The 136,576-nt window shown below is 45.2% G+C and overlaps 1 protein-coding gene across 2 annotated transcripts; it reads right to left on the bottom strand.

The window, feature by feature from the left end:
• Positions 1-17,213: 17,213 nt before the first annotated feature.
• PGM2 (phosphoglucomutase 2) lies at positions 17,214-97,835 on the bottom strand. Of its 2 annotated transcripts, none has more exons than XM_068278438.1 (14): positions 97,657-97,835; positions 66,922-67,089; positions 64,507-64,613; positions 64,313-64,397; positions 55,815-55,898; positions 52,019-52,212; positions 51,238-51,427; positions 36,598-36,695; positions 29,085-29,265; positions 28,907-29,000; positions 26,902-27,031; positions 21,543-21,732; positions 19,763-19,896; positions 17,214-19,217 (listed from the first exon to the last, which is right to left on the bottom strand). In XM_068278438.1, exons 1-14 carry the CDS (start codon positions 97,741-97,743, stop codon positions 19,115-19,117), a joined length of 1,845 nt encoding a protein of 614 aa, XP_068134539.1. In that variant the 5' UTR covers positions 97,744-97,835; the 3' UTR covers positions 17,214-19,114. The 2 variants fall into 2 exon arrangements, with proteins under 2 accessions (XP_068134539.1, XP_068134540.1); XM_068278439.1 differs by lacking the exon at positions 97,657-97,835 and adding an exon at positions 96,723-96,824.
• Between the last annotated feature and the right edge of the window lie 38,741 nt (positions 97,836-136,576).

Here is a 136,576-nt window from a genome sequence, read left to right as displayed (position 1 = left end):
ATTGGAAATGTAGGTTGGACAGGTTTTGTGGACAGATTTGTAGGCCAGCCAAAGTATCTTGCATCTGATTCTGAACTTGTAGATAAACAGAGGCGCCAGCAGAATAAAAGCAATTATTTAAACTTTAAAATGTGCTGGGAGGCAGCGGTGGACTTACCTCCAAAGAGCAGACTAGACAACTGTCTGGCAAAAATAAATATATGCTTTATTGGTACCCCAATAAAGGACTTTGTGAGGTTTTGGATGTAGGGGTAAAGGAGAGTATGGAGTCCAGGGTGATACTCAGACACCGGGCTTGAGAGGTAGAGCAGGTAGTGTGGTTAATACAGACATTAACATCTCGGAGGGTCAGGGATGGCCAGGGTGGGAAGATCATAAATTTCATTTTGTCCAGGCTTAGTTTCAGGAACCTAGCGGACATCCAGGAGGATATGGCTGATAGGCAGGAGGAGACCTTGTCCATGGTAGTGGTGGATAGGTCAGGGGTGAGGAGGTAGATCTGGGTGTCATCTTCATACAGATGGTAGTTAAAACCCATGGATGAGATAACATTGCCAATGGAGGATGTGTATAGGGAGAACAGTAGGGGGCAAAGGACTGAGCCTTGGGGGACTCCCACCGAGAGATGGTTGGGGGTGGATGAGGACTCACTGAAGGAGGCCGTGAAGGAGCGGTTGGAGAGGTAGGGTGAGAGCCAGGCCAGGGTGAGGTCATGAATGCCCATGGACTGGAGGGACTGGAGGAGTAGAAGATGTGTCAAAAGCTGCTGAAAGGTCAAGGAGGAGAAGAATGGAGTATTTACCTTCAGCTTTAGCTAAGGCGACGTCATTGACCACTTTGGTGAGAGCTGTTTCGGTTGAGTGGGCTAAACTGATATCCTGGCTTTGATCTCGACAATACTCTGATCATCCGTTTGTGCTTAGTTCCTGTAACTCGTCTGACTTCTGGCTTATCCCCGACTACATCTTCTGTCTGTTGATTCTGTACCTCTCATTGGATTATCCAGTCGCACTAAGCAGTCACTTTCAGGCGCACCCATCTGGTCTCTAGGGCTGTGCCCATCCGGCCACACAGAGGATTCCCACAACCCAGGTACGTTAAAGGTACAGGATTTATTGAGGAAAACCTGTTTCAGTCTGCCAGAAATTTGATTGAAACTGGGATGAAGGTTTACCTACCAGCCGGACAATGACCCTAAGCAATGCTATAGCTACACTGAATTGGTTGAAATGATGCCTGACTCGAGGCAAAGATACTCAAGTTAAACACAGAGTAACATTCATGCTGGATCCACATATCATTGTCCTGTGCATAATCACTCCTTGAAGAATTTACATTTGCCTAGTTAAATTTTCCAACAGGAAGAGGCAGGCTCACCGCAATGTTCCCTTTCATCTCCCTCCCATTCTCTCCTCTTCCCCACCCAATTGGGAGTGACTTGGGAAGGGAAGAGGAGGGAATGGGAGGTTGATAAGAGGGAACTTTAGGTAGAAACATGGCCAAAGAGACTTGGTGCTGAAATTACACAATATGGTAGCTCTGGACTTATGGAGGGGGTGTGAATACCTATGAACACTCACAATTTCAGTTTCTTGTCTTAATTATTGTTTGTGTCCCGATAACAAGTATTTTGGACTGTCAAAATGTTAAGGAATGTTGTGTTTAAATGACGTGGAGCTGTCATCTCCCCCCACTTAAAAAAAAAAAAAAAAGATTAACACTTGGAGTAGCAAATCGTTCTGCAAGTCACCATACATGATCGAATACTTTAGGGACACCTGAACTGAAAGGGATATGGAGGCTGCCATATTTATTTCCTTTTAATCCATACCAGTCCTGCTGATCCCTTTGGCTGCAATAGTGTCTGGATCACACACCTGAAACAGCCTTCAGCTTGGCCAGAAGACAGACTAGATTAAGTCAGACTTTAGTCAGAAACCTCTGATCTGCATGCTTGTTCAGGGGGCCAAGAGTAAAGGTATTAGAGGCAGAGGATCAGCTGGACAGCCAAACAACTGGTATTGTTTAAAAGGAAATAAATATGGCAGCCGCCACATCGCTTTCAGTTCAGGTGTCCTTTAAGTAGACAACCTCAGGTTTACTCACCTAGGTGGGATAGGAAATGAACCCCACCTAGTCTCTTAGGGCTCTGGACTGACTGCTGCTGCTGTGCATTAGCTGTGCAAGTGGTAAAAGACGTGGGAACATCTGTATATACAACAGACACATACAGTATGTCTCCACACTCCAGCCACAGTAGGCTGTGCAGATACATAGAAAGCTGGTAAGTGGATGCGGACTTGTGCCATAGCAGAAGGTAGGAAAATGGGCATGTAAGTGTAAAACAGTCATTCTGGAAGTCTCAGATGGTTTATATCTTCTCTGTAGATTGATTAAGAATGTATAGCAATATAAAGTGATCTGCCCACAGGGACTGCAACATTAATCCATTATTAATCAGGCCAGCTTCCAACAATCACAACATGATTTATAGCTTCATCTACATACAAGATGAACATTACAAACATAACAAATAGTATCTGCTTGCATTAGTGTGTATTCTGACATGCCCAACGTATAGCTGTGAGTCAGGGTGAAGCACAGTAATTACACAAGCAGTCTATATGTTAAGCCTAAGCTCCATGCATCACTCACAGACTGACCTGCCAGAGAGGTCCAGACTGGACATAGCATGTAGTAAGTATTGCATGCACTGCAGATGCAGCTCTGTACAGGAGTACAAATCAAGTGCCACTTACCTGACAGCATAGATCTGGATGAATGAAAACACCTGGCATTGCAAGGGGATGGTCATTTGCCCAAAGCAGCAAATGGCAACTCACAAGATAACCCCAGCAAAAAACCCCACAGAGCTCCTTCTTCTCCCCGCCCTCAGCACTGTCAGCCACACTGCAAAGCAACAAGCACAGAGCAGCTTGTGAGGGACAGGGATGGGGAGGGACAGAAAGAGGACATAAAAAGGATCAGTGCAGTCTGGGGTGAGGTGGAGGGGATGACTGGAGAGAGATGTGTGTGAGCTATATACAGTATGCTGAATTTACAGCAGGCAGGATTAGGTAGGCGAGGGGAGCATAATGATTTTAATAACATGTAGAATAAGGTGTGACAAGATCTGTGTGGGTCAGATGAGGATGTGCGCTACACACTGACAAAAATATATTACAAAACCAATACTGCACTACCCGTGTGGTAGAAGACAGAACTGAGTGTGTGTCCCCAAGAACTGCTACTAAGTGAGTTATACTGTATTATGCAGTGATGGCGAATCTTTCAGAGGCCGAGTGCCCAAACTGCGACCCAAAATAGACTTATTTATCACTGAGTACCAATGGGGGGAGTTGCGGCGCACGCGCCCCGCCGAAAAATGGGCGTGGTCATGACATTGTATAGGCAGAGCTAAAGTAATGATGTAACAGCGAGGCATAAGAAAGCAGTGTTTCCGCCATGATGTGATGAAACGAGGATTCACATCATGGGTGTGCAGAAACTGTGTGATGCTATTTATTAGTATATTCCGTAACCCCAAAGCAGCAAATACAGCCAACTATGACCATTAAATAATAAATGCAGCAACAGTTACCCCAGACACCAGAAAAGAAAACGCAATGTGGGCAGTATTTCACCAGAAAAAAACGCAATGTGGGCAACATGTCAGCAGAAAATAACGGCAACAGGTCAGCAGAAAATAACGCAATGTGGGCAACAGGTCAGCAGAAAATAACGCAATGTGGGCAACATTTCAGCAGTAAATAGCGCAATGTGGGCAACATTTCAGCAGTTAATAACGCAACGTGGAAAACATTTCATCAGTAAACACAACGTGGAAAACATTTCAGCAGTAAATAACGCAACGTGGGCAACATTTCAGCAGGAAACGCAACGTGGAAAACTTTTCAGCAGTAAACGCAACGTGGACAACATTTCAACAGTAAATAACGCAACGTGGGCAACATTTCACCAGAAAATAACGCAACGTGGACAACATTTCAACAGTAAATAATGCAACATGGATCAGCATTTCAGCAGTAAATAACGCAAAGTGGACAACATTTCAGCAGTAAATAATGCAATGTGGACAACAGGTCAGCAGAAAATAACGCAATGTGGACAACCAGTCAGCAGAAAATAACGCAAAGTGGATGACATGTCAGCAGTAAATAACGCAAAGTGGACAACATTTCACCTGCAAAAAAAAAAAAATAAAATAAAAAAAATGTACTCACCTGACAGAAGTCTCTTCTCCTGGCGGCGGCGCACAGCTCCACAATTACCTTCCTGCAGCCAGCCGAAAGTCCCGCACTGACAGGACGTGCTGACGTCTGAGCCCCTGTGAGCAGAGCGGGGAGGGGGCAGAGCTTCGGCTCCTCTCATTGAAGAGAATCGGCTCCTAGAGCTGGCTCTTCGCGAACAACCCATCACTACTGCGGCGGCAGGGGTTGTGGGATTAGTGGTGGTAGTGGACAGCACACGTGCCCACAGAGACGGCTCCGCGTGCCACCTTGGGCACGCGTGCCATAGGTTCGCCAACACTGGTATAATGAAATATTTTCCTCTGTGTAAGATTAACCAATTAAAGTGTCCCCTCTTGAGTAGCGTTCAAAGGGAACCTCAGGTGACAGGGATATGGAGACTGAAATGTTTATTTACTTTTAAACAATGCAAATTGCCTGGCTGCCCTGCTGATCCTCTGCCCCTAATACTTTTTAGCCATAGTCCCTGAAAAAGCATGCAGATCAGATTCTCTGATTGGATTACCCACTACTGATACCAGAAAGATCAGCAGGCCTGTCAGGCAACTGGTATTGCTTAACAGGAAATACATTTGGCAGCCTCCATATCTCTCTGATAAAGAGTAGAGAAACCGAGAGCCCAATATAGTGTAGTATGTTAAGCATAAATGAAGTAAAGGTTATCGTGAGAAAATTATACTCACAAACATGGGTTACCACACAGGCAACCACTGTATAGGCAGGTGAGGAGATTAGACCTGTCCTCACTCAGGGATAAGAAGTCGCTCTCTGTAGATGCGAAAGGGGGTAGATCACCCCTCCACCAGGGGTGGACACGGTATAGCAGTAGGAGAACAGAGGCGCCAGCAGGATAAAAGTGGATAAAAACTTTAAAATTTGCTGGGAGGAAGTGGTGGACTTACCTCCATAAAGCAGACACGAAAGACTGTCTGAATAGTAGTCACATTTATTAATTAGTACCCCAAAACAGTGCAACGCGTTTCGCAGGCCCAGCCCGCTTCATCAGGCAATAAAAATGGGGACAAGCCTGAGGCGCTACACCTGCTATTGCTGAAATTCTGTCTTGTCCCCATTTTTATTGCCTGATGAAGCGGGCTGGGCCTGCGAAACGCGTTGCACTGTTTTGGGGTACTAATTAATAAATGTGACTACTATTCAGACAGTCTTTCGTGTCTGCTTTATGGAGGTAAGTCCACCACTTCCTCCCAGCAAATTTTAAAGTTTTTATCCACTTTTATCCTGCTGGCGCCTCTGTTCTCCTACTGCTACTCCATATCTCTCTGACCTCAGGTTCCCTTTCAAGACTAGAAATATAAAGTGATCATGAACATAGCTCCCAACTGTCCCTCTTTGGGAACCCAGTCCTTCTGTCTTCCTCATTTGTCCCTCTTACAGGACAGATGTACAGATCTGTGCAGAGCTGGAACAAGGTCCTCCAGCACCCAAGGCTGAGACACCAAAGTGCACCCCTCCATCCTTCCCACCCCAGCCGTCAGACACTGATTGCTAAAGGCGCCCCAGGGCCCCTAATCCTCCCAACACCTTAATCTCTAGTTATCTGGCTTGCAGTCACTGCCATGTATCCTCTTTTCTTATTTCTCTCTGCTTCATACACAATAGGGGAATAGTAGCTGAGTGAGTTTTGCGCCCCCTCTCCTACACTGCGCCCTGAGGCTGGAGCCTCTCTCGCCTCTGCCTCGGCCCTGGATCTGCGTAACTATATGTACTGTATTTTTCGTACCATAAGATGCTCCTGACCATAAGACTCACCTAGGTTTAGAGGACAAACACCAGGGGAAAAAATATATATACTAAACCTGGTGCATCCATGGTTAAAGGGGCATCTTGTGAATTATGCCCCCTTGTACCTCTCGTATCTCCCTGTGTCCTCCTCTGTCCCCCATGTGTCCACTAGAGTTGGGCCGAACGGTTCGCCGGCGAACGTGGTTCGCGCGAACGTAGGTGGTTCGCGTGCGGGTACCGCACGCGAACCTTTTGCGGAAGAAGTTCGGTTCGCCCCATAATGCACTGAGGGTCAACTTTGACCCTCTACATCACAGTCAGCAGGCCCAGTGTAGCCAATTAGGCTACACTAGCCCCTGGAGCCCCACCCCCCCTTATATAAGGCAGGCAGCGGCGGCCATTACGGCCACTCGTGTGCCTGCATTAGTGAGAGTAGGACGAGCTGCTGCAGTCTCTCATATAGGGAAAGATTAGTTAGGCTTAACTTCTTCCTGGCTGCATACCTGTTCTGTTCAGTGAGCCCTCAGCCCACTGCATACCTGTACTGTGATCCTGCCACTGCATACCTGTTCAGTGATCCTGCCACTGCATACCTGTTCAGTGATCCTGCCACTGCATAGATAATAAGATAATAAGGTCGTTGCTTCATTGTGGTCAGACCAAATTTGATCAGCTGGACAGTCACTGTTCTGTCATTCAGCTACATCAGCCAGGCCGACCATATGGGCTGTAAAGCCACCAAAACCTGCACTCTCGCCATGGTGCGCACCAGTCCAGCACGGCCGTCACTAGTACAAACAGCTGTTTGCGGTGCGTTACACGGTGAGTTTGGTGTGTCAGTGTGAAGCAGTACCTTAATTACACTACCTGATTGATGTATACACATGCAAGATGTTTTAAAGCACTTTAGGCCTGTCATTTAGCATTCAATGTGATTTCTGCCCTTAAAACGCTGCTTTGCGTCAAATCCAGATTTTTCCCGGGGACTTTTGGCGTGTATCCCACTCCGCCATGCCCCCCTCCAGGTGTTAGACCCCTTGAAACATCTTTTCCATCACTTTTGTGGCCAGCATAATTATTTTTTTTTTCAAAGTTCGCATCCCCATTGAAGTCTATTGCGGTTCGCGAACTTTAACGCGAACCGAACGTTCCGCGAAAGTTCGCGAACCCGGTTCGCGAACCTAAAATCGGAGGTTCGGCCCAACTCTAGTGTCCACCTCTGTCCTCCTCTATGCTCCTTTGTGCCCCCGTGTCCTCCTCTGCATGGGCACAGTAAAGGGAGTCTCTGACATTGCAGCGGGTTGGAGGTTCGTATTTGCAGGCGTTCACAAGTCAGGAACTCCTGAATTTGGGCTATAAGACGCAGTGACTTTTTTTCACCACTTTTGGGGGTGAAAAAGTGAGTCTTATAATTCAAAAAATGTATTTTATCTAAAGAAAAATGTGTTTAATTGACTCTAAACTTTATTTATATCTTTTAACTACTTAACGACCGCTGCACACCAATTGGCATGGACGCAGAGGCAGCCCAGGACCGCTCAACGGCAATTGGCGTGAAGTCCTGGAGCGGGGTTTTGCAGGATCTCCGCTTCGTCATCAGTCTCCCAACAGCGATCGCCGCTAGGAGACTGTTACAGACGGCAAAACCGCCGCCTATTTACATGGTACAGCGATACGATCTACGGCAGCGCTCTACTGGGGACAATCGTGTCACTCGGCTGTTCCCTGGGGAGACTTAGAGAGTGATCAGCTCTCATAGGTTGATGTCTATGAGAGACGATCACTGGGATTGGCTGGCAGAGGTAGGGAGGGATGGTGAGGAATGTAAATTAAAGAAAAATGTCATTTTTTGTAATAAAAAATAATATTTATAAAAACAACAACATGCGGGCAGGGATTAGAGACCACCAACAGGGGGGGTTAAATTGATAGATTTCTTATTTTCAAATGTTGATATGAAGGAAAAATTAACCAGGGTAGAAAGGACCAGTGTGGTTTGAATTATAAAACAACTCTAATAACTAACAGTGGGATGAAGTGCTTCCAAAATATTAAGGATAACTTTATTATTAAGAATTCAGAATGTCACACCTACTTGCAGATACGCCACTGTATTCAATCCATCTCACATCAGATGCCTCTTTGGCCAAAATCACTTATCAGTACATTCAACAATGGCTCAATAGCCAAAAAAGGTATTTCCACCTGCTATGATTCACTCATGCAAAGCCAACCAAACCTCATTGATTAAATATATCAACACATGGTCGGACACTCTGCAAATACAGTTCTCATTAGATCAATGGCAATAAGCAGCAAAGCATATTTGTAAGTACTCCAAATGTATATCCCACTGGGAAACTTTACATAAAATTCTATCCAAATTGGTATTTCACAGCAACAAAAAACAGCAAAATACAATGGGCCTGATTCACAAAGCGGTGCTAACAGTTAGCACTCTGGTGAAAAGCCCTTTATCACGCCTAAACTCAGTTTAGGCATGATAAGTTTAGGTGTGATAAGTTTAGGCATGATAAGTTTAGGTGTGATAAGTTTAGGCATGATAAGTTTAAGCACCAACTGCGTTAGCACCGCAGTGCACAGCTGATCAAAAGTTTTGCGCTAGCAAAGTCTAGTGCACTTTGCATAGAGTTTAATGGCGCTGCTTTGCGTGCGGGACGTTGCACGCCATCTACACTTATCTAAACTTAGCATGCCTAAACTTATCATACCTAAACTTATCACACCTAAACTTATCACGCCTAAACTGGCTTTTCACCAGCATGGTGCAATGGTTATCATGCCTAAAGTCTCTAACTGGGTTAGCACCGCTTTGTGAATCGAGCCCAATGTGAACAAATGCTGGAGAAATTGTGGAGAGAGAGGAACGTTGGCGCACATTTTTTTGGCAAATGTCCAAAAATTCATGCAGTCTGGGTATCTGTTTTTGAACAAATTTCTCTCTTAACCTCCCTGGCGGTTAATTTTTTTTCCAAATGGGCAAAAATCCTTTTTTAAAAAAAAATGTTTTGTTTGTTTCATGTAAAGCTACCAGAGTGGTAGCTACATGAAACACCACTAGAGGACGCATGTGTCCCTCTAGTGCGATCGTCGCCGACACTAATAGCAAACAGGGGAGCGCGTATATAACGCGTTCCGCTGTTTGGCTTCTCCTGTCGCCATGGCGACGATCGGAATGACGTCATGGACGTCAGCCGACGTCCTGACGTCAGGCGCACCCGATCCAGCCCATAGCGCTGCCCGGAACTCATTGGTCCGGGCAGCGCAGGGCTCTGGGGGGGGGGGGGGGCCTCTTTCGCCACTGCGTGCGGGCGATCGCCGCAAAGCGGCGGCGATCAAGCTATGCGCGCGGCTAGCAAAGTGCTGGCTGCGCGCACAGCACTTTGAATGGGGCGAATCGCCCCAATAAAGCCGGAGAAATCCTCCTGCGCGGCATAGCCCGAGCTCAGCTCGGGCTTACTCTGAATCCATTACTAACAATTTCACATATAGGCCTCAACAACGTACCCAGAGAATCGCGTCTAAAGCTAGGGATACACGGTGCGTTTCTTCTTATCAATCAAGCCGCTGATGGCTCTATTGATAATTTTCGACAGGTCCAATCACCGCGCAGATCGATTCCCCGCTCAATACCCGCGGGCGGACAATAGCAGAAATCGAGCAGAAGATAAGGAAGCGCCTGCGGGGACGAGCGGGAATCGATCCGGGCGGTCGCGGGGACGCGGCAGGAGTCGATCCTGCGGCTAATCGAGCCGCCGGATCTAACCGTGTATTCTCAGCATCATACTCTTACATATACTCTATGCAACCAGACAAGCTATATGTTCGAATTGCAAAGGTGCAATGTGTGTGTGTGTGTGTGTGTGTGTGTGTGTGTGTGTGTGTGTGTGTGTGTGTGTGTGTGTGTGTGTGTGTGTGTGTGTGTGTGTGTGTGTGTGTGTGTGTGTGTGTGTGTGTGTGTGTGTGTGTGTGTGTGTGTGTGTGTGTGTGTGTGTGTGTGTGTGTGTGTGTGTGTGTGTGTGTGTGTGTGTGTGTGTGTGTGTGTGTGTGTGTGTGTGTGTGTGTGTGTGTGTGTGTGTGTGTGTGTGTGTGTGTGTGTTTTATGCATGTATATAGCTGTCTGTACCACCAGCCTGCAAACAAACAGGATGTAAGCCCGACGAAGGCTGCAAGGCTGAAAGCTTGCTTATTCTTATTCTTTTTAGTTAGCCAATAAATGATATCATCCTGATTTAAAACTTCTTGCTTTGACTGATGGCTAACACGGTACAATACCCTACTGCTACTACATGTCAATAAATGTCAATTCATAAAGATTAGAGCTGGCGGTAATGGCACAAAGAATATCACCTGCTTTTGAAGAGGTGATAAGAGAGTGATAAGAGCTCCGACTGTGTGATGTTAATGGAGACTTCTCTCCCCAGGCAGCAGCAGTGAGATATGAACAAACAAGGCTTCCCCTGAATACTTTAGGCTGTGTGTTAAACCTCTTGGGTTCCTGCTTTTGAGATGTCTATGCGCTGCAAGAATGGCATATGTAAAGTTTCTTGAAGTTCTTCTAAGCTGTGTCAATTAAATAGATTGATAAGAAAGACTAATAGACAGATTCAAAGCAAGCAGAGGCAGTATATCAAACTGTACAGCAAAACATGCACATCTAATGGGAAGTTGGGATGCCTCTTTTATTGTATTACTGTCTCTGCATGGAGAAATGTAACAACAGCTTCTCATGTTACCGCCAGCTTAGTTTGATAAATCCCTGCACTTCTATCACAGCTGTAAAGATTTTTTATGAATTAGCACACAAGTCTGAAATACCAAATGCGGTATTTTCCCGACAAGATTTTTTTTTAACACATTGCCTTTTATGAATTTACCCCCATGTCTGGTAACAGAATACCCAAGCAGCTTGGGGTGACCCAAAACTACTAGGAAAGTATATGGAACTAAGAGAGACCCAAAAGAGAGAATTTGCATATTCAGTAGTTATGCATTGTGGGAGACCACAGTTGCTCAATTAAAGCTGAATAATAAGAAGGCAAACTACACTGTTACACTGTTAGGTGTGTGACATGTGGAGGACCAGTGATGTAGCTAAGGTGCTATGGGTCCCAGTGCAAGTTTTACATTATCCCCCCCCCCCCCCCCCCCAGGCATTCTAAACATAAAAAAAATGATACAGTCCAGATTAGATGAGATGACTCACAAGTTCTTGGCATGCCAATATCCTGAGGATGTGGTGGCAAATGCACGCAGGGAGACGAGTGGACCCTCGGGATATCATAGGAGGGGTAAGGGTGTTAAGAACAGATTGCCATTTATTTCTCAGTTCAATGTATGGAGCAACTCTATTAGTAAAATTCTTAAAAGACATTGGAATATTCTGTCCCACTCTTTTCCCTCCATCAACGAATTTCAGAATCCACCATTATTCTCTTACAAACGAGCTCCCGTATATATATATATATATATATATATATTATACACATTAAGGGGGTAGAAGCAAGTAGGCTAACTAAAGAACTTTTTGTAACTGCACATGACACGCTGTTTCTGTTAAATAGTAGTGAAATACTGAATATGTTGTTATTAATGCTCAAAAGTATTGATTTTTCTTTGCTTGCATGCATCTGACAAGTCTTTTCTGAATGTAATCTCAAATGTTATAGACCAATTGTCATTATATGTAACACTCTTTTGGCTTGATTCACTAAACCGTGATAATTCGCCCTTACGCGCAAACACGAATACTGCTCCATCTCTTTCTCCCTCTCTATGTCTTGTTCCCTGCAGTGAATCACCAGCCTCTTTGGCACCCTCCATTCTCTGCTTCATGTGCTACCCCCAACATGCTGCTGCCCTGCAACATGTGATTCAGGTTGCTTCATGGTAGGGCCAGCCCTGGCCTTTTCATATACAATGTATTGTACACATTCTGCATCGGCATGCAATGTCTGTCAATGGATAAATGTGTGCAGTGTCCAGAAAATGAAACATACTGATTCCCCCCCCCCCCCAGGAATAAATGAGTTTATGTGGAAAGACCCAAATAATTTTCAGTGGACTGTCAATTTTAATGCAGATTTTGTATACAAATTTGGACACTAATGGACCTAGTGGAATTGCTTCCAAAAGCCTATTACACACATTAGACCAAACTCGGCAATGGGGGACATCTTGGCCGAGCTTCTGGCATATGTAAAGGTGGCCATAATATAGTGATTTGGCAGCCGTTCGACCATCCATTTTAAGAATGATTATCGAATTGGATGAAAAGTGCAGCAATCACTGCGCCCGATCGATGATTGAACTATTTTCGGGCTGCATCAGACCGCTAAAACTGCCTGACAAGCTTGTGCTTTCTACACACTCCTGCAGAGAGCTATGTAGCCTAGACGCTGCACAGTACACACCGGCTGCAAGTAAGAGTTATTGTGGTTTCCTGACAGTTTTGGTAATTCTTACCTGGCTGTAGAATGAAATGGAAAGTTAACTTTTAATAACATTAAATAGGCAAAAAAAACTAAAACAACAACAAAAAAACCCGTGCATGCGGCATCCATCCATGTTTAACTAAAAATAGATTTTCCCTTTAAAGGACTATTACATCAAAACAAAGTAGGCAGTTAAAATCTGACAGGTTTTGGACTAGTCCATCTCCTCACAGGGGATACTCTTTTTTTCCAAAAGTATTTCCTGAATGGCAGTTGCTACGTCTAACTGCCAAAATAGTGTGCAATTTAGTAGGAAGGCTGGCTGGCATCTTACCATTTTGGCAGTTAAACTGCCGATCAGGAAATGCTTTTGAAAAAAAAAAAAAAAAAAAACCCTGAGATTCCCCCATGAGGAGATTGACTAGTCCAAAACCTGTCGGTTGTGACAGATTTTAACTGCGTCCTTATTTAGCTATGGTGGTCCTTTAAGAGCGTGTGGTAAAATATATCCTGTTGCACTCATGAGGTAGTAAAACATCTATTGCTCATCACATGTACACAACAGCTGCCTTTTGCTTGGCCTTTTCCTCAGACACCCTGTGAGATCAGTGAGAGAACACGATGCAATTATAGGTGGAAATGAGAAACAGACGTAACAAAGTACAAAACGTGACCTGAGAAATCCTCAAACGTCATGAAGATAGTGAGTGCTGTGGTTTGATGGTGGCAATCGCTTCATGTGGAAAGCCTTCAGAAACAAACTACACACTATCACTGGCCATACATCACATTTTCCTACCATCTCGGCTATAAAGGCAGTTTGCTGAACATCAAAGTTACAGGGATGCCCTGTTTCTAGGCAGTTTAGTTTACATCATTAATGTAGGCCTGTTGCAATAGCAAAGTGTAACCAGATATACATTCACATCATTTAATACATGTGGCAGTGAGCCCACACTCTCCTTTCCATATTCCTCACTGAGGGAAGAGAACACAACAAGAAATGTATTTATAACTACTGTAATTTAATATATAAGAACAGAGAAAACGTGCAGCCATTTTGGTACTAGTATTGTTAAATGAGAAATATCAGGAAGTGATTAGTTCATATTCAAGCTGGGTACAAACTATGAAATTGTACCGTTGGATTGATGGGAAACTACCTGTCTTTTGATCATTTCCAACAATAACAGATAACATTTGTAAAGCGCTTTTCTCCCATAGGACTCAAAGCATGGCTCAGACTAGAGATGGCCCGAACAGTTCGCCACCGAACTGAATTCCGCGGATTCGCGTCTGCGTCGAACCTTTAGCAAGTTCGACCTGCCCCCCTATACTACATAATTGGGCTAAACGTTGACCCTCTACATCAGTGTTTCTCAACATTTTATTGGTACGTACCCTTTTTAAAACCCTGTACACACCAAGTACCCCCTAGCATAGTAAACATTATCACAAGTACCCCTTAACAAATATATATTTAATCGTAGTACATGATAATTTTAAACAATTTCCAAGCATTTACTATTTCTTTTAATTACGGTAGCTAAAATACTAATTTGGTGTTTAAATAAGATTTATAATTTTCTGAAACTCTAAATTTGTTATTCTTGGTTAAATATATCAAGCCCGAGTACCCCCTGGAACCATCAGAAGTATCCCCTGGGGTACGCGTACCACACGTTGAGAAACTAGGCTCTACATCACAGACAGCAGACACATGGCAGCCAATCAGGCTGCACTCCCTCCTGAAGCCCACCCACCGTCATAAAAGGCAGCAGCATTGGCCATGCTCTCACTCTGTGTGCTGCTGTTTTAGTGAGAGAAGGGAGAGAGGTTGCTGCAAAGATAGGGAAAGCTTAGTTAGGCTCTTGTTAGCTTGCTCCTTGCTGATATTTGTTGCTGAAAAGCACCACCAAAACAGCTCTTTTGAGACCTAATGTTCTTGTGAAGTGTTTTTTTTTTTGTGGCCCGCTGACACTGCATATACAGCCATGTCTGTCGCAGCTGGCCCTTGCCAACTGCTATACTGTGCCAGGCCCAGCACATTCAGCACACCTTTTCAGTGCACCTGTGTGACTGCACATTGTATCATACCACCAGCAGTCACTGCATACCTTTTCAGTGCACCTGCGTGACTGCACATTGTATCATACCACCAGCAGTCACTGCATACCTTTTCAATGCACCTGTGTGCCTGCACATTGTATTATACCAGCAGTCAGTGCATACCTTTCACTTGAATGGATGGCAGACTTGCCCTCCATAACAGATTCTCGTTATAGGATTTCAAGTGTATTCGTCTCATCATTATACAGCTGTCAGTGCATACCTTTTACTGCACTTGTGTGACTGCACATTGTATTATAGCAACAGTAAGTGCATACCTTTCACTGCACCTGTGTGCCTGCACATTGTATTATACCTGGCAGTCAGAACCTTTCACTTCATCTCTGTGACTGCACATTGTATTAGTCAAGTCAGTGCATACCTTTCGCTTCACTTTGTTTGCGTTACACGGCGAGTTTGGTCTGTCAGTGTGAAGCAGTACACTACTTTCACTACCTGATCCATGTCTACACACGCAAGATGTTTTCAAGCACTTTAGGCCTCCAATTTAGGAATGCAATGTGATTTCTGCCTTTTAGGGATTATAACCCTGCTCTGCGTCAAATCCGGAATTTTCCTGGGGACTTTTGGCGTGTATCCCACTCCGCTATGCCCTTCTCCAGGTGTTAGACCCCTTGAATAATCTTTTTCATCACTTTTGTGGCCAGAAACAGTGTTTGTAGTTTTGAAAGTTCGCCTGCCCATTGAAGTCTATTGCGGTTTGCGAAGTTCGCAGGTTTTCGAACCAAAAATTGGAGGCTCGAGCCATCTCTAGCTACAGTCTGTTTTGTTTTTGTGGATTTAATAAATGTAACTGAGCTATAATACTTTTGTGGTGCTGACCTTCTTGAACCTATTTGACAGTGGGCCCTGCTAATTTTTTTTACTTTGAGTGCTCCTTCTACCTTTTGCTGTGTATCTTTTAGCGCTGAGAGGAAAGTTCAGGTCCGCTTTATTAAGGGCCAAAGAACACTGTGGTATTGCGTATCGAATTTTCCACAATGTAGCTCAGAATGCAACGCACAGAGATGTCAGACATATACAGCACTGCCTCATGGGCAGACTTATGCGCTGCATAGCAGTGTGTTGTCACAGCAACGCACTGCTGCATGCCATGCATTTTGAGCATAGCCCACAGCAGTCCTAATCAGCATAGCAAAGGAGAGCTAAACAGGTGGGCATAAGTTTGTGTAGAACGCATGGCCACCTGTGCTGCTGAGCAAAGTGCAGGATGCTCACGCCCTATGTGAATTATCTCAATGGATTGATATTCTAAATGAATGTAGGAGGACTCCATAGGCTATAAATAGGCTGGATGTACTGTATGCCTGATATATGCAGCAGATGTCCAGATTCTAGGGACACACACATGCACAGTATTGGGACTGGAGTGAACTCTGTGTTCTGTGAGTGACAATCACATTTCAGCCATGTCATCCTGTGTCAGCTCTTCTCAGAGTTCATCTGTCACCCACACAGCACAGCATTATAAACAGAAGATTTCACCACACACCACAGTATTAATATGGAGAGGGAAGATTTCACCACACAGCACGAATATGGACAAGGAAGAGTTCAGGAACTTGCTCTCTGCGGTGTGTACTGGAATAGAATCCTAACAAACAGAAATACATAGGGGTTGATTCACTATAACAAATAGCTTGCCTTATCAGAGTAGCATAGTGAGCACTACGAACTTATGCCTGCTAATTGGCAATGACGAGAGCTCCACTCACCCTGCCCTGAGCCCCTGCTCATAATAAATATATCTATATATATCTATATCTCTCTCTCTCTCTCTATATCTATATATATCACTAACACACGGACAGGAAGCAGGGACACTTGTGTTTTATTAGGTAGGATATACACACACACAGTTATAAAGATGATGATCATTAACCGCGTTTCCCTGGCCAGACATTGTTCCAGCTTCCCTCCAGCTCTGCATCATGTGACATTTGGAGTAGTGGTGATAGGCAGTTTGATAAGAATGCACAGATTGCCGCTTCACCGAGGCACTGTACTTCCTGGTAATCATTACATTCTATATCATGGGCTCGTTTCCACTGTAGCGGTGCGGAATCGCCTGGATTCCACCGCTGAAGAAATCGCATGCGGCTGCGTTTCCCCATGCGGATTTACCCGCGATTTCGCATGCGATTTCGCAGGGCAAGGAGCCAGGCGAAATTAACCATGTCACTGCCTGTGTAAAGTTCCATTGCCTTTCATGCGAAATCGCGGGGAAATCTGCATGACAAAGCCGCATGCGATTTCCCTATTGAATGCATTAGTGGCGATTCGCCCGCATTCCTGCCGCACGCGAAATCTGACGACCCTGTCGTGCAGATTTTTCCCGCACCGAAAAACGCCGCCGCACACGTGGAAACAGCCCCATCCACTAACATTGAGTATGCGAATCCGCATGCAGTGCCCGCATGCGGATTCGCTATAGTGGAAACGAGCCCTTAAGGCGATTTAGGTTTCCTGTGTTTTTTATGGCTATGTAGGTAGAAACATGGCACTTGCAGTTTCCTGACATCCTGGTCCCCGGTCCCACCATGGAAACATCTAGACACATGCAAGAAAACTGCTCCTACAGTACAATTTCACATTAAGACAATAAAAAAAGTAATCAGTGGTCAGGTTGCTTTATTAGTAGCCTGTACAAGTAAAATGTATTAAAGTTTTAAGGATTGCAAGTTAAAAAGAAAAAAAAAAAAAAAAAAAGAATGACTGTTGTAAAGAAACAGAAGAATGCCTGTAGCTGTAAGCATATTATCAGACTAAATTCCCTGCCAACAGCTAATAAATGTGTGAACTGCAGACACCAATGACAAGTGTGGTAGTAACATTTAAGGATTAGGAGAAATGAAGAGCTTTGGTTACGACATAGCGATATATAACCCTTCTAGATTCACCACGAGATATTCTACAGCCACCCTCGCTTGTGGCACACCCTATCTGGGGGAATGAGGATTAAACGGTTTACTGGAGAAGTGACACATTTATTATTATTGTAATGTGGATGATACAAAATGGTATTTATAGCAGCATTACACAAGAGCCAAATGTTTTTTCCCTCATTAATGCAGGATATGTACAATATCTTATAACCAGCTGCGGTCATTGATTGTTCCACTGAAAAATATATAAATAAAGAAGTATAAAAAAAAAAACAAACAAAAAAAACCTAGGATTTGTCGGCTGTATAACTTATGATGGCTACACATACAGCAATACTGCTGCTTGAATACAGGGAGGTTTTAAAGCCTAAATACTGTAGGCACTTATTTTACTTTTCAAATGTGGCTGTTCGTTATATTATGCCAAGTTCCATCTTAAATTCAAACTTAAAGTGAACCAGAGCTGAAAGTGACCTAGAGGCTGCCATGTTTCTTTGCTTTTAAACAATACAAGTAGCCTGGCAGTACTATGGATCTTTTGCCATCAGTTTCTGAGTCACAACCTGGAAACAAGCATGTGGGTAATCCAATCAGACTTCAGTCTGAAACATCTGATCTGCCTGCTTGTTCAGAGTCTGTGGCTAAAAGTATTATGCCCAATACACACGAGGAGATTTTCTAGCAGCTTTATTGCCAGAGCGACCATTTCCAATCTATTTTCTCCTCACTTCTATGGAAAATTGTTTAGAAATCAGATCAGGCATACTGGAAATAGTCAATCTGGTAGTAAATCTGCCAGAAAATCTCATTGTGTGTATTAGCATTAAAGACACAGGATCAGGGGTACAGCCAGGCAAACGCATTGTTTAAATGGAAATAATATGGCAGCTTCCACCTCAAGTTCCCTTTCAACAACCTTAAAAAAAACAAAAAAAAAAAACAAAAAAAAAAAAAACATAGCTGTTCACCTGGAGAGGGAAGCCCATACAGCCTCTTCCTGATCCACTCTGTCTGTGCTCTTGATCCACCATTCCCGCTTCCCCCCCCCCCCCCCAAATGGTCAAATACGGTAAGTCTTCAGCACTCCTGGGGCAGCCTTCGGAAATACTCATGTCCCTGAGTGCTTCCGAAGCCCTTCCTGGAGTTCCAATGGTGATGAATTTCAACAGGGGACATCGCTGAACCAGGGACACGAAGAAAGTATCAGGAGGGCTGTATGGAATACAGAACTTTCCCTTTACATAGGAGAGTATCTAACAGTTTTTTAGGCCGCTGCACATTTACTTTAACCACAGGATGACTGTGGTGACTGGAGCAATATTCCTATCAGACAGGGGGCTGCTCCTATTGTAGAGGTATTAGCTGTGAGAAGGCTGATCTCAGACACTCTTTGTAAAGCCCAACTAAACAAAAAATTGGTCAGATCAACAAGGAATCAATGTGGACCATAGGCGGTCGGGGTTGACTGTTTTTACCAAAATGGCTAATAAAGATTCTGAATATTTCTACATAAAAGGTGGAGATTCTTCTCCCCTCTGCTGTTTGTGTAGCCAGCCTACATTAATTAAAGAAAAAAAAAAAAGTTAACAGTATAATCTTTCTAGGCACCATCTTGACAAATGGGAGGTAGTTAATCGGATTTCCGTTGCAGCTTATTTTTCTCTGGCTGAAAGAAATGCTCCTCAATAGAATCGGCAAGGTCTTCCAGCTCCTTCCTCAGCTGATCATAGTCACTGGAAAAGGGAAAATAATACAAATCAGGTAAACAGGATCTCCTTCAAATATAGATTTGTGTAATTAAGAAAATACCAGTGCATACTATTTATAGTCCATAGGAAACCAGTGTTGTCTGTCTAATAAAGGGAGTTGTAACTAGCTCTGTTTACAAGAGTGAAGCTCTGTTCCCACTTGAGCGGAGAACGGACATTTTTTTGTCAATTTTGCACTCATTGCTAAACGGCTGCTACTTTATAAATAGGAGCCATTCACACTTCTCACTCTTCAATGGATGCGTTGCGGTAAGCGGACCGCACTTCTATGCAGCACGTTATAATCCTGTGCAGGTGAGGAGACCTTCGGCAAGTCTCCCCAACACTGCTCCTGCCTATAGAGCATGTCCTAAGTGGCTGCAGCTCTGGCGCTTTGAGTCCGCCAGGAGAAAAGCGCTATATAAATGTTCTTTGTTTAGTATTGTCAAAATATTTTTTACAGCTATAAAAATTCTTTCACTACCAAATATGAAATAATACAAAGTAATGGAAGCAAAGTTCCCCCATACCTATTTCCAGGTGCTGCACAGAGCTCAGCATAATATTTAATCTTTGGCTCCGTCCCACTGGTTCTCATGGTGGCCACACCCCCATTAGCAAAGGTGAAGGTAATCATCTGGCTGCTGCTACTGGTCGGGAGAATCTGGAGGTAGACAATGCAACACATATTATGGGTTGGAGATGTAAATCAAAAAAACATTCATCATTTTCTTTTTTCTACGACAAAGCACATGCATCGGTGCATGACATGCATGACACTGGAATAGCAGTATACAGAAAGAGAATCACACAGAAATGGAAAAATGCATACAGTAAATAGCGATGATCTTTGTTTTCACAACATTTGTAAGAAAAATAACAATCTATAAAATATTCTGCATATTATGAGAAGAAAACAGTACCTGGCACCAAAGTGCAGCAGGGCAGAGCAACCTGAGCAGGGACACAGAGCGTACACGTCCAAAATCCTTGTAATATCCAGTAAAGGAGAAGAAACGGGGCACCACTTCTTAAAATCCCTTTATTCCGTTTGGGAAATAGCAGGGGGTATAGAGTGCCTGACAGCCGTTTCCGATGGGTTAAACCAGCTTTTTCAGAGGTAGAATGTACATTTTGCCTCTGATGTACATTCTGCCTCTGAAGAAGCTGGTTTAACCCAGCAAAACAGCTGTCAGGCACTCAATACGCCCACTGCTTTGTACCTGCTATTTGCCAAACGGAATAAAGAGATTTTAAGAAGTAGTGCCCCGTTTATTCTCTTTTCTTTACTGGATAAAATATTGTGCATGTGGTATCTGCTCTCACCCTGAATTTTCCTAGTATTGCTATGTGATACAATTTGAGCCACAAATAAAAGAAAACTAGGTGCAGATGACAAAATATAATCGAATATTGCAATCCAAAGAATAGAAAGATCCGGGTACCTCCTATATTTAAAGTGTCACCTTTTATTGCTTCTCACACCAGAAAAACAAGATGAAGGCTGGCACCACCAATAAGTATTTATGCACTTTTTAGATTGCATTAGCAAGATGTCAAAAAGCTTTGCTGGGCTAATGGCCATTAGCCCAGCAAAGCTTTTTGGCATCTTGCTAATGCAATAAAAAAAGTGCATAAATACTTATTGGTGGTGCCAGCCTTCATCTTTTTTCTGGATCGTGGACCCTGGCGTACAAGGGTCTTTTGGGCTTGAGCACAACAGTCCCCACTTTTTGTGAATGCCACTCCACTGTTTTTTACATTGCTTCTCACACCAACTGACATACAGTATACAAAACAGCTATTTCAAAGGGAAACTCTGCTTTTTCAGAGGCCATAACTTACTTACATCTGTAACTTACTGCCTCTGAAGAAGCAGGCTTTCCCTGTGAAACAGCCATTAGGCTTTTCTATACTGTATTTCAGTTGGTGTGAGGAGCAATAAAATGAGACACTTTGAATATAGGCTGGTGCCCGGATCTTTCTGTTCTTTGAATTGCAATTGGACTCTATACTCTGGAGGCACAGCCATCTGCAACCACAGCTCCTCTACTGTCAGTCAGACTACTGGTGCCAGTTCTGAATGTCTCTCTACACTGCATGATAATCGAATATTGAGAGAGAGTTACCATGTGGCAATCCAGGTAAATGGGTGAGATATTGATCAATTCCACATCTACAAGTGTATGGGCAGTTTAGCAAAGCATCCAACTACACAGTGAATACAGGTTTGTCCTTAATGCCAAGTACTGGGTAGGTTAGGAAGTAAATCTTTAGTAAGAAACAGATCTTGAAAGAAAGAAAACTCACCGCTTTGTGATCAGGCTGGTTGCTGTCGTATCCGGTGGTTAAATCCCGCACTCCAGTAACCGGAAATTTACCACACAGTTTGGGATACTTGGACTCTCCATCATAGTTTCTCAAATGATCAAAAAGGTTCTTGATGGTGGCCTGATCGTAGCACAGGAAATAGGAATTCCTACTGATGTGATATCCATACCTGGAAAACACCAATCCATGCAAATTCTCAGATATATTCCCAGAAAAGAACTTAGAGACACTGAAGCAAAGAAAAATTATGGAATAATGAATTGGTTGTGTAGTACGGATAATTACTAGAACATTAGTAGCAAAGAAAATAGTCTCATTTTTATAGTTTTTTTTTTTTATATATTTTATTAACATTGCATCATTCTCTAATCTTTGCAGTTTACACAATACACTCAGCATTCTTAATGATTTTACAGAGCAGGCTAGTGAACTTTTGAACTGTCCTCTGCAGAAAAAAAAACATAATACAGTGCCAGATACTTGAGATAATAAGCTCCAGAAGACAGAGCTCTCTGCAACTTTGAAAGTCGTAGAGAGATCAGTGGCTCTTTTGCATATTTATTTATTGTATTTATAAAGTGCCAGCATATTACGCAGCGCAGTGCATAGATAACAACTGGAGTTTCTTAACTCCTCCTGTACTGGAAATATTAGACTTATGTTTCTGCTGCTAATGTTTTGTATGTGTAGTACAGCTAAAAAATAAATTATATCATAAGTTTATTTTCTCTTCAGATTCCCTTAAAAAAGTGTACCTGAGACATTGAGGCCTAGTTCACACTGGGTGATTTTTATGCGATTTGCTGATCACTGGCGATCAGCAAAATGCTGCTGCTAATGCAAGTCAATGGTAGTGTTCACACTGTAGCAATCGCCAGTGATTAGTGATTTGCTGATGGTGCATGCAGCATTTTTGGAGCTATTGCATTTGAATGATATAGAATCCCAAAACACAATCAAATGAAATTTCCATTCGATCTGTCCGCGCGGAAAATTTCACTCGATCGCCGGCGGGTCGGGAGTGCGTCGGTAGCAGCGTTCGAATGTCCGACGACAGCCGTAATACATTACCTGTTCCGCCGTGGCGTCCCTGCTGTCTCTTCTCCACGCTGGGCTCCGGCTGGCTTCACTTACTTCCTGTTAGGGGAAGTTTAATTAAACAGTAGAGCGCCTTCTATTGTTTAAACTCCCCCCGACATGAAGTAAAGTGAAGCTGGAGCCCAGCACGGAAAAGAGAGCGGAGAAAAGAGAGAGCGGAGACTGGGGGACTCGCGCTGGCCGGATCAGGTAATGTATGAGAGGAGGGGGGGAGGGGGGGGCGGGGGTTGAAGAGCGGCGGCGGCAGCAGCAGCTCCACAGATTGTGAATCGGTTTCATAGTGAAATCGATTCAAAATCTGTTTGCAGTGTAGGCAGCCAATAGATCCCTCTTTCATCAGATTCGATCACAGAGGGATCTGTCTGCTGGTCGATATGGTGGTAATCGACCAGTTTATGTCAACCTTTACTGCAGCCTTTCCTAGTTGCACAGTGGCTGTATTATCTCTGTTATATAAGTTATATAATCTAATCTTTCCTTTGTCAGCTTTGTCGGCTCAGGCAGGAATGTGCTGCTCTGCTGTGATAGGTAGAAGTTACACACCCTCTCCACGGCCACTTCGGGCTCTGTATGAGTCACAGACTGAGCTTCTCTCAGCCTATCACATGCTGGTTAGCAGCCATGATTTTTGTTTGTAAACACTGCCTAAAACTGGCAATTACAAGCCAGGATTGCAGCAGGGAGTGGCAGAAACAGCAAAGAGGGGCCCAGGAGAACATAATGAATAGAATGGTATGCTTTTTATTGTAAGAATTTTAGAGTACAGATTTTCTTTAAGTATTGTCCATAAAAAGATTAATTTGTGGCGAACAAAACAAAATATAGATCATTCAAGTCTGAGAAGCAGTGATAAAGTTATGGTACTAAAATCAAAAAGATCAACATGTTTGCCAGACAGCTGTCATTGTTTAATAGCTTCCAGACCATGGTAGTTGAAATGTATGCCATGTTTAGGACAGGTCATCACTGCCACGGCATAGATTTCAATTACTGCGCTGCATGTTCCTGCCAATTTCCTGTCACTGCAGCCCACTCGCTCTGTTGTCGGTATGACAGCAGAGATCCGTGAGCCCGTCAGGAGCAGATTTCATTGGCTCCTGATCCAGTGATTGAACGCAGCGATTGGCTCACAGTGATCACAGGGACAGGAGACCATGAAATCGGCACCTGACCAACTCACGGAGCTCTGACGTCTTACCGACAGTAGAGTGAGTGGGCTGTAGTGACGGGATAGCAGCGGGAATGGCGAGAGACGGGTCAGTGCGGCGTGACATGGGTGAGACCAGGTTTTTGTTTTGTTTTTTTTTACCAGAAAGTCTCTGGTCCTTAAAGAGAATCTGTACTCTAATATTCTTACAATAAAAAGCATACCATTCTATTCATTATTTTCTCCTGTGCCCCTCTGTGCTGTTTCTGCCACTCTCTGCTGCAATCCTGGCTTGTAATTAACAGTTTTAGGCAGTGTTTACAAACAAACTAACCAGCTTCTAATAGGCTCAGCTAAGCATAGTGTGTGAGTCATTCAAAGTATGCAGGGGGCCTGCAGAGGGTGTGTATCGCTTCTACCAATCACAAGCAGCCCTGCACATTCCACACAATCAAGCTTTAGCCCGACAAACAGGACAGAGGAAAGATACATTGATTTATTACAGAGACAGTGCAGTTAGGAAAGACTGCAGTAAGCCAGAGCAGATTAGAACAGGCATAGGAACTTATAGGATAGAAGAACTAAGGCTGAAAAATTTGTTACAGAGTCTCTTTAAAGAAAAGCTGCAACTTTAAAAACCTCCACTGTAGGGTACTCACCTCAGGTGGGGGAAGCCTCCGGATCCTATTGAGGCTTCCCCCGTCCTCCTCAGTCCCACGGCGGCGGCGAAAAAGCTCCGGAAACGGCGGGGAAGTAAATATTTACTTCCCTGGCTCCAGCGCAGGATCGGCTCTCTGCCTCGGAGATGGGCGGAAATAGCCGATCGCTGTCGCGCCACTCTACTGCGCAGGAGCAAGTCTCCTGCGCAGTAGAGCGGACCCAACGGAGATCGGCTATTTTCACCTATTTCCGTGCAGAGAGCCGCAACAGTGCCCCCAGTGGAGCCAGGTAAGATAAATAAATCAGCGCTCGTCAGGCTTGTTGAGGGAGGATTCTGGGACACTTCGGGGGAGCCAGCGCTGGACTGCCTGCAGCTACAGGGGAGGGGGAAGCCTCATTGGGACTCTGAGGCTTCCCCCTCCCGAGGTGAGTGCCCCCCAGGGGAACTTTATCCTTACAGGTTCTCTTTAAGGGTCCAGAGACTTCTGGTACTGGTTTAAGGACACCTGAAGGGAGTGGTATAAGGAGGCTGCCATATTTATTTCATTTTAAGCAATACCAGATGCCTTGCAGTTCTGCTGATAATTCTGGCATTAGTAGTGTCTGAATAAATCACCTGAAAACAAGCATGCAGCTAATGCAGACACACTAGAGTCAGAGCACCTGATCTGCACGCTTGTTCAGGGTATATGGCTAAGCAGATTAGATGAAGAGGATCAGCAAGACAACCAGGCAATTTGCAATGTTTAGAATAAAAAGGTCAGCCTCCATATGCCTCTCACTTCAGTTGTCTTTTTAAAATATAATATATGTGTGCCTCCATATTGTTCTCACCATAGCAGGAATCTCAGATTCCAGTACTCAAGGGCCGAGGTCCTCACACATTTTTGGTACAGCTCAAATTCATTGATGGGACTGAATCAGGAAAGGTGCAGCTCATCGAGTAGAACACATTTTCTTCACTTCAGTACCCCACTGATATACTGTAGTGAAGCTTCAACCAGTATGTACCGTTTATCTTCACTTTCAATAAAGATGCTTGATAGCAAAAGTAGAACACATTTCTCCATTTCTCAGTCCATCCTAAACACTGGCATGGATATGGCCCTCCTGAACTGGAGCTCGACACCTGTGCTATGGTGTCACTTTTAGAGATCAGAGGATTAATACAGAAGGTGAGTACGTTTACCATCTCTGTCAAAATCAGAGACTTTAAAGCTATGCACACAAGCTAGAATAGACTCAGCAAGGGAGGCTGATAAAGACCGCCTCACATGAGAATCTAGCATGTGTACGGGAGCCATCCCCCCCCTTCCCACCAACGTCGTCTAAAGATCGCCATGTCACATCTTTAGTAACGTCTCACATCCGAGCGACCCCTGAGCACAGGATTCTCCTACTCTCCCAACCTGCTGCAATCCGCTTAGTTCTGCCCTTCGCGTTGTCCTTACACCCTGCTCTATGGTAACAGATGCATCGCTAGCCAGTAGGCTATTGACAAATTCATACAGAAGTAGGCCCTGAACTGTCACCTGAGGGATCTAGTCCTGATCCCTGCAGACATTGTAATAGAAATTGTATATGTAGCACACTCTTTCGGTTGTTTTTACTAAAGACGTTAATAAAGCTAAGCATATGATGTCTCAGCAGTGATGCATCTTGGGAGACAACATATGCTCACTCCACTCTGAATAAATCACAAATATCTTCTGTTTTAGGAAGGCAAATTTCTGTTTTGCATAACATTTTAGTAAGAGGGCTTTTTGGTCCTCTGTAGCCCCTTACATACTCCTAGGAGTTCTGGTTCACCATGAGCTTGCTGAGCAATCTGTAACTGCTGAAAAGGAAAGGACTACAAGCTGCCAAAGATTGAACAGCTGTGTCATTTTCTCAACTGCTGGTTTAGGCTCAGTTCCCATTTGGAACGGAGTAAAAAAACGGCCCTTTGGATCAGAGCAGACCAACTCTGCTCATTTTTCTTGTATGGTTTGCGTGTGGGCGGATGCGTTTTCACCATGGGTTGCTATGGGACACGCTTCTGTAAAGATACAGCGGGTCAGAACTTTGCGTTCCGTTTAATGCTATGTACCAAGCGGATACACTGAGATAAGCAAGTGGAAGTAGAAGCCATTGTAACACAGACCTGGACATGACCGTTGTTACATTTCTAAAAACGTACTTAACAGGTACATTTTTGGTGCAAGTGGGCACTGAGCCTAATGTATTGTCAACCTGAGGCTTTGATTTGTATCTCCTGTTACACAGAAAAAGGTATATTCAGCAAACTCTTGGCTATAAAGTCTGATCAGCAAAGGCACATTCCTCATTTCTACCATAACAGGTGTGTTTGTTAACTAGATTTAGTTATGCTTAATTCTGCTTGGCATCGAATAGTAAACCAGTGAAATATTTGAAGCTGTTGAGAGAACATACTTGTTGAAAATAGCATTCAGCTGCTGGGTGAGGTTGAGATTCTTTGTTGCCAGGTAGCAGCTCATTTCTGCAGCTAAGACAGCAGCACTTACACCATCTTTGTCGAGGACAAAAGGGCAGCACATGTAGCCTGCAATAAGACACAGCACAATACTTATTCATAAGATAACAGACATATGAAACAGAGAGCACTTACTGACAGATGTAAACATGCACTATGAGAGAGTAATTGGTCACACACGCACCATTACTGTCTGCAGGGATCAGGACTCTATCCTTAGTGTGACAGTTTTGGGCCGATGGCTGTACAGATGTGTTGCCAGCCTACAAACGAATGATGTTTTCTGCTGCTATGGAGTGGGAAGGAGGGACGATGTGTGGCACCGGAATGGGAGGAGAATAACGCCCTAGGACTGTGCTGTGATGATCCAGCACTCTGGTGTTGGATCAGGTCTGATTGTGGTTCCCTAAAATTTACACTGCCCTGCATGCCCAGTAGGATCCTGCCCTGTCCTTACCCCTGAGAGCAGATTGCTGATTGGATGGCTGTCAGAACCTGCTGCACACACACGCTGGATTAAAATCGGCAGAGGCAGTCATTATCAGCCGCTTCAGCCAAGTTTAAAGAGGAACTCCAGTGAAAATAATGTACTAATAAAAGGGACTTAATTTTTACAATAATTATGTATAAATGATTTAGTCAGTGTTTGCTCATTGTAAAATCCTTCCTCTCCCTGATTTACATTCTGACATATATCACGTGGCGACATTTTTACTGCTGGCAGGTGAGGTCACTGGAAGGAGATGCTGCTTGCTTTTTTGGCAGTAGAAAACAGCTGTTATTTCCCAGTGTGATGTCAGGACCTCAGAGCTGTGAGGCGCTGACATCACACTGTGGGAGGGGTCTCACCACAAAATCAGCCATACAGAGACCCCTGCTGATCCATTTGAGAAAAGGAATAGATTTCTCATGGGAAAGGGGGTATCAGCTACTGATTGGGATAAAGTTCAATTCTCTTTAATCTAGGGCAGTGGTCCTCAAACTAAGGCCCGCGGGCCGAATGTGGCCCCCTAAGGCTTTCTTACCGGCCCCCCACACAGAAAATGTATTGCTTATAAATGCAGTCAGCTACATCTTTAAATATTGGTGGTCCACATATGGAATAGCAGTGCAGCACCCCCCATCCACATGGAAGCCAGAAAGCAGAAATTTTGCTGGTTTCCAATCAAATTCCACATCAGGTGACACTGCTGTCCAATTGGCTTGCAGATTGTCACCTGGGTATGCTTCACTGTCTGGTCCGCAAAGACTTCTACATCATTTTATGTTTACTCCGGCCCCCCAGCGGTCTGAAGTATGTTGACCCGGCCCTCCACCCAAAATGTTTGGGGACCCCTGATCTAGGGTGTGTATGGCCCAGAAAATACATAGCCATTCATTTCCATGTGGGTGGGGGCAGTGTACTCAAGAAAGCATGATTAGCAGTCAGACAATCTTCAGTAGCACAGAAAATCTAGCCTTCTTGACAACCTTTTCCCCCACTGGGCAGTGCTGAGCAAGTAGTTTAGCGAATGTCTGTAAGGTATCAGAGTTTCCCAATCTAGCAAACTGAAAGCTTTATCCTAATGTCTGTACCTAGTTTCAGACTAAATCCCTTTACATACCTAGTGGTCATTTTGAACACGGTACCAACCCACCCTAAATGTAAGGAAATTGGAAGAAACCAGGAAGTCTTTTGCTGTAGGGGAATACAATAGCAATCTGCTTAAAAAAAAAAAAAAAAAAAAAAAAAAAAAAAAGCGGCCAGTGCTGGATTATCATTCCCCCATTCGGGCTTCTGCACAGACATCGGACTGTCACAAGGCTATTAGTACATTTTCTACCACTGCTGTGCATTGAAAAGTGTGTGCTGGTGTTTTCAGCCTGCAACCAATATAAGTCTGACAGGGATACAAAAACTACAAATGAAAACATCACAAGTTGAGCATGTGACCACTGACTCACCAATTGCCTCCTCAAATGCGAACAACACAGTCTTCTCTTGGTCAATAAGCTCTTTGGCTCGGTTTCCCATCCATTTGAATCCTGTCAGTGTCTCCTGCAGGAAAGAGACCCGAGAGATCAGCTGTTATAACTGATAGGCTGTTCTGCGGATAGACAGGGGAGGCTACAGGTAGAGTACCTCGAAGTGAAAGCCTTCCTGCACAGCGATGGCTCGGAGGATCTTCGAGGAAACCGTGCTTGCCAGCATGTAGACATTCTTTACGGCACTCTGGTCAGGATTCTGCTCCTTCCAGCATGTAAAAATCCACCAGCCCAGGAGAGCGCCCAACTCATTTCCAGTGAAGACTTTCCATTCACCACTGCATGGTAACAAACGGGAAGCAAGAAGTAGGTTTAGTCTACACCAGAGGCTGGCATGGTTTCCACACTAGTGCAGACTATAGGGATTACCATCATTTACCTCAGAAGCTTATCAGACATTTAAGGCACTAGTCTAGTTTAGGGGACCCAGCAGGAAATCTCAGAGAAATTCCAGTAACGTGATTGAGTGGACAACGCCCTTTCGAACTGCTGGGTTACAGATAGGTTGTACGCTCACACTACTCAGCCAATCACAGCGCTGTGTGCCATAGAAAGTGCTATGATTAGAAAACTGTTCCTTATGAGGATTCTTGCTGGGTCACCTAAACTAGACTCACACCACATTTAATGAATTAGAGATATTATACATGTTATTCAGTTAGGCTGGAAAAGGCCTACTCATAGGTTGTCAGGATAAAGATAGGTGCAAGATGCATGCATGAAATGGCTAAGAACTGGTATATGGACATGTACACACCGCTGCGTGGTTTTTAAAATTGCATGCGATTTTTAGACCACAAAGCCTTCATGAAAATAGAAAAAAAAAAAAAAAACAATCGCATTGCACCAGTGTGTACAGGTCTTCACGATTTATGATTTTTCAATAGACCTTGCGAATAAAAAACGCATGCGATTTTAAAAGCGCAGCAGTGTGTACAGGCCCTTAATATAATTAAGTGTGCATTTAGTCTGGTACTGCTGCGAGGCCCAATCTAGAATACCAGATAGGAAACAAAAAGTCAGAATGAAGGTTAAATCCTGTGTACTCATCTTTCCCTGAAAACTGTAGTACAACGCCTGCATAATGATAACGCTCATACAGACGGGTAAAGAATTTACTATGCAAGTCCTATTATTAAGTAGGTAGTAACATTATGGAGAGCAAAGACGACATCTGAACATCGTTTGACCTTTGACTAGCCACAAGACCTGGACTATTTTAGAAGCTCAGAATGCCGAGAGCAAAATGTCAGGCTGAGGTCAGTGTCAGCCCCCTATTCCTAATGCAAAGGGCAGTTGAGCACAAATTCCAGGGTAAGTGGATGTTTTTCCTTTGGCTGCTACTAAACAAAATAATACAGTGAGGGCATCCAACTAATCTGACTACAGGAAGAATACCGCATCTGATTTGCCTGCACAGTGCAAGAAGCACATTTCTACCAGATCAAAATGCACTATGAATTGCTTTTCTCCTAGGTTGCTGTCACTTACAAAAGACAGTAAAAATCTCACAGACCTTACAGATCCTTATGGGGATTCTCAGAGTCTTCACGCCCACATTGTGCCAGCAACCATGTGGTATGTGAGGAAGAGTCAGGGCTGGATTTAGGCCAAGGCCTCCTAGGCCATGGCCTAGGGCACCACAGGAGCAAGGGCACCAAAGTAGCAGGCTAACTTGGTGCAGCATTTGCAAGCTTGCAAATGCTGCAATGCAGGGAGATCAGGTGAGCGTGACTGGACTACGGTACTCTGCTGCTAGCCACCTGTGCAGCAGCCACCTTGCTCTCTGTGCACGTCTGCATTGTGGCCGGTGGCTATGGACTTGGGCAGCATTGGAGATGGAAAGGAAGAGGAAGCTTCTGCACTGGAGATAAGAGAAATGAGTGACACTGATGGCTGCTGCAGTGTGAAGGTGAGCTGGCCACCTATACTGAATGGGGGGGGGGGGGGGGGGGTGGAAAAAGGAGGGATTAAGGGAGTCATCTGGTTACCAGTACTGGAGGGAAAGGGGGAGGTGGCACCTGGCTACCTATACTGAATGGGGGCGGCTGGTGACAGTGGCCTTAGCCGGTAAAGAGTACAAATCCGGCCCTGGGTAGAGTGTAGAGACTGAGCCAGTGGCGGACACCGATAGATAAAGTAATCATGCACAGGGCACATTTTACACTGGGGGGGGGGGGGTACAGTGTTTCACTTGGCTCAGAAGCTCATCAGTTACATGCTGCAGGGATCACTAATTGCGGGTGATAAAAGGAGATCAGAGGGCAATATAAAAGCTTGGCAGATGAGCTTTTTGTCCCTACACTTGTGCAAAAGGACAAGACCTGAGTATGGAGTTTTTGACAACTATTTAGAAAGAGTGGTTAAAATGTGGAATATATTACCAAAGGAAGTCGTTCTGACAAATTCTGTATCTGCATTTAAAAGGGGCGCCCCGGCTTTCCTTGAATTGAAGGGCATCCATGGCTATAATTATTAGGTAATTCACTGCAGAGTTGATCCAGGGATTTTATCCGATTGCCATCTGGAGTCGGTAAGGGATTTTTTCCCCTTTTAGGGCTAACTGGTCCAAGTCTTCTAAGGGCCCATTCATACTATGGCGATTAGCGTGCGATTCTCCCTAATCGCCAATGCGCTAGTGCTATTTTACCCTTTGGCAGTGATCTCACTTTGGCGCTGATCGCAGGCGTTTTGTGATTAGCACTAATCGCAAAATGCGGGACGAAGCATTTTCCCGCAATTATGGAGCAATCGCAGTACAATGCTTATAAAGTGCTGACCGCAATCGCTCTGATTCGCGGAACTGTGAGCAGCAATTTTACCATGCTAATCATGGCAAAATCAGCTGCGCAAAATGGTAGCGCTAAGCTCTAGCATTTTGCGATTCATAGTGGGCCCTTTGGGTTTCTTGCCTTCCTCTGGATCAGCTGGGATATGTAAAGGTGCGAGCTAGCATAAGAGTCCGTTTCCACTAGCCACCGCGCGCGGCGGCACTTCCGGGTCTGCGGGAAAGCAGACGAATCCCAGAAGCCATGCACGGCTATGGGATTCACTGCCTCCCGTGCGAAAACTATGGGCAATGCCGGCCGAATTGCTAGGGCAAGCGATTCGGCCGGCGGCGCCATTATTTCCTATGGCAGAGTTTCACCAAGCGATTTGCCTGCGGGGAAACTCTGCGGATTCGGCCCGGTTTCCGCGCTAGTGGGAACGGGCCCTTAGTGTTATGCTAATACTACACTTTCTAGTTGAACTCAATGGACGAATGTCTATTTTCATCCATGGAACTATGAAACATCCACTGCAGTGGCAGTTCTCTGCCTGGAATCACCCAATCTTTATCCTACTGTGCCAATTTCTACAGCGTTTGATCTTTTCAGAAATCCTTCATGTCAATGCTCTGGCTCCGCATTCCTTCGCTTCTGCTTTGGTTTACTCATCTTTTATGTTGACTTTGTTGTTAATGCAGAAGTGGAAGTAAAGATAAAAGAGATGACATTGTCAGACCAACACTAGTGTTCTGCAGCAGAATTCCATTAGTCTATGCACTGTCATGCTTTTGGCTGCTTCAGATTCTTACATACACAGTGTTCATTAATCTTTATGAGTGGATCTGTACGTCACTGCGGACCTTTCAGCTTGATTAAAGGTTCTCTTTATAAATCACAGAGCACTGCAGCCTGTAATGTCAGTTCCAGTGTGACTCACAGGACAGCATCAGGAGGAAAAGAGAACAAGACCATAACTCAGAGGAAATTAATTCCCAACAGAGAAGGAGGATGCAGAATGCAAACAGAATGTGGCGGCTTCATTCACAATGTAAGAAAGGGAAGAGGTCCAGGAAAATGCCGTAACTATATGTAGGCTTTATGCTGAAGGGAATCTGATGAAGTACATATCTTGCTTGGGAACCTCAGACTACTCTGGTGCGCTCCAAACTGGCCAGCAGCACATTGGTTTTCAGGAAGAGCCATCAGTCACATGACGCTGTGCTGCTCGTCCCCAGGATTCGTCTATAGTCAGCCCTATTCAGGGGCGGCTTCCCAGTCAGGCAAATAATCACAGGACAGATAAACAAGTGAGGTTAACCAGGCTTCTACGCATCCCTCAGGAGCCCATACAGTACTCGATATTGTTGGTCAATCAACCTTCCAATGTAATTTTATCGAATTGAAAAAAAAAAAAAAAAAAGTACACTAGTCCATCTACACATGGGGGATTCTCAGGGTTTTCTTTATTTTAAAATGAGGCTTCCCATGTCCTCTTCACCCCATTGTTGCCACGTGTGGACCCTTGGAACACATCTGACAAGAGCTTGTTGCATGCGCAGTAGGTGCAACTGGAGCTCCAGTTGCAGATATTTCGGAGCTGGCAGCGGCACAATGGCAGTGACATTAAGATGGATTTCTGGGTCAAAAAGCTTCATTGTGCTGATTTACAAAAGTCTGTGCCAATTTCAGAGCACGGACACACCTATTCAGCATTGCTGAGACTGAGGCGACTGCTCTGAATGCGGCTCTTGATTCTGACTGCTGGTTTCCAAAAAATAACTGGTAGATCAGCGTTCTCCCCAGAAATTTTTCCAGCCGGTTGGCATGAAAAAGTAGCTGGGTGGGGCACGATGAGGGAATGCAGTGCTGGCCCAACTCTGCTTACAGCATAAGGAGGATAAGCAGACAAGCCAATGACAACCAGGTGCTCACCAAATTAGCCAGGTGGCTAAAAAGGTCTGGGGAGGACACTGAGGTAGATGGTTATAACTTACACTGTTAAAAAGCAGGCCATATCCTCTTTCAACTAATTAACAGATTATGATTTAGATATCCCAAGAGAGATTTCCCAGATACTTAAATACCACATATAAGAATAAACTATAGAGGTCTGACATGATTTATCTGCACTTGCACTTGCACTTTGGCACTCTCACACCCTTTGTACAGCACCCCTGACGAAGCCTCCTTTAGGATGTGAAACATGTAGGGTTTATCCTTATAAGGCAAGGCGCCACCCAGGAATCTGCTCTCGATCCCTCTGTCATTGCTCGGTGGAGGCTGTACAAACATGTCGCTATCCTGCTCTCTTGGTCATTGCTCAGCTGAGTCGATCTGCCAGGCTAACCACTGACCAAGGCAATCGAGGTCACACGATATATTCTCAGCAAATGTCATCTTTGGTCACCTAGACAGGAGTTTCATCTACTGTGTGTATACAGCAATACCTTCATTGAATCCTACATCTAATCTATCAAAACATTTACAATACCCAACTTGTTTTTTACGTCTCTCAAAGACAAATCTCCACAGAGTTCCTACGGAGATTGATTTTAATAAAATTATGCATCTAAAAAAAAAAAAAAAAAAAAAAAAAAAGGTTTCTAACTCCCGATTTCAGCTTTGTATTTACGTACTTCTATGATCTTGCTTCATGTGTAACAAACTGCACATTGGTATCCAACACTTTAGTATGGCTATCTGAATCACAAGCCGCTTACAGTGGAGGAAATAATTATTTGACCCCTCACTGATTTTGTAAGTTTGTCCAATGACAAAGAAATGAAAAGTCTCAGAACAGTATAATTTCAATGGTAGGTTTATTTTAACAGTGGCAGATAGCACATCAAAAGGAAAATCGAAAAAATAACCTTAAATAAAAGATAGCAACTGATTTGCATTTCATTGAGTGAAATAAGTTTTTGAACCCCTACCAACCATTAAGAGTTCTGGCTCCCACAGAGTGGTTAGACACTTCTACTCAAATAGTCGCCCTCATTAAGGACACCTGTCTTAACTAGTCACCTGTATAAAAGACACCTGTCCACAGAATCAATCAATCAAGCAGACTCCAAACTCTCCAACATGGGAAAGACCAAAGAGCTGTCCAAGGATGTCAGAGTTAAAATTGTAGACCTGCACAAGGCTGGAATGGGCTACAAAACCATTAGCAAGAAGCTGGGAGAGAAGGTGACAACTGTTGGTGCGATTGTTCGAAAATGGAAGGAGCACAAAATGACCATCAATCGACCTCGCTCTGGGGCTCCACGCAAGATCTCACCTCGTGGGGTGTCAATGGTTCTGAGAAAGGTGAAAAAGCATCCTAGAACTACACGGGAGGAGTTAGTGAATTACCTCAAATTAGCAGGGACCACAGTCACCAAGAAAACCATTGGAAACACATTACACCGCAATGGATTAAAATCCTGCAGGGCTCGCAAGGTCCCCCTGCTCAAGAAGGCACATGTGCAGGCCCGTCTGAAGTTTGCCAATGAACACCTGAATGATTCTGTGAGTGACTGGGATAAGGTGCTGTGGTCTGATGAGACCAAAATAGAGCTCTTTGGCATTAACTCAACTCGCTGTGTTTGGAGGAAGAAAAATGCTGCCTATGACCCCCAAAACACCGTCCCCACCGTCAAGCATGGGGGTGGAAACATTTTGCTTTGGGGGTGTTTTTCTGCTAAGGGCACAGGACAACTTAATCGCATTAACGGGAAAATAGACGGAGCCATGTATCGTGAAATCCTGAACGACAACCTCCTTCCCTCTGCCAGGAAACTGAAAATGGGTCGTGGATGGGTGTTCCAGCACGACAATGACCCAAAACATACAGCAAAGGCAACAAAGGAGTGGCTCAAGAAGAAGCACATTAAGGTCACGGAGTGGCCTAGTCAGTCTCCGGACCTTAATCCAATAGAAAACCTATGGAGGGAGCTCAAGCTCAGAGTCGCACACAGACAGCCTCGAAACCTTAGGGATTTAGAGATGATCTGCAAAGAGGAGTGGACCAACATTCCTCCTAAAATGTGTGCAAACTTGGTCATCAATTACAAGAAACGTTTGACCTCTGTGCTTGCAAACAAGGGTTTTTCCACTAAGTATTAAGTCTTTTATTGTTAGAGGGTTCAAAAACTTATTTCACTCAATGAAATGCAAATCAGTTGCTATCTTTTATTTAAGGTTATTTTTTCGATTTTCCTTTTGATGTGCTGCCACTGTTAAGATACACCTACCATTGAAATGATACTGTTCTGAGACTTTTCATTTCTTTGTCATTGGACAAACTTACAAAATCAGTGAGGGGTCAAATAATTATTTCCTCCACTGTATAAAGTAGGGAAGAGCAAAGATCGTTTTGCAACATGCCAAACTATCCCGATGTGTGTATGGAGGGCGTGGGCTGTGGCAGAGAGGGTTTACTTATGTTACCATCGCTTACCAATGCAATGCATGCTGCTCTCCATCCTCCTGACACTTCTACCTCGCTCGTTTTGCTTATCTTTTTCCATTCACTTCTATCTTAAATTGAGCGCCAAAGAATCGAAAAGGAGATCGGACATGTCGTAAATTATCTATCGAACCATGAGCTTAAAAATGAACCGTGTATTCCCAGCATTACCCCTGCAAGTCAGGTAGATGGAGCGCAGTGCACAATGCAGCAGTAACATAGGCAAGTTAGCCCTCCCAGCTGTGGCCTGTGCCCTCTGAACACTCCAGGGCAGTTTTGCATTTCTACAAAACTGATTTTGCTCATCCCTGATAATAAAAAATAAATAAATAAAAAAAATAATAATATGGATGACCAATCTAATCATGCACATAATGTAGTCATATGCTCACCTCTCTTGCTTCTCTGCTACGGCCAGCCGATCAGCATCAGGGTCATTGGCCAGGATAATTCTGGCCCCTTCTTTCTCTGCCAAGGCAAAAGACAATTTCTGCAGAGAAACATACAGAAGTTTCATCAGTCTGGCTGCTCATATACATATACAAGAACCCAAATGAAAGAGCAGTTACATTTTCATAAAAACATACTATAAAAACATACAATGGTACAATACATACAATGGCCTTATATATTGCAAAAATTAAAGGCAAACATGATTGGAGCTTGCTTTCTATGAGTTGTGCATGCAAAACATACCCATTCCAGTGTTTCAAAGACTGTCCAGTATTGGACTGTTTAATTGTGCTGACCCTGTAATGCAGCAGGCATTACAGAAGCTAATGGACACTGACCCAGCAAAGTACCTGCAGTACAGGCAAGCGCGAGAGGAGCGCCAAGCTGCTGCTGCAGAACGCCAAGCGGAGAGGGATAACGCCGAGCGAGAGCGCCAGCATTAACTGAACATGGCAAAGGTGCAGCAGGTCAGCCGGAGTTCATCGCCAGCCTCCCAGCTGCAGGAGCCGCATCACCCGTGAGTGCGAAATTTAAATTTGCTACTATTGAAAAAGACATTGATATTGAGTTGCCGTCAGTATCGTCTGTCCCAAGACCAGTGGACCAGACATCTGACACCTTTACTGCGCTACAAAGCGCTTGATGCTTTCGCTGAGTTACCTGTGGAAAACGATAATGACTATGCCACTATAAGAGAAGCTATTATTGCCAAATATCAGCTGACGCCAAAGGCCTCCTGGCAGAAAAAAAAAAAACCTACGGACTCTTATCCGGACGTGGTCAGCAGTTTATGCACCACATGCGGCCAGTGGACTCTAGGCCTCACCAAAGGGTCTTATGAAGTCCTGGAGGACTTGATAGTATTAGAACAGTTACTGAACATTTGCCCTGCTGATGTACGACAGTTTGTGCTGGAACGGAAGCCCGAGTCAGCGACTGCTGCCGCAGACCTCGCTGAGACCTTTGACACTACCCGGGTGCCTAACACACGCAAAAGTGCACCACCTAGCTGGAGGGGAGGTCAGCCCAATACCCTGGCAGACCCTCCTGCCCCTGTGAGCCGTCCGCCACAGAGGCCACCCAGTGCAGCTGCTGCGTCCAGGCCTGAGGCAACTGAGGTGGTCACCTGTCACTACTGCCGCAAGCCCGGACACATGAAATTTGACTGGCTTGAGCGGAGGCAGACACCACCAGGACCAGGACCACTAGTACCTCACCCACATCAGATGCAACCAGCCAGTGAACCACAGCCTGGATCCCCAGAGTTTGTTTGGTTTGCCCGCGGAAAGGAAATCCGCAACTGAACCGACCAGCAGCAGCCTGTTAAAGTGAACGACAAGATTGTCACCGGAGCAGACATCACGTTAGTTCGCCCACACCTTGTTCCGAAGGAGAGCATCAGCTACAACCGATCCCTTGCCCTTACTGGAGTAGAGGGCACCCTTTTACACATAGCCCAAGCGTGAAGCTCGACTGGGGGGGGGGGGGGGGTTCAAGAAAGGGTTGTTGGGGTTGTGGATGATCTCCTGGTCCCTGTGTTGTTGGGGACTGATTTAGGCAAGCTTGTGTCCTATTACGAACCTGCCACAACCTCCTCGATGCTCACGGAAGGAGACGGACTCTCCACCCACCACCAGGTACTTCACACACTGGGGGAGCACCAGGGGGAGGTGGGATGAATGTGCCCAGTTCAAGGGTACTGGATTCAATAGTACCCGAGTCAAAAGGTACCTGTGTTTAATGTACAAACTGTCTGTGATGAAAATGTAACTGTACCTGTCACTGTCATTAAGGCATGTGTCAATGATGTGGAAAATGTCAATTATTGTAATGCTAATGCTGTGCCTGTGCTAGCAGTCACCCAGAGTGCTGAAAGAGTTGTGGGCTCAGTGCTGGACTCTTCGCTCAGTGCTGACCCCAGAAGTGAGAACCTTCAGCCGCTGACTTCATGTGACATGAGCCAGCTGGCTGAAACTGACAGTGCTGCATTCACAGCAGCACTACAAAGTGACCCAAGCCTGGAGGCGCTCAGGCCACAAGCCTCTGAGCCCCTCGCAGACGGGGCTGCTTTCAGGGTATATTGGGAGAGTGGGAGACTGTACAGTTAGGCTGTGCCGCCCACTACAGGTAAACTGGTTGCGAATACCAAGTGGCTTGTGGTACCGAGTACATTCAGGGGCCATGTGCTGCAATCCGCACATAACAGCCCTCTGGGGGTCCGCAAGACACTTGCCTGTATTCAAAAACAGTTTTATTGGCCTAGGATGACCATGGATGTAGCAAGATACTGCAAGGCATGTGCTGTCAGAGCTGGGAAGGCCCAGGGATTCCCTTAGGTCCACTGCCACTTAGCAAGAAGCCCTTGCGTGGGTTGGCTGTTGACCTGCCTGATCCCCTGCCCGTTGTGAGCAGTCCTGACAGACCCCACATTTGAACACGGTGGCGCCATCGCCCGGAAAGGTCTATGTTGGGTCAATCCTGAGGGTAAAGGACAGCAACCTGTCCAGATGAACCGAGCAGCAGGCTCCAATGAGTTATCCCATTATACCGGCAGCTCAAGACCCGTCAGCCAGATTAGCAGCAACGCCACACATCTTGTGGATGCATGGCTTATGCCTCTATTCTCGGGGGGAGGTGTCACGGAAGAGCCATGAGAAAAGAGAACGCAATCGGTTTCCTGCACCGATTGTCGTTACCAACCCAGATTAAAATCTTATGTGTAGGGATAACAGGCAGTCGAGCCTTGGGGGGGGGGGGGGGGTGACGAATCAACGTTTATTCGTCCTAAAAAAGTAGTTAGAGCCTTATAAAATATTCCCTGTTGCCACTATTAAAAAAATGACAGCAGATAGGGAGAGGCTTGGTTTATAAAAAGACCAGGGAAGCCTGGGGTTAACAGTTCCTCTCCCTGGTCAAATGTAGCAAATGCTCTTATTACCTAGTTTTTTCGCACCTCCATGCGACAAAGTGTTTCCTGGGCATTCAGGGACCCCCAACCAGGCAGAAAGGGAGAAATCTCACCCCTACACTGTCCTTCTCCAGACTGGTAGGAACCGACCCAGCAGGACACTTAGCTGCCTTGTAGCCTGAGTTGAAAGGAGACAGGAATGATCCTTATCACGCCATCTGGCGGCACCCACAGATTCAACAAACTGTAGAAAATATATTTAATAAATATGCACAGTTTGGTAATATTTCTGGTGTTCCCAAGATCGCAGTTCCCTCAAATTCACGGAGTTTATTAGATTCCACATGACACTGGTACTGAGAGATTTTCAGCCCTCTGGATCTTTCGGAACCAGTGCCAGTAAGGTGAAAGGGGGGGGGGGGGGGGGGGGAACGGTGCTGTTAGCGATCCAGACTCCTCGTGTTTGGTATTAGCAGATTCACACACTTACGCTGATTGTGAATATTCATTCGGGTTCTTGATATTACCCACAGGCATGTTGAGAGCGGGCAAAATATGAATTGGCCCAAAACCTCTCCCTGCCTAAGGGGGCATTGCCTTATTCAAATTGCAAGGCTGGACTTGTATGTGTCATAACTCCTCCCACCTACAGTGAGGAACAAAACTGACATGACCCAAAAGTCCAGGGTTCTTTACCTTCAATCTGATGCATAGTAACATCCTGGCAGCCCGCAGGGACACGGGCCAACCTCCATCTTTGAACTTTCTAACAAAGGCCTGTTGGCCGCATGGCAACCGCCATTTTGGGACTTTCGCCAAAGACTTGCGATTGCCGCATGGACTACCAATAACGGTATTTGAACTGTATATAATCAGACATCCTGTTCCTTTTCTTGCCTTCTCTCTGTCAATCAATCTGTTCTAAAATAAGCTGTGTGTATGTAGTTTAGAAATAAACTAACGATTTTATCGTTCAGTCTTGTGCCTGTTCTGGTCATCTGATTGCTGCTATAACGAATCTGCCCTCTGAAGAGTCAGTCATACTACCGCATCGTTTTATGATTTGCTTATAAATTGTTTGCTAGCTAGGTTGTAAATAACCGTTTCTTTCTTCTAGGATTAGCTAGTACCAGATTTCCTGTGCGAAATCGATAACGTTAGTTTCTCGATTGTAAATACAATTCGAGATTGCATCATATAGGGACCCAGTAACCTTTCTTTAACGTCACATTGCTCACAGTCTTTAAGCCGTTGGAAGTGACTATTCCCCGAACGGTGACTTGAGCGTGTTGAACGTGATTGGGCTGGCTACCGTATTATGATAGCGGGAGTCTCTTTCCTCCCTGAACTTGAGAGAGTGGTGGCAGTTATTACCCGATTTCCAGCGCGAAATCGATATTTTTAGTGTACCGATTGTATATACAATCAAAATTGTACATGTATGGGCACCTCCAACCAATCTTAACCGTTTACTACGCACACAGTGAATTTGCCTCCAGCAGTCTCTAGTGCATGAGACCTGCATGGCAACAGTGGCCTAGTAATACGGGATTGGTGGATGTTTGTCCCATTACATATTGTCGGCAGCTGCGCGACCAATCTTTATTGTCAGTCTGTTCACCGTACTTCCTGCGTATGCTAACGGGAGCAGATTAGACGGGATTGGCACGCTCTGTCGCCCTTTTCTTCTTACCTCTGACGATCCAGCAACCGGTCTCGTTGTCCGTCTGCGCCCATACTTCCTGCGTACGCTAACGGGAGCAGATCTCGACGGGATCGCGGGGCTGGATTGTCACAGGGGGGTCTTAGTTTGACAATCTGTCCATCTCAGCTGCTAGCAGAACTTTTTTCATGAAGTCCCCTTTTGTCTCTGACTGACACCTAGGTGTCAAAGCTTCTCAGCAGTAATCCCAAATGGCCAAAAGTGTTGCTGCCTTCCTGAAAAATCAGGATAAACCTAGCAGGAGATCAGACTTCTCGACTCCGTTGGAGGCAGAGGGAAAATGAATGCTATATAAGATTTTAGCCTGTTTAAGGAATACCATTTATATGAGAGGTATGAAAGTTATATCATTCCGTTGGTCCGAATCTGGTGAATATTTTAATATTAAATTGGGGCCACTGACATACCCAGTCACCGAGGTATGCAGCTGCCTCATGCCTTAACCTATTACCCTAATCAAGTTTGATGTCCTAAGAATTGTCATATTCTGAGGAATATGAATCTGGTTGTTGTGTGTGCGGGAAGCGTAAGCTGAGATATGGAAAATGTCATATTTGGTGGGCACAAGAAACCCACCCAGAAGGTTAACCGCACTCTGTCCAGCCCCTGGGCTGAACCCGAGACCCCACCCAAAAATGTGGGTCATTAACAGGGACTCCTCCCTTGAGTCCTCCAAATTCCACCGTCACAAAAGCATGCTGTTGCCTGAGGACTGAGCAGCAGCCATATTTGCTTGAACTTTGCTGTGGAAACAAAGAACTTCACGTGTGTTCCCAGAAAGGACATATTTTCACCTGAACCTAAGTATTTGTATTTTCTTCCCATTTTATTTTTATACTGCGCTACTATAGTCTCCACAATTGTTGATTTTAATGATTTTCTGTATATATTATTTATATTGCATTTATAACAAAAGCCTTCTAAAAGTCATTTATTTTTCGGCTACGCCTACTATTCTGCAACACAAAACGAATCCTAGCCTTCCGAAGAGTCGCTACTACTGTTAATAGCTAGATAAAAGAGTGTGTTTAACCATGTTATTTGCAGGTATCAGTATCAGTGAGGTTAGGTCTCCTGCCCTTCTGCAGACGTGGTGGCAGTTCTATACCCTGAAATAAAGAGTGTGTAATTTGTGTTACTTTAACTCACAAGCTCCCTTCTAGCCTGTCTGCTGCCAAAATTCTAGTGGTTTCTGCGCACCGATTGCGACCACAGATTGCATGGTCTGTGTGCTGGAACCGATTGGAAGACATTGTGCGGTCTGGCGTGTGACAGTGGCGGCAGGGCTCTGCCGCTGACGCAGCAGACCAGGGTTTGAATCTCGGCTCTGCCTGTTCAGTAAGCTAGCACCTATTCAGTAGGAGATCTTAGGCAAGTCTCCCTAACACTGCGACTGCCTATAGAGGTCCTAGTGTCTGCAGCTCTGGCACTTTAAGTCCTTCAGGAGAAAAGCACGATATAAATGTTAATATGGTCTTGTCTTATTCCTGTCCAACTATCCAAAGTCCACTGCCAATTACTGGATGGATTAGTGCTGGTGTCGAAGATAAATAACGAGGGTTCCTACTCCGTGCAGCTAATCAATCATGCAGCAAGATGAGAATTTCTGATGAACCTACACCCCAGAGTACAGATGTCATACTTGCAAAGTGCTATCCGTGCTTAGGAGCAGTTCTGGTTTATAACTGGGTAAATGGAAACATTTAAATAGCACTTAATTTCAATAAGACCTGAAGTGGAGTTTAACTATGACATTATTCAAAGAATATTTTTCACTTGCAGCCAGCTATGAATCTGCAAAACCGAAGTTAGCTGGAATTGCACTTCTCTGCAACCAAGGTAATCATATGTTTTGGTTTACAATACAAACATTTTCCTCATCCTGTAATATAAATTAGCTGCACGCAGCAGTGCCCATGTTACACCAAGTATTACACCAGATTTGCATTGCCTCAGTCATTCACAATTGTGAGTGGGAGTACAGGGGCCTCCTGATGTGGTAAGTGACCTGCACTACTGCATCCCTAATCACCAATGCTATTGTGCTCCTTCTGACGTTCCCACAGCATGGTGCTCCCCGCATCCGTTAGCCCAGGAGATAAAACTGACCACTAGGAAGCTTGAAAAATCATTTCCAATCTGTTACCTGAAAAGATCACCAACAATTGCTTTATCCACCAGTAAGTGAAACTTTGTACAAACTGTAGCTTTATTCTTTTAACACACCTGAAAGAATCTAGTGATTGCAGAAAACCGTGACACACTGTGCAAGCGGCAGCAACAGGTTGCAAACATAGTTTGTGCTGGAGGTACACATGTGCTAGGCATTTCCCACATATGTTGCTGTGCTAAGCAGACACGTTTACTCCACCAGCTTTATTTTTGCCACTGGTGGCTGTCTCTCCCCCAGGGAGTATAAAGAGGTTAAAAAAGGAAAAAAAAAACAAAAAACACAAATAAACCAAACTATGTCCACCCTAAACTGGCTTATCTACTGTATATCAAAGACAAAAAAATGAACAGCTGCAAACTCACTTATCACAAGAGTGCCATTTCTTGTGGGTAGATATTGTCAATAAAGCCCCCATTTCTATCAGTAAAGAAATAGTGAAGACTTGCTGCACATAGCCCTCATGTGGAGAAGCCCCCCATTCCTATCAGTGAGGGAATAGTGAAGACTTGCTGCACATTGCCCTCATGTGGAGAAGCCCCCATTCCTATCAGTGAGGTATTAGGGAAGACTTGCTGCACATTGCCATCATATGGAGAAGCCCCCATTCCAATCAGTGAGGTATTAGTGAAGACTTGCTGTACATTGCCCTCATGTGGAGAAGCCCCCATTTCTATCAGTGAGGTATTAGTGAAGACTTGCTGCACATTATCCTCATATGGAGAAGCCCCCATTCCTATCAGTGAGGTATTAGTGAAGACCTGCTGCACAATATCCTCATGTGGAGAAGCCCCCATTCCTATCAGTGAGGTATTAGTGAAGACCTGCTGCACAATATCCTCATGTGGAGAAGCCCCCATTCCTATCAGTGAAGGAATAGTGAAGACTTGCTGTACAATGCCCTCATATGGAGAAGCCCCCATTTCTATCAGTGAGAGAATAGTGAAGACCTGCTGTACATTGCCCTCATGTGGAGAAGCCCCCATTCCTATCAGTGAGGGATTAGTGAAGACTTGCTGTACATTGCCCTCATGTGGAGAAGCCCCCATTACTATCAGTGAGGTATTAGTGAAGACATGCTGCACATTGCCCTCATGTGGAGAAGCCCCCATTCCTATCAGTGAGGGAATAGTAAAGACTTGCTGTACATTGCCCTCATGTGGAGAAGCCCCCATTCCTATCAGTGAGGGAATAGTGAAGACTTGCTGCACATTGCCCTCATGTGGAGAAGCCCCCATTCCTATCAGTGAGGGAATAGTGAAGACTTGCTGCACATTGCCCTCATGTGGAGAAGCCCCCATTCCTATCAGTGAGGGAATAGTGAAGACATGCTGTACATTGCCCTCATGTGGAGAAGCCTCCATTCCTATCAGTGAGGGAATAGTGAAGACTTGCTGCACATTGCCATCATGTGGAGAAGCCCCCATTCCTATCAGTGAGGGAATAGTGAAGACTTGCTGCACATTGCCCTCATGTGGAGAAGCCCCCATTCCTATCAGTGAGGGAATAGTGAAGACATGCTGCACATTGCCCTCATGTGGAGAAGCCCCCATTCCTATCAGTGAGGGAATAGTGAAGACCTGCTGCACATAGCCCTCATGTGGAGAAGCCCCCATTCCTATCAGTGAGGGAATAGTGAAGACCTGCTGCACATAGCCCTCATGTGGAGAAGCCCCCATTCCTATCAGTGAGGGAATAGTGAAGACTTGCTGCACATTGCCCTCATGTGGAGAAGCCCCCATTCCTATCAGTGAGGTATTAGGGAAGACTTGCTGCACATTGCCATCATGTGGAGAAGCCCCCATTCCTATCAGTGAGGTATTAGTGAAGACTTGCTGTACAATGCCCTCATGTGGAGAAGCCTCCTTTCCTATCAGTGAGGTATTAGTGAAGACATGCTGCACAATGCCCTCATGTGGAGAAGCCTCCTTTCCTATCAGTGAGGGAATAGTGAAGACTTGCTGTACATTGCCCTCATGTGGAGAAGCCCCCATTTCTATCAGTGAGGTATTAGTGAAGACTTGCTGCACATAGCCCTCATGTGGAGAAGCCCCCATTCCTATCAGTGAAGGAATAGTGAAGACATGCTGCACATAGCCCTCATGTGGAGAAGCCCCCATTCCAATCAGTGAGGGAATAGTGAAGACCTGCTGTACAATGCCCTCATATGGAGAAGCCCCCATTTCTATCAGTGAGGTATTAGTGAAGACTTGCTGCACAATATCCTCATGTGGAGAAGCCCCCATTCCTATCAGTGAAGGAATAGTGAAGACTTGCTGTACAATGCCCTCATATGGAGAAGCCCCCATTTCTATCAGTGAGAGAATAGTGAAGACCTGCTGTACATTGCCCTCATGTGGAGAAGCCCCCATTACTATCAGTGAGGTATTAGTGAAGACATGCTGCACATTGCCCTCATGTGGAGAAGCCCCCCATTCCTATCAGTGAGGGAGTAGGGAAGACTTGCTGTACATTGCCATCATGTGTAGAAGCCCCCATTCCTATCAGTGAGGGAATAGTGAAGACTTGCTGTACATTGCCATCATGTGGAGAAGCCCCCATTCCTATCAGTGAGGGAATAGTGAAGACTTGCTGTACATTGCCCTCATGTGGAGAAGCCCCCATTTCTATCAGTAAAGGAATAGTGAAGACTTGCTGCACATAGCCCTCATGTGGAGAAGCCCCTATTCCTATCAGTGAGGGAATAGTGAAGACTTGCTGTACATTGCCCTCATGTGGAGAAGCCCCCATTCCTATCAGTGAGGGAATAGTGAAGACTTGCTGTACATTGCCATCATGTGGAGAAGCCCCCATTCCTATCAGTGAAGGAATAGTGAAGACTTGCTGCACATAGCCCTCATGTGGAGAAGCCCCCATTTCTATCAGTGAGGGAATAGTGAAGACTTGCTGCACATTGCCATCATGTGGAGAAGCCCCCATTCCTATCAGTGAGGGAATAGTGAAGACTTGCTGCACATTGCCCTCATGTGGAGAAGCCCCCATTCCTATCAGTGAGGGAATAGTGAAGACTTGCTGTACATTGCCCTCATGTGGAGAAGCCCCCATTCCTATCAGTAAGGGAATAGTGAAGACATGCTGTACATTGCCCTCATGTGGAGAAGCCCCCATTCCTATCAGTGAGGGAATAGTGAAGACCTGCTGCACATAGCCCTCATGTGGAGAAGCCCCCATTCCTATCAGTGAGGGAATAGTGAAGACTTGCTGCACATTGCCATCATGTGGAGAAGCCTCCTTTCCTATCAGTGAGGGAATAGTGAAGACTTGCTGCACATTGCCATCATGTGGAGAAGCCCCCATTCCTATCAGTGAGGTATTAGTGAAGACTTGCTGTACAATGCCCTCATGTGGAGACGCCCCATTCCTATCAGTGAGGGAATAGTGAAGACTTGCTGCACATTGCCCTCATGTGGAGAAGCCCCCATTCCTATCAGTGAGGTATTAGTGAAGACTTGCTGCACATTGCCATCATGTGGAGAAGCCTCCTTTCCTATCAGTGAGGGAATAGTGAAGACTTGCTGCACATTGCCCTCATGTGGAGAAGCCCCCATTCCTATCAGTGAGGTATTAGTGAAGAAATGCTGCACAATGCCCTCATGTGGAGAAGCCTCCTTTCCTATCAGTGAGGGAATAGTGAAGACCTGCTGTACAATGCCCTCATATGGAGAAGCCCCCATTTCTATCAGTGAGGTATTAGTGAAGACTTGCTGTACATTGCCCTCATGTGGAGAAGCCCCCAGTTCTATCAGTGAGGTATTAGTGAAGACTTGCTGCACATTGCCCTCATGTGGAGAAGCCCCCAGTTCTATCAGTGAGGTATTAGTGAAGACTTGCTGCACATTGCCCTCATGTGGAGAAGCCCCCATTTCTATCAGTGAGGTATTAGTGAAGACTTGCTGTACATTGCCCTCATGTGGAGAAGCCCCCATTTCTATCAGTGAGGTATTAGTGAAGACTTGCTGCACATTGCCCTCATGTGGAGAAGCCCCCATTGCTATCAGTGAGGGAATAGTGAAGACTTGCTGCACATAGCCCTCATGTGAAGAAGCCCCCATTCCTATCAGTGAGGGAGTAGGGAAGACTTGCTGTACATTGCCATCATGTGGAGAAGCCCCCATTCCTATCAGTGAAGGAATAGTGAAGACTTGCTGCACATTGCCATCATGTTGAGAAGCCCCCATTCCTATAAGTGAAGGAATAGTGAAGACTTGCTGTACAATGCCATCATGTGGAGAAGCCAATAATTTCAGCAGAAAACTAGATCCCTAGCCTGCTACCGGTAGCACTTTTGTTTCATACCCATTAAAGCGGACCTGAACTCAGAACTTCCGCTCTGCTCTAAAAGATACGCAACAGCATACTAAACCATTAAAGAAAGAAACATTTGTTATATAGCTGATACAAATGCTAAAATTAATATCAAGTGCTTTCGTGGAAGACATATTTTTAACATGTGCTTTCAAATGAGCTTATCTGCTGCAGCAGTCAGGTGACACGGGAGAGATCATATTACGACTTGTGATTAGACAGAGATGAGGGGGAATTAGACGGGCTAAACTCTCTAAATACATACAGGGTTAATTTCTCTCGGTTTTCCTTCTGTCCTGTGCAAGAGTTCAGGTCCACTTTAAACATCTCATCCTGCTGGCAGTGTTGAGAATGCTATTGCCATAGTACTGTTTAGGAAAATGCCTTCATAACACATAAATTACTAATACAATGCACAAGGCTTTTATGCAGGGCTGTGGAGTCGGAGTCGTGGAGTCGGGCAATTTTGGGTGCCTGGAGTCAGAGTCGGGAAAAAATGCACCGACTCCGACTCCTAATGAATTTGTAACTGTAATTAAAATAGAAAATATGATAAAATGTTCTATTTCTCAGATAATAGTCATTAAAAATAATGTATATATACACAGTAATAGCTGTGCTTTGTCCACAAAAATGAAATAAACCAATTAAATTAGTTACTTGTGCTGCTTCAATAAAAGCAGTCCCTGTATTTTTAAGGTCAGATATACATATCTGATTGTGACTGTATATATGATGTGTACACAGGAATCTCTTATATATACTAAATAACATCTATGCTGTAAGAATAAAGCCTGATGTGTCACTAATAGAGATGGTCAACGAGATGGAAATAATTCCGCATTGATGCTGATTTATGCAAATGTATGCACTCCCTTTGCTGATGAAATCAAATAATTTGATATGTTATTAAAATTTGGTTTGGTGACTACAAATTAAAGGGTAACTGAGACGGATGAAAAGTAAAGTTTTATACATACCTGGGGCTTCCTCCAGCCCCCTTCAGGCTAATCAGTCCCTCGCTGTCCTCCACCACCCGGATCTTCTGCTATGAGTCCTGGTAATTCAGCCAGTCAGCGCAGTGCCGCTCCCACAGCCAGGAACATTCGGCACCTGCGCAATAGTGCTGCACAGGTGTAGTATGCTCCTGGCGGCGGAGCGTGTGCATGCGCACTACACCTGACTGGCTCAAGTACCTAGACTCATAGCAGAAGATCCAGGTGGTGGAGGAGGACAACGAGGGACTGATTATCCTGAAGGTGGCTGGAGGAAGCCCCAGGTATGTATAAAACTTCAATTTCATCTGTCTCAGGTTTACTTTGTTACACAGTAGTACTATACTCTACATATGCACTCCCCACAGAGCTGCAGGGAATCCACTGAGAATGCTGTGCACATTGAACACAGAGGTGTTGTCTGTTTACAATCTCCTCATTCCCCTGCAGAGTACCTGCACATCATTCTTACATGTACCCACACTTACATTGCCTAGGGCCTGATAGATGTTCTTTGTTCCGGTTTGTACCTTTTACAAGTACTCTTACCAAGGACTGGTTTTAGTCTAAAGGGAATAAATATAGTAGTCTACATATCCGTCTCACTTCAGTTGTCTTGTAAAATTCCTAAGCGTTGGCAGTTAAGAGACGAATTTCATGTTACATACTTTTAATCAACAAAATTGTAATATGCAAATTAGAGGAGTCGGAGTCGGTGGAATCCTAAACTGAGGAGTCGGAGTCGGTGGATTTTTGGACCGACTCCACAGCCCTGCTTTTATGGTTGACCTTTTTCTCCAAAACCATTAAGCCAAATGGCTTTATACTTCTACACATCCAGTCAGAGTAACTAGGAGGGTTCACACTTGTCAGTGTGAAACACAAATTATTTTACGCATGCAATTTTTCTTACACTGCGAGTGTTCATCTGTGTTAAAACATGCACATTTTTTTTTTTTTACAATAGCTCATTGTCAATAGAAAAGTATTGCATGTCTGTTTTGAATCCCATTGCAGAAATTGAGAAATTGCACATGCTGTCCAATACTGCGGGAAGCCCAAAGGAAAACATTATTGCAATTTTTGATTAAGATTTCGCATTGTGTGAAAATGTATGCTAATTTGCCAAGTGTGAGCCCTGTTATAAAGGCCTTATTCACAATAGCATACGCAGATGTATATATCGAAAATGCAACACACACAGCAGTGCAAGATGGCATGGCACTGCCACACAGCGCATCAAGTGTGAATGTCAGACAGTGCAATCTATGCACTTATGATGTTCTTGGGTGTTGCACACCATACATGTCTATGAAAGACATTGCAATGCATATAGTGTGAATGAGGCCTTACTGCATGACTGACATAGTTTCTATACTTTTAGGTTTTCAGAACCATTGGTATGAAGCAGAGTGAGCAGACCTGCAATTCTTAGGACCTGGAGGCTGTACTGATACAGACAGCCACAGGAGTCTCAGAAATATGTTGTGATGCGGGGACAATTGATGAGTGTAATGTGCAAAAATAGGTGATGCAAAGCAGGGCGTAAAGCCAGAGCTGAAGACAAACCATGTAATGGAACGCCACTGGCAGCTGTCATCCATGAAATCCAAATCAGCATTTTTTGTCAAGAACTCAATGTCGGTTCTTCATTTCTGCTGCAACCCTGTGGAATACAGGATTTATACCTGTGCTGAAGGAGAGTTACTCCACCTGACGTTACATTTGGGTATATTAAGGAATCTGGCAAACAGTCGTTACTTTTAGTACAACTCTCACCGAAGCCCACATTCGATATTTGTACTTTCATGGTTCACTTTTGTAAGAGCTTTACATACAAGCCCTTACTGAGAGAACTCAAACATCTTTGCTGATATGTTTTGCCATTGCTTTATTAATGTCTTTCTGCTTTACAAGCAATGCCAGCAGGCTTGTGATATCAGTCCCATCCCCGTTTCTTGTCATCACTGCACATCCGACACCTGCATGTATAATGATATGTACTGTCGACTTTTTTTGTGATACCCACCCTGTTTCACATTTTATTCTGTACAACCCCATGAAATATTATGGTGCAGCAGCAGCATTACAAACACATACATGTAATTAAGCCACCAGGAAATTTGGGTGCAGGGTAAAGCCTAAAACCACTCACCCTGCTCCTACAAAAGTCCCGGCAACGTTAATTACTATTCCCCCTCCAGACCGCTGGGGTAACATGCAATTCGGCTTCCAGCTATTGCTGGCGGCTGAATTATGCTGGTTTTAATCTGTATTTTGGCCCAATCTTCTGATGGAGTCTAAATTAATGACTGAGCAGCGCTATGGCCGTAATTCACATTACGGGCTGAGTCGGCGTCCACATTTACAGTGAAGTTTTTGCCTGATTCGATACAAACAACAGATTTTGATCACACACACAACACCAATCTCTACAATGCTGATGAATGTCCATACCAAGACTCCTTTCCCCTCCTCGGGGTTGGGGTATTTCACTGTGGGAAATTCTGGATCAGGATCTTTTTGCTCTGGCACAGCGAGTGGAGGGCTGAAGCTGAATGCTTGGAATGCCGACTGTACAAAGTCATGGCCCACGCCATGCACAGACGTGTGCACAAACTTTAACTTGGAGCACTTGTTCATGTCCCTGTAACAAAACGTACATTGAGAAGATACATTGTAAGGTGTAACAAAACGTACATTGAGAAGATACATTGTAAGGTGTAACAAAACGTACATTGAGAAGATACATTGTAAGGTGTAACAACACATACATTGAGAAGATACATTGTAAGGTGTAACAAAACGTACATTGAGAAGATACATTGTAAGGTGTAACAAAACATACATTGAGAAGATACATTGTAAGATATAAAGTATAAAAACTTGGAGACTTCAGTTTTTTTTTTAAAGAGTAACCTCAATACACAGGAAAGAGCCTGGGGGGTGGGGGTGTAATTGGAAGTAAATTTTATCAGTTGAGCCCTCTGCCCCCTTCAGAAACGTGGCATTTTTCAAAGTTATGCCAAGGCTCTGGCCACCACCACCACCTGGATGCATTACCACGGCCTGTCCCCAGCTCGGCAGCTGTGGTGGCTGCCAAGTTGGGGGCAAACGTTCCCAAAGGGCCTCAGAAGGCTATGAAAACATGGCTGTGACTGCACTGCCAAGGATGGGGGGGGGGGGCAAACGGAACTCAATGTGGAGGAGGCCTTATGGATGAGGTTTCTATGCTCACCTATGGAAGCAGTGCTTTTGTATGTCAGAAAAGTAATCCTTATTAATAGACTGGAATGGATCTTTCAGAAGTGAGCTGCCATCAATGATGGAATCATCCCAGGCTTGTGGCCACGGCTCCAGGTTCTTCTCAATAGAGTCAGCAATGCCCGTGTCATGTGGTGGAATGATCTGTGCTCCATTCTCCCAGTACACCTGGCATGAAAGAAGGTATAGAAACAACACTGAATGGAACTACTGAGCTGAGCAGTACAGAACCACACACTAGTATTAGCTGCACAGAATACCCCAAGAAATAATAATAATAATAATAATAATAGTAGTGTACAAAGAAGGTCCCATATTGGTTTTTATGGTTATCCGATTCCACTAGCACTATGCTATACCACAGTTTAAATACATATTTCATCCAAATAGCATCTGACTGGAATAAAAGTATTACACCAAAGACAGTCCACTAGTTTCCTCTTTTGAGCACCTATGAAAGCTATACCATACACAAGACAAGCACACGCACACCACTGATAATATAAAAGCGAGAAGACAAATAAATATAGTGTCCCCAAGCTACAGCTCAAGTACAAAATCCCATACTTGTCTAATGAGAGGGAAGCCTCTGGATCCTAATGAGGCATCCTCCAGCAAGTCTCCAGCGCCGTTATCTCTCGTACGCTGCTGGAGGATGCCTCAGAGGCTTCCCTCTCATTAGACAAGTGTGTGTATTAAGCCCTCTCCTCTATGCACTTTTCACCCATGACTGCAAGCCTATCAATACCACAAACGTAATTGTTAAGTTTGCAGATATGACTGTCATTGGGCTTATATCAGACAATGAGGAAGCTGAATACAGAGAAGAAGTTAGGAACCTGACTGCATGGTGCGACATTAACAACCTGTTATTAAATACAAAGAAGACCAAAGAAATTCTGGACTTTAGGACCACCAAAAAGACTACTCACCTACCGCTAATGATCAATGCAGAGGCTGTGGAGAGAGTTTCCAGCTTCAAATTTTTGGGAGTCACCATCGCAGAGAACCTGTCCTGGGCTGACAATGCTTTAGCTCTAACTGGCAAAGCACAACAACGCCTCTACTTTCTGAGAAAACTAAGGAGCGCTAACCTCCCACAGAAGCTGCTGGTTAATTTCTACAGATGCACTATAGAAAGCGTTCTGACTAATTGCATGACTGCCTGGTACAACAGCTGCACGAAGGCTACTAGAGAAGCCCTGCAGCGAGTTGTTAAAACAGCAGAAGCCATTATTGGCACTGAACTACCATCACTGGAACTTTTGTATAATACTCGCAGCGTGAGAAGGGCTAAAAACATTATCAAGGACAACACTCACCCTGGAAATGCCTTGTTTGAGCTCCTTCCATCAGGTAAACGTTTTAGATCAATCCGCACACACACAAACAGACTGAAAAACAGCTTTTTCCTATCCGCCATAAACTTGATAAACTCTGAATCCTCTCTGAAATAATTAACACTGTGTACAAATTGTTTAAACATCTGTAATACCTGGCATACTTGTATAATTTCTTCTCTTCCTTGTTACTATCACTATGTTCCCTATATGCACCGTGGGGTTGTCATGAAAAGTAATTTCGTTGTCTTACACAATGACAATAAAGTGAATTGAATTATGGGATTTTGTACTTAAGCTGTGGCTTGGGGACAGTGTACGAGAGATAACGGCGCCAGAGACTTGGGCGCAGGACACAGCCGGTATATGGCTCATCCTGCTGCTGCACAAGTCCGGGCCGTGTTAATTACTATTCCACCTCCAGGCCGCCATGGATAGTGGGGGAATGAAATTGCTGGAAGCCGAATTATTGTTTTAAAAGCAACTTCAGCTCCGTCTTCTGACGGCACTGAAGTTACTCCCTGTGCCTGCTATAGCCGTAGTTCCTATTACAGCCTATGGTGGCGCCGGCTGCGCCCAAGTCTCCTGTGCTGGATTCAGCGTGTTCGTCCTCCAGCACCCTCTGGTCCCCTGTTGATGCGCATGGACCCTCCAAAGATTACTGACAAGGGCTTGTTAATAATCTGACCAGGGCCACAATCCTCAAGGTTCTGTCCTAGGACCACTACTGTTCTCACGCTATACTGCCTCAATTGGCAAAATCATCTCCTCCATGGGTTTCAATTACCACCTGTATGCCGATGACACCCAAATATATCTGCACACCCCAGATCTCTCTTCCTCTACCATGGACAAAGTCTTTGCCTGCCTCACATCCATCTCCTGGATGGCTGCCAGGTACCTGAAGCTCTAATATTCCCACCCCACAAAGCTGCACCCTTCCCAGATCTGCACGTCACTATTGAAAATACTACCATCCGCCCTACCTCCCAAGCCCGCTGTCTAGGCGTTACTCTGGACTCTGAACTTTCCTTTACACCCCACATCCAAGGTATTGCCCGATCCTGCAACTTCCACCTCCACAACATCTCCAAGATCTGCTCCTGCCTGTCCCGTGACACCACTAAACTCTTTATCCACGCCCTTGTCGTCATCTCCCGCCTAGACTACTGCAATTCTCTTTTGTCTGGCCTCCCCTCTAACTGTACTGCCCCACTTCAATTGGTAATGAATGCGGCAGCCAGACTGATACATTCTTCTCATCGCAGCGCCTCTACAACTCCGCTCTGTAAAGCACTACACTGGCTCCCCATCAGCTTTAGGATCAATTTCAAAATCCTGTGCTTGGCCTACAAATCAGTGCACAAGACCTGCCCGACCTACATCTCTGATCTGGTCCACAGGCACATACCAGCCCGCCCCCTCCGATCCTCCAATGACCTGCGCCTAGTCGCACCACGCATAACTCAGTGACATGCACGATTGCAGGACTTCACCAGGGATGCCCCTACTCTCTGGAACTCGCTCCCACCAGCCGTCAGACTCGCCCCCATCTTTAATACCTGCAAACAAGCTCTCAAGACTCGCCTCTTCACGCTCGCATACCCCCCTACATCAGCACCATAATATGTTCTGTTAGACACCTTCTCAAAAGAAGCACCTATTGTCTCCACCCCACCCTTTAGATTGTAAGCCTCTGGCAGGGCCCTCCTCCCTAGTGTTTCCAGCTTGATTATGCAATCTTACTGACAATCACCCCTCTTGTGGACTAGAACAGTCTCTATTTTGACCTATGACACTGTATTGTTATCAAATCATTTGCATGATCTTGTTTTGTTGTGTGTTTCCGTATGTTCTACCTTGCATGTTAACCCATTTATCTATTGTGCAGCGCTGCATAATATGTTGGCGCTTTACAAATACAATAATAATAATAATATTAATCCTCTTCAAATCAGGAGCATCAGCCGAGCTTGTGCCAGATGAGGAGCACGGCAACGATCAGTGGAGCGTCCATGAGGGTCAACGAGGGAAGAGAGGATGCCGGGGGAGCCTCATTAGGATCCAGAGGCTTCCCTCTCCCTAGGCAGGTATGCGTTTCTGAACATGGGCGTCAGCTGCTCTTTAAGCTACATATACACTTGCGGTAACAATCGTAAGATTAGTGAGCAATTGCCAACTCTTAAATGAGCGAGCCTCATGTGACATAACAACTGGCTTTGTGGTAAAGTGAGCAATCGAGTTTTGAATATTGTGCACATGCAGAAGTGAGTGGGCGATGGATCCTGACAAGCACATACCAATCGCTATCTTACCATATCTATACACATAATCGTTCAATCAGATCCGGCAATATTTCCTGCAGTAAAGCAACACTGTCTCTTGTATACCGACTTCCTCCCCATATACAGTCAGTACTATGACACTTACCTTGTACCCATTGTCTTGCTTTGGATTGTGGGATGCAGTAACCATGATTCCAGCACATAGATTGAAGTGGATCACTGTGTAGGGCTACGAGATAAAATTACATAAAAATGTAATTTTCATTTGGTCCTGGTACTCTTTTAGATTCAATAAAAACTGTTCAGTGATTTAAAGAGTGAAAAATGTAATAATAATAAAAAAAAAAAAAAAGTGATTTCATTTTTACAATAATTATGTATAAATGATTTAGTCAATGTTTCCTCATTGTAAAAATATTTCCTCCCCAGATTTACATTCAGACATTTATCACATGGTGACATTTTTACTGTTGGCAGGTGATGTCACTGGAAGGAGATGCTGCTTGCTTTTTTTTGGAGGAAGAGGAAGAAGGTAAAAAAAAAAAAAAAAAAAAAATACCCTACAATAAAAGTCTTTCCTGGCATTAGGTTTTACTGCTATACCCTTTAGGCTGCTTTTACACTTGGAGTGGTGAGATTCTAAATGATCGCACCTCGTCCGAACAGTCACACCGCATGTTATAGCCGAAGTGTAACCAAATTAGTGAGGCATACTTTCCATACAAAGTTTTAAAATTGCACAGCAAGTTCCTTCTTCCTGCATACTGTATGCAAATTACATGCAACGCTTTTCCATGAGAAATCAAAAATACATTTTGGAAAAATCACATTACTGTATTTTCCCTCTTGGGATATTAAAAAACTCAAAAGCAATAAAATAACAAAAAAAAAAATTGCATATAAAAATGCAAATCCAAAGTTCAAAATTAAAAAAAATGAAGAAGTGAACACTCCTTAACCCGCACGCCTCCTGCACAGACAAGTGTGTTCCCAGCCAGTGAAATGGTAGTAGGGCTGCTAAGTACGCAGCCTCATCTACACTTGTGTAACCTCAATCCATTACAGATCTTCCACCGCTGATGGAGATCAATTCTACGGTGTTTTATCTACCAACTTTCATTATGAAAGGGCTTTATTTATTCACTTTTTTTTTCATTTGAATAATGTTCCAAGTGCGTCTGCCAGACAGAATTTATAAACTAGTTTTCTGGCTCAAAATAGTATTTCCTACAAGAATACAGCTGTGCTTTTATCAGTTCCAGTAGAAGAAAATTAGCCCAATAAGTAAATCTTGAAACACCCATTTCACATATAAACAATTTTCAAAGCTGACGTTTGTGGCAACCCTACAGCAAGTGCATAAATATACCACCTGCATTATATCTGAGACTGCTGAATCTGTAATGTTCCCAGAACTGAAATAATCTGGAATAACAAAACTAGAAAAGGTTTGAGATGTGTTCCCACCATCCAGTCAGTTATTTCACACCATATTTTGTCAGGTTTTTTCACCTTGTAGTTTCACCAGTACATGGATTTTAATATATGTGGATCACAGTATGAACCTCAAGAGCCTCGTTGGACGCCTTTCCACACTCATTCCAAGAACAGATGGGCAAATATTAAGGTTGTGATTATGGTCGTTTGTTCATCAGAACAACAGATTTAAGAATGATAGCTGTACAGACACATTGCTCAGCTATTGTCTACAGCAGAAAGAACCCAGCGTTTGTTTGCGGGTTGAGGTTACAGAGTACCCAGCAAGCTCATGGTGACCCAGAACTCATTGGAGTGTGTTCGGGACTACAATGGTTCAAAAAGCCCTCTTACTAAAATGTTATGGAAAGCAAAAGTTTGCTTCCTTAAAACAGAAAGCATTTGCAATAATTCAGGTTGGAGTTGGCTCCGAAATGTCTCCCAGTGCATCACTGCTGAACTATGCAGATCATCCATTGTTGTCCCTGTGAGCTAAACACACCTCCAGATTTATCTCACAGGGACAATAGTGGATAATTTGCATATTTCAGCAGTGATGCTCTGGGAAAAAATCTTGGAGCCAACTCCAACCTGAATTATTGCAAATGCTTTCTGTTTTAAGAAAGCAAACTTTTGTTTTCCATTTTCTGTTTGGCAATCCATCTGGATGGATCACTAAATGGCATTCTGGGAGAGCGGAACAGACACTAGATTCCCATACAAAATGATCATGAACAATAATCTCCAACAATGCCCAAGTGATGAAAATCTACTGTCTGCATGTAGCTTAACAGCAGTTTGCACAAGTACAAAGCAAAGCAGAAACCTTTTAGGCGTACAGCTTCCCAAGCATCTGTATGCAAAACTCCACCACTACCCATCACCATGTGTTAGCATTACACATCTCTGATTGGACTCTCATATCTGCAATCTGTGTTTTTCCCACCCGGTTTAATCATTGTTTTGGACACAGGCAGAAGGGAGGTAGATAGAAGAGATCACTTTTTTTGGACCAGAAGTTCAGAGTGCTATACATAGATGTATCATAGACAAAACATGAAGATACTATACCAACAGCAGACAAAACACAGCACCCTCAACCCTCTAAGCTTTATCAAACGTTTGATAGTTTGCCTTGTGGGTAAAATCTAATTTTGAATTCACTAAGGTGTTACAGATTTATTGAACATTTTATCGATAAAACATTTGCTAAATCTGTAACACCTTAATGAATTCAAAATTAGATTTTACCCAATGAGGTAAATTATCAAACGTTTGATAAAGCTTAGTGAATTGAGGCCACAGTGGGGATGTGTACATTTGCAGAGTGTGGATAACAGAGGTGTGCGTGATATGCAGAGGACCAAAATCAGCAAAACATCAGGATTGCATTATTGATCAGGGAGGTGCGATTTGGGAGCAATTTATAAGTAGGATTGGTCTTAAAATAAGCAAGGAAATTTGACTATAACTATCACAGTTCACAGTGGGGAGTTGCGGTACAACATAACGGAGGCATTATAATACAGAAAGTCTCACTGTAAGGACCCATTCTTACAATAAAGTAGCAAAAACAGAAACACTTAGGCCTCGATTCATCATTATCTTTGCGATAGCTTTTTCCAGTTCGTTAAATTACCGAATTCGAAGTTCATAGATTTCTAGTTGTATTCATCAAGGTTTTTCCACATTCGGTGTGAATTCTATAACAATGCGGTAACCATTCAGTAACGTGTCGATATTTCCATTTTACAGCGGTAATTTAACACAGGGCCATAAGATTCCAGTGGAATTGTGGGTAAAAAGGCAGTCCTTTGAACACCACATAGCAACATTCCGAATAGGGCTTAACACCTGGACCAGGATTCTGGAAGTGGTTGGGACAATCCCACAATTTTGCCAGCTATGGCTTGATAGGAACCCTTTCTGAAAAAACGCTAGCAATTTAGTTAACCCTGGCACTGCCTGTGTTCTCTTACAATAGAAATGCAGATGTCCTGGTATAGCACATCCATTCTCTTGCAAATTGATATGGTTCTAGACCTTATTCTTGCCCTTCTGCACCTTTGAATCACTCTCAGCTGATACATAACCACTTCAAATGGCTCCCATCAGTGAAGGAGATAACTAATCCTAAATTTAACGCTAAACCACGCCCACTTTCATTTTCATGAATTGCACTTTCTTCCGTTTTATCTCATCATTACCGAATGTTTGCTAACAGCTGTAGATAACTTTGATGAATCCTAAAATCAACTTATCGAGTTCAGTATTTTACCGAGCTGTCGGTAATTGATTCGATAAGTCTTGATGAATCGAGGCCTTAATGCTACAGTTTTGCGCGGGTGATTTTAGCACGATTAGCGTGGTAAAAAAAAAAAAATAATCACTGTACACTCCCGCGATTCCCAACAATCACGATCAGCGCTTGTTTAACCACTGTACGGTGATCGCTTGAGAATCCCAACAAAATGCTGCAGACAACGCGTTTCGCAATTGCCGTTAATCGTGGAACACCCGCAATAAGCGGCAATCGTGGTTTCGAGATCACTGCCATATAGTTATAATTGCGCTAGCACTTTAAAAAGCACTACTGCTTCAGCGATTAGCAGGAATAACCTGCTAAATCGCCCTAGTGAGAACGGGCCCTACTAGTAAGGGTATGCAATGTTCAGAATGCATCCAGTGAGATGCGATACAATAGACTACAGTCACCCAACACAGTGCATTACCACATAACTAACAGTGGCAATGAATCATACTTTTCATTGACTGTATTTGATGCAATTTCCGCACTACTTGCTATGCAGCTTTTATCTTCCATTGCATTCCTGTTTTTACAACACAGCTCCCACTGTAAACTCAGGCCAACAACCACTGCATACCTCTGATGGACTGTTCTCAGTCTTTCCATAGGTGTGTCAGGCAACAGCTTAAATGTGATCCAGAAAAGCCATGAATGGTACTTTTGTGTAGCCATTGTTCTCCTATAACGTCTGTAAACATGTCATAGCCCAGAGTTGCATCCTCTCTCACAGCCCTCCTATTTTACATTTAATCCTAAATTACACATCAGGAAAGGAGGTGGTGTTTGGCCCGGTAACTGGTGCTTTTGGCCTGAGCGCAGATTATTGTGAATAGCATTACTTACAGTGGAGGAAATAATTATTTGACCCCTCACTGATTTTGTAAGTTTGTCCAATGACAAAGAAATGAAAAGTCTCAGAACAGTATCATTTCAATTGTAGGTTTATTTTAACAGTGGCAGATAGCACATCAAAAGGAAAATTGAAAAAATAACCTTAAATAAAAGATAGCAACTGATTTGCATTTCATTGAGTGAAATAAGTTTTTGAACCCCTACCAACCATTAAGGGCCCTTTTCCACCTGCAGTCGCTAGCGTTCACGCTGAACGCTAGCGATTGCTGAATCGCAAAACCGGCGATTCCGACGTTCGCGGCCGCGATTTTGCTATGCTATGCACTGCATAGCAAAATCGCGGCAAATATCGCTCCGCCGCGCGTTCACGTTCCCGTCAAAAGCGAATCGCGGTAGTGGAAATGACCTACCGCAATTCCTATGTTAAAAAGCAAACCGTAGCGATTGTAAAATCGCTAGCAGTTTGCGTTTTTGCGATTCAGCCAGCGCAAACGCGCTGGTGGAAAAGGGCCCTAAGAGTTCTGGCTCCCACAGAGTGGTTAGACACTTCTACTCAATTAGTCACCCTCATTAAGGACACCTGTCTTAACTAGTCACCTGTATAAAAGACACCTGTCCACAGAATCAATCAATCAAGCAGACTCCAAACTCTCCAACATGGGAAAGACCAAAGAGCTGTCCAAGGATGTCAGAGACAAAATTGTAGACCTGCACAAGGCTGGAATGGGCTACAAAACCATTAGCAAGAAGCTGCGAGAGAAGGTGACAACTGTTGGTGCGATTGTTCGAAAATGGAAGGAGCACAAAATGACCATCAATCGACCTCGCTCTGGGGCTCCACGCAAGATCTCACCTCGTGGGGTGTCAATGGTTCTGAGAAAGGTGAAAAAGCATCCTAGAACTACACGGGAGGAGTTAGTGAATTACCTCAAATTAGCAGGGACCACAGTCACCAAGAAAACCATTGGAAACACATTACACCGCAATGGATTAAAATCCTGCAGGGCTCGCAAGTTCCCCCTGCTCAAGAAGGCACATGTGCAGGCCCGTCTGAAGTTTGCCAATGAACACCTGAATGATTCTGTGAGTGACTGGGAGAAGGTGCTGTGGTCTGATGAGACCAAAATAAAGCTCTTTGGCATTAACTGAACTCGCTGTGTTTGGAGGAAGAAAAATGCTGCCTATGACCCCCAAAACCCCGTCCCCACCGTCAAGCATGGGGGTGGAAACATTTTGCTTTGGGGGTGTTTTTCTGCTAAGGGCACAGGACAACTTAATCGCATTAACGGGAAAATGGACGGAGCCATGTATCGTGAAATCCTGAACGACAACCTCCTTCCCTCTGCCAGGAAACTGAAAATGGGTCGTGGATGGGTGTTCCAGCACGACAATGACCCAAAACATACAGCAAAGGCAACAAAGGAGTGGCTCAAGAAGAAGCACATTAAAGGTCATGGAGTGGCCTAGTCAGTCTCTGGACCTTAATCCAATAGAAAAGCTATGGAGGGAGCTCAAGCTCAGAGTTGCACAGAGACAGCATCGAAGCCTTAGGGATTTAGAGATGATCTGCAAAGAGGAGTGGACCAACATTCCTCCTAAAATGTGTGCAAACTTGGTCATCAATTACAAGAAACGTTTGACCTCTGTGCTTGCAAACAAGGGTTTTTCCACTAAGTATTAAGTCTTTTATTGTTAGAGGGTTCAAAAACTTATTTCACTCAATGAAATGCAAATCCGTTGCTATCTTTTATTTAAGGTTATTTTTTCGATTTTCCTTTTGATGTGCTATCTGCCACTGTTAAAATAAACCTACCATTGAAATGATACTGTTCTGAGACTTTTCATTTCTTTGTCATTGGACAAACTTACAAAATCAGTGAGGGGTCAAATAATTATTTCCTCCACTGTATACTTTGGCAATATGATGATTTTTATTGGCGTTTTAGTGCTAATCTCCCTTCCCTCACTGATTTACTTATGACAAAAATATCCTTCCCAATGCCTAACCTCCCACCCCTTCCCCCACAACTAACTCCTTCCCAATGGCGATCCCAAACCACTGCTTTTTAACACCCAACACAAATCATATAAAAAAACTCAACCTAACTAGTAAACCCCCTACTCCCTTTATAGGACTCCTAACTAACCTTTTATCATCTTCACCTCCGTCCTGCCCGATGTTTGTGCATCAGAGGCGGAGATGATGTGTGTGGTAGCATATGCAATATTACAGCTGGGTGCTTTTACCCAAGCAGTTATCAGTAACCACACTTGCTGATAAACTCCCTGGGTGCAAGCATAGTCAACATTACTGCCCAACAGTAGTACCAAAACCAACCATGGTAAAGCAGTCTAGACCTTTCACGAAGTTGTGTTTGTATGTTGCATGTAAAATATGCAACAAAACCAGTTTTTAAAAAGGCACTAAGCAGAACGCAAGTTTATGCATTTTTTCTTGTGCCCCTTTGACTTGCATTATGTGCGCTTTTACTGCGTTTTCCGCAACGCTAGCATTTCTGCCTAGTGTTTGGTGTGATGAACTAGGATGTACCTAGGTGGCAATGAAGAATAAGAAATTTTAATTCCACTTTAATCTATGAAAAATCCCCAACTCACACAGGGACAAAATACAAGGCATTATAGCACCACAAGGCTACATAGAAAGACTGTTGTATTATCCCATTGACAGGGAGAGTTTTAGGTAAAATGGGACCCTGGGCAATAATGAATGTGGGGCCCCTAAAATTTTCATACTGTGAGCTTACACTTAACTTGTGACCTCTACAGCTCCTGACTTATGGGGCCCCAAGGAGCTTGGGACCCTGGGAAATTGCTTAGTCTGTCCCTATGGAAACACCGGCCCTGCCCAACAATAAAGGGCTGTTGTAAAAGCAACACAGCTGCATAGTGGATAGTGCAACTGTAGCCAACTATGATGGGCAAAGGAAGATGTGACAGCTGGGCCAGCCAGCATTCTTGCAATGCAGTTTGGTGGGGGTTTGTAGGTTCATGGAGGGCAATGTCTAGGGTGCCAGGACATGTGTGCCTATAGGCTCCTGTGAGATAACTCCAGCCCTGGTCCCAATCCCAGCCCGGGCAATATCTGCAAGGAGTTTGTATGTTCTCCCCATGTCTGTGTGGGTTTCCTCCAGGCTCTATGGATTCCTCCCAAATCACAAAAACAGATAAGTTAATTCGCTTCCCCTTACATTAGTCCTAGACTATGATACATACAGTACATTGTGGCGTATAAGATTACTTTTTAACCCTCAAAAATCTTCTGAAAAGTCAGGGCTCGTCATATACGCTGGGTGTCATTGATGCTGGGTGATACGCCCTATCCTGTTACCGACTCTCAGATCTCACTGCTGAGGACTGTAGTGAAGCAGCGCAGGCGCACATGTGCGAGATCTGAGAGGCAGAGGAGGTGGTAAATAGGATACAAGGGCAGGCCAGAAGGGTGAAAGAGGCGTGTTTTATGGGCACAGCGTGATCTATTCTTCCATACCTCTCTGAGAAACAGGGAGAGCTGACCAATCCACTAAGAGACAGGTAGAGCTGACCAATCCACTTTGGTTAGATTGGTCAACTCTCCCTGTCAAATCACCTGTATACTGTTATATACTAGGTACAACATACAGTACCGCACCAGCATCTGTTCAAACATAGCACCAGTATATCATTTTTTTAATTTTTGTTTGGTGTGTGTTGGAAAAGGGGTAGTCTTCTACGGTGATTATATCCCAAACTGGAAAAGTTGGGTGGTTGTCTTATACCCTGGAACATTTGGTATAAGGACATATGACTATGGTAGGGATTAGAATGTGAGCCCCTCTGAGGGAAAGTTTATGACAAGACTATATACTTTGTACAGCGCAGCAGAAGATGCTCCTCGCTATATAAATACTAAATAATAATAATAATAATAATAAAAGAGAAAAGACCCAGACAAAGGGCATTTGTTTGAAAAGCCAAGATATAAAATCTAAAGTTTTATGAAAACTTACCACGAAAGGCGTTGGCGTAATGCCGGAAAAGAGATATACCGGGATACCTTGACTGATAAAAGCAGTGGCAGCAAGCCTTGCAAACCTGGAAAAGTATAATGTAATTATGTACAGCACACCGCTAGACAGAAGCTAGAAATGCATTTACTGTTATTGGGATCCCTATGCTCTGTGGCTGGCTTTGTAAGGCTTACCTCTTACTGCTTCCTCCGCTGGCTGGGTGAGCGCGAGCGTCATAGCCAATAACAACACCTCTGTCCTTTACATCACTAATATTCTTCTTAAGGTATTCACAGAATCCCTAGAAAACAAAAACCTTCAGTACAATACAGAGTGATCAAACATCCTGATGGAAGACAGATTCTTGGCTGAGGCCCATTTTAAATATTCTGCTTTGGTAAATCCTTTAAGACAAACCATCCTCTAATATATGACTGTATGCTCCTAAACAATAGAAACTGACAGTAAAATTAGAAGGATACCTTAGCGGTAATTCAATTTTAAAAAAGATGCCTAATGTGTGTATGGGGAGTTGTGTGGATGCTTACCGCACCTCCCGTGTCCCGGGGTCTCCCTCAGTTGTCCGGTGCTAGTCCCCATAATCTTCTTCCTGGTTGGAGGGGTCGTGCCCTCTGACCTGGACATACTACGGTGCACATGCGCAGTATGTCCGCTTGGGTGCCTTGTGAGCACCCTCCCCAGCGACACCATATAACGTAAGCGCATTTCCGTGCTTGCAAGGCACCCTAGCAGACATACTGCGCATGTGCAGCGTAGCATGTCCGGGTCAGAGGGCACCGACCACTCAACCAGGAAGAAGATTACGGGCACAAGGAAGATGCGGTAGGCATCCACACAACTCCCTTTACACACACACACACACACACACACACACACACGGCATCTTTTTTCAAATAAAATTACAGTTTATTGGTAGTTATCCTAAAAAAAAAAAATTACAAAAAATAAATTAAAAAGCAATTTAAGATTATTTTTGCCCAGGAAACTGATTAAAAAAATACTGGATCAGAGAGAAGTTTCCAGGCAACAGTTGCAACCAAAATTTAAAAAACATTATATAGATCAAGAGAAAGTCTACTATATCTCAGTAATATAGTAATGTGCATTTATTGAGAATGTCTAACAAACTCACAGGTATGGCTTTAGAGGTTTCAATTACACCACCGCCAATATTACATTACCTCCATTATTTCACTACCTTCATTATAACAATACAGTACTTATTTTCACTACAGGATGTGTTGTAACCATTTCTGGCATCACATCAGCTTCCAGTAAATTAGGTCACAGGAAATTACAGCCACTTTCCTTCAATTAACAAACACATGACAGCAGCAAGGAGCATTAGTAAAAATGAAATCTAAATTCAATTTGCCTAGTTGTTTGACATGATTTCCTTGATCAGCCTACATACAGATTGAACAGAAGTGTCAACACAAGGACAGGATACGCCCAAAAAAAACACTGATGTGGAGGCCCTCCTCCCCAAACACTACTTCATTTTGTCAGATTCAGACAAAAACTACTCCATGATGCAACTCGTTTCACAGGTGTGACCCGCTTCATCAGGCAAATAGGGGAGTAACTGAAAAGACTACTGTACACCAGAAACAAGTATGTGGCTAATCTTGTCAGAAACATCTGATCTGCATGCTTGTTCAGGGTCTATGGCTAAAAGTATTGGAGGCAGATGATCAGCAGAACAGCCAGGCAACTGGTATTGTTTAAAAGAAAATATGTCAGCCACCATATCCCTCGCACCTCAGCATCACTTTAAGGCTGCTTTCACAGTGGGACGTTACAGGCGCACGTTAGAGCAGCCTGTAACGCAGCCCAACTCACAGCACTAAAAAAATCAATGGGCTGTTCAGTGCCCACATTGCGTTGGAGTATAACGCTGCACGGTAAATTAAAGTGCAGCGTGCTGTGCGTTATACTCGTATGTTGCTGTGTTAGACTGCACATGCTCAGTAATTTTTTTTTTTGTTTTTTTTTTTTTTGCCACATAGCCAATTAATATTCACTGCACTGTGGTGTTTACTTCCTGGAGCGGCCGCTTTGTGCTACGATTGGCTGGCGGGAGCACGTGATGCAGAGTGTTCCGATCACGTGGTCTCCACAGTCTTTTGCCGCACGCGCCGTTTTTGTCCGATAGTATGCGTCAAAAAGCACGCATCACGGACGCATCAAGAGACGCATAACGTGGCTCTATATAACATCCAACTACAAAGCTCAAATGTGTTGTGTTAGGGACACGTTATGCGACCTTAACGTTGCATCTAACGCAACGTCTTAGTGGGAAAGAGTCCTAAGGGTACCATACATTATTAAATGAGGTCTTACATTAGATAACTAATCAATATCAACTTTGTAACTCAAATACTGCGGTACACGCAATAGTCATCTGAAGCAATATCGATCTGACCACTGCCAACTTTGTATTGGTTCATGCAATGCAATAAAAACCTATAGGAAGTATCAATTGTGCAGTGCACTTTTGTTGCAATTCTCCCACCTTAGCAAATTGGCCTTATTAGGCATGTGTGAAAGAGTTACAGCACCACTTTAATATAAGGATAGGTAGATACCTGAGTAGTCTGTATAATGGTCAGGTCATTCATCTGAGACACACCGGGACCCATTGCTGCCCTCAGCCCCGCTGTCCCAAACTCCATCCTGGCACCAAAACATTTCCCCAGCTCTTCATTATTCTTATCTGACACCAGCTGCTTGACCAACTCAGAGGTTTTGGGATTCTGCAAAGAAAGGAAGCATCTGTGGGTTAGAAAACGCATATAACAAACATCTACCATCTTTCTTATGTCATTTACAGGGTTCCGTCATGTTTTTTTGCATTATTCGGGCTGCAGTTGAGCCATAGCTGCACCACAGGGCATTTCAGGCAGCACAGTGGCTAACTGGTGAACTCTCCCATCTTGCAATACTTAAAGTGGACCCAAACTAAAAATACAAGATTTCAGAAATAAAATCTATTTTCTAAATTATAATAAATAGCAGCATTTTTTCAGTTGCACGATGACAAATATAAAATATTTTACATTTATTGGAGAAACCACTCCCTTCCTTTCATATTGCCGGCAAATAATCCGGCAAACTGGTGGAGTAGGTGGTGTCTGGCAATGGAGGAATTGCTAATGGCTGCCCCCAGTATAACCCTAGTTATGCTAAGAGAAGGGTGAAAAGTATGCACTGAAATTCTTATAGGCTTGAAGGGGTGTTTATTTATCTTTGTATGTGTCAGAGTGGTGCAACTAAATAATTTTGAATTATAAAAAAAAAAAAAGTGTTTGGTTTGGGTCCCCTTTCGGGCTTGTTTCCACTGTTGCGACGCGATTTCGGCCGCATTCCGACGCTTGTAAAAACGCATGCGGATGCGTTTCCACATGCGTTTTTACCCGCGATTTCGCCTGCGATTTCGCATGGCAGGGTGCCATGCGAAATTAACCATGACACTGCCAGGGCTAAATAAAATTGAAAAAGGTGCGAAATCGCACGCGAAATCGCGGGTAAAAACGCATGTAACAAACGCATGCGTTTTTACTATTAAATACATTAGCGTCGATTCGCACGGATTCCCGACGCAGGCGAAATCGTTGGCTCTTTTGTGCGTTTTTTTCACGCTGAAAAAAACGCACCTCAACAACGCTACAGTGGAAACAGGCCCATCCACTTGTATTACATGTGCGGATCTGCATGCAATGGACGCATGCAGATTCGCGATAGTGGAAACGAGCCCTTCAGTCCGAGGTTTATTCCTGACTGGGATGCTATGTTCTCTCCATGCTTGTGTGGCTTTCCTCTGAACACTCCCACACCAACAAACACACTGGTAGGATAAGGCCCCTTTTACTTTGGCTGCATTTGGATATGATTTTCGGGTCAGGCATGATTTGCTGATTGCAAGAATACCGTAGTTATGATAACCGCAGTGCCCTTTTCCCACTGGAGTGATACAATTTTTCTCCAAAACACAAGTGTATGCAAAATTTTTCCTGCATTTAAGTCAATCTGAGCACACAATACTGATGGTGATTTTCAGTGGAAAAGAGCCAAACTATGGCAGGGATACTAGACACCCTACATGAGAAGATTATGAAAACAACAGTGGTACAAGTTTAGCTGTTTAACTACAATGTTAATGAATGCAGTTGATGAGAACATATACAGGATCTTCTCAAAAAATTAGCATATTATGATACATTTAATTATTTTCTGTAATGTACTGATAAACATTAGACTTTCATATATTTTAGATTCAAATACACACAACTGAAGTAGTTCAAGCCTTTTATTGCTTTAATATTGATGATTTTGGCATACAGCTCATGAAAACCCAAATTTCCTATCGCTAAAAATTAGCATATTTTATCCGACCAATAAAAGAACAAAGTGTTTTTAACACAAAAAAAGTCAACCTTCAAATTATGTTCAGTTATGCACTCAATACTTGGTCGGGAATCCTTTTGCAGAAATGACTGCTTCAATGCAGCGTGGCATGGAGGCAATCAGCCTGTGGCACTGCTCAGGTGTTATGGAGGCCCAGGGTGCTTAGATAGCGGCCTTAAGCTAATTCAGAGTGTTGGGTCTTGCATCTCTCAACTTTCTCTTCACAATATCCCACAGATTCTCAATGGGGTTCAGGTCAGGAGAGTTGGCAGGCCAATTGCGCACAGTAATACCATGGTCAGTAAACCATTTACCAGTGGTTTTGGCACTGTGAGCAGGTGCCAGGTCGTGCTGAAAAATGAAATCTTCATTTCCATAAAGCTTTTCAGCAGATGGAAGCATGAAGTGCTCCAAAATCTCCTGATAGCTAGCTGCATTGACCCTGCCCTTGATAAAACACAGTGAACCAACACCAGCAGCTGACATGGCACCCCAGACCATCACTAACTGGGTACTTGACACTGGACTTCAGGCATTTTGGCATTTCCCTCTCCTCAGTCTTCCTCAAGACTCTGGCACCTTGATTTCCGAATGACATGTAAAAGTTGCTTTCATCCGAAAAAAGTACTTTGGACCACTGAGCAACAGTCCAGTGCTGCTTCTCTGTAGCCCAGGTCAGGCGCTTCTGCAGCTGTTTCTGGTTCAAAAGTGGGTTCATGCTTCCATCTGCTGAAAAGTGCCGGCTGCTTACCTGTAGTGTTGGGCGAACATCTAGATGTTCGGGTTCGGGCCGAACAGGCCGAACATGGCCGCGATGTTCGGGTGTTCGACCCGAACTCCGAACATAATGGAAGTCAATGGGGACCCGAACTTTTGTGGTTTGTAAAGCCTCCTTACATGCTACATACCCCAAATTTACAGGGTATGTGCACCTTGGGAGTGGGTACAAGAGGAAAAAAAAATTTAGCAAAAAGAGCTTATAGTTTTTGAGAAAATCGATTTTAAAGTTTCAAAGGGAAAACTGTCTTTTAAATGCGGGAAATGTCTGTTTTCTTTGCACAGGTAACATGCTTTTTGTCGGCATGCAGTCATAAATGTAATACATATAAGAGGTTCCAGGAAAAGGGACCGGTAATGCTAACCCAGCAGCAGCACACGTGATTGAACAGGAGGAGGGTGGCGCAGGAGGAGAAGGCCACGCTTTGAGACACAACAACCCAGGCCTTGCATGAGGACAAGAAGCGTGCGGATAGCATGCTTTGTACCACCATGCAGTCATAAATGTAATAAAGATAAGTGGTTCAATAAACAGGGACCACGCGGCAACGCTAACCCAGCAGCAGCACACGTGATGGAACAGGAGGAGGCGCAGGAGGAGAAGGCCACGCTTTGTGAGACACAACAACCCAGGCCTTGCATGAGGACAAAAAGCGTGCGGATAGCATGCTTTGTACCGCCATGTAGTCATAAATGTAATAAAGATAAGAGGTTCAATAAACAGGGACCACGCGGCAACGCTAACCCAGCAGCAGCAGCAGCAGCAGCACACGTGATGGAACAGGAGGAGGCGCAGGAGGAGAAGGCCACGCTTTGTGAGACACAACAACCCAGGCCTTGCATGAGGACAAAAAGCGTGCGGATAGCATGCTTTGTACCGCCATGTAGTCATAAATGTAATAAAGATAAGAGGTTCCATAAACAGGGACCGGCAACGGTAACCCAGCAGCAGCAGCAGCAGCAGCAGCACACGTGATGGAACAGGAGGAGGCGCAGGAGGAGAAGGCCACGCTTTGTGAGACACAACAACCCAGGCCTTGCATGAGGACAAAAAGCGTGCGGATAGCATGCTTTGTACCGCCATGTAGTCATAAATGTAATAAAGATAAGAGGTTCCATAAACAGGGACCGGCAACGGTAACCCAGCAGCAGCAGCAGCAGCAGCAGCAGCAGCACACGTGATGGAACAGGAGGAGGCGCAGGAGGAGAAGGCCACGCTTTGTGAGACACAACAACCCAGGCCTTGCATGAGGACAAAAAGCGTGCGGATATAGCAGCAATGCTTTTTGCCGCCATGCAGTCATAAATGTAATACAGATGAGAGGTTCAATAAACAGGGACCGGAAACGCTAAACCATCCCAGATGTTCATCGGTCATGTTACTTGGTTGGGGTCCAGGAGTGTTGCGTAGTCGTTTCCAATCCAGGATTGATTCATTTTAATTTGAGTCAGACGGTCTGCATTTTCTGTGGAGAGGCGGATACGCCGATCTGTGATGATGCCTCCGGCAGCACTGAAACAGCGTTCCGACATAACGCTGGCTGCCGGGCAAGCCAGCACCTCTATTGCGTACATTGCCAGTTCGTGCCAGGTGTCTAGCTTCATGCCCGGTTTCAGGTCCAGCGGTGCCAGCCACAAATCCGTCTGTTCCTTTATTCCCCTCCAAATTTCCTCCCCTGTGTGCTGCTTATCCCCAAGGCAGATCAGCTTCAGCAACGCTTGCTGACGCATGCCAACAGCTGTGCTGCACTGCTTCCACGATCCTACTGCTGCTGGTGCTGGGTTAGCATTTCCGGATGAGGTACAGCTTTGAGATGCGTTGGAGGAGAAGGAGTCAGAGAGGTAGGTGCTGCTGTTGTTATCCAGCTGTTTGCGGCGTGGGCAACACCCGCGCCGTAGCAGGTGAGGAATCGCTGCCAGGCTCCACAAGGTTCACCCAGTGCGCGGTAAGGGAGATGTATCGACCCTGGCCGAACGCACTCGTCCAGGTGTCAGTGGTGAGGTGAACCTTGCAGGCAACGGCATTCTTCAAGCTTCGGGTTATTTAGCTGACCACGTGCTCATGCAACTCAGGCACTGCAGAGCGCGCAAAGTGGTAGCGGCTGGGAACAACGTAACGTGGGATGGCCACTGACATCATGCCCTTGAAGCTGTTTGTCTCCACCACTCGATATGGCAGCATTTCGCAGGCCAGAAGCTTGGCTATGCTGGCTGGCTGTTACTGCCACGGCCCGGGGGTCATTTGCTGGCAATTTCCTCTTGTGCTCAAACATCTCAGAGACAGACAACTCAACCGTAGCGCTGCACACCGAAGGGCTGTTGGTTGTTGTGTTTGATGAACACTGGGAGACCTCAAGAGCACTAGTCCGGAAAGTGACAGTGTCAGCATCGTCTGATGTTTGTGAATGTTGTGAACCACGCAATGGCTGGGCTACTGCTGCTGCTGAGGCGGGTCTGGTGGTGAGTCTGGTGAACCCAAGGGAGGCAGTGTTGCTGGTGGTACCCTGTCCTGCCGCGTTTGCCCACAGAGTGGGATGTTTGGATAGAATGTGGCGGCTCATGCTGGTGGTGGAGAGGTTGTTAATACTTTTCCCCCTGCTCAGGCGGGTCTTGCACACCTTGCAAATCGCCATGGTAACATCCTCAGTGCAGTCTTCAAAGAAAGCCCAGACTTTAACTGGCTGAGGACTCGGACCTCGTGCGTGATGTGCTGGTGCTGCTTAACCCACTGCTGGACGCTTGAGAGGTCATCCAAGTAATTATCTGGTCCTGTTCTTTTGGATCTGTGAGGGTTGTTGTCCTGGACAACATGGGCAGTATTGAGTGGGTTTTCTTGGGTGCTCCCCTGTGGCCTGTACGTGAACCGTCAGGGGAAACACCTCTTCCCTTGCCCCTCCCTCTTTCACCGGATTTCTTCCTCATTTCACTTATCCTTAAAGTACACGCTGACTGGCAGCAGTACAGTGGCAGTACAGAAATGCTATACAGTGGTGGGTGAGCGGTGTACCACTATTGTCAGCAGTGACACAGAGCACAATGCTATACAGTGGCGGGTGAGCGGTGTACTACTGTTCCCAGCAGACACAGAGTGGAAGTAAACACAATGCTATATAGTGTGGCTGAGCCGTGTACACAGAGTGGCATTAAACACAATGCTATATAGTCTGCTATATAGTCACCCCGAACAGGGTGATGTTCTGCAGAACCCGAACAGTGGCAAACACTGTTCGCCCAACACTACTGGGAGGGAACGCAGATTTTAGTACCTAAACACACGATACAACATGTTTTCCGGGGTCGGACTCTGAGGCACATACAGATGGTCCCGATCATCATCCTCATCATACAACTCTTCTCCTGAGTCTGACCCACCCACCACCTCTGCCACCCCAACATCCCCAGACACAGACCCCTCATCGTCCTCAACATTAACTTGGGATGCTGGCCTGAGCCAGACCTCCTCCTCCACATCAGGCCCCATCATCTCCTCAATGGCAGCCCTCATTAATCGCTCTGGCGACGGACTGATGGACACAACGTTCTCCTCCGGGGAGGGCTGCTGCTGACCACTGGCTGCTGGGGTGGATGTTATAGCTTGCGTGGGGCGTTGGCTGTTGCTGTTGTTGGGAGTGCTGCTCACAGCGGAGGTCTCTGGGGAACTCATGTTGAGCTCATATAGTGGTTGACGGTGAGTGGAGTATTACTGATCCCAGCAATATACACACTGACTGGCAGAGTACGCAATGCTATATAGTGTGGCTGAGCGGTGTACACAGAGTGGCAGTAAACACAATGCTATATAGTCTGGCTGAGCGAGCGGTGTACTACTGTTCCCAGCAGAATCAGAGTGGCAGTAAACAATGGTATATAGTCTGGCTGAGCGGTGTACACAGAGTGTCAGTAAACAATGGTATATAGTCTGGCTGAGCGAGCGGTGTACTACTGTTCCCAGCAGAATCAGAGTGGCAGTAAACAATGGTATATAGTCTGGCTGAGCGGTGTACACAGAGTGTCAGTAAACAATGGTATATAGTCTGGCTGAGCGGTGTACACACAATGCTATATAGTCTGCTATATAGTGTCAGTAAACAATGGTATATAGTCTGGCTGAGCGAGCGGTGTACTACTGTTCCCAGCAGAATCAGAGTGGCAGTAAACAATGGTATATAGTCTGGCTGAGCGGTGTACACAGAGTGTCAGTAAACAATGGTATATAGTCTGGCTGAGCGAGCGGTGTACTACTGTTCCCAGCAGAATCAGAGTGGCAGTAAACAATGGTATATAGTCTGGCTGAGCGGTGTACACAGAGTGTCAGTAAACAATGGTATATAGTCTGGCTGAGCGGTGTACACACAATGCTATATAGTCTGCTATATAGTGTCAGTAAACAATGGTATATAGTCTGGCTGAGCGAGCGGTGTACTACTGTTCCCAGCAGAATCAGAGTGGCAGTAAACAATGGTATATAGTCTGGCTGAGCGGTGTACACAGAGTTTCAGTAAACAATGGTATATAGTCTGGCTGAGCGGTGTACACAGAGTGTCAGTAAACAATGGTATATAGTCTGGCTGAGCGGTGTACACAGAGTGGCAGTAAACACAATGCTATATAGTCTGGCTGAGCGAGCGGTGTACTACTGTTCCCAGCAGAATCAGAGTGGCAGTAAACAATGGTATATAGTCTGGCTGAGCGGTGTACACAGAGTGTCAGTAAACAATGGTATATAGTCTGGCTGAGCGGTGTACACAGAGTGTCAGTAAACAATGGTATATAGTCTGGCTGAGCGGTGTACACAGAGTGGCAGTAAACACAATGCTATATACTCTGGCTGAGCGAGCGGTGTACTACTGTTCCCAGCAGACACAGAACAGTGAACAGAATGCTATATAGTGTGGCTGAGCGAGCGGTGTACCACTATTCCCAGCAGACACAGAACAGTGAACAGAATGCTATATAGTGTGGCTGAGCGGGCGGTGTACCACTATTCCCAGCAGACACAGAACAGTGAACAGAATGCTATATAGTGTGGATGAGCGAGCGGTGTACCACTATTCCCAGCAGACACAGAACAGTAAACAGAATGCTATATAGTGTGGCTGAGCGAGCGGTGTACCACTATTCCCAGCAGACACAGAACAGTGAACAGAATGCTATATAGTGTGGCTGAGCGAGCGGTGTACCACTATTCCCAGCAGACACAGAACAGTGCACAGAATGCTATATAGTGTGGCTGAGCGAGCGGTGTACCACTATTCCCAGCAGACACAGAACAGTAAACAGAATGCTATATAGTGTGGCTGAGCGAGCGGTGTACCACTATTCCCAGCAGACACAGAACAGTAAACAGAATGCTATATAGTGTGGCTGAGCGAGCGGTGTACCACTATTCCAAGCAGACACAGAACAGTGAACAGAATGCTATATAGTGTGGCTGAGCGAGCGGTGTACCACTATTCCCAGCAGACACAGAGTGGCAGTAAACAGAATGCTATATAGTGTGGCTGAGCGAGGTACACAGAGTGGCAGTAAACAGAATGCTATATAGTGTGGCTGAGCAAGCGGTGTACTACTATTCCCAGCAGACACAGAGTGGCAGTAAACAGAATGCTATATAGTGTGGCTGAGCGAGGTACACAGAGTGGCAGTAAACAGAATGCTATATAGTGTGGCTGAGCAAGCGGTGTACTACTGTTCCCAGCAGTGACACAATGACAGGGGGGACCCTGGCTAGCGTGGCTGGAGCGCGAACTACCCTGCCTGCCTACCCAAAGCTAAACCCACAGACAAATGGCGGAGATATGACGTGGTTCGGGTATTTATTTACCCGAACCACGTGACCGTTCGGCCAATCAGAGCGCGTTCGGGTCCGAACCACGTGACCCGTTCGGCCAATCACAGCGCTAGCCGAACGTTCGGGGAACGTTCGGCCATGCGCTCTTAGTTCGGCCATATGGCCGAACGGTTTGGCCGAGCACCGTCAGGTGTTCGGCCGAACTCGAACATCACCCGAACAGGGTGATGTTCTGCAGAACCCGAACAGTGGCGAACACTGTTCGCCCAACACTACTTACCTGGTAGCAGTGTTCCGGCAAGTCCTCCAGGACAGCCCTCCTGAGATTGTGTTAGTCCCCCCCCTTCAAAAATTGGAAACACCTAAAAGTAATTAAATAATTAGATGAGTATAAAGCCCACCTCCACACAATCTCCCTCAGTTCATTAACAAAGACTGTACAAATAAATACACACACACACATATACATGCATACATACATACATACATACATTTTCTTCACAGGGTAGGGAACTAGGCGGCCGTCCTGGAGGACTTGCCGGAACACTGCTACCAGGTAAGCAGCCGGCACTTCCTCCCTGCGTCCTCCAGGACGGCCCTCCTGAGATTCAGCGAGAAATTTACCTTAGGGTGGGATGACTGCTTGCAGAAACTTACGCCCAAAAGCCTGGTCCTGGCTGGAGAGGAGTTCCACTCTATAGTGCTTTATAAACGTTGAGTGTCCAGACCAGGTTGCCGCCGTACAAATCTGCTCCAGTGAGGCTCCTGATCTTTCCGTTCAGGAAGTAGAGAGCGACCTCGTTGAGTGTGCAGTGACTTGCGCAGGCACCTCTGAGCTTCTGTATATGCTGGATAAATTACTTCCTTAATCCATCTAGAAATAGTGGACTTTGACACCTGAACTCCTCTATTCGAACCCCCAAAGGCTATCAGCAGACTGCTAGACCTCCTCCAGTCTCTGGTTCTATCTAAGTAAATTAATACTGTTCGTCTCACATCCAGAGTACTTAATCTCCTCTCCTTCTCATTCTGTGGGTTAGAAACAAAAGAGGGCAGGATGATCTCTTGGGATCGATGAAACAACGTGGAAGCTTTGGGCAGATAGGAGGGATCTAATCTGAAGATAATTCTATCTGCATGGATGACCATAAACGGGTCCTTAACCACTTTGTCCTCCACTACAGTATATCTACGTCAGCTGTGGCACCCTCCAAGCCACAGTGACGTAGATATACTGACCTCCTTGCAGCCCTGCTGTGCACGATCGGGTGCGCTTCAGAGCGCACCCTCCGGCACTGTCAGCTGCAATACTAATTGGTGAAAGGGAACATGTTCCCTTTTGGCCAATTAGTATACCCTCCTCCCATGAATGATCGCTGCAGTAGTGAACTGCAGCGATCCTTCATCTGTCCCCCTCGGCGCACAAATAGTTAAAAAAAAAAAAAAAAAAAAAAAAAAAAAAAAAAGGCACAAGCAAGCAGCCACACTCACCTACCTCGGTCCTGCGACTGTCTTGAAGCCTGATCCTCCGATCACCGCTCTGAAGTCAGCCGCATATTGCCGGAAATCCGGGTCCCGGCTTGATGACGTCATGAAGCCGGGACCCGGGTTACCGGCAATATGCGGCTGACTGCAGAGCGGTGATCGGAGGATCAGGCTTCAAGACAGTCGCAGGACCGAGGTAGGTGAGTGTGGCTGCTTGCTTGTGCCTTTTTTTAACTATTTGTGCGCCGAGGGGGCTGCCTAATGGGGGGGGGGTGCATCTGGATCTATAGATTATTGCGGGGGGGGGGGGGATATGTAAAGAGGGGGTGCATATGCACGGGGGGGGGGGACATCTGAGTAACCAAGGGGAGGGGGGGTTACACATCTGGGCACCTGGGGGGCCCATAACTTAATACTGGGGGCACATTTGGTTATAATGGGGGGCAGCACTAATCTTGGGGGTACATCTGACTATAATGGGGTAATCCTGATCCAGGGGACACATCTGGCTATAAAGAGGGACACTATTCTTGGGGGTGCATCTGTCAATCGATTCTGGGGGTGGCAAACACAGGGGACACATATGGCTATGCTGGGGGGCTGATATTGGGGACACATCTGGCTATACTGGGAGGGGGGGGGTGATACTGGGGACACATCTGGATATCTATACTGGGGTGACTTTAACTGGTTGCACAGTTTTTATGTCAAATCGCACTTTTTATTTTTAAACAGAAATTGGTCAAAATTGAGAAATGATGCATTTTTTTTATTTTTTCCCCCCTTTTTCCCATTAAAATGCATAGAGAGGAACATTTTATTTGGGACCAAATACCCCCCAATGAAAGCTTAGTTTGTCTTGAAAAAAAACGATGTATAGATCATTTAAGTAGCACGAGTACAGATGAAGTTATTGGTGATTAAACAGGGACACCGCTAAAGCGTCAAAACTGCTCTGGTCAATAAGGGGAAACAAGGTCTGGATGCGAAGTGGTTAATCGACAAGGCCTGTATATCACCCACTCTACGTGCTGAAGTTATGGCAATAAGAAATGCTACTTTAAGTGTAAGGAACTTTATTCCCACTGAATCTAATGGTTCAAATTTCCCCGTTGTTAGAAAATCTAAAACCAAAGATAAGTCCCACAGAGGAATTAACTTCTGCCGAATTGGCTGAGAGTGTTCCACTGACCTTAAATTCCTTATATGGATATCTGCCGATAAAGGCCTACATAGAAATACAGAAAGTGCCGACACCTGAACTCTCAAAGTACTTGCTGTTAGACCTAACTGAACTCCCTGCTGCAGAAATCCTAGTATGGAGCAAATATCTGACCGGGAAGCATCCTTCTGCTTCCAGGACGAGAAAGTATACCACATTTTGTTATACTTCCTTCTAGTGCTAAGCTTTCTGCAGGCTAATAACGTCTTAACCACTGGTTCAGAAAACCCCTTACTTCTTAACATCTGCTCTTCAGGATCCATGCAGTTAGTTTCAAGAACTGAGGATTCGGATGGCATTGCCCCTTCTGTATCAAGAGGTCCGGCCTGACCTGCAGGTGCCATGGTCCCCTGACTGCCAAGTACTGAATCAGCGGGAACCATGCCCGCTTCGGCCACCATGGTGCTATGAATATCACTTGTGCCCTTTCGGTTTGGATCTTTTTTAGAACCCTCGGAATTAACTTGAATGGAGGGAACGCATAAAGTAACCCCTCTGGCCAAGGTACCGACAGCGCATCTAGGCGATTCATTGAACAAGCAAAATCCAGGGTACAGAAATCGTCCACTTTCGCGTTTTCTGGCGTGGCGAACAGGTCCAGAGTGGGAACCCCCCAATTGGATGTTATTTCCTGAAAAACCTCCGGATTGAGTTCCCACTCTGATTCCTGACTCAAATTCCGACTTAGGGCATCCGCTCGTCTGTTGCAAATTCCCTGAATGTGGATCGCCGAAATGGACTCCAGATTCAGTTCCGACCATGCTAAGATCCGCGATGTTAGCTCTTGGAGCTCCCGCACCCTGGTTACTCCCTGCATTCTGACATAACAGACAGACACAAAATTGTCTGAAAACACTGGAACCTCTGAATTGGCAATGATTGGGTGTAATGCCTGCAGTCCCCGGAAGATCGCACTGAGTTCCCTGAAGTTTGATGACTTCCGAGACATCTCCGGATCCCACTTGCCCTGAGCCTGATGTCCTAGACAATGAGCCCCCCAACCCCATGCACTGGCGTCCGTATACAGTTTTAGGGGTAACTCCTGGGCCCACTTGCGACCCAAATTGAGGTTGGACAGAAGCATCCACCAACTCAGACTCAAAGATATCTGGACTGGTAGAGGTACTCGCCTGTCCAAGGAGTGATGACTTCTGTTCCAAACAGTCAGGAACCAAGCCTGAAGCTCTTGCGAATGAGCCTGAGCCCATTCCACCGCCAGAAAGGCAGATGACATCAGACCAAGAAGAGGGACTACCCTTCGCAACGGAATCTGTGAACTGATTCTGATTGAGTTGACTTCAGAGATTAGTTTTTCCACCTTTACTTCCGGTAAAAAGACACGCCTCACCGTCGTGTCCCATCGAAGTCCCAAAAATACCAGACTCTGTGCCAGGGTTAATTGTGACTTTTCCCTGCTCACAATCCAACCCAGTCTGGCTAGTATCTGGAGAGAAAAATCTAGCCGCTCTTGTAAGATCTGCAGCGTCTCTCCGATAAACAGAAAATTGTCTAAATAAAGGGAGAACCCTTACATTGTGGAGGTGAAGGAAAGCCATAATCTCTGCAATCACCATTGTGAAAATCCTCGGGGCCGACGAAATTCCAAACGGGAGGGCTCGATATTGAAAATGGCATATCGAGTCCCCCGACCGAATCGCAAACCTCAGAAACCGCTGAAAAGCTGGATGGATGGGAATATGGAGGTAGGCATCCTCCAAGTCGACCGTTGCTAAAAAACTGCCCGGAAGAAGCAAGTTCCGAACAGAGGCTATGCTTTCCATTCTGAACTTCTTCTCCACAATGTAAGGGTTCAGGGGCTTCAGGTTCAAAATCATACAAAACTTTCCTGATTGTTTCTGAATCAGGAATACTCTGGAGTAGAATCCCTTGTTCCTCTCCAGAAGTGGAACTGGACAAATTACATTTTTCTGAAGAAGAGAGGAGACTGAATCTATCAGTGCTCCTGCTTTGACTGGCTCCCTGGGTAATGTTGTCACTACAAATCGGGAGGGGGGCGGGGCTATGAATTCTATCTTGTAACCGTATTGCACTAGATTCAAAATAAAAGGGTTTTGCGTGATCTCCTTCCAAAAGTGAAGAAAATAAAGTAGTCTCCCCCCCTACCGGAATCAACGAGTCATTTTGTAGGCTTTGTTGTGGTAGAAATTTGGGGCTTGTTAAAGAGAAATGGGCGACCTCTCCCTGCAATATAAGTCCATCTCTTACTCTGACCTTGTTTTCTCCGGTCCTGATTCTGCCTAAAAAAGGGCTTCTTATTTTGAAAAAAAGACTGTTTTGTCTTACGTTTATCCGGAATTTTTTTGGCTTTGTTAGAAGATCTCTCTAAGACTGTCTCGAGATCCCTACCAAACAGGAGGTTTCCCTGAAACTCCATGCCGCAAAGTTTCTGCTTTGATGTTACATCCCCTTCCCAAGTATGTAACCAAACTGCCCTGCGGGCTGAATTGATTAAAGCTGCAGTCTTAGCTGCTGCTCTTAATGATTCCTGTTGCCGCATCAGCTAAAAAGGCCACTGATTTTAGAATAACCGGTAAGTTCTCTAAAATCTTGATATGTGCTGTGCCCGACTCTAGTCGGGTCGGGTCGGCCAACGGAGACCACCGGGAGCCTGCGGAACGGCGGCGAGGGCACCTCCTGCCTGCCACAGGCTGGAGGAAGCCCCAGGTAAGTGGAAATTGATTTTTATTTTTTCTCCACCCTCCCTGAACCTTCCCTTTAAAGTTCCCATGTCCTCAAAGGATAAATCAGTATCCTTGGAGTACTGGGAAAGGGAAGCATCCAACCTAGGACACTTGAATAAAGATTCCTGTTCCTGTAGATCGAAAGGAAACCTCCTTTTAAAAGATCTAGGAATAAAGAGTCTCCGGTTCCTTCCATTGGGCGGTTATAATACTTTTAATGGCTCTATGCACCGGAAATACTCTGGGCCCATGATCCTCTAAACCCCTATAAATCTCATCCTGAGGGGTAGTGGTAGATCTGGGTACCTCAATCTGCTCTGAATCATAAACTGCTTTAAGAAGCTCTGAAGTGTCTTCGGCACTGAACAAATATTTAGGCACTTTACTCGCAGATTGAGGTATCGATGAATCCGAATAGACTTCACCGTCTTCTGATTCATCCGATATCTCTTCCAAGGACAAAGGCGCGGAATTATCCACCGCGTCTATATACGAGGGACCCTGAAAAGGTACAGGAGGGTCATTTAAAGAACCTAGAGGTTCCGCTACCACTGGAGTGCTAGTTTGGGGTACCTGCGCCTGAGACGTAATCACCTGTTGTACTACAGGGGACACGGTTAACTGAGCTTGAGTTTCTGACTGAACCACTGAGGTAGTCTGAACCGGACCAGTAGGAAAAGCTGACCTGAGGGCTGTAAATGTGGTAGCCAATTCCTGCTTCATAGACCTCATAAGATCTAATAATGCCACCGTAGTACTTTCAGTATTAGACGTAGAGGAGGATGATCTGCTACACCTACTAGACTTATCACAATCCCCACATAATGTCTTAGTAGACCCCTCAGGTAGCCTGAAACCACAATTAGCACACTTTTTTGACTGAGGTGCTCTTTGCTGGTTTCTGTCAAGACAAAACAAGATACAGGCCCCAATAGCGTATTACTATATATGTTTAACAAAGACTTGCTTATTACAAACATTGCAATACTGCCTCTTACCGCTGGTTGAGGTCCCGGCTGCTCAGGGTTACCAGCTAGAGGCGACTCCTGTATCTCTGAGGCGGGCTCCATAGTCTGCTGCATAGCCCCCTAGAGACTCCAGAGTCAGTGCGAGGCGTGCTGCAAGTGCGCTAAAAAAAAAAAAAACGCACTATCCTCTTCCGGGATGGCTCTTATCCCCGCCTGCACGCGCTGTAACGTACGCGTGACGTAGACGCATGCAAATCGTCCATGCGTCACATGATACGCATCACATCCTATGACGCGTACCACGTCATATCCGGCGCTACCCGGAAATGCAGTAGCGTATCGGTACAGCCGCCAAGAGCCAGGAGAGCGGCGAACCGAGTCCGATTCCTTCTGAACCTTCTCCGCTCCACATGGTCAAGGTACCGCTGCCCATATATCCACATGTAGGTCGCGCCACCGCGCTGACCTAAACCGCATCTCCCATCAAACAATAGTCCCATAAACACGTGTAGGTGCCGACAGGCTCCCCTACAGCAGTAAACTCCAGGTGCTTCCATGAAGAGTCTGGGAAACAAAACTAAAAACTGAGGGAGATTGTGTGGAGGTGGGCTTTATACTCCTCTAATTATTTAATTACTTTTAGGCGTTTCCAATTTGAAGGGGGGGGGGGGGGGGGGACTAACACAATCTCAGGAGGGCCGTCCTGGAGGACGCAGGGAGGAAGCTTTATGGAGATGAAGATTTCATGTTTCAGCATGACCTGGCACCTGCTCACAGTGCCAAAACCACTGGTAAATGGTTTACTGACCATGGTATTACTGTGCTCAATTGGCCTGCCAACTCTCCTGACCTGAACCCCATAGAGAATCTGTGCGATATTGTGAAGAGAAAGTTGAGAGACGCAAGACCCAACACTCTGGATGAGCTTAAGGCCGCTATCGAAGCACCCTGGGCCTCCATAACACCTGAGCAGTGCCACAGGCTGATTGCCTCCATACCACGCCGCATTGAAGCAGTCATTTCTGCAAAAGGATTCCTGACCAAAGTATTGAGTGCATAACTGAACATAATTATTTGAAGGCTGATTTTTTTTTTGTTTTTACAACATTTCTTTTATTGGTCGGATGAAATATGCTAATTTTTTGAGATAGGAATTTGGAGTTTTCATGAGCTGTATGCCAAAATCATCAATATTAAAACAATAAAAGGCTTGAACTACTTCAGTTGTGTGTATTTGAATCTAAAATATATGAAAGTCTAATGTTTATCAGTACATTACAGAAAATAATGAACTTTATAACAATATGCTAATTTTTTGAGAAGATCCTGTACACAAACACACACACACACAAGTTCATGCTACAGTATAACGTATAGGCTAATGAAACACTGTGTTTAGGACCCCTCCAACGCATTCTTCTTGCTGTCCTCAGACACTATAGGACTGTTCTATTTGGTTACATTTTTCTATTTAGAGTTTTCTTCTATGTTCTATTTTGGATCCTTTCCTGATGGCTCCCTTACCCAGTCTCCACAGGTTTAAGCTTTCCTGTGCGAGGGGGCAGCTAAATGCGCCCGTGGTCGAGCCCAACATACCTGGTGGTGTAGTGGGGAAGCCAGCCCAGCAACAGCTAAAGGCTGTGAAGCATGTCCGCAGAAGCTGCGCGGAAGATGGATGTTATCCGAGGTAAGCGGAGATGGAGAAGGGCCGACCTGAATGAGTAATGGCGGCGAGGTCGGCCTCTCTCGTGTGTTCGGCGGGCGGAAGTGACCTCTGCGCATGCGCGCGAGCCCGGAAGTGGTCATCAAGAGGTCGGAGAATGCGGCGGCCATCTTTGATGTGGGCAAAAAGCGGCCAGTGACGCCAGCACGTTGGGAGGCGGCCTATTTAAACGAGACAGAATGTCTCAGTGTAAGGCTGACCTTGCTGCTGATCAGTGCTGCTGTCGGGGCTGTCAGAAGTTATATATATATTGTAGTGCCTGAGACTGCATATGGAGGACAAGGTTGATGAGGCAAACCTTTCTGATGATTCTGCCTGTAAGTTAGAGACTATTGAGAAGTCGTTGTTATATGCAAATGTTTCAAGTATGCAATTTGGTTCTGATTGTCTGTTATCACGTTTGCAGTGGACTCATCTGCTGAGGCTGGCGAGCATCATGGACCCTCTGGGTAAGGGACACACACACACACACACACACAAAAAAAAAAAAAAAAAAAAAAAAAAAGCTTAAATACTTTATGAACACATCACTGAGCTATATAGATATATAGATAGATAGATAGATAGATAGATAGATAGCTTACAGCTCTTACGTGATTCCACCGGGTCAAGGAGGAGCTAATAGCCCTCATGCACCACCGGACAACAGGGATAGAAGATAATCACAGAGTCGTCGCTCGGGGTCCGGAGCATATTATGGTTACTCATCCTCTCGACAATATCGTTCCTCTCGACAATCGAGATCTAGGTCCAGATCCAGGTCCAGATCTCCAAGGAGAAGATCTATGCCTGGGAAAGGTCACTGCTGGGCTTGCCCTAATAGGGCGTTGCAAGGCAAGACCTTGTGTGCTCAGTGCTTAGGTCACGTTGCACACGAAAATGAAACAAAGACTGAAGATTTAGTGGATGTGATCCGAAGAGTAGTGAGAGAAGAAGTGGCTACTCTTTCGGCAGTCCCAAGTACCTCACAAGTTGGGTTACCAGTAACAGACAAGCAGCCAGACCCAGAGGTTTCAGAAGAAGAACCTTCTTCAGGCCTCATTAATTTTGCGCTCACAGCACCATTTGTGACGGCAGGAACAGGCTCAGAACAAAGAGTATTATTCACATTTGTCAAAAAAGACCTGTTCATTTCCATTAATGAAGGAAATTAAAAATATTGTACTGGAAGAGTGGGGGAAAGTGGAGAATAAAACATCATTACATAAATTCGCAAAACTTTATCCTATAAAAGAAGAGGAGGCGCCATTCCTGTCATCACCACCAGTGGTAGATGCTTCTCTATCAAGATTGATGAAACATGTTACCCTTCCCATGGAAAATACGGTGACCTTTCAAGATATCCTGGATCAGAGAGTGGATAATGATTTAAAGAAAATCTATTTGATGTCTGGTCAAATCTGCAAACCAGCTATAGCACTGACCTCAGTAGGTAGAGCTTTGAATGTTTGGATATCAAATGTGGAAGAGGTTATCTTGAGAAGAGTGGAAGCAGGAGAGATTATTTCAGCTCTTGACGACCTAAAACTCTCAGCTGATTTCGTTAGTGAAGCGGCTAGGGACACTCTTAGAGCATCAGCGAGAGTCATGTTGAATTCAGTGACAGCCAAAAGGGCCTTATGGCTGAAACATTGGAACGCAGACATGAACTCGAAACAGAACTGGGTCAAGATACCATTTGACGGATCTTCACTTTTCGGAAAGGAGATGGATAAGGCTATCTCAAGGGTGACAGGCGGAAAATCAGGCCTACTACCACAAGATAGACCAGCTAGAAAGGGCTTTTCCAATCCTAAAAGACATGCTTCAAACAAATTCTCGGAATCAAGAAGCTACAAGCCAGGAAAATCTTTCAGGAAGAATTGGAGTACACAAGCTAATCTGGCAAGATCCTTGAAGTCCTCAACCAAACCTGGGGGACAACAGAAGCAACCTTTTTGAAGGTGCGCCCGCCCAGTCATTGATAGTAGGTTCAAGACTAAGGAATTTTATCAATGTCTGGGTGGAGAGGATTCAAGATCCCTGGGTGACGTCAGTCATCAACAAGGGTCACAAGTGGCACTTCCAGAAAATCCCCAAAGACAGATGGGCGCCAACAAGGATACCGTCAGATCTTACAAAAAGAGAAGTTCTACAGCAATACGTTCAAAGTCTGATAGCCGAGAAGGTGGTACTACCAGTTCCAGCCTCAGAGAGATTCCAAGGTATCTATTCGCCCCTGTTTTTTGGTACAGAAAAAGTCAGGTGGCTTCAGACCGGTAATAGATCTAAAATATCTGAACAGGTCAATAAGAATACCCAAGTTCAAGATGGAGTCACTACAGTCAATAATATTGGCGGTATCTCCAGGGGATTGGATGATGTCCATAGATCTCCAAGACGCGTACTTCCATATACCAATACATCAACACTGTCAAAAGTTTTTGAGGTTCTCCATAGGAGATGTTCATCTGCAGTTCTGTTTTCTGCCTTTCGGACTCTCCACTTCACCGAGAACTTTTACAAAGGTCCTAGTGGCAGACTCAGTAGTTAAGGACTCAGGGAATAAAAATCCATCACTATCTGGACGATATTTTAGTTATGGCAAGTTCCAGAGAAAACCTTATGAGAGATTCAGAAAGAGTGGTGAAATTCCTTTCCGAACTAGGATGGCTGATAAACGAGAAAAAGAGCCAGTTCAGCCCAGCCAGACGATTGACGTACTTGGGGGCAGTCTTCGATATGGTAGAAGACACAGTTTCCTTACCAGAAGCCAAGGCAAAGGACCTAGTACAGAAAGTGATATGGCTGTACCAGCAGAGATCGGTCTCAGCGAGGAGGTGTCTGCATGTTCTGGGAATCATGTCATCAGCGATACTCATGATAAAATGGAGCAGATGGCACATGAGGCCTTTGCAGAATCTGCTACTAGAACAATGGAATCATTATTCAATGTCACAATGCATCAGAATCTCAGCAAGAGTCAGGATGTCCTTACTGTGGTGGATGAACATCCGGAACCTTCAACGAGCCAACCAACTATCTCCCCACTGTTGGATCATGATTACTTCGGATGCCAGCAGATTAGGTTGGGGAGCTCACTACAAGGACTACTGGTCCCAGGGCCTATGGAGTCAGCCGCAAGTGAATGTGGTGTCCAATATTCTGGAGTTGAGAGCGGCGTTTATGGCAACACAAGCATTTGCGCATCTTCTGAAAGGAGGAGCTGTATGTCTTCAGATGGACAACAAGGCAGCAGTAGCCTATGTCCAGAAGCAAGGGGGAACGAGAAGTTGGTCTTTGATGAAAGAAGTAGCTCCCCTGATGACGTGGGCAGAGAAGAACCTGGTGGCATTGAGAGCGGTTTACATTCCCGGAACACAGAACTCTCAAGCAGATTTCTTATCCAGGAACCTAGTGCTGAACAACGAGTGGAAGTTGAAGACGGAGATCTTCAAGACATTGGTTCAGCGCTGGGGTCTGCCACAGGTGGATTTATTCGCCTCGGATGTGAATTACCAGTTGCCCAGGTTCTTTTCGAGGTTTCCCTCCAAGAGGTCAGAGGGAGTGGATGCTCTGACCCAGGCGTGGAAAGCATCTATGATATATGCTTTTCCCCCGACTCCGCTTATATTGAGATTCCTCAACAGGCTACAGCAGGAGAAAGTGGAGGCTATAGTAATAACACCTTACTGGCCAAAAAGACCGTGGTTTCCACGACTGATAAAGATGTCGGTGGCAGATCACTGGAAATTGCCACAGATAGCAGATCTTCTGACACAGGGGGAGGTGCGGCATCAACATCTGCAGAAATTGTCATTGACTGCATGGAGATTGAGAGGAGGAAGCTAATACAGGCTGGATTTTCTTCAACAGTTACAGAGACACTGCTTAAAGCAATGAAAATAATCATCGAATAATACTTACTACAGAATATGGAAAAAATTCATTGACTTTTCAATACAAAAGGAAACTAGTTATCTTTCCCCTTCAGTACCGCATGTGTTAGAGTTCCTTCAGACAGGCTTCGACATAGGTTTGACAGTAAGATCTCTTAGAGTCCAAGTGTCAGCCATATCAGCCTTGGTCAGTTCTCAGTTAGCTTCGCACAAGATGATTCAGCAATACTTTCAAGCCTTAATGAAGTTGAGACCTCCACTACAAAAGATTTGTCCGAGCTGGGATCTCCCTCTAGTATTGGAGTATTTGTCGTCAGACTTATTCGAACCGCCTCAGAACTGTTCAATATGGAATCTGACGAACGTAGCCTTTCTGATAGCCATATCTTCTGGCAGAAGAGTATCGGAAATCAGGGCTTTGGGTTGGAAGGATCCCTTCTTAACCTTTTTTCAGGATCGAGTGGTACTGAGACCAATGTCCCACTTCTTGCCAAAAGTGGTAACAATAAAACATCTGAATCAAGAATGGACCTTGCCGGCCTTTCCTGATGATGAAAGTTTTCCACGGGGACACCCATTGGATGTGTCAAGGTGTCTGAAACATTACTTGGACATGACAAGCACATTTCGGGACTCGGATCATCTTTTCATAAATCCAGCAGGACCGAAAAAAGGGAAAGAGGTTACTACCAGGACGATTGCAGCATGGTTAATTCGTCTGATTAAGTCTGCATACAGAGCCAGAGGGTCAGAAGTACCTTCCGGTACCTCAGCACATTCAACCAGGAGCATGTCCTCCTCTTGGGCAGCGGCAGCAGGGATCTCGCTGGTTAACATATGTAAAGCGGCAAACTGGTCATCGCCTAACACGTTTATTAATCATTATAGAGTGAATCCTGCCCTGCTGACCTCAGTAGAGTTTGGCAGAAGTGTTTTGTCTGCTTCTCATAAATAATTACTTTTTGCACCCACCCGATTGGTTTTGTTATTCTATGCAAATCCCAGCAGTATGCCGACATGGAGGCACCAGGGAAACAGGAAAATTGATACTTACCTTCGGTAATTTTCCTTTCCTGGTGCATCTCCATGTCGGCATACGTCCCACCCTTGTCCAGCGTGTCTGAGTTCTATATACGAGAATGCGTTGGAGGGGTAGGGCCCATATATTTATAAGAATTTGATTGGTCCTATAGGGGTTACAGGGGCGGAGCTAACCCAGCAGTATGCCGACATGGAGATGCACCAGGAAAGGAAAATTACCGAAGGTAAGTATCAATTTTCCTGTTTCTCTCTGTCTGAAAGAGTTAAATATTAGGTATGTAAGTGGCTGACTCAGTCAGGAAGTGACTACAGTGTGACCCTCACTGATAAGAAATTCCAACTACAACACTTTCCTAGCAGAAAATGGCTTCTGGGAGCAGCAAAGAGATAAAAAGTCAGTAGTTCATAGATTTTAGCTCTGGCATACTTCACTGAATGTGTCATTGAGCATAAACAATAAAACAGTTCAAACTTAAAAAGTAGATTTAAACATAAAACTTTGGAATATCTTTAAAAAAAAAAAAAATCATTTTTAGGAGAAGGAAGATAGATACAATCGTCTATTTCATTAGCTTATTTTCACCCAAGTTGGAAAAAAATGCCCATTTACTTTCCTGGGGCTTCTTCCAGCCCCCTGAAGTCTGCCTGGTCCCTTGCAGTCACCCCGCACTGCTCCATTCCTCCGGTGTCCCCCTACAATGCTGGATACACGGCCCTGTGTCACATGCCTCCTTCAACATTCTCCCGTAGTCGGGAGCACTCTGTGCTTCCGCAGTAAGCTAAAATTGCTACCGCCCATGTGTAGAACCCATCCAGTCGTGGGGGCGTGATAGTGGATGTGCGCGGCCGGAATACAGAGGGGCACAGCGGAGGAACAGAAAGAAGAAAGCAGAAAGAAGAAAGCAGAAAATAAATCATTTTTTGGAGTGCATGAAAACTGCGTAGCAAAAAAGAGTGCTATATGATTTTTTTTTAGCAATCTACCATTTTACAAAACTCCTGCACTTTTTTTTTTTTCTACAACATGTTAATCGCAGCATAACACACACACACTTTGTGAACAGAGAAAATCAAAACTGCAATATTCGGTGGGAAAATAGCCTTACAATACAAAATGTCAAAACATTTTACAAGGAAAAAAAAAAAAAAAAAAAAAAAAAAAAAAAAAAAAACACACAGTAAATAAAGCCTACTTTTGTATAAAAATATTTATCAAGGCGAGTTATAGTTCAGAAGTCTAACTTGTCGAGGTTGAATAAGTAAATCCCAGCATGAAGTATTATATTATGGCTAGCTTCCTTCCTGAAGTCTCTGTTATCTATATATGTATGGTACAAGAGAGTTAAAGGAACACTATGGCGAAAAATTGACAAATTTAAAACACGTGCAAAAATATAAAAAAGGTACTTTTTTTCTAGAGTAAAATGAGCCATAAATTATTATTCTCCTATGTTGCTGTCACTTACAGTGGGTAGTAGAAATCTGACAGAAGTGACAGGTTTTGAACTAGTCCATCTCTTCATGGGGAATTCTCAGGAATTTCTTTATTTTCAAAAGCACTTAGTGAATGGCAGTTGCTCTGTCCAACTGCCAAAAAACTGTGTAGCGAGTAGGGAAGCTGGCCAGCATCATTGTATAAATCCTTTTTAGGGAATATATTTATAAAGACTAAATCTTTATAAAGAATTCGCTTCTGTCAGATTTCTACTACCTACTGTTAGTGAAAGCAACATAGGAAAAAAGTAATTTATGGCTCATTTTACTCTGGAAAAAATATACTTCTTATTTGTCTATGTTTGCACATATTTTAAATTTTACAGTTTTTCACCATAGTGCTGCTTTAAAGGGAACCTTAACTGAGAGGGATATAGTGGGATGTGGGTGTCAAAAACACTCTCTAGTAAAAAGATACAGTAGACAAAAGTGGGAGCCCAGTGGTGTAGAATGTCAAAAACAATTGAACGTAATAAAAGTAAGATACTACTCACAAAGGTGGGTTGCAGAGGGGAAACCGACCACAGGAAGCAGGTGGCGACAACAAACCAGACTCCACTCGGGGTGGTCCCTAGGGACCTGGATGCGGTCGGTCTCCTTGGTAAAAGAAAGGGGACAGATATCCGCCGTGGTCGAAGCCACGTGTGGTCTGTCTCCACCCCTCAGACGGGTGAGGTAAGGGGGTATGATTGCACAATAAGGGTATAAGAGGCGCCCTGGTGTAATAAAAGCATCTAAAAGCAGCCTCAGGCTCCCTTTGCTGAATCTGTCATTTAGTTTGGCACTGTTATTGGCCTGAGGAAGCGGGCTCTGACCCGCGAAACGCGTTGCCTGTGCTACTAATAAAAACCTTTGTAAAATACAAGGATTTTTTCGTCACTGAGGTAAGCTACCTCAAATTTATTTCCCGTTTTTAAACTGCTTTTAGATGCTTTTATTACACCAGGGCGCCTCTTATACCCTTATTGTGTCTTAACTGAGAGGGATATGAGGTGGGTTTTAAAAATACTATTAGCACACAGAGGCTGGGTCTGCATATAATGCCCAGCCTCTGTTGCTATACTATATCTCACCCCCCCCCCCCCCCCCGCAGCGCTCTGCCGTGCCCCGCTAGCAAGCTGTTTACATGTAACCTGTCACTCTCCTCCGCCTCTATATCGCCGCTCCTCACCTGCATCCCTTCCCTCCCCGCTGAATGGAGGGAAGGGGCACATCAGAGCGACGGGGGGCTAGGGGGAAACAATATAGTAACAGAGGTTGGGCATTATATGCAGACCCAGCCTCTGTGTGCTAATAAGATTTGTAAAACCCACCTCAGGTTCTCTTTGGACAATACCAGTTGCTTGGCAGTCCTGCTGACCAGAGCAGGGACAAGGTCCTCCAGCACCCAAGGCGGAGACACCAAATTGCGCCCCTCCATCCCTCCCTCCACAGCTGTCACACACTGATTGCTATTAGACTAAGAGGGCCACAGGGCCCACAACCTCCCCAACACCTTAATATCTAGTTATCTGGCTTGCAGCCACTGCTATGTATCCCCTTCTCTTATTTATTTCTGCTTAATGCACAGCTGAATGAATTGTGCGCCCCCTCCTACACTGCGCCCTGAGGCTGGAGCCTCTCCAGCCTATGCCTCGGCCCGGCCCTGCTGCTGACCTCTGTGGTTGCAGTAGTGGCTGTATCACACACCTGAAACAAGCATGAAGCTAATCCAGTCTGACTTCAGTCAGAGCTCCTGATTTGCATGCTCATTGAGGGGCTGTGGCTAAAAGTGTTAGAGACACCGGATCAGCAAGAGAGTCAGGCAACTGGTATTATTTAAAAAAAAAAAAATCCACATCCTTTTCAGTTTAGGTTCCCTTTAAGTCTCTGCTATGTAATATATTGCAAAACCATGCCCTGCCCATTTTGGATGTTTTCTGTTTCAAGGCCCTCCGATAGCAGTCTGTAAACTCAAGGCTGGAAGCTGTGAGAGAGGCTGAAAGGGAGTTAATGTTCTCAGTTTCAGGGTCATGAAGCAGAAAATGCACAAGTAACGCTTAGCAGCAGCAATAAGGTCGATTCTCAATTGGATTGCTGATGAAATTTGATCAAACGGTGCAAAGAGGTACACTATTACTTGATCAATGTCTAAGGAGTGATGGATTGCTTGCCAGATCAGCCACTTCGATCCTTATGCTGCATACACACTTGAGATAAAAGTCTTTGGAAAAGGCAAGATCACAGACCAATTTTACCGCATTCCATGTAGTATGAGAGCCATACTCTACACAGTCTATTCTATGGAGCTGAACTCCCCATCAAATAAAATCTTTGCAAGATACTGCACACAAAGATGCCTGTACACATTCAAAAGATCATTATCTGCAAAAGATCTCTTCCTGCAATAGATCCATTCCTGCAAAATGCATTCATAGTCTATGAGATCTGCAGATCCTCATACACACCTTGTTTAACAGACTTCACCTGCATATCTGGCAATCATCTGCAGATCTGAAAATCCATCCTGGTGGATCTGATCTGCAGATGATCTGCAGATGATTGCCTGTTAAACCAAGTGTGTATGATGATCTGCAGATCTCATAGACTATGAATGCATTTTGCAGGAATGGATCTATTGCAGGAAGAGATCTTTTGCAGATACTGATCTGTTGCATGTGTACAGCATCTTTGTGTGCAGATTATTGCAAATATTTTATCTGATAGGAAGTGCAGCTCCATAGAATAGACTGTGTAGAGTATGTCTCTCATACTACATGGAATGGGGTAAAATTGGTCTGTGATCTTGCCTTTTCCAAAGACTTTTATCTCAAGTGTGTATGCAGCATTAGAACCAGAGCAGGATTATCCACCAGGCAACCTGGGCAGGTGCTTTGGCCTAGTGGGTGTCAAGGGGCCACCTGCCACCCAGGGGCAAGGTCAGGTTTTGGTGCCTAAAGGTCAGGTTTTAGCGCCTAAACTGCCATTCATTTTGCCGCCTTTTTAAGAATTCAACAAACTGCGCCTGGGGCAAGATACCCGCTTGCCACCTTCTCTAACCTCTCACTACTTCTGCTTACCAAAAGGACTACAAGGGGGTGCTAAATCGATTAACTTGTCTAGGGCCCCATTAAATCTTAACCCATCTCTGCTTACAGCCTGAGTCCAACTTTAGAAAAAAGTAATAGAAAGTAGATTCTAAATTTAGATTGTGTATACCACACTATCCCTTTTTTTCCAGTCTACTGTTACAGCAGTGAATCCATAGACAGGAAAAAATAAACGATGAGTGGGAGTGGGAGAACGGCTATGCTCAGAGCTAAAATGATGCAATTTTTTGCTGCCTAGTACACGACACGCATAAGGTTACAAACTTTGCCCTTCAGCTGCAAAGATGCCCGGTGACCACCAGATAGGAGGCGGAACTGTCCCAACAAGTGTGCAGTTCAGCCTTCCATGTAAAAATAGCCGGCCCTAGTATATTTTAGGGGACCCAGCAGGAAACCTCATGGGGAAATCCTGCTAATGCGATTGGGTGGACAGCACCCTCTTGAACTGCTAGGTTTCCGATAGGTTGTAGGAAACTACATCCACACCATTTAGCCAATCACAATACTTCATGCTGTAGAGCAGTGCTGTCCAACTTCGTGGGCATGGAGGGCCATTCTTTTTTTTTTTTTCCTGGCCACATTGTTTACTGCCACTATACTTATAATGTCCTTGACTTGTAATATACACACTGTCTGTCCTTGTATTGTTTTGGATTGTGTTTATTAAGCAACTGCCAAGACAAATTCCTTGTAGGTGCAAACTTACTTGGCGAAAATAAATTGATTCAGATTCTGGAGGGCCAACCCTACCCCCCCCCCCCCAAAAAAAAGAAAAAAAAATCCAGCAGCAGCTCCCCCATAAAATTCAATCAGATTGGCAGCAGATTAACACAAAATGCATTTAGATTGGCAGCATATTTCCCCACAAAAAAAAAAAAACAAAACAAAAAAAACACATTGGGCAACGTTCCCCCCTCTCTCCAATATACATTTATGTGGCCAGGAACCTGTAAATATCGATATAATCAACTCACCTGACAAATGACTCCTTCAGCGCTGAATTTGTCACGCAGCTCTGGCGGCTAAATCTCCCGCCTCACACTGAGCTGGCCTGTAATGAGTTCCGGTGATGGGGTTGGAGTGCGTATCACTCCGCATCATCACAGCAGTACTACAGCCAGCCCAGCATGGGCCAAGATCGCTCCACTGCCGCTCTGCCTTCTGGGACTCTGGAGAAAGAGCCAGCGGTTGGTGGGCCGCAGCGAGAGGCCTGGTGGGCCGGATGTGGCCCGCCAGTTAAACACCGCTGCTGTAGAGTATACTGTGATTGGAGGACTGCTCCCTATGAGGTTTCCGGCTGGGTCCCCTAAAGTAGACTAACACCAAACAGTCTTACTATTATACCAACATGTCTGTACAGCACTCATTGCTTGTAGGATTGAGCTCAATCTTGACAGGCTACACAAATGGTGCAGTGCATGTGTATGCACCTTCAGTGTCTTGCTCTCAGCTTGAAGCGGACCTGAACTCTTGTACAAAAGACAAGGAAAACAGAGAAATTCTACGCTAATATGTAAACACGGGAGGTTAACCCTTTCTATGCTTTCAGGATACCAGGATGTAAGCACTCTGTACAATCTGAGTAGGAGTTTTATAAGCTGTAGAAAATGAAATCTTTTTCTTTAAGGGCCCCTTCACACGGGCAACTGTCAAGTGGTGAAGTTACCACCTGTCAGCTGCTGTCCTGCATCAGCGCTGTACTGCACTCCTGCACCAGCACCCCCGAGAGTGAGATCAGCTCTGGATTCACCACCTGCCAGCTAGTCCCATGCAGGTGTTGGAAAAGTTGCCCCGCTATGGAGTCACATCTAAGTATTTCCACCAGGTAACATCAAAAGCTGGCATACATGGGGCTTGATTCACAAAAGCATGCTAAGTGTTAGCATGCCAGTGAAAAGCCCCTTAGCACGTGCAAACTGCCTCTTCAAGCGCTAATATGCGCATAAGAGTTTGCACGCACAGTGGCGGCTCCAGGAATTTTTTTTAGGGGGTGCTATGCAGGTGCTGGACCAATTTCCGGGGGAGCTGACGACCTGCGGCGCGCAAAGCGCGCCGCGCCAAAAATGGGTGTGGCTACAACCTGCGGCGCGCAAAGCGCGCCGCGTCGAAAAAATGGGCGTGGTCATGACCGGATGAGGGCGGGGCTAACTGTAATTTAAAGTGAACCCAGGGTGAGAGTGATATGGTGGCTGCCATATTTATTTCCTTTTAAACAATACTAGTTGCCTGGCAGCCCTGCTGATCTATTTGGCTGTAGTAGTGAACTGAATTACACCAGAAACAAGCCATGCAGCTAATCTTGTCAGTTCTGACAATATTGTCAGAAACCCCTGACCTGCTGCATGCTTGTTCAGGGTCTATGGTTGAAAGAATAAGAGGCAGAGGACCAGCACGGCAGCCAGGCAACTGGTATTGCTTAAAGGGAGATAAATATGGCAGCCTCAATATTATTCTCACCTCGGGTTCCCTTTAAAAGTGCAACGCAAAGACAGAGGGCCCAAGTTTTGGTGACCCTTTTCCCAGAAAATTCACATAATTGTGCAGGTTTTCTCAAGAAAATACACGTAATGTGAGCAGGTTTTCTCAAGAAAATACACGTAATGTGAGCAGGTTTTCTCAAGAAAATACACGTAATGTGAGCAGATTTTAACAAAAAACACGTCCAATGACCCCAATATGCACAATCGTTATCAGACATGGCCCCAATATGCACAATCGTTATCAGACATGGCCCCAATATGCACAATCGTTATCAGACATGGCCCCAATATGCACAATCGTTATCAGACATGGCCCCAATATACACAATCGTTATCAGACATGGCCCCAATATGCACAATCGTTATCAGACATGGCCCCAATATGCACAATCGTTATTAGACATGGCCCCAATATGCACAATCGTTATCAGATATGGCCCCAATATGCACAATCGTTATCAGATATGGCCCCAATATGCACAATCGTTATCAGATATGGCCCCAATATGCACAATCGGTAGCAGATATGGTCCCAATATGCACAATCGGTAGCAGATATGGTCCCAATATGCACAATCGGTAGCAGATATGGTCCCAATATGCACAATCGGTGGCAGATATGGTCCCAATATGCACAATCGGTGGCAGATATGGTCCCAATATGCACAATCGGTGGCAGATATGGTCCCAATATGCACAATCGGTAGCAGATATGGCCCCAATATGCACAATCGGTAGCAGATATGGCCCCAATATGCACAATCGGTAGCAGATAAGACCCCAATATGCACAATCGGTAGCAGAAATGACCCCAATATGCACAATCGGTAGCAGATATGACCCCAATATGCACAATCGGTAGCAGATATGACCCCAATATGCACAATCGGTAGCAGATATGACCCCAATATGCACAATCGGTAGCAGATATGACCCCAATATGCACAATCGGTAGCAGATATGACCCCAATATGCACAATCGGTAGCAGATATGACCCCAATATGCACAATCGGTAGCAGATATGACCCCAATATGCACAATCGGTAGCAGATATGACCCCAATATGCACAATCGGTAGCAGATATGACCCCCAATATGCACAATCGGTAGCAGAAATGACCCCAATATGCACAATCGGTAGCAGAAATGACCCCAATATGCACAATCGGTAGCAGAAATGACCCCAATATGCACAATCGGTAGCAGAAATGACCCCAATATGCACAATCGGTAGCAGATATCGCCCCAATATGCACAATCCGTAGCAGAAATGACCCCAATATGCACAATCCGCATCACCTGAAAAAGAAAAGAAAAACCCATTTACTCACCTACAGCCAGAAGACCTTCTTTCCCGACCTCCTGTCCCGAGTCCCGACCTCATTGTGGCGCGCAGCGCCCGCGCGCCCACGATCGTCTTCCTTCCCGACGTCACCACGAGACTTCCTGCCTGCATGCAGAGAGCAGGGCTACGGGAAAATGGCCGCCCGAAGTCTGCAGAACAGGGCTCCGGGCGGCCATCTTACCGTAGCCCTGCCTGCTGCTCCGTGCTGCCGGTGTGTGAACTGACTTGGCGTCTTTTAGACGCCTGAAGTCAGTTCACTCCAGGGGGTGCTTTGGGGGTGCTTGGACAATTCTAGGGGGTGCTCGAGCACCCCCAAGCACCCCCCTGGCGCCGCCCCTGTGCACGCATAAAGCTTCGTGGTTCGCATGCAAAGTTTTGCGTGCAGCGGTTCACATGCAAAATCAACCACTTTGCATGCTATATGCATGCGCGATAAGCATACTTTGCACATGAAGCGGCTGATTTTGCACACGAACGGTCCGTTTGGCGCTACTGCAGATATTTTTCTGACTGAGCCTCAAAAGAGGTTCTGCTGCAAATAACTTTTAAAAGACAAATAAAATGTACTAATATGCATGCAATCAGAAAGGTTCTAAATCCCCAGGCTAATGGCAAACTTGGTGATACTATGTGCTGGGGCTGCTCATTTCTGGCCATAAAAACAAGTCTGACAGCTTTACAACAGCTCTCCCATTCAGAAACCTCCATAGACAGAGGACCGACACACATCAAGCTCCTAACAAAAGCCCCGTAAAAAACAACTTTCAGCTCACCTTGGCAATGACAGGTTTACAGCACTGCAATATTGTGCAACTGGGGCATCTTAGGACTACAAGTCCCAGCATGATCTGCAATGTCTGGGGGTGTGATACGCATTACAGGATGAATGGGGGAGAGAAGCGGAGGTAGACGGGTCTCACCTTGTCCCACTTCAGCCACTCCTCTGCCGCCTGATAGAGCCGCGAGTCCCCGGAGGAAGCATTGTCACTAGTCTTGTCACCAGCCATGTCGCCGCTCTATCTGCCCGAGTGCCCGTCTGTGTCCCCAGCTACTAGTACTACAGCTAGAGCAGCCCGGGTGACGTCACAGCACCAGCTGACAGGTCACGTGGAAGGGGCTCGCCTCCCGCCGCTTCCGTGTTGTAGCAGCGCGCTGTGTAATTATTGCCGTGCGGGCAGGAAGGTAGCCAGGCGTGTGATTGGCCAGTTCACTCATGCTGAGTTCCTGTCTGTTCAATCCAGGAGACCCGTGCCTTCTGGGAGCTTTTACTTTCCTAAAAATCGTTACAATCTTACCACTTCTGTGTAATATAAAGAAGAACACAAGGTATCCATTCAAAATATACACAATTTTCCCAGGTGTGCAAGCAATTTCCATTCATAATGAATGGGAATCACTGCGCAAACGCTCTAAAATGCATGCACCCATGCGTTGCGTTTCATGGTGAATTGCAGCGCACGGATGGAAACAGTGCACTGCAGTCTGGGTACTTTCTGAAAGGGGGGCTAAATTGCGCAGATGGAAACATGCCTTAACTCTTCTACCACATAGGTTTATTAAAATTTAAGATGAAGATTGTATTATTAGTGCGCTAGTTAAAACCCAAAGTGAGAAAACTCACTTCAGGTTGTTCCTGCGCTATTCCCCGTTGAAGTTCTGCTACTGGGCGTTTCTTTGGTACACCTCGGGCAGCCTTGGGAAGTACTTGTGTCCCGGAGTGCTTCTGAAGATAGACCCATTCCATGCACTTGTCTTCAGAAGTACTTGCGGACACCCCCAGGCTGACCATGAGGCGGGGTGAGGCAGGTTCCTCAGGCAGCGGAAGTAAAGGGGGGATGCCCGCCTGGCCGTGGGTGGGGGGGCCGCCAAGCTGGAGGGGGTAGCAGCCAGGATGGGGGAGCAGCTGGCACAGCGGTTGGGAGGTGGGTCTGACCACCCCTTCCCTCACCTAAGGCTCCCTTATCCATGCACCCCCTCCAGTTATTTTATCAGCATTACTGTCCCAGAGAGGAGCAGGGAAGCAATTACTCACCTCCTTCTGGGCCAGGCGTTGCATTCCACCGCTCGCTTCACTGTACTCTAGGAAGGAGCTCAGTAATTGCTTCCCTGCTCCTCTCTGGGACAGAAATGCTGGGAAAATAGCTGGAGGGGAGCGTGGATAGGGGAGCCCTAGGTGAAGGTCCGCTGCTCTCCCTTCCGGGCTGCTACCCCCACCAGCTCGTACGGGGGTAATTATACTAACTATGGGTAGGGGCGACATCCTTACAAGTTTGCCTCAGGCGGCAAAAGGTCTAGAACCAGCCCAGCTTGGGGATGGGAGTACTTCTGAAGGCTGCCCGGGGAGTGCGGAAGAGGTATTTGACCTAGCATGTCAAATAACTGGATTCAAGAGGGGATGGCTCTGGAACAACCAGATTGAGCAAGGACCAGAAAGGCACTATGGTATCCAGAGCATCCCTCTACATAAAATTTTCTTCGCTTCGGGTTCACTTGAAAGGATACCTAAGTCATAATGCCTGTGTCCCTTTTACTTACCTTTGGGCCTCTTCTATCCTCCATAGTAATGTAGGTCCCTTGCTGTCCTCCTAGTCCCCTTCCTTGATCTGCAGTGTGGCCCAGTGAAGCCCACAGCTTAGCTAAGTTGTGCAGTACTGCGCATGTGTTGACCCAATAGTGCAGCTCCTTGATCACATTTTGGTGGCCTGGAGAGTTCTGCTCATGCGCAGTTACAAGTCTTAACCCTCTGGGCGATACAATTACATCACCCAGGAGGGGGCGCAGCACTTTATTTAATTTTTTTTTAAAAATCATGTAGCTAGCCTACGCAGCACGGCGGGTAGTAAATTATGCAAATCGGCCCACCAGGGCCTGAGAAATCCTCCTGCGCGACATAGCCCGAGCTCAGCTCGGGATTATCGCCCAGGAGGTTAAAGGAGTTATCAGGCAAAAAAAAAAAAATGAGTTTCACTTACCTGGGGCTTCTACCAGCCCCATGCAGCTATCCTGTGCCCTCGTAGTCACTCACTGCTGCTCCAGTCCCCCGCCGCATTGTGTCCATTTTTCTGCGTTGGTGGTTCAATGTGTAAAAATGTACGCATTGAACCACTAACGCGTAAAAATGTATGTGTTGATGTTCCTGCATCAGCAGGAATGCGTAAAAATGTACGCAATGCGGCCCGCCGACCCCGAGTTTGGCCAAAAACAAAACCAGCTGGCGGCGGGGGACTGGAGCAGCAGTGAGTGACTACGAGGGCACAGGATGGCTGCATTGGGCTGGTAGAAGCCCCAGGTAAGTGAAACTCATTTTTTTTTTTTTGCCGGAATGCTCTTGGTGGCAGCAGTGCAATCAAAGAGGCACGCCTCCAGGTCAGCACGTGCACGGAACTATGATGCGTGCCACGCAGCAGAGGGGAGGAAGAAATTACACGAGACAGAGCCTGAGCATGTGCTGTAAGGACGCGCAGACCTCATTTTCCAGGTCACAGCACAACTTTCTGTAGGAGTCATGGTTTCAATAGAATTAAGAGAGGGCATACCGTGCCCCTGCTCAGTGTCCCTTTAAAGGACAACTGAGCTGTGAGGGATATGGAGGCTGCCATATTTATATTCTTTTAAACAATGCCCATTTCCTGAGCAGATGATCAGCAGGATAGCCAGGCAACTGGTATCGCTTAAAAGGAAATACATTTGGAAGCCTCCATGTTCCTCTTGCTTCAGTTGTTCTTTAATTGGTGGGAAAGATCTCAGCTCTTTTGACTGATTAAACATGGTGGACAAATTGGTGACATACTGTAGTTGTTTCTGTGGCTGTCAAGGAATATTCCACCTGAAGAGTAGTGATGTTGTGAACGTGAAATTTTCAGTTTGCGAACCTCGAACGCGAATTTCCGTAAAATCTCTACTGAAGAGCAATTTTGATGTCAACAATTTAAAGTTTTCCTAGTTATCCCATACAAAAGAACACAATTTTGGGGGTCTTGCTGAAACAAAAGGATATAGCAACAATTAATACTTAATTAATAATTAATTACTGCTTGGGTGCAGACATCAAACCAACAAATGTTGATTCCGGTGATACCTTTAATGACTAACTGTGTATGGTTTATTGCAAGCTTTCGAAACATTAAGGGCTTGATTCACAAAGCGGTGCTAACCTACTTAGCACGTCTAAAGTCTTTAGACATGCTAACCAGGGTGCTAAGTAGGTTAGCACTGGATTTCTCAATCAGATCGCGCGCTAACTTTGCGCGCGCAAAGTTTTACGCGCGCTAAGTCCCGTAGGCTTCAATGGGCACTTCGAGCGGAGCGCCCTGCGCTCTGTGCAGTACGCGCGTAAAGTTTTACGCGCATAAAGTTTTGCGCGCGTAAAGTTTTATGCGCGAAAAGCTTGTTTAGACGTGCTAAAGGGGTTTTCACAGGCGTGCTAACAGTTAGCACCGCTTTGTGAATCAAGCCCTAAGTTTCTTTTTCAGGAATTATACAGAACTGGATCAGAACCGTACAATCCAGTTCTGTATAATGCCTAAAGAAGAAACTTAACGTTTGGAAAGCTTGCAGTAAACCATGTACAGTTAGTCATTAAAGGTATCACCGGAATCAACGTTTGTTGGTTTGATATCCGCATTTCTGCTCCTCGACTAACACCGGACCACACTTCACTTACTGCTTGGGAAATCTCTTTTTGGGGCAATTCCCCAACTCGCCAGTGATAAGCACTGGGGAGTTCCGAATTCAATTAGCACCCGGCCAGGTGGAAAAATCTTGCTTGGACAATTTAATCTTTTCCCCCATGTAATTCCGTTTTGCAAGCTGGGAAGCGATGCATCCCATAGGCAAGAGCGAAATATTTCACCTCAGAGGTGAAAAGTCTCTACCACCCATGTGCCGCTGGCTTCTTTTGGCATCTAAGGATAGTAATCTTATGTAAAGGGAGTCATTTTTTACTTAAAGGGACACTTAACCTGCCTGGCGTTCTATTAAGATCGCCAGGGTGGCTGCGGGAGGGGTTTTTTTTAATAAAAAAAAAACTATTTCATGCAGCCAACTGAAAGTTGGCTGCATGAAAGCCCACTAGAGGGCGCTCCGGAGGCGTTCTTCCGATCGCCTCCGGCGCCCAGAATAAACAAGGAAGGCCGCAATGAGCAGCCTTCCTTGTTTTGCTTACATCGTCGCCATAGCGACGAGCGGAGTGACGTCATCGACGTCAGCCGACGTCCTGACATCAGCCGCCTCCGATCCAGCCCTTAGCGCTGGCCAGAACTTTTTGTTCCGGCTACGCTGGGCTCAGGCGGCTGGGGGGACCCTCTTTCGCCGCTGCTCGCGGCGGATCGCCGCAGAGCGGCGGCGATCAGGCAGCACACGCGGCTGGCAAAGTGCCGGCTGCGTGTGCTGCTTTTTATTTGAGCCAAATCGGCCCAGCAGGGCCTGAGCGGCAGGCTCCGGCGGTACTGGACGAGCTGAGCTCGTCCAGACCGCCCAGCAGGTTAAAGAGAGTCTGAAGCGAGAATAGATCTCGCTTCAGACCTCATATATAGCAGGGGCATGTGTGCCCCTGCTAAAACGCCGCTATCCCGTGGCTTAACGGGGGTCCCTGTCCCCCCAAACCCCCTCCGTAATGCGGGGGAGCGCTTCCTGGTTGGGGCAGGGCTAACCGCCGCAGCCCTGCCCCACGCGCGTCTGTCAGCGCGTACCTCTCCCCCGCCGCTCTGTCTTCCTTCACTGAGAGGGGCGGGGGAGAGGCGGCGATGCGCGTCTGACAGACGCGACTGGAGGCAGGGCTGCAGCCGTTAGCCCTGCCTCCAGGAAGAATATTACCAGCGACCATTTTCCGACCAACTTTTGCGGGGGGTGGGTTGGGGGTGAAGGGACCCCCGTTTAGCCGCGGGATAGCGGCGTTTTAGCAGGGGCACACGTGCCCCTGCTATATATATGAGAGCTGAAGCGAGATTTAGTCTCGCTTCAGTGTCTCTTTAAGTCAAACAAAATAAATGAGTTTTACTCACCTAGGGCTTCCAATAGCCCCCTGCAGCTGGCTGGGGACGCGAGTGATTCTTCGCGTTCCCAGACACATTAGCACCCTCTATGCTGCTATATGGTATATGATATATGCTATAGCAGCATAGATTGCTATAGCAGCATAGATGGCGCTATTGTGGCCAGGAACGCGAAGAATCACTCGCGTCCCCAGTCTGTCAGCTCCTGTCACCAAAACAGGAAGTGGCTGCCGGCGGGGCCAGGAGGATCGGAGGGAGATGGCGAGGGCACCGGACAGCTGCAGCGGGCTATTGGAAGCCCCAGGTGAGTAAAACTCATTTTTTTGTTTGACTTAAGTGTCCCTTTAATGTAAAAGAAAAAAAGCTACCACCACTCTATTACTGGGCACTCCCACTCCTGCAGCACCGCTCTTATGCCGAGAACCCTCAACACCTTCACTACCACTCCCATGCAACTTCTGTACTGTTCTCCAGCACTATAGTATTCAGCGAGCCCCAGCAAAGCATATTGGAGCCTCCCACTGGGTCTTCCTATTGGTTTAGCTTATTAGCCAATGAGAATCCACCCTGTAGAGGATTTTCATTGGTCAGTTTATTGGACCAATATGGCTTGGTCCCCCCTCTGTCAGAGCCCCCACATCATGTACCATGTGGGCTGGTATGGTACGTATGGCGGAGCCCCACGCTGGTTGACTCAACCATCCTGGCTTGTTATAGTGGCAAATGTACAGTGGTGTGAAAAACTATTTGCCCCCTTCCTGATTTATTATTCTTTTGCATGTTTGTCACACTTAAATGTTTCTACTCATCAAAAACCATTAACTATTAGTCAAAGGTAACATAATTGAACACAAAATGCAGTTTTAAATTATGTTTTTTTATTATTTAGTGAGAAAAAAAACTCAAAACCTACATGGCCCTGTGTGAAAAAGAAATTGCCCCCTGAACCTAATAACTGGTTGGGCCACCCTTAGCAGCAATAACTGCAATCAAGCATTTGCGATAACTTGCAACGAGTCTTTTACAGTGCTCTGGAGGAATTTTGGCCCACTCATCTTTGCAGAATTGTTGTAATTCAGCTTTATTTGAGGGTTTTCTAGCATGAACCGCCTTTTTAAGGTCATGCCACAACATCTCAATAGGATTCAGGTCAGGACTTTGACTAGGCCTCTCCAAAGTCTTCATTTTGTTTTTCTTCAGCCATTCAGAGGTGAATTTGCTGGTGTGTTTTGGGTCATTGTCCTGCTGCAGCACCCAAGATCGCTTCAGCTTGAGTTGACGAACAGATGGCCGGACATTCTCCTTCAAGATTTTTTGGCAGACAGTATAATTCATGGTTCCATCTATTACAGCATGCCTTCCAGGTCCTGAAGCAGCAAAACAACCCCAGACCATCACACTACCACCACCATATTTTACTGTTGGTATGATGTTCTTCTGCTGAAATGCTGTGTTACTTCTACGCCAGATGTAACGGGACACGCACCTTCCAAAAAGTTCAACTTTTGTCTCGTCGGTCCACAAGGTATCTTCCCAAAAGTCTTGGCAATCATTGAGATGTTTTTTTAGCAAAATTGAGACGAGCCTTAATGTTCTTTTTGCTTAAAAGTGGTTTGCGCCTTGGATATCTTCCATGCAGGCCGTTTTTGCCCAGTCTCTTTCTTATGGTGGAGTCGTGAACACTGACCTTAATTGAGGCAAGTGAGGCCTGCAGTTCTTTAGATGTTGTCCTGGGGTCTTTTGTGGCCTCTCGGATGAGTTTTCTCTGCGCTCTTAGGGTAATTTTGGTCGGCCGGCCACTCCTGGGAAGGTTCATCACTGTTCCATGGATTTGCCATTTGTGGATAATGGCTCTCACTGTGGTTTGCTGGAGTCCCAAAGCTTTAGAAATGGTTTTATAACCTTTACCAGACTGATAGATTTCAATTAGAGTACTTTTGTTCTCATTTGTTCCTGAATTTCTTTGGATCTTGGCATGATGTCTAGCTTTTGAGGTGCTTTTAGTCTACTTCTCTGTTTCAGATAGCTCCTATTTAAGTGATTTCTTGATTGAAACAGGTGTGGCAGTAATCAGGCCTGGGGGTGACTACAGAAATTTAACTCAGGTGTAATAAACCACCTTTAAGTTATTTTTTAACAAGGGGGGGCAATCACTTTTTCACACAGGGCCATGTAGATTTGGAGTTTTTTTTCTCACTAAATAATAAAAACCATCATTTAAAACTGCATTTTGTGTTCAATTATGTTACCTTTGACTAATAGTTAATGGTTTTTGATGAGCAGAAACATTTAAGTGTGACAAACATGCAAAAGAATAATAAATCAGGAAGGGGGCAAATAGTTTTTCACACCACTGTATAGGGCTCTTTCACACTAGAGGCTGCGGTAGAAAAGGCTGAAAGTCAGCCTTTTGCTTAACGCCAATACATAGCGTTTTCAAAGCGTTTTTAAAGCGTTTTGAAAGAGTTTTACAGCCCATATGAAAACGTCCTTTTTTTTTCTTCTATAAAAATAAGTGAACAAGATAGCTGTAAAACGCTTTGAAAAGGCTTTGAAAAGGCTGAAGTTGGCGTTTTCCATTGACTATCATTGAATCGCCAACAGCCAACTTCGGCTGTAAACAGCCCTGAAAAAGCTCCTGGGAGTGTTGAAACGCAATGCTCCAAAACGCCGAGTTAGATGTGAAAGGTAAAATGAAAGTCTATGGACTTTCTTTTACCTAGCAAAACGCCAACTTCGGCCATGGCATTAAAACGCCGAAAAATCCCTCTGGTGTGAAAGGGCCCATAGTGATTACCAAAATGTACAGCAACTTATAAACCAGTTCCCTCCATGTAATTTCTTTTTGCAACATACAGAGGAGCTCATAATGGTCGCATATGGATAGAGAACCTTAAAGATGAACTTTTGACAGCTGCTAATTGTTACTAGACTCTTCATAAGGTCAGCAGATACATGCTAGGCATCTCTATTTGTAATTTTATACTTTTATTTTTTGATGTGATTGGTTCAGGCCAGCAGGGAAGTAGTGGAAACTAGACACATTTCTACCTTCCTACTAAATGTTCATAGTGTCTTGCCTTAGGCCAGTATGTTCTATCTAGCTAATAGGAATAATTTGGTTAGAAGGCAGCTTAAGTTAATTTACTAGAAGAAACGTAGTAGAATTTAATTTTTTAGGAATCAAATTGATGACCAATTGTGCTTAACAGAGCTGAGAGTGTCCACTCCCTCAAGCTAGTCATGTGCCACAGTCTGAAAGTCACAGGGAAGAATTACTACTTCCTGATGGCTGGAAATGTGACTGCAGAGCTCAAGCCTGTCAATATTATATCCGGTGATGAACAAAATTCTGGATTTTATTATTACTGAACTTTGCAGGACTTTGTGCAGTTTCATCAATGCATTGCACAATTAAGATCCTCTGTGGAGCATACCCACAGGTCCCTCCTTCCCACCATGGCCTACAGATTGGAAGGGCATTGTAAATGCAGCTGGCAAATACTACAGTATACTTAGAGTGAAACTCTACTATCCATGAAAAAACTCCACTGTAAATGAGAAAAAAAATGAAATCCCATCTCTACATTAAAGACAAAAGACAATCCTTATTTCAGCTCTCTAACAGATAAACTCCAAGTAATCCTAGTTAAAAGATACCCGAGGTGAAATGACATGTGTATGTGCAGTGCGTAGCACACAAATAACTATGCTGTGTTCCTTTTTTTTCTTTCTCTGCCTGAAAGAGTTAAACATCAGGTATGTAAGTGGCAGTTCCTGTCTGAGTCAGGACTGGGTCAGGCTACAGTGTGACCCTCACAGATAAGAAATTACAACTATAAAACACTTACCTAGCAGAAAATTGTTTCTGAGAGCAGGAAAGAGATAAAATGGGTCAGTAGTTCATAGATTTTCGTTTTGGCATACTTCAATGAATGTGTCATTGAGCAAAAACAATAAAACAGTAAAAACTTAAAACGTAGATTTAAATATAAAATAAAACTGTGGAACATCTTAAAAAGTCATTTTTAAGAGACGGATGATAGATGCAATTGTTTATTTCATTAGTTTATTTTCACCTCGGGTGTCCTTTAAATGATGGATTGTACTTGCCTCCCCTGGGAGTCTTCCTCTTGTCTTCTTTGATCAGGACTTCTGTTACCTGCTGTCTCTCTAGTGAAGATCCTCAGACTGCCACGTCCAAGATGGCCACTGCATATTGCCCAGTATGGGAACCTGCACTATGTGACAGGCAGGAATGGGAGATACACAGCATCTACCCAATCATCAGTGAGAAATCTAGAAGTGCAGGGGTCCAAAGGGACGCTCCATGAGTAGGTAAGTATAATGCTTCATCCCAAGGTAGTTTTTGTTTGTGTGTTTGTTTTTTTATACTTTACCTGGTGATGGGCTTTAAGCTTTGTACACAAACCACACCTGAAATATTAATTTGTGATTGTTTTGTGTGATTATTTATTGTGTGTAGGAATGTCCCTTGACACCTGAGTAAATAGCGCTAGAGACTCGATATTCTAACACTTAATTCCTATAGTAAAATATCTGTAAGCAGGTAATGTAAATGAACACCCCTGCCTACTCTGACACTGACCCCGCCCTGTCCCTGGTGGTGCCTAACCTTAACCATGCCCTCCTCCTCCGGTGGCTAACCATTAGCCACCCCCCCCCCTTCAAACACAACTACCCCTGTGCCTAGCCCCAACCCTTCTTCCCCTGCTTAACCTTTACCCCCTTAATAGTAAGATTAGCTACATGCTTGTTTCTGATGTTATTCAGACTCTACTGCAGCCAAATAGACAGAAATAAATATGGCAGCCTCCATATTCTTCTCACTTCAGTTGTCCTTTAAAGAACAAGCAACATCCATGCTAACCTAGAAATAAAAAACACATATATAAGTAGATAAATACTACTTCTATTTACATAACAGATGTATTGTGCTATCCACGTAATGAATCCTATGAATTTTATAAAGGAAATGCAGAAAATCCTATTCAGAATCAGAATCAAAATCACTTTATTCACCAAGTGCGACAGGCGCCGCACCCGGAATTATTTGTGGACACAAGGCATATTGGCAAGTGCAAACAGTGCAAGTAACATTACACATAGTGCAATTTATAAGAAACATTTCAACATAGCAAATAACACATAGAGCGGTTGTCGCTATATTAAGCAGAGATGAACATGAGTGTCCGCCTATGGGCGCGCGTTCGTCCTCTAGTGCCCCGAGGTGCAGAAGGGGATTAGGAGATGGCATTGGGGAGAGGGTCTGAGTTGAGGAGAGTGATTGCTTGAGGGAAGAATGTGTTCCTACGCCTGGTGGTTTTGGTGTAGATGGACCTATAGCGACGTCCCGAGCGAAGGGGACTGAAGAAGTGATTGCCAGGGTGGGAGGGATCCAGTGTGATTCTGTTGGCCCTGGACCTCATTCTGGATGTGTGGAGAAGGTCCAGGGGTGGCAGGGGCGACCCGATGATCTTCTCAGCCACATTGATGACTCTCTGGAGTTTGAGCCTATCCTTTGCATTTGCCCCCGAGTACCAGACAATGATGGAGGAGCAAAGGACAGATTAGATGGTCGGCGTATAAAAACTGGTCAGTAGTTCCCTGGGCATGCCAAACTTCCTTAGTTGCCTCAGGAAGAACAGTCTCTGCTGGGCCTTCTTTTGGGTAGTAGAGGTATTTTCGTCCCATCTCAAGTTCTCCGTGATGGTGGTGCCTAGGAACCACGCGCTATGTACCCTGGTGACTTCGGTGCCATCAATGATGACCGGGTTGGGTGATGGAGCGTTCCTTCTGAAGTTAACTATCAGTTTCACCGTTTTTGCTGTGTTTAGTACGAGTTTGTTGTCTGAGCACCAACTGAGAATCCGCTCGATCTCGCTGTGATATTCCAGCTCCTCTTTATCACCCATGAGTCCTACGATGGTGGTGTCATCCGCAAACTTAATGACCTTGACGGTATCCGTGGAGGAGGTGCAGCTGTTTGTATACAGGGAGCAGAGCATCGAAGACAGTACACATCCTTGCAGGGCGCCTGTGTTTGTGGTTCTTACACTGGAGGAGCAGCCTCCGAGTCTCACTAGCAGTGTCCTGTTTGTAAGGAAGTCCTTGATCCAGGTGCAAAGGGTTGGGTCGACACTGAGCTGTTCCAGGTTGTCGTGCAGAATGTTTGGGCAGATGGTATTGAACGCAGAACTGAAGTCCAGGAGGAGGATCCTTGTGTAGGTCTTTGGTTTATCCAGGTGTTCAGTGATGTGCGCAAGGCAGATGTTAATGGCGTCTTCCACAGACCGGTTTGCCCTGTATGAAAATTGTAGAGGATCCAATAGGGTGGCAGTGAGAAGCTTCAGGTAGGAGAGGACCAGTCTCTCTAAGGTCTTCATGATAATCGGGGTTAGGGCGACGGGTCTAAAGTTGTTTAGGTCCGTGACTCCTGGCTTCTTGGGGACGGAGATGATGTCGGCTTTTTTGAAGCAGGAGGGAACTTTGCCCAGCTCCAGGGATCTGTTGAAGATGGAAGTGAGGACCGGGGCTAACTGTCCCGCACATGTTTTTAGACAGGAAGGGGATATGCCATCTGGGCCTGAGGCCTTCCTAGTGTTTAGCTTCCGGAGGTGCCGCAGCACATCGGTCTCCTGGACTGTTAGCTGTGTTGAGGGAGTATGACCAGCGTGTGGAGGAGAGGAGGGGGGTGGATTCTTGGGTGAGGATGTGGTCGTTTGATCTGCCGGGTGGGTGGGTTGGGCCTCGAACCTGCAATAGAATTTGTTGAGATCCTCAGCTAGTGCAGTGCTCGGAAGTATGTGTTGAGAAGGAGGCTTGAAGTTGGTGGCTGTCCTTAGGCCTTTCCAGACCTCCCGGACATTGTTGGACTGGAGGTTGCGACTCAGCTTTTTGGAGTAGTCTCTCTTTGCCACCTTCAGCTCTCTCTTCAAGGTGTTCCTGGCTTCCCTGAAACTCTCCGGTGTTCCAGATTTGTGGGCTTCCTCTTTTTGCCTCCGGAGCCTGCGTAGCCTTCCGTTGAACCAGGGCTTGTTGTTCGGAAAGACCTTGATGGTTGTCGCTGGGATGCATGTCTCCTCGCAGAATCTAATGTAGGAGGTGACATTCTCTGACCATTGCTCCAGGCAGGGAGCTTCCAGGACTTACCAGTCGGTGCTGTCGAAGCAGGCCTGGAGTTGCTCCTTCGCCTTGTCTGTCCACTTCTCCACAGGCTTGACTAGCGGCTTTGTGGTTTCAAGGTGTCTTCTGTAGGTAGGGATCATGTGGATTAGGTAGTGATCGGAGCTGCCCAAGGCAGCTCGGCTAATGGCCTTGTACGCGTCTTTGAGGACCGTGTAACAGTGGTCCAGGGTGTTCTGGTTCCTGGTGGGGCAGGTGATGTGTTGTTTGTAACGGGGCAGCTCTTGGCGTAGGTTTGCCCTATTGAAATCCCCCAGAATGATGAAGAGGGAGTCTGGGAGTTATGTCTCCCACTTTGAGATGGCATCACTGAATGTGCCCAGTGCATTACTGGTGTCAGCATCCGGGGGGATGTAGACGCCCGGCAGGACATAGGAGTTGAATTCCCTGGGAGAGTACTGAGGTTTGCAGTTAATCAGTAAGAGTTCGATGTCTGGGGAGCAGCCTTTCTGCAGGACGGTCGTGTTGGAGCACCAGGTGGAGTTGATGTAAAAACAGACACCTCCGCCTCTCTTTTTCCCCGAGAGTGCCTGGTTGCGATCTGCACGAAAGAGGTCAAAGCCCGGACGATGAAGGGAGTTATCTGGGATGTTGTCATTCAGCCAAGTCTCTGTGAAGCAGAGTACCGGGGAGTTGCTACCAAGCGTGGGTTTGCTGCCAAGCAATAGAAGCAGCTTGTCTAGCTTGTTCGGGAGGGAGCGGACGTTCGCTAGCAGAATGGCTGGGATAGGTGACCGCAGTCCTTTCTTTTTAAGCCTTACTTGTGCGCCTGCTCTCCTCCCCTTAGGCCGGTATCTGAGCCTACGGGTCCACTGGTCTAGGACTAGATCCCGCAGGGGCAGTACCTGGGCCTTGGACTCCCATTCTAGGCAGTGGCCATTTTGCCAAACTAATGCTGACATCATATCCTCCCTGACTCTTGTTTTCCCCCTCCCTTCTCTTGCTCACTGTGTATTCATTAGCTGACCTCCTCCAAGAGTCTTCAGACACTCCCACTGAGGTGCATACTAGGAACTGCACTTCTTTTCTCCTCCAATCGCTGAGTCACCTCAGCCTTGCTTGTAAACACAAGTGAGCAGGTTCGTGTTTCAGATAAGAAGCTTGGCAGGGAAATAAATGGAAGAGGAGGAATATATTATAGATAAAAAGCAGCCCCCAGCATTCCACTGTTTGGCACTGACTACTAAAGGGCCAGTGCTCATAAAGAATGTGATAACTCCAAACCATACCAGCAGAATTTTTTTTGCAAGTTTTGAATGCAGGATTAGCATCTTTATCACTTAATACACTCAGACCAGTTGCTGTTGAAATTTCATTTTTATGATGACAATCCTGCTTTAAGTTAAAATCGCTATCTGCTTTATTTGTTATACAGTATTATGGCAATAGCTTACAGCACAAGGTTGTTTCAGTTTTTAACCATCTTATATGATTTCCTGTGAGTCCAAAGCTTACATACACAGTTGAGTGTCTCTTTAAACAATCTTGCAGATTCCAGAATTTGATATACAAAGTTACACAAGCTCTTGTCAGTTTGGCTTAATAAATGGGAATGCATCTGTGGCTTTATTAACAGCAGCGAAATTCCTTTCCTTACAAAAATTGTCATAAATAGAAATGGATGCTGCACAAGTCTTTTTGCAATCTTATGTTATTAAAACAATATTTTAGTGGCATTTGGGGCCAGCTAACCTGCAGAAGTGCCAGTAAACTTAAATTGCTGCTCTTTGTAACCTTGGAAACATCTTGTGTACTCTGATTGCACCTCTGTTGCCATGATACTGTCTAGAAACAGCACCATTCACACTATGCCTACTATCCAGTGTTTTGATGGACTAGACAATGGACTCAAAATGGATAGGTCAAAAACTGATGATAAAAAAAAAAAATTTCTGCAGGTCAGTTCACATTTTTTTTAACTCTTCTCCTGTGTTCTGTCGCAGAAAAGTCCTGCCGCATGCATTAAATCATTCCCATAACAATCCCGTGGCCGATCGATCCTTTCTGAATACCACAGTAACCGATCAGAAATGTTCAGTCGTGCCCATTAATGGCCAAATTCCAGCTAACCAAATCTGATGATCAGGTTGATGGGATCGATTAGGCCGGTTTTCAGTGGCGGACACAGCCAGCAGTGGGCCCCTGTGCAAAATTGTAATTGTGGGCCCCCTACGACCTGCGGCGCGCTAAGCGCGCCGCGCCAAAATATGGGCGTGGCTACAACCTGCGGCGCGCTAAGCGCGCCGCGGCAAAAAATAGTGGACAGACCGCGGCAAAAAAATGGGCGTGGCAATGACCGGATGAGGGCGGAGCTAACTGTAACTTAAAGCGAACCCGGGCTGAGGGTTTATTTCCTTTTAAACAATACTAGTTGCCTGGCGGCCCTGCTGATCTATTTGGCTGCAGTAATAAACTGAATTACACCAGCAACAAGCATGCAGCTAATCTTCTCAGTTCTGACAATATTGTCAGAAACCCCTGACCTGCTGCATGCTTGTTCAGGGTCTATGGTTGAAAGAATAAGAGGCAGAGGACCAGCACGGCAGCCAGGCAACTGGTATTGCTTAAAAGGAGAGAAATATGGCAGCCTCAATATTATTCTCACCTCAGGTTCCCTTGAAAAGTGCAACACAAAGACAGTGGGCCCAAGTTTTGGTGACCCTTTCCCCAGAAAATTCACATAATTGTGCAGGTTTTCTCAAGAAAATACACATCATGTCGGCAGATATGCCTAGAAAATACGTGCAATCATGTCGGCAGATATGCCCAGAAAATACGTGCAATCAAGTCGGCAGATATGCCCAGAAAATACGTGCAATCATGTAGGCAGATATGCCCAGAAAATACGTGCAATCAAGTCGGCAGATATGCCCAGAAAATACGTGCAATCAAGTCGGCAGATATGCCCAGAAAATACGTGCAATCAAGTCGGCAGATATGCCCAGAAAATACGTGCAATCAAGTCGGCAGATATGCCCAGAAAATACGTGCAATCAAGTCGGCAGATATGCCCAGAAAATACGTGCAAACAAGTCGGCAGATATGCCCAGAAAATACGTGCAATCAAGTCGGCAGATATGCCCAGAAAATACGTGCAATCAAGTCGGCAGATATGCCCAGAAAATACGTGCAAACAAGTCGGCAGATATGCCCAGAAAATACGTGCAATCAAGTCGGCAGATATGCCCAGAAAATACGTGCAAACAAGTCGGCAGATATGCCCAGAAAATACATGCAAACAAGTCGGCAGATATGCCCAGAAAATACGTGCAATCATGTCGGCAGATATGCCCAGAAAATACATGCAATCATGTCGGCAGATTTGCGCAGAAAATACATGCAATCATGTGGCAGACCTGCCCAGAACATACACCTGCTAATATAAATAAAAAAACAAAAACATTTACTCACCTGCAGCAGCAGACCTCCTGTCCCAGCCTCCATCCGGCGCGCAGCTCCCATGGGTGGTTGGGTGGATAGGTAGCCTGGTGGGTGGGTGAGTGGGTGGGTTGGTAGCCTGGTGGGTGGGTGGGTTGGTAGCCTGGTGGGTAGGTAGCCTGGTGGGTGGGTGGGTAACTAGCCCGGTAGGTAGGTAGGTAGGTAGCCTGGTGGGTGGGTGGGTAGGTAGGTAGGTAGCCTGGTGGGTGGGTTGGTAACTAGCCCGGTAGGTAGCCGGGTGGGTGGTTAGGTAGGTAGCCTGGTGGGTGGGTAGGTAGCCTGGTGGGTGGGTAGGTAGGTAGCCTGGTGGGTGGGTTGGTAACTAGCCCGGTAGGTAGCCGGGTGGGTGGTTAGGTAGGTAGCCTGGTGGGTGGGTAGGTAGCCTGGTGGGTGGGTTGGTAACTAGCCCGGTAGGTAGCCGGGTGGGTGGTTAGGTAGGTAGCCGGGTGGGTGGTTAGGTAGGTAGCCGGGTGGGTGGTTAGGTAGGTAGCCGGGTGGGTAGGTAGGTAGGTAGCCTGGTGGGTGGGTAGCCGGGTGGGTGGGTAGGTAGCCTGGTGGGTGGGTTGGTAACTAGCCCGGTAGGTAGCCGGGTGGGTGGTTAGGTAGGTAGTCGGGTGGGTGGTTAGGTAGGTAGCTGGGTGGTTAGGTAGGTAGGAAGCCTGGTGGGTGGGTAGCCTGGTGGGTGGGTGGGTAGGTAGGTAGGTAGGTAGCCGGGTGGGTGGGTAGGTAGCCTGGTGGGTGGGTTGGTAACTAGCCCGGTAGGTAGCCAGGTGGGTGGTTAGGTAGGTAGCCGGGTGGGTAGGTAGGTAGCCGGGTGGGTAGGTAGGTAGGTAGCCGGGTGGGTAGGTAGGTAGGAAGCCTGGTGGGTGGGTAGGTAGCCGGGTGGGTAGGTAGGAAGCCTGGTGGGTGGGTGGGTAGGTAGCCGGGTGGGTAGGTGGTTAGGTAGCCGGGTGGGTAGGTAGGTAGGTAGCCGGGTGGGTAGGTAGCCAGGTGGGTAGGTAGCCGGGTGGGTGGTTAGGTAGTCGGGTGGGTGGTTAGGTAGGAAGCCTGGTGGGTGGGTAGGTAGCCGGGTGGGTAGGTAGGTAGCCGGGTGGGTAGGTAGGTAGGTAGCCGGGTGGGTAGGTAGGTAGGAAGCCTGGTGGGTGGGTAGGTAGCCGGGTGGGTAGGTAGGAAGCCTGGTGGGTGGGTGGGTAGGTAGCCGGGTGGGTAGGTGGTTAGGTAGCCGGGTGGGTAGGTAGGTAGGTAGCCGGGTGGGTAGGTAGCCAGGTGGGTAGGTGGGTAGGTAGCCGGGTGGGTGGTTAGGTAGTCGGGTGGGTGGTTAGGTAGGAAGCCTGGTGGGTGGGTAGGTAGCCGGGTGGGTAGGTAGGTAGGAAGCCTGGTGGGTGGTTAGGTAGTCGGGTGGGTAGGTAGGAAGCCTGGTGGGTGGGTAGGTGGTTAGGTAGCCGGGTGGGTAGCTATCCGGGTGGTGGGCCCGACTCCTATCCTCCCTCCCTCCCTTACCTCGGGGGGCCCCCTCCCGATATGCGCGGCGGGAGAGCGAGCGGCAAATGCAGGAAGTCTTCAGGGCTCCCTCTCCAGGCAGACGCTAGAGGCCCAGCCGCTTAGTCTCCAATATGTCTCCAACTGGAGACATATCGGAGACCAAGCGGCTGAGCCCTCTAGCGGATGCCTGGAGAGCCCTGAAGACTTCCTGCATTTGCCGCTCGCTCGCTCGCTCTCCCGCCGCGCATATCGGGAGGGGGGCCCCCCGAGGTTAGGGAGGGAGGGAGGATAGGAGTAGGGGCCCCCCAGGGGGAGAAAATTATAAAAAATATATATATATAAAAAAAAAATATAAAAAAAAAAAAAATACTTAATGGGCCCCTGAAGAAAACGGAACTTCAGGGGCCCTCGTGCGGCGGCACGGCCTGCACGGCCGTATGTCCGCCACTGCCGGTTTTACACTAAGTAGCAGTGTAAGCACAGCAGAACCAGCCTTCATATAACTCTGTGCCACAATGCGGCGACAGGCTCATATGCATAGGGCCGCCCCTGCTCAGTGATGTACTCCCTGCTGGGCAGGAAGTATGTCACTGTGATTCCCGTCGGTGCGTGCATGCGTGCCACTACACACCGCACTCCCAGCGCTTACACCATAATTTGTGCGGTAGGCATGGATCATGCGGCAACGTGCTGCAGACTTCCACCGCACTGCATCCCATTGTGTTCAGTGTGCAATTATCCATAGACTTGCGTGGCACTTGCAGCGGGGATGCGTAACTCAGGGCTACGCAGTAGGTAAGTGTAAACGGGGCCTCAGCGGGAATTCTGCTGCTAATTAGCACGATCGTCATAAACAATCGATCGGCCCCGGGATTGTATGTAGTTAACACTGGGCAGCACGGTGGCATAGTGGTTAGCGCTACCGGTTTGAATCCCAGTCAGGGCACTATCTACACGGAGTTTGTGCATGTGCACTCTGTGTCTACGTGGGTTTCCTCCAGGCACTCTGATTTCCTCCCACATTCCAAAAACATACAGATAGGTTAATTGGCTTCCCTCTAAATTGGCCTTAGACTATGATACATACATAGACATATGGCTCTGGCAGGGATTAGATTGTGAGCCCCTCTGAGGGACAGTTAGTGACAAGACTATGACAAGACTATATACTCTGCACAGCACTGCGGAAGATGCAGGCGCTATGTAAATATATAATAATAATAATATTTATTTTAAATAACCTGGCAGTGTCACTTTCCTTCTCTTTTGTATAATAGATTTATAATAATATAATAGATTGAGCTCCCATTTTCTAAATAGATATGTCCTTTTCAACTGTAGTACGTCCCAAATCTCACCATTTCCACAGTAGTTCTCTTCACTGGTAGAAGCGTTCTGGGATGATGCCCTTATCACCTAGAGTGGATGATGATGCCTCTAGTGCCATTACACCAACCTTCTCATTAAAATGTGTACAAATTAGAAGGGATATTTCTTTCTTTCCTTTCCAGGCCAAAGGAAGCTGGACCATATTTAACTCTGGTGATCAGTCCCACTCTCCCTTTGTCAGTTCTGTAGAGCCAAGTTAGGTGTATTTGAAGGAGATTTGTGGTGGGGCTAAGCAGAGCTGCCTCAGATGTTGGGGCCCCCTACACATCATCAGGCCTGCCCTCCCCAGACCCACCCACTTGCTGCTGTGCCAGCCCACTAGCCACCCCACCCCTGTTCGCGAAGCACACTGCACAATGTGTTTGGTTTCGACACAGGAGAAAGCGGCGCACAGCTTGATGTGGTGAAAAATGAGCGTGGCCATGTCATGTTGTGGCTATAGATGGTGCCCTGGTATAGGTAGCCTGGTATAGTTGCCCCCAGTATAGGTAGCCTGGTATAGGTGGTGCACCATTATAGTTTAGCCAGGTACAGGTGCCCCCAGTATAGGAATTGAGCTATAGGTCCCCCAGTATAGGTAGCCAGGTACAGGTGGTGCCCTCAATATAGGTAGCCAGGTATTGTTATTGGTTTATAAAGTGCCAACATATTCCGTGGCGCTGTACAAAGTAAGAATTTAACATGGGGTACATAATAATACAGACAATGGTGTGCACCAATATACAAAATCCATAATTGGTGACAAAATACAAAAACTATACAAAATACAGAATACAAGATACAGAACTGGTAATGACAGTGATAAAAGTAACATGATGAATAAAATGTATAATGATTTCCAAGACACAAAAGGGGGAGAGAGCCCTGCCCTTGCAAGCTTACAATCTAAATGATATAGGTACAGCGTGTGCCCCATGGAGAGACAAGTGGAAAAGGAGGAGCGCTCCATAGTGTGAAACAGTATTTATTAGGAAAACATGCGCACATAAAAATGGCACTTACTCGAGATAAAATCTCGAAGAGCCTGTAGTGTTGGGAAATCGCCCTCTTGTTGTAATCTCAAGGGGGCCACCTGACAGACCACCATGGTCTGCAGTGATCTGTGTCAGGTTGGAAAGAGATGTTGCCATTGAGTCTTCTTAAATCCTGGACTGCCTTTTCTCATAGATCAACAGTACTGATAGGCTAACCAGGTTGCTGTGGGTCTGCAGTGTGTATGGCTGGATGCGTGGGCTGGCCATGTATGTTTTTAATGTATTGACAGATCTGTCAAACTTTTAATATGGATCACAGTCTTAGTATGCACTAATATAATTTTTTGATACTTAACCCATTCGCGTTCCGTCGTTTTCACTTGAGCAATGTTCACCTCCCATTCATTAGCCTATAACTTTATCACTACTTATCACAATGAACTGATCTATATCTTGTTTTTTCCGCCACCAATTAGGCTTTCTTTGGGGGGTACATTTTGCTAAGAGCCACTTTACTGTAAATGCATTTTAACAGGCAGAATAAGAAAAAACGGAAAAAATTCATTATTTCTCAGTTTTCAGCCATTATAGTTTTAAAATAATACATGCCTCCATAATTAAAACTCACGAATTGTATTTGCCCATATGTCCCGGTTATTACACCGTTAAAATTATGTCCCTATCACAATGTATGGCGACAATATTTTATTTGGAAATAAAGGTGCATTTTTTCCGTTTTGCTTCTATCACTATTTACAAGTTTAAAATAAAAAAAATATAGAAATATTTCATCTTTACATTGATATTTAAAAAGTTTAGACCCTTAGGTAAATATTTACATTTTTTTTTTATTGTAATGTTTTTTTTTTTATGTTAAACATTTTATTTGGGTATATTTTGGAGGGTGGAATGTAAACTATATTTTTTTAATGTAATTGTGTGTTGATTTAATTTTTTTTCACTTTTTGTTGTAGTTTTACTTTTTGGCCACAAGATGGCGGCCATGAGTTTGTTTACATGACGTCACTCTAAGCGTAACACACGCTTAGAGTGACGCATCGGGGAGGGAACAGCCAGAAAAGGCGCAGCTTCCGAGAGAAGCTGTCGCTTTTTCAGAGGGGGAGAGGAATCAGTGATCGGGCACCATAGCCCGATTCACTGATTGCCTGGCTAACGAACCGTGGGCCGGGAGCGCGCAGTAGCGCGCATGGTTCCTGGACGTAGTTTCTACGTCCAGGAACCAAAATAGGTTAATAAAGAGATAATACAGTGGTATTTTCTTGGACATACACACGTTGTCGTCCTCAATCCTTGATTCCTTATTGTGTCAGGTTGGAAAGAGACTCAGGTGGCTGACCCGCCAGGTATCCGTGTGCTGGTGGCGTCACAACATGTTTAAGCGAATCCTCGCCTTCATCAGCCCTAATAAAGGAGAGGAATTCGCCAAAACATGTTGTGGAGCATAAAACAGCCAAATTAGTCATTCATTTTACATGGCAAAATGTAAACTGTAGCCATTCTTACCCTATTAATGGCAAAGTTGTCAATCTTGGCACACTTGCTCACTGAGTGACTGGGATTAATATTCAGGAACGTGGGTGGAACCTAAAATAGACAAACACAATTCACCTATTACTTTTAAAGGGGAATATTACTATTTTTATTTAAAGGAATACTGTAGGGAGGTCGGGAGAAAATGAGTTGAGCTTACCCGGGGCTTCTAATGGTCCCCCGCAGACATCCTGTGCCCGTGCAGCCACTCACTGATGCTTCAGCCCCGCCTCCGGTTCACTTCTGGAATTTCAGACTTTAAAGTTTGAAAACCACTGCGCCTGTGTTGCCGTGTCCTCGCTCCCACTGATGTCACCAGGAGCATACTTTACAGGCCCAGTATGGTCTGTGCCTGCGCAGTATGCTCCTGGTGACATCAGCGGGAGCGAGGACACGGCAACGCAGGCGCAGTGGTTTTTAGACTTTAAAATAGTCTGAAATTCCAGAAGTGAAGCGTGGCGGGAGCCGGAGCATCAGTGAGTGGCTGCGCGGGCGCAAGATGACTCCAGGGGACCATTAGTAGCCCCGAGTAAGTTAAACTCATTTTCCCCCGACCCCCTACAGTATTCCTTTTAATTACTGCCATTCTTACACTGTTAATGGCAGAAGCCTCAAACATGCTACAATCGGTCATTGCGTGACTGGGGTGGACATTCACTAAAGGAGGTGGAGCCACAAACAGGCAATCAGATTTGTTTGATTGATTTCAGCCATTCTATTAGTAGCAGGGTTCTCAAACATGGCACAGTTGGTCACTAGGTGACTGGGAATAATATTCAGGTAACTGGGTGGACCCTACAATAGCCAATCAAAATTCACCTATTGGTTTTTAAGGGAAATGTTTACATTTCTGCCATTCTTACACTGGTGATGGTAGAGACCTTAAACCTGGTACAATCAGTCACTGGTTGACTGGAGGTTCAAGTTCAGAAAATGGGGCGGAGCCACAAACAGCCAATCATTTCAGTGATACACTGCTTCCATTCTCACATTATTGATGCCAAGGACCCCAAAGCTCACAAACATGGTCATTGAGTGACTGTGTGTCAAGGTTATGAAAAGTGGGCAGAGCCAACAACAACCAGATGAGAAAATGTAAACTGCAGCCATTCTTAGACAGGTAACTGCAGTGTTCTCAAACTTGGCACAGCTGCTCACTGGGTGGCTAGAAAATTCTGGAAAATGGGTGGAGCCTACAACAGCCAATCAAAATTCACCTATTGATTTTCAAGGGGAATATTTCAATTGCTGCCATTCTTACACTGTTAATAGCAGAGGCCTCAAACCTCCTACAATCGGCCATTGGGTGACTGCAGTACAAATTCAGATGAAGGGGGAGCCACAAACAGCTAATCGAATTGTTTGCTTGATTTTCATGGGAAAATTTAAACTGTTTACATTCTCACATTTCTTATGCCAAGGACCCCAAAGCTCACAAACTTGGTCATTGAGCTACTATGTGTTAAGAAAAAGTAGTCGGACCCAACAGCAACCACATACATACCTGGACAATGCCGGGTCTTCAGCTAGTATGTAATAAAAAACAGTGTTGTATATTTTGAACAGGAAGACATTTTTGTTTGTATCGCTGAAACGTTGTAACTCGAGTCATCTATCTGTATATAGTCTTGTCACTAAATGTCCCACAAAGGGACGCACGATCGAACCCCTACCATAGTCATATGTCCCTCGCAGAATCAATATTAAGGAGAAGCCAATTAACGTACCTTTATGTTTTTGGGATGTGGGAGGAAACCAGGGAGCCCGGAAGAAACCCACACAGAGACGGGGAGAACATACAAACTCTGTGCATATAGTGCCTTTTTTAGCGTCCCCACTAATTTATTTGCATACGCTTTATTTTTCAGATGCACTGCTCTACACATTTATTGCACAAACATATGCAGTTAAATTTAAATGCCTGAGGGACACAATAAGAAAAAATGCATGCCTTCTTCTGTGCATTTTTGTACCTTTTTTTTTTTGTGTGTGTTGTGCAAATGAGTCCTAAAAGCTAGTTTTATAATATTAGGGATACCATAAAAACTGATTTCAGGTGGAAACTAAAAATGTTTTTAAGGTAACTTTATTAAAGGAAATTCATATATAGTTTCAGTATGATTTGTTTAGTTATACATGCACTTCAGGCTCAACAGCAAAATAGTTTTAGTTTTGGAAGGTGGAAAAGTGTCACAATCTCTTTTGTGTTTTTATTGCCTTGTGACTTCATCAGAGAGAACTTTCAGCAGTTCCTCTCATGACAGGAAGTTTATAAATGTGTTGGAAAAGAGAGGCAGCAGTAAACAAAACCTTTTTGTAGAAGCATTAGAACGTCTGACAAGCTTACAGTGCTTTCCTTTACTTCTTGCCGCTGAGATTCCCTGGATTCACATTTAAGTGATTCAGGCCCATGAACAGGAAGTGAGGAAACCCATGTCTCCTTCCCTATTGTCTCCAACCCACTCCCCTCAAGACTGTAAGCATTCAAGGGCAGGGACTTCTTCCTAGTGTTTTGATGCAATTAATCATATGAACATGCACCTGTATTGGGGATGTTTCAAACCACACATAAACACTGTCTGTATTTGTATTGCTGGATATCCTGATTGTACAGAGTTTTCAACCTCTCATGTATCTACGGTATGTTACTATTTGCTTGTAATTTGTACATTACTATAGAAGATTTTGGTGTTATATATACTCACCCTTTCGTTCAACACCTTCAAGCAAGCCCTTAAAATACACTTCTTTTAAATGGCCTACCCCCCTTTACCACACTTTAACTCTCTCAGCCAAGAACTTTTTCACAGCTCTACTTTATCTGTTTTCCCCCTCCCCTTTCGATGGTAAGCTTTTGGCAGAGTCTCCCTTCCTCCCCCCCTTAATGTGTCCTTCTTGATCTTACAACCCCACTAATGACACCCTTCCTAGTACTAACTCGGACAATAATTGCTGGGTCTCTGTTAAATTGCATGATCATGCATCTTATACCATTTCCATGTATAACCTTGTGCTTTGTTGTATAGCTGTTTGCTACATCTCTGTCACCCCTTGTTTACATTGTATGTATCCCTATTTATTGTCCAGTGCTGCATAATATGATGGTGCTTTATAAATACAATTAATAATAATAATAATAATAGAAATAGAAATAATAATAATAATAATAATAATAATAATAATAATAATAAACCTTTTGTATCCAATCCCCCCCAAAAACGTTTTCCCTGGTGTTGAGCGCTAACACATTTGGACACTAGATGGCAGTATTGGTCATTTTAAAGCTACCTTTTATTTTATTGAACGTCTCATGTCATCACTGAAGTTTGTTGTGATCTGTGATCTAATTCCGCAACATTTAAACCAACATTGTAATGTATTACTTCTGTACACACCCATTCAGGACATAGTTTGGTAAAATGTTCACATGCCATTTATTTAATGATCTCTTTATATTTAGGCTGGCCTGACTTGAGCATAGTACAGCATAGTTTTTATCCATAGTTTCGAACTTAGTCTCTTTCACAGACATCATTGCCTGCTTTTTGGAGGATCACACCCTAATACATTATACACTGTTGCCCTTATTCAATTAACGTTTCTCATCGGATGGTTTCACTGTCAATTAATTAATAAGATAAAAAGCAAACTTGTGACCAGGGGGAGGTGTAAGATTTTGATAATGGGTCTGGATTGTCCAAAGGCTTCCCAGATTCTCCTCGAGTCCACTGCTGCCGCCCAGAAACCGCTTTTTCTTTGTGGCCGCGCTCTCATCCATTTATGAAAGCGTCCACCCTGCACATGTACGCGTACAGTCCACACATGCCCAGTCGCACAAAGCCTCTCATGCAGATAGTGAAAAAGTGTTCATGAGCCGCTTTATTCTACTAGCCATGTGCGAACTGTACATGCACATGCACAGTATGGACATGCTCATACACAGACAGGAATGCAGCCACTAGAATAAGGTATTGTCACATCCAAGCTCTATTAAAATAAATAAAAATAGCACCAATGCTATATTGCGCGGGGTGCGATAGCTGCAACCCTGAATAATATTTAACACCGCAGTAATTGTGCAATAACACATACGCAGAAGGAAGGGAGACAGCATTGTGCACAACGGAGCCGGTGGGGTAAGTAAACGAATGCCCAAGGCCTGCACTCAGCTAAGTCGATCTGGCAGGCGGATCAATCGACTGCCGATGCATAGAGGGGGACTGGTGCTTCTCAGGGCCGGTTCTAGACTTTTTGCTGCCTGAGGGAAATTTGTGAGGATGCGCCCCCCACCCGAAAATTTGCACTGCACGTTATAGCTGCGGTGAGCCCCCCCAAAACACCCTCAGTATAGGTAGGTAGCCAGTTATAGGAGCCCCTAGTGTTGGTAGCTAGGTACAGCTGCCCCCAGTATAGGTTAGCCATGTACAGCAGCCCCAGTATAGGTTGGCCAGGCACTCTCTTCACTTTCTGTTTCTGCCAGGTGCTGTCTCCAGAATTCTGCCACCTGAGGAAGTCGCCTCACTTGGCATCATGGGCGGTCCAGTCCTGGTGCTTCTGTACACACACTAGATTCTCAGCAGAGGTGGACCCAACAAGCCAGCTAGTCGGAGAACTGTCTAGCGTGTGCACAAGGCTTTTTTATTGTATCTTGGTATTGCTGCATTTGCTGACTTTCCAATCCATATATGCTTACTGCAAGGTATGCTATATGAGTGTGTTTTTATTGCAAATTTACAGTGTTTTAATTACTTTGGCCTTGTTTTTCTATGTGACATGTTTGTAAAAGGTCTATTTGTACATTAGCACAGAAGATGTTGGTGCTATATGAATCACTAGTAATAATAATGATAGTCACTTTGTATGTATTTCACTTTTGAAAATAGACACTATAGATTGGAAAACAATTCTATTACAAACACACTTTGCGGTCCTGGTTATTATTCAGCACTACCTATCCCTTTGCTATTAACTTGCTGTTACAATATAAAATGCCAGCGTGAGTGTATTATGTTTCCATAGCTGATGAACTTTATCCTGTTTTATTTTCCAAATGAGAGGTTATTAACAGCTGATGATTCACCTTTTATAGCCCTCTTACCTTTCTGAACTACTACTGCTCTGTGACTCATCTGCTCTGCAGATCTGTGCCTTGTGGGCGCTGAAACAGAACGCATTGCAGCACTGTGCACTGGCCTAGCTGTGGATGGATCCGGTCAATTGGGAGCACGATGAGGCTAGTAGCCAATTGGCTGGTACAAAGTAGCCAATCATAGACCATCTACCACAACTCTCGATCATCTAGGCACTGACTACCTAGGTTAGTGTTAGGCACTTATGAGGGGGGTGGGGAGAAGATTTAAGGTTAAACACATATAGGGAAAGGGGGGGGGGTAGTGCAAGGCTTTAGGTGGGGGGGGGGTTAGGGCACTTATAGTCGTGGCTGGTTCTAGACTGTGGTGCCGCCTGTGATGTGTGTGCAAAGCCAGACAGGAGAGGAGAGACACATCAAGCTGTGCATTGCAGGCACTAGCACTACGCTTACCTCCCTCTGCCTACTCCAAGACAGCCCTGCTGGCTGCCAGGATGCCGGGTATGTGCTGCACCGGGCGCCGCATCACTCACACTCAATCTCAGCAGCTAGAGATGGGATCACCAGCCACACGTGAAGTTCTGTTCCTCTTTGACTACAGCAGCATCTCATGTGACCCGGCAGCACATAACAGGTCACATGAGGCACTGCTGTAGCCATGGATACAAGACACTGGACTGGCAGATGGAGATCCCATCACTGAAACGCTGAGAGCAGATGAGTGAAGCAGCGCCACACATCTGGGGAGGGGCAGACGTGGAGTGCGAGGAGGGGGACAATTGGGGAGGAGAGCTGCCTCTTGTCGCCTTCTAATTGTTTCTGCCCTGAAGCATGTGATTTACGTTGCTTTCTGGAAGAACTGCCCCTGATTATGGTGGAGGGTTAAGGTTTGAATGGATGTCAATTAGTGCATAGTAAAATATTGGTGATTTAAATTACCAATATTTTACTATTAGCGGCACCACTCAGCGCCCAACTGATGCGGTGGCGCTGCAAAATGTACTCAGTTATGGGGCTATGGGTGGGTCCCAGTGCAGATTTACACTTAGCCTCCTAGTGACCAAAAGACAGCACTAGCTCCACCCCTAACATAGTATATAAAAGCAGCAATGGGGTTTATAAGAGAATGTAATTAGTTGATTTTACATGTATTGTCTGCATCCTATTTGCATGCATGGATGTCCGATCCAATTTTCGAATAGGAACGCAGCGACTGGAAAAGAGCTCTTACTAGTCTACTGGAAACAGAGGATGCCAGCCGTGACCTTGTTTTAAGTTGGAGGCAACTACAGAGTACGCTGTGATCAAATAATAGCCAAGGACTTAAATGAGAATTCCACAGGAAGAGCATCATCCACAAATGTTATTGCATATTCTTCACACTCTGGTTAGCTTTTTGCCTAATACCTTGGGAGACAGATTGCTTGACCGACAGAAGGAAAACTAATACAGCCATCTTGAGAAACATTGGAATTGGTGGACTCTGCCTGGGAGAAACAGTTTATCTTTGCAGGAGATGTAGAAACACCTTCTGAAGGTTCATTTAAATTCATACTAAGTGGCATATATGCTTCAGACACACAAAAAGCTATTTTAAGTTCTAAATTATCCTTCAAAGCCAATTATAAAACAGGGAGAAGAGTAGGTATAAATGAATGGGAAAATAAACAGTTACAACTTGGAACATCCAATGTGACCTTCACATTGCCCTCCACCCCTTCTGTTCAGTAATCTCAATACCAAAATTCCCCCTGCAGTGATGATCAACAGCCCAGCTTGTCACACAGCCTGAGTCATATGAGAAGAGCATCCTGGGATATGGCAGAAGTCACAGCAAAGTGTATAAAGCAGCTGTCCATGTGACAGGAAACGTATCCATAGCATGCTCTGCACTATTGGGTGTGATGCCATTACACTACACTGTGCTGCTATGAAATAGTGATTGTTGTCTCTCTGGAAGCAGTACAAGCTATGTGGGAACAATGCTTTTTCTTTTACATGACTGCAGCTTAAAGAAAGCCCGAGGTGGTTCTTAGGGGGGCAGATGTGACACAGAGGCATGATCTCTGCCTCATGACATGCCTCTGTGTCCCCACACCGCCACTCTCTGCCCCCCACCGCCCCGCTATAGCCCCCCAAGATTAGCAACAATATTTGTCGCTACCTCTGAGGGATTCCCTGTTCAAAACACCCGCCAGGGGTATTCCTACAGGGTCTCCAGAGCTGCCATTGGGCAGCTCTCTTTCCCTAGCCACGCCTCCTGCCGCTCCCCCGCTTCCCTGTGCGCTGGTGAGAGAATGAATCTCTCTTTTCAGTGTTGTGACCCAAAAAACTAAAATTCTAAATTTGTTATTCTTGGTTAAGTATAGCAAGCCGGAGTATCCCCTGGAACCATCTGAAGTACCCCTGGGGTACGCGTACCACACGTTGAGAACCTAGGGGTTAGACCCTTGGCTTACATAATGCCTGCGTAGGTTGACATAAAGAGTTTTTTAGAGACCATATCCTGTTCACTTGGGGGGGGGGGGAGGGTGCAGGGGGGTTGTTGGGGCATTTAGGGGACACAGTAATTTCCAGGGGGGTCAGTGCCCTAGCATGCCCCAGTGTAGTGCCGCCCATGATGTCAGGCCATTTTGTTTTTGTTCCTGATTTACACCTGCAGAGGTCTGGAATCCCAAAGAGCAGTACAATAATTGCATTATGGTTGCTTCCTGCATTAAACATTTCCTTGTAAAAGAATTCTTTGTACAAACAAATTACTTCAAAAACATGTAAACGTGCTAAGAAATCTGCTAAGAAATCTTACAACAAAACTGACTAAAACAGCATTACAACTGACCTTTAAAAGAATGTTGTATTGAAGCCAGATAGAGAGGAAATGCAGTGAATTTACATAGCTACACTTCTCTGAAGGGCTGTGTTTAGAATCGTCCTTGTTATGTGTGCCTACAGTGCACAGAAAATACAGTATGAGCAGACTGCAAAGAAACTTCAAACAAAAGTTTCAACTCAAAAGCCAGTACTGCTGCCATTGAAACAAGAAGGTTAAGAAAATAAAATCATTCTGTAATTAGAAGTGCCCTCGCCATCCAAGTGCCACAGGCACAACAACAGCTTCAACGTCTGTCACTCCTCCTTCTAAGCCACTGGAATTTGCTCATGACAATAGATGGAACTGTTTATTCTGGCATGAGCAGGAGGTATGTGCAGCTACCTTATGACTACTGAATCATTACTGCTTACAACACTCTCACATCAGGAGGCTCTGGTCTGGTGAAATATTAAAATCTATTCAACATAGGAACTGTCAACAAAATGAGATTTCAAATAGTTAAAGGATACCCAAGGTGACATGAAGTGACTACAGTGTGACCCTCACTGATAAGAAATTCCAACTATAAAACATCTTCCTAGCAGAAAATGGCTTCTAAGAGCAGTAAAGAGATAAAAGGGTCAATAGTTCATAAATTTTAGCTCTGGCATACTTCAATGATTGTGTCATTGAAAAATAACAATAAAACAGTTAAAACTTAAAAAGTAGAGTTAAACATAAAATAAAACTGGGATATCTTAAAAAGTAATAAAAAAGTAAATAAAAGGAAGATAGATACAATCGTTTATTTCATTAGTTTATTTTCGCCTCCGGTGTCCTTTAACCTTTTCGGGACCGCGTGCATTAGATTCTACGCCGCACTTGTGGCTGTTCTACCCTGATGCGGCGTAGAATCTACGCCGGCCCACAATTTCCGCTCCCGACGCGATCGTGCGCACCCGGAGGGGGAGATTAAGCTGTCATATGACAGCCGACATCTACCCAGAGTGATCAGCAGCCATCGCGTATGGCTGCTGATCACGTGATCACTACGATCGCCGTCGGATCGTAGTGATCAGTTTGACAGCTGCGGCGGCAGGGGGGAAAAGAGGAGGATCCACTTACCTCCCTGCCGTTCCCGCGACGATCGGCACCCCCCTCCGCTCTGGCCGTCATCTCCGCTCCATCTGACGTCAGCGCCGGGTCCCGGCTTGATGACGTCATCAAGCCGCGACCCGGAACTGATCGTCAGACAGAACGGAGATGCCGGCCGGAGAAGAGGGTCCCGTGCGGCTCATCGCTGGAGCCTGGAAGGTAAGTGAAGGCTGCTGGCAGAAGGGGGGGGGGGCACAGGCCACCATGGGGGGCCACCAATCCAGCCAGCCACACATGGGATCCGGCCGCCTGATCCCCCCAAACGCGCGCACCCCCCTCCCGCGCAAAATGCCTTGGTTCTTACCCACCAACAGTGCATGTTTTGCAGAAAACCACACACAATCACAGGTGGGGTAATTAGTGTCTTAGCAGAGCTGATTACCTACCTGTGTGGCTTTCCACAAAACATGCAAGTTTGGTGGGCCTTGAGGACAGGGTTGGGGAACACTGCAAAAAATTCCATTATGCCTTATGTAAAAGTATCCCAAACACCTGTTTTCCTTTATAACCTGTTTTAAAATCATGAACTGCTTTTCCTGCCTCTGTGCGTCTTGTCCTGAGTTAAAATGGAAGCAACCTGAACCGAGTAAAATTATTTAACATAAACACAATGTGCCTGCAAATGAATATTACATACTTACCACTCTGCCAGTTCCTCTCAAAATCTCACCATTTTCTTTTTACAATGATTCCTTCCAGTTCTGACAAGATTTTATCAGAACTGAAATATATCAGTTGCTGCTAGTTGTATATCAGTTGTTATAACTGAAAGGACAAATGATAATCAAGGTAATGTTTATGTTTCCCTATGACTCATGTAGGCCATATTACAGTATGCTGACCAGGAAGCTGTAATAGGGTGTCATTTTCAAAATGAAGGACAGAGAATTCCACTGATCACAGTGGTTAAACAGGACGCATGAGAGGAGAAAGTGATTGATGAGTAGACTACACTGGAAGTACAGTGGGATGTTTGGGCAACGTTGTTAATCGTCATGATTTTCCTGTATAAATCGGTGGTTGTTACGATAAAAAATGTCAGTTAAATATATCATATAGGAGTCACACACAGTGGTATTTGAGAAGTGAAATTAAGTTTATTGGACTTACAGAAAGTGTGCAATAATTGTGTAAACAAAATTAGACAGGTGCATAAATTTGGGCACCACAAAAAACAAATGAAATCAATATTTAGTAGATCCTCCTTTCGCAGAAATGACAACCTCTAAACACTTCCTGCAGGTTCCAAAGAGAGTCTGGATTCTGGTTGAAGGTATTTTGGACCATTCCTCTTTACAAAACATCTCTAGTTCATTCAGGTTTGATGGCTTCCGAGCATGGACAGCTCTCTTTAAAGGGAAGGTTCAGGGACTAGCTAAAAAAAATAAAAATCCATTTCCACTTACCTGGGGCTTCCTCCAGCCCGTGGCAGGCAGGAGGTGCCCTCGGCGCCGCTCCGCAGGCTCCCGGTGGTCTCCGGTGGCCGACCCGACCTGGCCAGGCCGGTGGCCAGGTCGGGCCTCTTCTGCGCTCCATGGTGCGTTTCCACGCCGGCGCGCTGACGTCATCGGACGTCCTCCGGGCTGTACTGCGCAGGCTCAGTAGTTCTGAGCCTGCGCAGTACAACCCGGAGGACATCCGATGACGTCAGCGCGCCGGCGTGGAACGCACCATGGAGCGCAGAAGAGGCCCGACCTGGCCGCCGGCCTGGCCAGGTCGGGTCGGCCACCGGAGACCACCGGGAGCCTGCGGAGCGGCGCCGAGGGCACCTCCTGCCTGCCACGGGCTGGAGGAAGCCTCAGGTAAGTGGAAATGGATTTTTATTTTTTTTAGCTAGTCCCTGAACCTTCCCTTTAACTCACACCACAGATTTTCAATTATATTCAGGTCTGGCGACTGAGATGGCCATTCCAGAACATTGTACTTGTTCCTCTGCATGAATGCCTTGGTGGATTTTGAGCACTGTTGGGTCTTTGTCTCATTCAAAGATCCAGCCCCGGCGCAGCTTCAGCTGTGTCACTGATTCCTGGGCATTGGTCTCCAGAACCTGCTGATACTGAGTGGAATCCATGCATCCCTCAAGGTTGACAAGATTCCCACCCTGCACTGGCCCCACAGCCCCACAGCATGGTCAGCTGATCCCTCCTTGGTTGTCATAAAGGTTCTGCCTCTCCGCGCGCACGCGTATTCCTCAATCTGTGTGAACTAATAGACCCAGCCACACCAGACGCACGCTTCTGCGTACAAACCGCTGCGCGGAATCAGCCGCCTTGCTGTCAGTACACGCGGCGGCTTTTCCGCATTCTATTACATAAAGGTTTTGGAATTAATAAAATGACATCAGTGCCCAAATGTATGCACCTGCCTAATTTTGTTTAAACAATTATTGCACACTGTGAATCCAATAAACTTCATTTCACTTCTCAAATATCACTGTGTGTGTCTCCTATATGATATACTAGCTGGTCGCCCGGCGTTGCCCGGGTATGTAATTGGCTAGTGTAAGCTCTGCCCACTTTTTCTAAACCTAACACACAATTACTCAAGGATGACCTAGTTTGTAAGCTTTGTGGTCTTTGGCATCAATAATTGGCATTGAAATGAAATAAATCTAATTGGCTGTGGCTCCACTCCTTTGAAAATCAATAGGTGAATTTTGATTAGCTTTTGTAGGCTCCACCCACTTTTCTGAATATTTATCCCAGTCACCCCGTGACCAACTTTGCAAAGTTTAACCTCCTTGCCGGTTATCCCGAGCTCAGCTCGGGGTAACCTGCGCAGGAGGATATCTAAGGCCCCGCTGGGCCGATTTGCATAATTTTTTTTTGTTACAAGCAGCTAGCACTTTGCTAGCTGCTTGTAACTTCCGATCGCCGCCGCTCGCCGCCGATCTGCCGCGCCGAGTCGCTCCCCCCCGCCCCAGAGCCCTGCGCTGCCTGGCCAATCAGTGCCAGGCAGCGTTGAGGGGCGGATCGGGATTCCCTATGACGTCCGGGGAAGCCCTGCAGGAAATCCCGTTCTCAACGGGATTCCCTGCATACTCTGATCGCCGAAGGCGATCGGAGTGGGTGGGGGGATGCCGCCGCTTAGCGGCTATCATGTAGCGAGCCCTTGGCTCGCTACATGATTTAAAAAAAAAAAAATTAAAAAAATGTGCGGCGCTGCCTCCTTGCCGGATTTTTTAGACCGGCAAGGAGGTTAAGAACCCTGCCATTGACAGTGTAAGAAAAACAAAAGTTTGCTTTCTTAAAACAGAAAGAATTTGCGATAATTCAGGTTGGCGTGAGCTTAAAATGTCGCCCAGTGCATCACTGTTGAATATATGCAAATTAACCATTGTTACCCTTAAAAGCTAAACACCTCCAGAACTGCTGGAATGCAATGATGTGTCTTCTTGTTAATTTGTACAGAGCCATAATAATCCAACATGCATACAGACTGTTTTGGATTGTTGGATCCTCATCAGTGCATGGCATGGATTTATTTGGCTCTATGCAGTAGGGCTTAAAACACAGAGAGGTACAGACTAACCAGCAAGCTCATGGTGACCCAGAACTCATTGGAGTGTGTAAGGGACTACAATGGTCCTAAAAAGCCCCCTTACTAAGATGTTAAGAAAAACAAAAGTTTGCTTTCTTAAAACAGAAAGAATTTGCGATAATTCAGGTTGGAGTGAGCTTGAGATGTCTCCCAGGGCATCACGGCTGAATATATGCAAATTAACCATTCTGCCCTTAAAAGCTAAACACACCTCCAGTGTAACAGTGTAAGAATGGCTGCAGTTTACATTTTCCAGTGAAATTTGTATTTGTTTCTGCCCCCTTTTTGGTTATGGGAATAAAAAGTATCCTATACTTTATTCCAGGTAATGTACTATGTGTGTGCCAAATTTCAGTTTACATTCTGGCAGTTAACTTTGTAATTTTCTCCACCCACTGATGTTCTAATGTTTCCCGGGTATGTATTTGGCTGCTGATGGCTGTGGCCACTTTTTCTAACCCTAACACACAATTGTCAATAGTCAATGACCAAGTTTGTGAGATTTGTGGTCTTTGGCATGAATAATTTTCATTGAAATGAAACACATCTGATTCGCTGTTTGTGGCCCCACCCCTTTTCTAAATATTTAACCCCAGTCACCCAATGATCAACTTTACCAGGTTTGAGGCTTGTGCCATTAACAGTGCAAAAATGGCAGCAATTAAATATTTGCCTTGAAAATCAATAGGTGAATTGTGATTGGTTTTTGTAGGCTCCACCCACTTTTCTGAATATTAATCCCAGTCACCCAGTGACCAACTGTGCAAAGTTTTAGAACCCTACAATTAATAGTGTAAGAATGGCTGTAGTTTACATTTTCCCAGTGAAATTTGTGTTTGTCTCCGCCCACTGAAGACTCGGCATTGCCCAGGTATGTATTTGGCTGGTGCTGGCTCCGCCCACTTTTTCTAACCCTAACACAAAATTACTTAATGACCAAGTTTGTGAGCTTTGCAGTCTTTGGCATCAATAATTTGCATTGAAAAAAAATAAATCTGATTGGCTGTGGCCCCACCCCTTTTCTGAATTTGAACCCCAATCACCCAATGGCCAACTGTACCAGGTACAGGTGATTGACAGTGCAAGAATGGCATCAATTTAATATTCCCCTTAAAGATTAATAGGTGGATTTTGATTGGCTTTTGTAGGCTCCACCCACTTTTCTGAATATTAATCTCAGTCACCCAGTGACCAACTGTGCAAAGTTTTAGAACCCTACAATTAATAGTGTAAGAATTGCTGCAGTTTACATTTTCTCAGTGAAATTTGTATTTGTCTCCGCCTACTGATGACCCAGCATTGCCCGATTATGTATTTGGCTGGTGCTGGCTGCACCCACTTTTCCTAACCCTAACACACAATTACTCAATTACTAAATGACCAAGTTTGTAAGCTTTGCAGTCTTTGGCATCAATAACCTGCATCAAAATGAAACAAATCAGATTGGCTGTTTGGGGCTCCACCCCGTTATATAAATTTAAACCCCAGTCATGCAATGATCAACTGTACCAGGTTTGAGGCTTGTGCCATTAACAGTGCAAGAATGGCAGCAATGAAATATTCCCCTGAAAAATTAATAGGTAATTTTTGATTGTTTTTGTAGGCTCCACCCACTTTTCTGAATATTAATCTCAGTCACCCAGTAACCAACTGTGCAAAGTTTGAGAACCCTACCATTAACAGTGTAAGAATGGCTGCTGTTTACATTTTCCCAGTACAATTTGTATTTGTCTCCGCCCACTTATGACCCTGCGTTGCCCGCTTATGTATTTGGCTGGTGTTGGTTGTGCCCACTTTCCTAACCCTAACACACAATTTATCAATTACTCAATTACCAAGTTTGTGAGCTTTGTGGTGTTTGGCAACAATAATTTGCATTGGAATGAAACAAATCTGATTGGCTATTTGTGGCTCCACCCCCTTTCTGAAATAGAACCCCAGTCACCCAATGATCAACTATACCAGGTTTGAGGCTTGTGCCATTAACAGTGCAAGAATGGCAGAAATGTAAATATTCCCCTTGAAAATCATTAGGTGAATTTTGATTGGCTTTTATAGGCTCCAACCACTTTTCTGAATAATAACCCTAGTCACCCAACAACCAACTGTGCAAAGTTTGAGAACCCTACCATTAACAGAGTAAGAAAAACAAAAGTTTGCTTTCTTAAAACAGAAAGAATTTGCGATAATTCAGGTTGGAGTGAGCTTGAGATGTCTCCCTGTGCATCACTGCTGAAAATATGCTAATTAACCATTGTTACCCTTAGGAGCTAAACACACCTCCAGAACCGCTGGAATGCAATGATGTGTCAGCTTGTTAAATTGTACAGAGCCATAATAATCCAACATGCATCCAGATTGTTTGATCCTCATTAGCGCATGGCATGGATTAATTTGCCTCTATGCAGTAGGGCTTGTAACACCGAGAGGTACAGACTAACCAGCAAGCTCATGGTGACCCAGAACTCATTGGAGTGTGTAAGGGACTACAATGGTCCTAAAAGCCCCCTTACTAAGATGTTAAGAAAAACAAACGTTTGCTTTCTTAAAACAGAAAGAATTTGCGATAATTCAGGTTGGAGTGAGCTTGAGATGTCTCCCAGGGCATCACTGCTGAATATATGCAAATTAACCATTGTTACCTTAGAAGCTAAACACACCTCCAGTGTAACAGTGTATGGCTGCAGTTTACATTTTCCAGTGAAATTTGTATTTGTCTCTTTTTGGTTATGGGAATAAAAAGTATCCTATACTTTATTCCAGGTAATGTACTATGTGTGTGCCAAATTTCATTCAAATCCGTTCAGCCGTTTTTGCGTGATCGAGTAACAAACATCCAAACATCCGAACTTTCCCATTTATTATATTAGTAGGATTTAGCTGACATTTTTTATTGTAACAACCAACGATTTATTCAGAAAATTCATGATAATTAATGACGTTGCCTAAACTTTCACATCCCACTGTAAGTATGACATGTGTATGATTATTTTAACTTTTAGTTCTCAGTTCAAGTTTGTTTTAAATGTACTTCCAGAAGACATTTTAGCTTTTGCTGTGCTAACAAAGATATGCAAGTTTTTGCAAGCAGAGTCTATTGTTCTATTTACTACGGTACAAATAATAACCTCCTTACAAACACTCGAGTTAGGGCCTCCACTACACGCAGATTGGATGCAGAATGGATGCAGAAAAACTGACTCCAATGAAAGTCTATGGGCCTGTTTCCACTAAACGTGATTTTTCTGATGCAGATTTTCCCATAGGCATTCATTGGAGTCAGTTTTTCTGCATCCATTCTGCATCCAATCTGCGTGTAGTGGAAACAGGTCCTTACAAATGTTTCACACTGTACATGGGAAGTTGGCCTCGCGTACAAAATATATTGTTCTGTTTTAGTTATTACAGTGCTGTGTAAACTGTTGTATGTTGTTTAACCATTTACCGCCATCCTAACGTATTAAAACGTCATGCTTACCGCTATTAACAGCAACATGACGTTTTAATACGTCGCGCATTCCCGCCGCTGCTACCGCCGTGTGTCCGCCGCTACCGCCGCCATTACCGTCGGGATCCCGTGCTGGGCGATTGGGGAAGAGGACTGAACAGTCCTCTACCCAATCGCAGTGCCTGGAGTGAATGGACGTGACCGCGAACAGCGGCTACGTCCATTCACATAAACAGGAAATGTAACAGTTTAATAAAGTGTGTAAAAAAAAAAAAAAAAAAAAGTGAACACGTCCTATGAGTGTTCACCAGCGCCATCTTGTGGCCAAAAAGTATATTACACTTACAAAATACATACATTTTCAAGTATATACACATCATTAATAAAATTACACTTCCAACCCTCCCCCCCAAAAAAAACACTTGTAAAAAAAAAAATCAGCTTAAAAAAAAAAATAAATAGTTGCCTTAGGGACTCAGCTTTTTTTATTCTATATTTTATGGGGGAAAATTAATTTTAATTTATTACATAGGGGCTTGTAATTATGGCCAGAACAAACAGAAAAATAACCACTTATATTTCAAAATAATATACTGTCGCCATACATTGTGGTAGGGACATAATCTAAACGGTTTAATTATCGGGACCACTGGGCAAATACAACGTGTTTGTTTTATCCACAGGAGAATGTTTAATTTTAAAACTATAAAGGCTGAACACTGAGAAATAATGATTTTTTTTCTTTTTTTTTCTGTTTTTCTCATTAAAATGCATTTAGAATAAAAAAATTCTTAGCAAAATGTACTATCCACAGAAAGCCTAATTGGTGGCGAAAAAAACGAGGTATAGATCATTTTCTTGTGATAAGTAGTAATAAAGTTATTAGAGAATAAAAGGGAGGAGCGCTGACAACTGAAAATTGCTCTGGTCCGTTAGGATAAAAACCCTTGGGGGTGAACTGGTTAACTCATTGCAGACTATGCCGCTCTAGCCCCTTATGGACCAGAGCCTTGTTTCAACATGGCTGTTCTTTAACCACTTAAGGACCGAGTTAATTGAAATCTATGCCCTGTTTTGGTGGTCACCTGGCTGACAGGGAGAAGATTTCAATTAGCCACCGCTACGCGCATCCACGGTTTCCGTCGCTCGCCGCTTAATCCCCGCCGTCTGTCGCCGCAGCTCACTGGCTCTGCCTGTCTCTATGACGGCAGAGCCCATGTGAGTGGGTCATGAGCCGCTCCTATTGGCTTACATTGAAATACAATGAAAGCGGCTCCTGACCGGCTCACAGGAACTCTGCTGTCATGGAGACAGCAGAGTGGGTGGCCCAGGATCCTGACATGCGGCGGTGACAGCGGTTGCGACAGGTATGTGCAGCGATTCCTCTGGATTCCGTTGCTTCTGTACCAGCGGTCTCTGGTCCTTATGGGGGCAGAGACCGCTGGTACTCAAAGTGAACCAGAAACAAAGCACCCTCATGTATTTTACCATATATATCAATGGGGACATTAGAGAAAACACCTACCCTGATCTCTGTTTCATTCTTCACTGCTCAGCCTGCTTCTAATTAGCCCTGATTAAATCCCTGACTGAGCATTCAGTCTGGCTTTGCTCAGGAATCATTATAGCTGAGTCTGTCTTCTCTCATGTCTTTTCAAGCCCAATCCTGCCCCCTTGAGGCTCTGCTATAATGACTCAGCTATAATTCCTGAGCAAAGCCAGACTGAATGCTCAGTCAGGAATTTTATCAGGGCTGATAACAA

Source organism: Hyperolius riggenbachi, chromosome 1 (assembly GCF_040937935.1).
Source record: "Hyperolius riggenbachi isolate aHypRig1 chromosome 1, aHypRig1.pri, whole genome shotgun sequence".
In the NCBI taxonomy this organism is placed as follows: Eukaryota; Metazoa; Chordata; class Amphibia; order Anura; family Hyperoliidae; genus Hyperolius; species Hyperolius riggenbachi.
This window is presented reverse-complemented; position numbering and strand designations above follow the sequence as displayed.

Excerpts from the sequence above, each read along its gene's own strand:
- PGM2 (XM_068278438.1), bottom strand. The coding sequence starts at position 97,743 with ATGGCTGGTGACAAGACTAGTGACAATGCTTCCTCCGGGGACTCGCGG. Across the intron at positions 52,213-55,814 it reads AGCAAGACAATGGGTACAAG|GTGTACTGGGAGAATGGAGC; the intron begins GTAAGTGTCATA and ends CTTTCATGCCAG. Across the intron at positions 21,733-26,901 it reads CTGAATGCTATTTTCAACAA|GTATGGATATCACATCAGTA; the intron begins GTATGTTCTCTC and ends GGTGTTTTCCAG.